At 32.7% G+C, this 130,598-nt stretch overlaps 18 protein-coding genes and 1 non-coding gene across 43 annotated transcripts; 10 read left to right on the plus strand and 9 right to left on the minus strand.

Moving 5' to 3' along the window:
- Positions 1–452: 452 nt before the first annotated feature.
- On the plus strand, positions 453–1,813 carry LOC100819033 (uncharacterized protein). Its single transcript, NM_001349906.1, has 5 exons — positions 453–580; positions 773–1,061; positions 1,178–1,296; positions 1,392–1,553; positions 1,652–1,813. Exons 2-4 carry the CDS (start codon positions 984–986, stop codon positions 1,510–1,512), a joined length of 318 nt encoding a protein of 105 aa, NP_001336835.1. The 5' UTR covers positions 453–580; positions 773–983; the 3' UTR covers positions 1,513–1,553; positions 1,652–1,813.
- A 1,101-nt stretch (positions 1,814–2,914) lies between these two features.
- LOC100795781 (AT-hook motif nuclear-localized protein 5) lies at positions 2,915–7,635 on the minus strand. 2 transcript variants are annotated; one of them, XM_014776999.3, is made up of 6 exons: positions 6,853–7,474; positions 6,244–6,735; positions 4,849–4,916; positions 4,086–4,217; positions 3,599–3,757; positions 2,915–3,363 (listed from the first exon to the last, which is right to left on the minus strand). In XM_014776999.3, the coding sequence occupies exons 2-6, from the start codon at positions 6,710–6,712 to the stop codon at positions 3,118–3,120; spliced, it is 1,074 nt and encodes a 357-aa protein (XP_014632485.1). In that variant the 5' UTR covers positions 6,713–6,735; positions 6,853–7,474; the 3' UTR covers positions 2,915–3,117. The 2 variants fall into 2 exon arrangements, with proteins under 2 accessions (XP_014632485.1, XP_003517468.1); XM_003517420.5 differs by having other exon boundaries at positions 6,244–7,635.
- Positions 7,636–8,578: 943 nt separating this feature from the next.
- Positions 8,579–11,645, minus strand: LOC100305864 (ribonuclease H-like superfamily protein). 9 transcript variants are annotated; one of them, XR_003267733.2, is made up of 9 exons: positions 11,489–11,645; positions 11,258–11,408; positions 11,122–11,179; positions 10,873–10,941; positions 10,693–10,788; positions 10,279–10,371; positions 9,648–9,735; positions 9,450–9,490; positions 8,579–8,843 (listed from the first exon to the last, which is right to left on the minus strand). XR_003267733.2 is itself a non-coding variant. In XM_026129432.2 (9 exons), exons 2-8 carry the CDS (start codon positions 11,401–11,403, stop codon positions 9,487–9,489), a joined length of 513 nt encoding a protein of 170 aa, XP_025985217.1. In that variant the 5' UTR covers positions 11,404–11,408; positions 11,489–11,645; the 3' UTR covers positions 8,579–8,843; positions 9,450–9,486. The 9 variants fall into 9 exon arrangements, 6 of the variants coding, with proteins under 6 accessions (XP_025985217.1, XP_025985290.1, XP_025985162.1 ...); XR_003267739.2 differs by having other exon boundaries at positions 8,579–8,914; XR_003267697.2 differs by having other exon boundaries at positions 8,579–8,924.
- A 1,847-nt stretch (positions 11,646–13,492) lies between these two features.
- On the minus strand, positions 13,493–34,319 carry LOC100819576 (lysine-specific demethylase rbr-2). The gene is made up of 33 exons (XM_006573712.4): positions 32,762–34,319; positions 31,154–31,211; positions 29,784–29,906; positions 29,322–29,379; positions 29,085–29,221; positions 27,838–27,999; positions 27,666–27,752; positions 26,517–26,690; positions 26,089–26,241; positions 25,805–25,996; positions 25,654–25,719; positions 25,394–25,489; positions 24,529–24,615; positions 24,064–24,180; positions 23,772–23,979; positions 23,589–23,653; positions 23,382–23,440; positions 23,153–23,284; positions 22,702–22,852; positions 22,283–22,612; positions 21,516–21,689; positions 21,187–21,248; positions 20,702–20,780; positions 17,739–17,888; positions 17,527–17,660; positions 16,741–16,858; positions 16,566–16,639; positions 14,987–15,131; positions 14,753–14,902; positions 14,491–14,586; positions 14,265–14,360; positions 13,975–14,162; positions 13,493–13,846 (listed from the first exon to the last, which is right to left on the minus strand). Exons 1-33 carry the CDS (start codon positions 34,081–34,083, stop codon positions 13,597–13,599), a joined length of 5,493 nt encoding a protein of 1,830 aa, XP_006573775.1. The 5' UTR covers positions 34,084–34,319; the 3' UTR covers positions 13,493–13,596.
- An 888-nt stretch (positions 34,320–35,207) lies between these two features.
- On the plus strand, positions 35,208–40,917 carry LOC100775188 (glutamate--cysteine ligase, chloroplastic). Of its 3 annotated transcripts, none has more exons than XM_003516654.5 (16): positions 35,209–35,333; positions 35,810–36,095; positions 37,451–37,601; positions 37,810–37,917; positions 38,146–38,238; positions 38,310–38,393; positions 38,483–38,551; positions 38,642–38,712; positions 38,808–38,876; positions 38,968–39,061; positions 39,179–39,268; positions 39,357–39,437; positions 39,761–39,853; positions 39,988–40,068; positions 40,154–40,223; positions 40,619–40,917. In XM_003516654.5, exons 2-16 carry the CDS (start codon positions 35,818–35,820, stop codon positions 40,705–40,707), a joined length of 1,521 nt encoding a protein of 506 aa, XP_003516702.1. In that variant the 5' UTR covers positions 35,209–35,333; positions 35,810–35,817; the 3' UTR covers positions 40,708–40,917. The 3 variants fall into 3 exon arrangements, with proteins under 3 accessions (XP_040873168.1, XP_003516702.1, XP_006573776.1); XM_006573713.4 differs by having other exon boundaries at positions 35,222–35,333; positions 35,817–36,095; XM_041017234.1 differs by lacking the exons at positions 39,988–40,068; positions 40,619–40,917 and having other exon boundaries at positions 35,208–35,333; positions 40,120–40,220.
- Positions 40,918–42,391: 1,474 nt separating this feature from the next.
- On the plus strand, positions 42,392–44,532 carry LOC100775737 (RNase P Rpr2/Rpp21 subunit domain-containing protein). Of its 2 annotated transcripts, none has more exons than NM_001369195.1 (3): positions 42,392–42,550; positions 42,807–43,098; positions 43,622–44,381. In NM_001369195.1, the coding sequence occupies exons 2-3, from the start codon at positions 42,842–42,844 to the stop codon at positions 44,211–44,213; spliced, it is 849 nt and encodes a 282-aa protein (NP_001356124.1). In that variant the 5' UTR covers positions 42,392–42,550; positions 42,807–42,841; the 3' UTR covers positions 44,214–44,381. The 2 variants fall into 2 exon arrangements, with proteins under 2 accessions (NP_001356124.1, XP_040871248.1); XM_041015314.1 differs by having other exon boundaries at positions 42,438–42,550; positions 42,811–43,098; positions 43,622–44,532.
- A 2,297-nt stretch (positions 44,533–46,829) lies between these two features.
- Positions 46,830–48,207, plus strand: LOC102664313 (uncharacterized). Its single transcript, XM_041015131.1, has 2 exons — positions 46,830–47,290; positions 47,541–48,207. Exons 1-2 carry the CDS (start codon positions 46,892–46,894, stop codon positions 47,991–47,993), a joined length of 852 nt encoding a protein of 283 aa, XP_040871065.1. The 5' UTR covers positions 46,830–46,891; the 3' UTR covers positions 47,994–48,207.
- Positions 48,208–50,226: 2,019 nt separating this feature from the next.
- Positions 50,227–54,798, plus strand: LOC100776280 (uncharacterized). 2 transcript variants are annotated; one of them, XM_026129017.2, is made up of 8 exons: positions 50,230–50,633; positions 50,712–50,774; positions 50,908–51,666; positions 51,808–51,942; positions 52,677–52,760; positions 54,008–54,067; positions 54,161–54,247; positions 54,337–54,798. In XM_026129017.2, the coding sequence occupies exons 1-8, from the start codon at positions 50,361–50,363 to the stop codon at positions 54,442–54,444; spliced, it is 1,569 nt and encodes a 522-aa protein (XP_025984802.1). In that variant the 5' UTR covers positions 50,230–50,360; the 3' UTR covers positions 54,445–54,798. The 2 variants fall into 2 exon arrangements, with proteins under 2 accessions (XP_040873173.1, XP_025984802.1); XM_041017239.1 differs by having other exon boundaries at positions 50,227–50,633; positions 50,908–51,942.
- A 4,789-nt stretch (positions 54,799–59,587) lies between these two features.
- On the plus strand, positions 59,588–63,702 carry LOC113001967 (uncharacterized). Of its 4 annotated transcripts, none has more exons than XM_026129020.2 (3): positions 59,588–59,953; positions 60,674–62,576; positions 62,724–63,702. In XM_026129020.2, the coding sequence occupies exons 2-3, from the start codon at positions 60,933–60,935 to the stop codon at positions 62,757–62,759; spliced, it is 1,680 nt and encodes a 559-aa protein (XP_025984805.1). In that variant the 5' UTR covers positions 59,588–59,953; positions 60,674–60,932; the 3' UTR covers positions 62,760–63,702. The 4 variants fall into 4 exon arrangements, with proteins under 4 accessions (XP_025984805.1, XP_025984804.1, XP_025984803.1 ...); XM_026129019.2 differs by having other exon boundaries at positions 62,919–63,090; XM_026129018.2 differs by having other exon boundaries at positions 59,589–59,953; positions 62,947–63,702.
- Positions 63,703–64,782: 1,080 nt separating this feature from the next.
- Positions 64,783–71,160, plus strand: LOC100796300 (signal peptide peptidase-like 2). The gene is made up of 14 exons (XM_003517421.5): positions 64,783–65,066; positions 65,281–65,439; positions 65,544–65,655; positions 65,814–65,933; positions 66,115–66,266; positions 66,374–66,556; positions 66,781–66,815; positions 67,980–68,136; positions 68,585–68,638; positions 69,715–69,807; positions 69,898–70,040; positions 70,372–70,442; positions 70,627–70,710; positions 70,847–71,160. Exons 1-14 carry the CDS (start codon positions 64,920–64,922, stop codon positions 70,966–70,968), a joined length of 1,632 nt encoding a protein of 543 aa, XP_003517469.1. The 5' UTR covers positions 64,783–64,919; the 3' UTR covers positions 70,969–71,160.
- A 3,263-nt stretch (positions 71,161–74,423) lies between these two features.
- PIP1-3 (aquaporin PIP1-3) lies at positions 74,424–76,480 on the plus strand. The gene is made up of 4 exons (XM_003517422.3): positions 74,424–75,080; positions 75,223–75,521; positions 75,998–76,138; positions 76,222–76,480. Exons 1-4 carry the CDS (start codon positions 74,756–74,758, stop codon positions 76,315–76,317), a joined length of 861 nt encoding a protein of 286 aa, XP_003517470.1. The 5' UTR covers positions 74,424–74,755; the 3' UTR covers positions 76,318–76,480.
- Positions 76,481–77,772: 1,292 nt separating this feature from the next.
- On the minus strand, positions 77,773–85,720 carry LOC100777350 (mitogen-activated protein kinase kinase kinase YODA). 5 transcript variants are annotated; one of them, XM_014777021.3, is made up of 14 exons: positions 85,483–85,719; positions 85,301–85,368; positions 85,039–85,086; positions 82,940–83,701; positions 81,931–82,644; positions 81,175–81,262; positions 80,878–80,940; positions 80,443–80,603; positions 80,246–80,321; positions 80,016–80,075; positions 79,820–79,927; positions 79,437–79,673; positions 79,064–79,155; positions 77,773–78,644 (listed from the first exon to the last, which is right to left on the minus strand). In XM_014777021.3, the coding sequence occupies exons 4-14, from the start codon at positions 83,467–83,469 to the stop codon at positions 78,164–78,166; spliced, it is 2,610 nt and encodes an 869-aa protein (XP_014632507.1). In that variant the 5' UTR covers positions 83,470–83,701; positions 85,039–85,086; positions 85,301–85,368; positions 85,483–85,719; the 3' UTR covers positions 77,773–78,163. The 5 variants fall into 5 exon arrangements, with proteins under 5 accessions (XP_014632507.1, XP_014632510.1, XP_014632501.1 ...); XM_014777024.3 differs by having other exon boundaries at positions 85,033–85,086; XM_014777015.3 differs by having other exon boundaries at positions 84,931–85,086.
- Positions 85,721–88,533: 2,813 nt separating this feature from the next.
- LOC100777876 (uncharacterized) lies at positions 88,534–91,314 on the minus strand. Its single transcript, XM_003516658.4, has 2 exons — positions 90,951–91,314; positions 88,534–90,116 (listed from the first exon to the last, which is right to left on the minus strand). Exons 1-2 carry the CDS (start codon positions 91,071–91,073, stop codon positions 88,944–88,946), a joined length of 1,296 nt encoding a protein of 431 aa, XP_003516706.1. The 5' UTR covers positions 91,074–91,314; the 3' UTR covers positions 88,534–88,943.
- An 8,694-nt stretch (positions 91,315–100,008) lies between these two features.
- On the plus strand, positions 100,009–106,996 carry LOC100778407 (uncharacterized). 5 transcript variants are annotated; one of them, XR_005892327.1, is made up of 5 exons: positions 100,409–101,052; positions 101,198–101,267; positions 101,823–104,895; positions 105,522–105,654; positions 106,186–106,996. XR_005892327.1 is itself a non-coding variant. In XM_041017257.1 (4 exons), exon 3 carries the CDS (start codon positions 101,892–101,894, stop codon positions 104,889–104,891), a length of 3,000 nt encoding a protein of 999 aa, XP_040873191.1. In that variant the 5' UTR covers positions 100,409–101,052; positions 101,198–101,267; positions 101,823–101,891; the 3' UTR covers positions 104,892–104,895; positions 105,522–105,875. The 5 variants fall into 5 exon arrangements, 4 of the variants coding, with proteins under 4 accessions (XP_006573782.1, XP_040873191.1, XP_006573781.1 ...); XM_041017257.1 differs by lacking the exon at positions 106,186–106,996 and having other exon boundaries at positions 105,522–105,875; XM_006573719.4 differs by lacking the exons at positions 100,409–101,052; positions 105,522–105,654; positions 106,186–106,996 and adding an exon at positions 100,009–100,372 and having other exon boundaries at positions 101,823–105,208.
- TRNAT-UGU (transfer RNA threonine (anticodon UGU)) lies at positions 106,648–106,719 on the minus strand. The gene has a single exon. It is a non-coding gene; the product is annotated as a tRNA-Thr (tRNA).
- A 484-nt stretch (positions 106,997–107,480) lies between the features above and the next one.
- Positions 107,481–112,045, minus strand: LOC112997789 (probable E3 ubiquitin-protein ligase RHB1A). Its single transcript, XM_041015132.1, has 4 exons — positions 111,968–112,045; positions 108,065–108,458; positions 107,820–107,929; positions 107,481–107,732 (listed from the first exon to the last, which is right to left on the minus strand). The coding sequence occupies exons 1-4, from the start codon at positions 112,043–112,045 to the stop codon at positions 107,703–107,705; spliced, it is 612 nt and encodes a 203-aa protein (XP_040871066.1). The 3' UTR covers positions 107,481–107,702.
- A 6,436-nt stretch (positions 112,046–118,481) lies between these two features.
- Positions 118,482–120,697, minus strand: LOC100798428 (uncharacterized). The gene is made up of 4 exons (XM_003517424.5): positions 119,905–120,697; positions 119,415–119,567; positions 119,033–119,167; positions 118,482–118,943 (listed from the first exon to the last, which is right to left on the minus strand). Exons 1-4 carry the CDS (start codon positions 120,412–120,414, stop codon positions 118,902–118,904), a joined length of 840 nt encoding a protein of 279 aa, XP_003517472.1. The 5' UTR covers positions 120,415–120,697; the 3' UTR covers positions 118,482–118,901.
- Positions 120,698–122,893: 2,196 nt separating this feature from the next.
- On the plus strand, positions 122,894–125,341 carry LOC100798959 (uncharacterized). The gene is made up of 9 exons (XM_006573722.3): positions 122,894–123,041; positions 123,113–123,244; positions 123,347–123,368; positions 123,838–123,894; positions 123,997–124,078; positions 124,226–124,321; positions 124,420–124,544; positions 124,657–124,675; positions 124,772–125,341. The coding sequence occupies exons 2-9, from the start codon at positions 123,145–123,147 to the stop codon at positions 124,895–124,897; spliced, it is 627 nt and encodes a 208-aa protein (XP_006573785.1). The 5' UTR covers positions 122,894–123,041; positions 123,113–123,144; the 3' UTR covers positions 124,898–125,341.
- A 2,053-nt stretch (positions 125,342–127,394) lies between these two features.
- On the minus strand, positions 127,395–128,310 carry LOC100799478 (brassinosteroid-responsive RING protein 1). Its single transcript, XM_003517426.5, has one exon. It carries the CDS (start codon positions 127,928–127,930, stop codon positions 127,505–127,507), a length of 426 nt encoding a protein of 141 aa, XP_003517474.1. The 5' UTR covers positions 127,931–128,310; the 3' UTR covers positions 127,395–127,504.
- Between the last annotated feature and the right edge of the window lie 2,288 nt (positions 128,311–130,598).

Genomic DNA, 130,598 nt, shown 5'->3' on the forward strand with positions numbered 1-130,598 from the left:
TCTTAACGGAATACAATATGCACAATAATGATTTAAAACCACAGATTCCATTATTTAGTCATCTATCATATTTTAACTGGATTGAACGTGTATAGCTTTCATCACCGGTGCATAAAGAGTGGAGAAATTGTATTTGTACGGAATTTTTATGTAATAGAGAGAAATAAAATAAAAAAAAGTGAGATAAATAAATTGATATAAAGCAAATGCAAATCAGCAAAAGAGAATTTTTTTTATTAAAATATAATATTTAAATGCTTTTTTACATGATTTTCAATATAAAAAAAATCTTATAAACTCTTAGCCGGTGCTTTAAGAGCCTCTTGATATAATATAAAATAAAATAAAAAAGCACTATTATAATATTGTGGTCGTACGTAGATACGACGAGAATCGCACCACATGTGATGTCGTTACAGATTTAAACGTTTGAGTCTGAAAATTGAAGAGCTGATGTGTTCCTGTTCCATTTTAACGTGTATGTTCAGTTCTTGGTCTCAAGTTTCATCTTGGGCTGTAGACTGTAGCAAACACCATGACCACCAAGGTTCCAAAATCCGTATACGACTTTGTTGTCAAGGTTGGTCCTCTTATCTGCTTTCCCTCATCTCTGTCTCTGCGTTGAGTGAGTTTATTTATTTGGATGAACTAGGACTCTTACTTTCCTATTTTTGACTTTGGAAGTGAAAGAAATCATTTTTTTTCTTTCTTTCATTTCTAAACATACAATAAATAAATGTTAGACGCCTTAATCTTTAACAATTACTTGCAGGATGCTAAGGGAGATGTTGTAGATCTCTCCTTTTACAAGGGAAAAGTCCTTCTGATTGTCAATGTTGCTTCTCAATGATATCCTTAATCTGTGCTGTGTTTGTTACTTCTTCTTTTTTTTTCCCTGATTGTGCCTTCTAATTAATTTAAAGCCTTGATATTTTCATCTTTTCTATTCTTTTCAGTAACTACTCTCACAGCTAATGTTATAAATGTTGAGAAAATTTACAATATGTTTGGGATTGAGACAGCGGCTTGACCAACTCCAATTATACGGAGCTGAATCAATTGTATGACAAGTATAATTGTTGGTCGTATTCAACAGTAACCATGATAACTTTACTGTTTATCTTTGTTTCTTTCTGTTGTCTTATAAGTATATGACTGGTTTTGTAAACTTAATTAGGCCTGGAGATTCTGGCATTTCCATGTAACCAATTTGGTAAGCAAGAACCAGAAAGCAATGATAAAATTGTGGATTTTGTCTGCTCTGGCTTCAAATCTGAATTCCCCATCTTTCATAAGGTAGGTTGCTATTCTGCTAAATTTTGTTAAGAACCGTGACAATACATGCACTTGTATTACATATCTGTTTCCTTCGTTCTTGTGCTATATTGAAGTGAATGGGGACAACTCTGCTCCTTTGTACAAATTCTTGAAGTCGGGGGAAATGGGGAATTTTTGGTGATGATATTCAGTGGAACTTTTCCAAGTTCGTGGTTGATAAGAATGGACAAGTAGTGGGTCGCTATTATCCCACCACTTCTCCTCTCAGCCTTGAGGTAAAGACAATATTATCCATGAAATTACTTCATATGCTTTATGCTGCTTCTATTAATGTAAGTAATTCTTTTGGCATTCTTTTTCTTTTGTATTGCAGCGAGACATCCATAGCTTCTGGGAATTTCCTGAAGGCAAAAAGATAATTTCTTCCTGAGCTCATTATGCTGCTCCCTTATGTGGTGGCAATGTAATGCAATATGCACAAACTAATGCTTAATCTTACGGACATCATATATACCATGTCCCATGACTTCGTCCATATATCTTCGTTTCCTTTAATTTCATTTCTATCACTCTCCCGGCAATAATCCATATTCCTTCGTTAGTTTCTTAAATCCCCAATATTCCTTGTTAGTTGTAAATAGGTTCACCTATGAAAGTTTCAATTTTAATTTTTTTTTAATGCTGCTTATCTTTTATAAATGCTACAAGTTGAATTTTACCTTCTAAACTCCCAGAAAAATTATTCATAGAGAAGCTTAAAGTACAAAACTAACCATCACTTTAATTCATTACGACTTACAAGCACTATGCAAAAAAAAATAAAAAAATAGACAAAAGACCTTCAAGTTATTAATATTTTGTCGTGTTTTGCTCCTTCAGGTTATGTTTTTAGTGTTTTGCTCCTTAAATGACAAAGAAAGCTACTGTAGAACTAATTAGCCATGTCGAATGCTAATTTTCATTGTAAATTTTATAGTATTAAATTAAAACGACCCACAAGGTATGTTTAAATGGAAGAAATTAAATATACAAATTTTATTATGCTTTATTCGTGGTTATTAATATTTTATAATTATCAAACCTTGAAAATAAACAACCTTGATATCTTACTCCCTCAAAACTAAAATACCCGTACTCTTAATTTCTATACATACATAAATACATCAAGTATTTAAAGATAATAACATTGGAACTCAGCTGGAATAGATATTTATCTATTTCAAAATTTTTGTTGAAAACTCAACTTCAATCAGTATGAGTTTTTTTTAATGTTAAAACATCAATAAATTATGAAACGAGGGAATATAAATTTTAATTGCCTCAACTAATTAGGGGCAACTACACTACCTCCAACTGAACTTTTACCACGAATCTTTATAATCAGCCATTAGCTGGTCATTTTAATATAAACCAGCATTCGTGGATTGTATGGAGATAAATCAGTTTCACATTCCTGCTGCCAAGTTAGATTCGTAAAAGCGCAAGCCTAACCTTTTTGATAGATATAATAATCTATGCAAAAAGTTTGATTGTAAACCTCAATAGATTGCCTGGTTTATTATCACCCCAAGTAACGAATTAATGCATTGAGGTGAGATCCTAGATGTTCTATTAATTAGCACAACATACTTCCCACTTCCATCAAACACTTTTCGCTTCCATTCCATCAAACACTTTTCGCATAGTCAAGACTGTTACTTAACCCCAATCCATTGGTTACAGCATAGGTTAGCGCGAACTAGAGATAGCAAGAGTCACAATGCTCACAAATTCGATTCATTTACAACAAGAGATCTCTATACAAAACTGCAATGTCTCTTATAGAATAATAAATGGTCTTCACCCACGCGTCAAGTCAATACCAGTGTGTGCATGTGCACTTTTCACCTCTACTGGCCTTGATGATGCAGGCCAAATGCCTGGGGCAGGAGAAGAGGTGTAGTTTTGATTAGGCGGAGGAACACTGCCTGGAGAAGCTAACTTATCACTACTCTGAGGCTCTGAACTGGTATCTTCTGTAGTAGTAGTGGTCACTTGTTTAGTCTTTGGCTTGGAGCCCCCATATACGAAACTGCATGCTACCACCTGCACCAACCAAAGTCTCAATTTCTCAAAATTTTGGGGAACGTTTGAATCTAAAGCATGCTAAGATGCACAATAACACAAATCATTATTGAAATTTGAACATCTCTATGCACAATAACTCCTTGCAGTTGCTGAACTTACTGTTCTAGCATGTCTTGGATGAGCATGCAGCATGCAAGAAGAAAAAGAATAATTAGTACAACGAACCAAGATTTTAGGGCAATTAAGAATATACCTGCACTGGGCTTGAAGCAACAAGCCTAGTAACACCACCACCAATAATATGACCATCAGGACTAGAAAGGGAAACACTCATGCCACCTGTTCTATTGTGAGGTCCACCTTCTTCAGCAACCAAGTATGAACCAGACAAGCATAATATTTGAAATCGGCCCTGCAAAAGGTAAAAGATAAAATGTTTATTATTGCATCATAAGAACCAACAACCTAAAGCACTTTAAGCAGTACTCAATCTCAATAGCTGTTGCATAAAGCTGAATTTTTACGCATTACAATACCAGAATTGCCAAAACAAACTTCATTAACCTGTTTTCTTGAACAGTGCAGAACTATAACTAAATCGATTAATTTGCTACACAATAGCAATTTATAACTAAGCTGAAACCAAGGAATGGGGATAGAGATGACAATGCAGAGGATACTTGTGAATAGTGATGCTAAACTTTCTAGTGGTGAAGGTAAGTAGTGTTTAGTTCTTTAACCTCATAAGTGACACCGATGCTAGTAGAAGCAGGCTGGCGCAGAGTGACTGAAGAAATTGTCCCAGTTCCTGTTAAGATGCACACAGCCCTTGGTCTCTGCCGTGCAAATGACAATAACTTTGCTACAATGTCCTGAAACAAAGAAAGTATCATTCAAGGAACTTCTAAACTAATGTGAAATAATAGGTAACAATCTTGAAGGTTTACATGATGAATACAGCAATTATGCTTATTATTTGAAGGTTGAAAATCAAATTAGATTATTACACCAAGTATCATTAGTTGCACGCAATCAGAAACCACATTTATGTGTGATGCAATCTTCTGCAGTTTATATTCCATTGATAATCCAAGAGATCAAGACTGTGACTATTCAATCCTTGTGTGCATTCAGCAATTGCCAATTATACAAACCCTCCACGAGGCTTTCATGTCATGAATGGAAAAAGAAAATAATTATATCAATATCAATATTATTAAGAATAATAGAGAAGCACCCTGTAGTTTTTTAAGAAAATATCCAATGTTACTTTTCGGATGCTTTTTGGAAGTTTGTAAAGTACAGATAACTTTTCTTGGTTAGGCAAGTCAGGTTTATTTTTCTTCTGATGTTTGATGCTGCCATTGATTTTGGAGTCACTAAAATTTTAAAAAACTCCACACGAGCCCAAACAGTTATATATTTAGGATTTATTAAAAAAAGAGAATTAAACAAATAATCAAAACCAATAGCTCTTACGAAATAATGGAAGAATATAACTACCTCGTCAACTCCAACGGTGATAACATGAGGTGAAAAAGCCAGTCCTGCAGAACTGTTCATCCATTCACCTAGGAAGAGAAGAACAGAAGCACTGTTAAAAGTTACAAACTTCATAGCAAAACAGATAAAAGATAGCATTTCCAATTACTACTGTGAGTTACCATCAAAATAATAATAATAATAATAATAAAACAATTGCGCCAGAAAGGGAAAGGTAAAGTGAAAAACTAAGCGTCTGGGTTTTCATGGTTTCTAAATTCTTTTGGGATGATGGGTGAATCTAGACCAGAAATTTGAATCAAATCAGAACTGCCAAGTAATTAAGTAATGCAGTCTGTATAAAAGATCAACATTAGAATCATGATAGTGGAAACTTGCTTCTGTTTAAGCACATGTTTGAGAACCCGCAGTAAGTATTGTGATTTGTGCATAAGATCAACATGACAAATCATGATAATGGACAAACTTGCTTCTGTTTAACAAGCATGTTTGAGAACCTACTTTTTTTTTTAATTCTTTTCAATATCTATCTCAGGAAGCTCGCAAAAGAAATATTGTTTTTCAAAATAAGCAGAACCAACACGCACTAATTGGCTTATTTCAACTATAATAAATGTCCAGGAAATCCATTATTATAATGATTACCAATTCAAGGATTCTTAAAGCAGTATTTATGACAAAGAAGTAATGAGATAACAATAACTTGGAGTCCTGGACGACAAACATAAAGCACAAAAATGGCAAAAAATGGAAAAAATATTCCAAACAGATAAAAGCAAAAGAAAAGAAGAAAATAGAAATTGTAACTTTAAACAATAGTGCGTGTAGAAATGGAAAAATAACAGTATGAAATGAAATGAAAGGATACACATCCACAGACTTTCTTTGGAACTGGAAGATTATAAATGACAGTCAAATGAGAAACTCAGTCAGGATGTTAATCAGAAACTTATACAGATATCAATTTTTTAATCACCAAATAAGCATAAAATCAGATTTTAACAACTTCATAGTTTGTTATACATGTACATGTATTTTATCATAATCTCATCCATTAATTTTCTCAGAGAAAATACATAATTTATGTCTCCTAAATATGTTTTAACTATATTGCTTTGATCCCAATTTTTTTTTCATAATACCCCAAAAGGATGAACTCAAAACTTAAAAGCAAGTTAACAATTTCAATAGGAAAAACTTGTCAGCGAGCTGTCAACTTCAGGACCAAAGAAACAAAGTAACATCTTTTGGGGACCTCATCAACAATTATTAACACCCCACTTTTCTCTTTCAAATGATAGTATCACTTTTGAGAAGCTAAATCCGAATATGTGCAGATCAAGTAATCAACAGGAAATGATAATTTCAAACTCTCACACAATTATAAAAAGGTACCTAGAGTGGCAAGCTGTTGCTTCCTTCCACTTCCAGGTGGGCGCCCTCTGGGCCGTTTCTCCGAAGAAGTGCCTGATCCCGGCGTGGAACTAGCAGTGGCAGACATGGGAGAGAGCATCAATGAAACAGATCCATCAGGGCCATACTTCCTAGGCCTCCCTCTTTTCTTCTTCACAGGCTCACCAGAAGAAGGTCCTCCACCTCCACCATCAGGAGAGGAACCTATGTTAATGCCATGACTAAAACTAGCATGCTGAGGCTGAGACTGAGAATGAGAATAAGAATGAGACTCTACTTTAAATGCAGAACCTGGAGAGACATTTGACAAAGCTCTAAAGCCAGAGGGTGGTTGAAACCCTCCACTCTGTGTCCCAGTTCCTGGACCAGACCCACTAACCCCTCCTCCTCTATGCTGCATGTAATATGGAACAGAGCCACCAGGAAATGCCATGCCTTCTCTCCCATCCATGCATTTACTGACAGGTCTGTCAACTGTGATAATTTCTTCTTAATTTTTCCTCCTCAACCCCAAATCCTTTCACTAATGCTAACTTCTTAATTAAACTAAGAAACCAGTGAAGATATAAAAGCAGGGGTTTAGCTAGGTACCCTTCGACTAGTCAAAAGCAAATAGCTTTAACAATGATGGAAAAATTAGATCTTTAACCCAAACGCAAAGAAGAAAGAAGAGGATCTACAGCCCAGAAGCTCGCTCCAGAGATTCAGGTAACAAGCTCAGAGATCATGTCAAGTGAATGCAAGAAGAACAAGGGTCTCGTTTACCTAGAAACACCACAAAGAAGATGAGTTGTGAATGCCCAAAAGTTAAAGAAAATAAGAGAGGAAGTGGTTTTAGAGGTGAAAAAGAATCAGCATTGAAAACCCCATGGCAGAGGTTAGCGAGGGAAAATGTAAAAAAAAAGAAGAAAAAAAGCAGGGGCTTAGATTGAGAAGAGAAAACTGAAACTAGCAAGGGTGGGAGTTGAGTTTCTGAATCATGTCCGTAACAGGTTAAGAAAACAAAACCCTAGATTTGAAAATCTAGGGTTTTGACAGAGGAATGCAGGCAGTGTAGGAGTGGGGTGGTGGAAAGGAAAGGGGGAAGAAAAGACAAAGAATGGGACTTGACTTCCTTCACTTGGGACTTAAGACGAGAAAGGGGAAATTAAAATAAATAATAAGAAAGAGCATTTGAATTAAAGTGTTGAGTTGAGAGAGTATGTGACCGAAAATGGCTAAAAAAATAAAATAAAAAATGAAGAGTGAAGACTAATGGGAGGGGAAAGGAGAATAGTGGTGTCAATTTGGAGGGACAGTGTGGGCCCACCAAAGTGCCAAACATAGACCAAATGTCCTTTTTCGTATAACCAATGGTCAGGCCACTCGCCCCCCCCCCCCCCCCCCCCCCCTTCAGCCTGCGGAATCAACACTTATATCATCATTCATTGTTTTATTTTTGAAGTTTTATAAATTTAATTTTAACTAATAAAATATTTTTTAAATTATTTTATCTTTTTATTAAATTTTAACTAATAAAATATTTTTTTAAAATTGTTTTATCTTTTTATTAAATTAGTTTTTATCAAATTACCTATAATTCTATTTTTTTACACTAACCTCTCTTTAATTAAATTTAAAAATATTATACTAATATATTTTTATATGTTTGAAAACACCACACTGGTACTTTCATTAATACATCCCCAAATTTTACATTAATACTCCAAAAATAAATGTAATAGTTAAAAAAAAAATTATTTGTATCATTATACGAAACCTAAAGAAATATTACAGTAATTTTTATAAAATTTATTTTGATCTTTTATTTTAAAATTCCTTTTAATCTTTTCATATCTTAAATATGGGTTAATAATATCATTTCAATAGAGAAGTAGTTTTCAATTTAAGAGTACGATTTTAAACTTCTATTTATTTATTAAAAAATGTAAAATTTGTCATGTTATTTATCTACATGAAAATCATGAATCACAGCTAAAGTTCAAACATAAAACACACAATTAGTTTGAAAATGGCATAAAAGTAATTTGCACGATCAATTATAAAAGAATCTGATGTTACAATTTTAAGTTTTTCACTTGCTAATATTTTTGTTGTTCATCACTTCTCGAAAGTGAGATTTTGCTTTGACATCAGCCAATTAAAGAGAATTACATATGTTGAGATTAAATGAAAAAATATTTGTTGGAAAAAGTTAATCTCATAAATGAGATTAGCTTTGACTTTCGTTCGACGAATACTTTGATTTTAAAAATAAAAAAATACAAGGAACAAGGCATCGAGCTTAACTTGAGAACCAAAGACGCTTTTTAGCATAATGGAGTTGCAAAAAGAACGAACAGTGCCTTCGATAAAATAATTGGATGCCTGATCTCTCATACAAATTTTCTGACAATCTATTCCAAAGAATAAATTAAAATCGAGGATTTTCTGTCTCTTTTGATTTTATCTACAAAATCACATTTAACGTGGGAATTTTCTACATGCCTCTAACAGTTTAACCAAAATCTTATGATTATCCAATGAAATTAAATGAATCTAGCCAGCACGTTGCTTGCATCTAAATTGATACCAGCTCAAGTCTACAAAATATGAATGTGATGTTGATGTTAGATCTCCCATTGAGCAACTTTTCCCTTCCCCTACTTTGGTGCTTAATATACCTCAATGTAACAAAAAACAAAGACAATTCCAGTGAACAGTGATGAAAGTTACAAGTACAAGTATTTCAGAAAATATATCATCATGCCAAAAGACAAATCATAAGTATTAAAGAAAACGTTTTTACTTTTACTCTCAATTCAATCAATCATATAAAGCATTGAATTTCACAAATGAATTCAATGTTTAGTGCAAGAAAAATGCAACAAATTAATCCAAGTAAGTTATGTAGTCTACAGTTTTGTTTTCAGTTTGTAGATAAAACTCGGTAGTCTGTACAGATTGCATTACTAACCTCTGTTAATAATTACTACTGGAATTGAAAAGGAAGATACAAGACCTAAGTTTCTCTTCTTATCAAATCATAATGAAGAATTAACTAAGTCCCCACACTTAACTTTTTCATTAAGGTTGTCAACTAAACCTAATCAAACTGAACGGTAACATGACTAATTCCATTTTAGCTACAGAATAGAGAATGCAAATATAGGAAAATATAAAATCCATTATACTGTCCTCCAACCAACCTCAGAGGTATCTAGTTGTGATTTCTGATGCATGCCTTCACCTGTATAGAAAGAGCACTAAGTTGTCAAATATTGAGAAACTTATAAAGAGAAAAGATACATAAAAGTGAAAAGGAAAAGAGCCACTATAGCAAATTACTAGTTTTGAGAAGTAGCAATCATGTAAAGACAGAGGGTATAAAAGAGTTTGAGACTAACATTAGCGGGCTTGAAAAATAATATTATTAAGAGTTCCTTACTCCGTTGCTTTCAGCTTCATTTTCCTGTTGACAAAATCCAGGTACCCCTAGAAAATACCAACATATCAGTAGATGTAAACTAAACCTAATTCTTTAGCTCAACATAACATACAGCCTAAAATATAAGAAAATCTAAATGATACGTTTATGTAGTTTGGATTAAATTTCAGAGTCCCTTACAAATGAAAGAGGGTTGCTTCCTTAAAAAAATTGTTTTTGATTGAATTTAATGCCTAACAAAACCCAGACAGAAAATACTGGTGCAGTAGAAAATAGTCAGATGGCCAAGTAGTAGAGGATGTGGCCCAATAATTGCAGAGATGGAAATCATTTATTCTTCAGTTCAGGGCTCTCATTGTCATAAATATCCCTTACAAAGAATTGCAAAATAATAAATAAACCATGTCCTACTTCAGAAAAACTATGCACAAATCAATTTGAGGCCTCGCTGGCTCAATGCATTCGTATTATGCTTTCAGTACAATTGCAAATGAAGAGAATACACTGCCTTTACCAAAATGAATAACATGAGACCAGAAGTATAACAGCCCAATAGTATATTATGTCAAGAAGAAGGCCAAAGAACTCACCTGAAGTATTCCTACTGCAGCAAACTTGTCTAGCATAGTCTTGGAGAGAACTGGATGATTCAAGTTCAAAGGCTTTAACAGCAATTCCACATTCTGCAAACAAAATTTAACTTCAGATTTTGCCTCAATTTGGAGTTTATTTTGCTGGATGAAATAGGTAACTTTATGAACAATGTGGTCTGTGATTTAAATCCAGTTTTTCAATTTTCTTTCCTTCATTAACTTAATCGTTCTGTAAATCTTTTCATCCCATATAGCAATGTTCAACTTCAATAAGCAATATTTGTTTCACACTTCATAGATATTTAATTCTTTCAACAGTGGTAGTCACCAAACAAGGGAAAGGCTGTAGTCATGTTGGAAAATCAGACTTGAGACAATATTTAATTCATAATAGCAAACATGTTAATCCACCTTTGACGTGAAGCTCTCATTCCAGTATGTATACTTTACACCTTCAAGCATTTTTGTTCTACAGAGGTTATCAATGAAGACCTTCACTTGCATAGCCTGACAAAAAGTAGAAAAAAACGTAAGAGTAGAGGAAAAACAGTAAATACATGGTACATGGATGGTCAAAGAAATGGGACTCACATCAGAAGACACTTGATGTTTGTCAAAAGGGATGCCAATAACAAAGCCCTTCAAGGAATATTTAGCAATCTGCATAAAAAACAGCTCAAGTCATCATAACATGCTTGGGAGTATTATTGTTCAAATCACTACATTGTACCTATAAATACATCATATACATTACATACGTGTGGTAAAACACGGAACAAGTGAAAACACCAAAGAGTAAGCAAATTTGAATGGAAAGGAAAAGAGAGAAGAAGATCTGACCAGACTCTCTAAATCAGAAGCCATTAAACTAATATTTGTCTTCTTCCTGACGAGAACGCTGAGGCATTAAACATAGGAAGCATAAAAATGAGGAAATAATAATAAGTAAGAAAGAGTGATAGGTAGGTAGGGGTACTTGAAAGGTGAAGCAATATTGTTATCAAAGTCAGAAAGAGCAAGGCCAACATATTTATCCCCGACATCCAAACCAAGCAACCTTCCGCGCTGAGGAGTTGTATTCTTCAAATCATGAAACAATGGCAAGGGCTTCATGTACCTCATTTTATCTACCCATCACATTCAAAGCTCAGAGTCTCGCTAGGGCTTTTTATTCAAACCAAAACATAAATAAAAAGAGGAAAGAAACCTGTTGTGGTGAAGATATCTGTAGTCGGAGAGAGTGCCGCTCACCTCCTGCTCTCGCTCTCTTCGTACACCACCGCCGTCGCGGGTCGTGGCAAGTAACAACTATGAACCACAACGACTTCTTTATTCTTTTATTATAAGAACATAAATAATCATTTTTGTCATATTTTCTGAGGGTTGTATTGGTTTAATAGAAATTTATTAATATTTTCCTTCAATCTATAATTGTAATATTTTTATTTTCCTACTGACAACGGATAAAAGTTAATAGAATAAATAAATTTGTTAGAAATTTAAAATTTAAATTTCTATGATTTGAAGACAAATAATTGAGGATGAAAATAATATTTTACTCTTATAATAATATTATGCAAGGTTCATTACACTGATTAATGAGCTAGTAGATAAAAGATTTTTAATACTGAAAACTACTGTAAGGTGTATTTGTAATACTAGTACTATTTTATATAAAAAAAAATCTACTTTATTTGAACAATATTTTAGAATTTAGATATTTATTTACACTCTTAATATATTAATACTAAAGTATATTTTATTAAATATTTTAAATTTTAATTTTCATATACCTACGGTGTAAAGATTTTTATAGTATCATTAATTACAAATTAGCATGACTTTTAAAGTCACTATCATAAAAAAAAAAAGAAGTTTTCATCATATTAAATTAATATTTTAATATAATAATGTTTTATTAAAAGTAGTCAGGGAATTGTAATCAAGGCACCACTTTATCTCAAATGAATCAACTTTATGAAAGAAAATTAATTGGATGTAAAATAAAAATCTTAAATATCACTTAATTACACACAAAAATAAACTGTAATTAAAAATTATAGTTATACTTGAAAAAATATTTAATGCTTCATAAATTTTATAAAAGAAAAACAAAAGTTTTTAAGATGTGACTTAGAGAAAAGTTAAAATTTTAAATATATTTTTTATATTTAAAATTTGGCAAGCATAATATTATTATAGTGATCATTTTGACACAAATTAAATTAATCAAATATGCCCATGTGTTGTATTGATCATAAGAAAGTTATTTTATATTAGGAAATATTCTTTTTGCATTATTGATTTTCTTAGAAGACATTATTGATTATTTATAACTTATTTAATTAATATTATATTTAATAAAATCTTTTTTATTATTTAAGAAACCAATGACTGAGATGGACTCAGAAATTGCTTAGTGCGTGTTTGAATTTGCTTTGATGATCCATGTTTTATACAAAAACACGTTAAATTGGTCAAAATAACATGAAAACAAATATTACTTGCTTCAACTTGAAGCACCCCAGAGACAAATGGTATCAAACACGCAGTTTGAAGTTGGTCATGTATCATTACCCACCTTGTCTCAAATTAGTTAGGGAGATCAAAACTCTCGCAAAAGGATTGGTAATAGCTTATAAGTTATACTCCATGCATTTCGTGAAGCTAATCAATGAGTAAAATTTCTTGCTAATTTAGGTCATCGGAGTATCTACTAGTGCATTGGGTTTGGATCATCCATCTCAACCTTTTATTCTATTTCTAATGAGGTCACATTTTATTTCCTTGTCTTTTGACCTACTTGTTATATTTATGAACCTTTCACCTGTCTTTAATTTATTTATTTTTAATTTTCATCATAAAAATGCTAAATGTTATCTTCGTCATTTTAAAAAAATCTTTTCATTATATTTAATTTATAGAAATAAAGACTCTAAAAGGAGACAATTTATTTGTTAGAAACTAAATGTAAACATTATCTTATTTACAGAAACCAAACATTTAATCCAAAAAAAAAAATGGATGAATGATTCTTACCACTGTTTTATCTAGTTTCCCCCATAAAAATTAACTAAATCCTATAAAATAAAATAAAAAAATCCTACCTACTTTTGTCAGCTGTATAAAACTAATGCTTCCTACGTTAATTCACGCCATCTTTATCCTAATAACTTAAGACTTCAAATGGTGAAATGCAAACGACACGAAATTAAAAATGAAATTTTCACATTAAGATGGATTAAAAATGACCGAGATGACACCATAAAAATCAATTGAATCAATTTAATGACCAATGATTTCTACAATGCTTAGCTATCGTTGTATGCATAGAAATGGAGAAAGTCTTCGAAGTTCAACACGTTTCTTAGCAGCTCTTCTGAAAGGCTTTCGATTTTGCCACCTTAGACATTCTATCCCACTCGAATACCTAAACTCACTATCTTGATTCCTGGTAGCGAACATGTTGCAAGTGAGACTGGGCACGTCTCTCTTCTGTTTCTTTCTAGGGTTTGAATGCCTGGGAGATGGTGTTTTAGGCTCCTCAAATTTACCACTAGTTAATCTGCAAAGCATAAAAGATAATCACTAAAAAATACCAAAAATAAATGAAATGACAGACCCAGGCAGAAATACAAGATAGAACCATTCTTTCAGCCAGCAGAGCACAACCCAAAGCCAATATAAACTGACCTGTCATGGTTGGAAGGCAATCCTTCGGTACACGGATTACATGCAGGACAAATGTAGACCTCTTCTGTGCAAGGCAATTTCATGCAATCAAAGTGATACCACTCATTACAGTGATAACATGCAATCATCCTTTCTGGATCAAAGGGCTTTCGACAAATGCAATAAAGCATGCATCGTGCCCTTAATATCTGTTGTGAACAAAAATCAATACTTGATTAGAATCATACCAAAATCATGATGCAAATAAAAATCTCTTGATTTTAATAACACGGAAATGAATAATCTGTTACCCTTAGTTCCTCGTTCATGTCAACGGGCAAGTTTTCACCTACCACCACAAGTTCAAAAACTTTATCCAGGCTGAGTGCCCCAGAATCAGTTGCCACCTGTTTATGATATTTAAACATTAAAAGCCATCATGAGCAAAAAAGGACATGGAGGAGAAGGAATCACCAAATATATATATATATATATATATATATATATATATATATATATATATATATATATCAGAACCTTTTTGGCTAGTTCTGCCCACTGTAAACCCAAGCAATTCACATTCGTAAGTTTCAACATATAGTGATCTTCAGGTGATATGTCCATAGCCAGTCCCTGTCATGCACTTCAACATTTTAGTAGGTTCAAAGTTGTTCTTATCAGCAAAATAATTTTTAAAAAGTAGAAAAGTGAATTAGTACTAGAAATAAATAAGGGGACAGGCTTACTTGTTTTTGCAATGCACGTACAAAAACATATAAACCTAGCCAATGGCACATACCTCTTTCAGATGCTTCTGAATTTGCTGGATAGTGGGCTTTGGTAGACCATTTAACAATCTATTGACTTGAATTTTCCAAAAGTTTTTTGCTAAAGTCAGCTCAAGGTCACAAATATCATGCGGGTCATAGACGATAGCCACTTTGCTAGCCTATATTCATTACGCAAAATTAACTCTGTTCCAGTTAAGTGGAATAATACAAGAAATAGACAGATAAGTTAAATAAATACATGCCTTTACAGCAGTGGCCAATTTTTCAGAGACAATGCTAATATCTTCATCAACATTAGCTGATGCATGGATCACAATTTCTCTCAAGCAAGATTTGCATGAAAGGGCTTTCTCAACAAGTCGGCTCAAAAAATCTCTTTCATCAATCCTGCACATAATACAAATTACATTTTTCTTACCAAAAATCATAAATCTACAGTGAAGATTGTTAAAAGGTAGAGAAAACAAGAGGCACATGGCGGAATCCATGTGTCCAAACTGCACAGCCCACCCGAATTATGTAGACAAAAAAAAAAAAATACACACACAGATTACACTTATCCTAATCACTGTAATTACATGATTTTGTTAGACTATACAATGAACCTAGATAATATTTACATTTTTTTCCCAAGAAAGATGAAGTCCAAGACTCTTATAGAACACTCACCCCCTTAACAATATAGAAAATAAGAGAGAACCATGAAAGAAACTGCAGAAATATATGTAATTTCGTGAGTGGCAGTCTGCAGAGCTCATTCTAATATTAATCCAAAATGAGCTTTGTAATTTCTATAATGAATTTATAAAAAGCATATTATAAAAAACATTATTAAAATTCTCCTCAGGCATCCCACATATGGCTGAACTCTGCTCATGCCACATGCAACTTAGCCAATAAATATTCCAAATTTCCAATTCTGCTAGGATCCAGTCCTCAATGTTTTCCGGCATATACAAAACCCACCCTTTTCTTCCCTCCCTTCCTCAAAGATATGATATACCTCACACCAATAGACCCCTCAAAAAAAATCTAATCATACACTCAAATATTCATAATACCTTCTTCCCATAAAACACTTTAAATGAGTAGTATGAAATGAATCTAGTTATAAATTGAAGTACTTATAAGTAAAATTTATATATATAAAGACAGTACAATAAATGTTTATGTACCTAAACTTATAATATCATTTACAGTTTAGGCATTTCTACCTCTGACTTAAAATGGAACTTATACAATGTTTCTGCCACAGTCTTAACATGTAACATTTAAATTAATGGATCATATGAAAAAATCCAAAAAAAACAAACTGAAACCATCCAAAGCAAATTATGAGCAAAAATGGACTAGGGAATTGAGTAGAAAGGGTGTTCAACTATCAGTGCAAAGTGTAGAAGACAGTTTTCCCAAAATATAACGGCACCTATGCGTAGTTTGGAAATATGGCTTTTGATGCATGTGCTTTTTGAGAAGAGCTGCAAAATTTGTTTGATGAAATGTTTTCAACTTTCAAGGGAGCTTCTTTCAGTGCCACAAATGATTTGACAAGCAAGCTAGGAGATGCTTTACAAACAAATTGAGACTAAAAAAATCCTTGAGTTCTTTTAAATTTTACCAATTATCCATTTTCTATTTTAAAATTGTATCCATTTAACTTGAAATATCTATTTTGTAACTATATACAGCATATTAGCATTTGAAAATCCAGTATTTCCAAAGTGGGGCTTTAGTCTCTGTTGAATAACAATAAACCTCATTGAAGAAAAACAAGGTCATTAATACATACTGTACATACAAATTTAATGTGAACCACATTACCATAAACAGAAATGTTCAGCATCAGACATGAGTTCAGTAAGAACTTTCAATTCAACATGCTTCTTCCCAAACCTCTGCATAAAGCAAAATAATATGTGGACAAGTGAGTTTCTGAAAAAGAGAGACACAAAAACACACACTAGTCAACTACTACTAAAATAACATAATATCCTACCAGGAGGGCACCTCCATTCTGATAATGGAATTCACCCCTCAAAATTTCACAATAAGGGCACTTGTAGTTTTCAATGTCTGTGTCTTTTTCTGTTAGTCCAACGCATCGCAGATGATAGCTGTCCATATGAAAGATATTGACGCACCAAACAAATAAATCAATGTAAATTCTAACAATGAAACAGAAGTACAGAAAAAATGAAATTTATTTTTTCAGACCGAATATGACAATTATTTCCTTAATCAGCAAACTAAAATTGTAGAGAGTAGATCTTAATGGAAGCAATGATGAAAAGGAAGAAACATCTTGATGGAATGACTATAGGGCAGGTTATACGACTACTTTAAATAAAGAAAGTCATTGGACACAAAAACAGTTCCATATTTCAAGAACATGGCAGTGGAATTGTAACCCATAGGTCACGAATGATGGTAACTTTCTGATAACATGTTGAAATTCTGTGGTTTTAGGTAGAGGGAGGAAGAGAGATGAATGAGAATGAAACACCAATTGATATTACCTTTGATGTATTACAATGTGCTGATGTGTACATAACCTATAGCAGTAACCCTTATTTATACTAACCATAATCATAGCTAATTAGGGAAACAAATCCTAGAGGATAATCTAAAGATATGATAAGATATTTAAATATATTCTAACATTTACGAAGTGACCGAAATAATGAAAGCAACCATTTATATGAAGATTCTAAGCTATTGCCTGATTTATATTTTAAGAGCTATGGAACTGCTATTTTTAGAAACAAGGCAACAAGTACTTTACCAGTCCATACAAGTGGAACATGTAAGAAATTCCTGATCTTCAGAATCATCATAGCAGCATATACATAGATTTTGTTCCTTCAGATCTTGCAATTTGTCATACATAAACAATGATCTATCTAGAGTCTGGTTTATCTGAAAATATAAAGCAAGGTACTAAGTATATGTGATACGCAAATGGACATGCAAAGGAAAATATTGTAAAATCAAAACCTTCTCCAGTGCATGAAGTAGGGAATTTCCATTTTGGACCAACATTCTTAATTTATCCATGCATCTAGTCTTCCAATTTTCCACCTTCTCAACTTCAGATAAAATCAAATCCAGTTCAGAGCAACTGAAGGCAATGGTATCTCCATGTTCCTGAATGTAAGTGTTGGAATTACAATATTGTACGGGTAGTTGTTCCAACAAAGAATAGTTATTAATGTACCTAGTTAGTCACATATTCATGTATCAAGGAATTCATATGCATGTACATAGGTACTAGAACTTCATTAATATTCTTGTAAATTTCAAATTGTATTTACTCTCTAAGTCTATATAAATATAGATCAGCTGAGTGAGTTAAGCACTCAAGCATTTCACAACCTCTAGTCTCTTCAATATGGTATCAGAGCGCGTATTCAAGATTAATCCAAAGGGTCACCCACCATTGTTATTCATGGGCCAAAAAGTCCAAGAAGTGTTGGGCGTAAGGAGGTGTATTGGAAAAAACCCAAATCCCATATTCAAGATTAATAAAAAAAAAGGGGTCACCCAAGTCCCACATCGACTAAAAATAAAGTCAAGTTAGAATATATAAGTGAGAGGCAACCCTCACCCCTTGAGCTAGCTTTTGGGGTTGAGTTAGGCCTAAACTCACACTCTAATATTCTAAGATGGTATCAGAGTCACCTTGTTTGTTCTTTAAAGGTTTCTGCATCTAGTCAGTAGAACCTAAAGTCCCGTATTTGTCCCTTTGTCCAAACAGCAACCTGAATATCCAAACGTCTTTGTGAAGCACTTGATCATCCAGGATGGCGACAAGCCATGATTGATGAAATGCAGGCTTTGGAGCATAATGGTACTTGGGAGCTGGTTCCTCTTCCCCCAGGCAAGAAACATGTTGGCTGTCGATGGGTATATGCTATAAAAGTTGGGGCCAATGGGCCAGATTGATCGCCTCAAAGCTCAAAATTACTTCTATTAGACTCTTTCTTGCCATAGCTGTCATCCGTCATTGGCCACTATATCAGTTCGATATTAAAAATGCATTCCTACATGGGGAATTAGAAGAGAAGATTTATATGGAGCAACCACCAGGATTTGTTGCTCAGGGGGAGTCTAGCTTGGTTTGCAAACTTTGGAGGTCTCTTTATGGACTCAAACAATCCCCACGAGCTTGGTTTGAAAAATTCAGCTCAATTGTTCAGGCTTTTGGGATGAAACAAAGTGAAGCAGACCATTCATTTTTTTATTGTCATACCTCATCGAGTAGATGTGTTTACTTGGTGGTCTATGTAGATGATATAGTCATCACAGGAAATGACCAAGAAAAAATTGCTCAACTAAAGGAACATTTATTTAGTCATTTTCAGACTAAGGATTTGGAAAAACTTAAATATTTTCTTGGAATTGAAGTTGCTCAGTCAAAAGATGGGATTATCATCTCACAAAGGAAGTATGCGTTAGACATACTTAAAGAAACTGGTATGTCAGATTGTAGACCAATTGATAGTCCCATGGATCCAAATCAAAAATTGCTACTCAATTAGGGAGAGCCTTATTCTGATCCTGAAAGATATCGAAAATTGGTTGGGAAGCTTATCTACCTCACTATTACAAGGCCAGATATTTCCTTTGCAATTGGAGTGGTGAGTCAATTCATGCAATCTCCTCATAATGATCATTGGGATGCAGTAATTCGAATTTTGAGATACATTAAAAGGACCCTAGGACAAGGACTACTCTATGAAGACAAAGGAAGCACTCAAATAGTTGGATTTTGCGATATAGATTGGGCAGGATCACCCATTGATAGGCGTTCCACTTCAGGATATTGTATGTCTATTGGAGGAAATCTTGTCTCATGGAAGAGTAAGAAGCAAAATGTTGTTGCAAGGTCTAGTGCAGAGGTTGAATATAGAGCTATGGCTGTAGCCACATGTGAGCTCATTTGGATTAAACAACTTCTTCAAGAATTGAAGTTTGGAAATGCTCAACAAATGAAGCTATATTGTGATAATCAAGCAGCCCTACATATAGTTTCTAATCTAGTATTCCATGAGAGAACTAAACATATTGAGATTGATTGTCATTTTGTCCGACCTTTCTAAGGAAGTTATTACTGAATTCGTTAGTTCTAATGATCAACTAGCAGACATCTTTACAAAATCTCTACGGGGACCAAGAATTCAAAATATTTGTTCCAAGCTTGGAGCATTTGACTTATATGCTCCAGCTTGAGGGGGAGTGTTGGAATTACAACATTGTATGGGTAGTTGTTCCAACAAAGAATAGTTATTAATGCACCTAGTTAGTCACATATTCATGTATCTAGGAATTCACATGCATGTACATAGGTACTAGAACTTCATTAATATTCTTGTAAATTTCAAATTGTATTTACTCCCTAAGGCTATATAAATATAGACCAGCTGAGTGGGTTAAGGCATTCAAGCATTTCACAACCTCTGGTCTCTTCAATAGTAAGCAAATAATGAGTGTCATGGAAAGTGACCAGTGATATGTCAAGTCCTAATAAAATAAAACAGACTGGTAAAGGCTTCACAACAATTGTGAAAGCTTTCACTTTTTCAATCATAATCATCGCAACAGATGAACGAATAAGCTTTGATACTCCTGGATACTAAGAATATACACAAAATTAAAAACAATTGGAAGAAAATGCTTAAACAGAAAGGTGCTATAAAATATAAGGGACAAGTTATAATGGAAATCAAAACAAACGTTAAGGCTTAAAGTAAATCTAAAATTAGAGAAAATGAAGGTAAACCACCCACTAACAATTCATATAAAATACAAGGAAAATCCTGACCACGGTGACCAGTACTTTTTTTTTACAAATAGCCACACAAAAAAGAGAACCATAGCTGTTCAATGCAGCCTAAGTCAATCAGAGGATCAATAATCACAAACATAAATACCACCTACTATACACCCAGAAAATTTACCTTGAGCTGCAATATGGAAGACAAAGAACGTTCTCTAGGGCTTAGACCAAAAAAATGTTGCACTTGCTCCTGCCACAACCTAAAGCAGAAATAAAATACACGCATATCAAATATTTAACAAAAATAATTGGAAAGGCAACAGTCTTCATTCACTCAGTCAACAGTTCTTTACATGATTAAGCAAGATGTTCTTTACAAAGATGATGCATACAGAGAGACACACGTAGTTCAGAAAGCAATATTGGAAGGCATAGAATCAAATTGAAAATGGCAATGGCTTCAATAAAAGCTTATAAAAAAATTCAAAAGTGCAAAACCTAAATATCTAGAAATTTAATTGAAACATTAATGAAGAGGAAAGACCTTACATGTTACAAAAATAGAAGAGGCAAACATAAAGGGTAAATTGCCATTCAGAAGACTAGAAACAAATTACACTAACCTAAAATACTATCGTAATTTAACAACCAACAAATAAGACTTACTTATGTTTTCCAATGGCATCTTCAAGTTGACATTTTACTGCTGTAAAGGTCATATTAATAGTCTGCAGAAAAAAGTTGTGAATGTAAGCTGCTTGTGCCAAAACTACTTTTCTCCACCACTATGATTAAGAAAATGCTAGAAAGTTTTCTCTCCAAAGTTCCTTAAATGTCCTAGTGCAATTATAAGTTGACTTGATTTCTGAACTAGAGCAAATATAAGTTGACCTCTCATTATGCTTTATATAGTTAATAAATCAAACAAAACAATAAGGGTAATCAATGGCTAAAATAACAAAATACACAAAGCAGAAAATTATAAAACCTAGTACCTGATAATCAGTAAGAATATCTTGTATGTCAGTCAACTTGCATCTTCTACAATTGTGAGGTCCAGAAATCCCCTCTAATGCTTTCTTAAGCCATTCAAACCCATCAATCAATACTTTCAACAGAGCACCAGAAACAGAGGAATGAGAAAGACCTTCTGCAACCTCCAAAACGTCCTACATGATTAGCAAGCATCCCTCATCAATAAGTACTAAGGAGAACCATTATTTTGTTTTTTTGATAACAAAAGAAATACAATAAGATGAGTCTTTGGTGAAACCCCGTTAAAAAGGCCATGTGCTTTACTCCCAAAAAGTTATCAAACAACTGATCTTACATCTCAAATCAAGTACAATTTTTAAGAAGTAATTGACAAAGACAAATCTTAAAGGTGAAAAAAGTCAATGACCCATGTAAAGGAAAATTGAGATTGTAGCAATGCAGTACAAATTTTCATTTGTAATTGAATGGCAACAAGAAATTAATCTGATATAATACGAGCTTAAAACCAGGTATACTATAAGGCATCCAGATGAACGACACAATATAACCAGTGTCAAGAGATCAAAATAAACCAAATTAGGTGGACACTGAAAATTGTGTGTTGTGACAGGGTATATTTGGAAGAAGCATGTACATGATCAAGACAGCAGTCAAACACTGAAAGGGAGTGTGGAGCAAGAAAGCATGCGGTTATGTGAAGTCAAGAAAAGACATTTGCAAAAATGCAAGAGTGGAACAGAAATTGCAACTAGAGAGAAATAGTAACCTCTAAAGAAGGAGAGCAGTTGCAGAAAGACAAGGCTCTTTTGCACCATTGCAGTGTAGAACAAGATGCTTGGAGTTTTGAAATCTCATTGAAGTCAAAACCAAGTGATACACCGGATGCTATAGCAGATTGGATTCTTTCAATCAAATCTTCCACTTTACAAGTTAAACCACTGTTTATTTCAGGCAAAGAATTATCCAATAAGCACCGAGCATCATCTAGTACAGAACATGCTTCATACTCCCATATTCTGCAATTCTTCAAAACTAATTCAAGCGTTCCTCTTTCTTCCAAAGATACTTTAAGATGCTTCGATTGAGAAACCAACATCTAAAAGTAGATAATCAAATTGTCATATTTAATATAATCATGTTTTCAGCAAAGATAAAACCACAAAACAAACAGAACAAAACATGAACCTCCAAGTCCTCAACTTTCCGCACAGAATTTGAAGCACACATAGAAGAGACTAAATATGGCTTTGAATTCCTTAACCAGGAATTAGCTTCTGATAAAGCATCCTTGATGTCATTAAGTGAAGGAAGAATAACAAATATGTTTTCTGAAGCTCTGTAAAAGAAGACCAAAAGCAAAAGTTATCATCAGCTAAAACAATTGTTGTAAATTGGATAAAATCTCTTTATTATTAGGATAGATTTATTTTCTTTTCTACTTTCCCTATTTCCCTTCTTATGTTTAGTTTCCCTATTTCCTTCAATAGGTTTAGCCGTTTGGCCCATAAAAGGGGATTAGAACTTGTATTATATAAATACTGAATAATATTCAGTTCTTTGTTTTTTAGGTTCTTTTCAAGTATAATCTTGTTGAAGTTATAAACATAAACATCTCATCTCTCAGGCATTGTTCAACCTGATCATGTCCTCAAAGTCCGAAATAGGAGCCTCATGTGAAAGCATCTCTCTAGCCCTTTCTTCCCAAGGAATGGCAACAGCAAGCACACCAGTTAAGTTGACAAATTGTTTCTCTCCCTCAATGTGAAGCCTGAAGAATCAATAACAAAAGCATATGGTTGAAACTTGAAATAAATAAAAACCTAATGATGTGCCAGTTCAGATGAGGAAAGGGAGTTAAAAATTACACAGTGGACTCCTTCAACAGTTGCTGAATGAATTCCAAAGGCATCTTCAAATCATGTGCCTGTACCAATTTCACATAATTTCAATTAGTTTTCATTGATACAAGAACTGCCGGAGCATACTAAGAAACCTTTTATTTTTAAATATTAAAGAAAGGCAGGGAGAGAGATGAAAGAACAGAATTAGTATGAATAAATATAATATCTTACCTTCACAGCTTTTTCCCGGCAATTAGCCTTCTTCAGCTCAACCTCAACTAATGGCAACTCATCAACTGAAAAATATAAATCAAACCTTGGGGCAGTGTAAACTAAAGAGAAGAAAATAAACAAATGCATGGATCTCGAAAAAAATAAAAATCATAACCATCATAAAGCTGCAACGTTCAATACCTTGAATTTTCAAAGATAAACCTTCTTCAAAAATGCTCTTCAATCCATCAACTGCATTATGTTGATTTTCCTGCATCTGAACTCTCCCTAAAATATCATTAAAGTGAGAAACCCATGAAACAGCATCTGAATGGTATTGCCTTAGAAGCTTGAGCTCTGGTACATCAACTGCGAAACTGCCCCATTCCTTAAGCAGCAAACCAACATTCTGCAAGGTTTCTTAGTTAATGAAGTTATGCCTTTTAATCATCAAAGAAAACTAAAAGAGGTGAAAAAGATTCAAAACGCAAACCTTGAGATTCATATGACCTTCTAGCATATCATGACATTGAGCACTACAAGATTCCACTTGACTTAATAGATTCAGAAGCATGTCTATCTCCGGGAGTTGAACTTGAAGATCCACAAACTATTGTAAACATGAATTTCATATTATAAATTTATAATCTGCAGGTAAATCATGTTCTGCACAATGTGTGTGTTGTGTCTGTGTACAATGTATACTACTCACATAAATGCAAAACACATGAAATAATTTAACAATGCATGAGTAGTCCAAATAATTAAATTTATAAGTCACTTCATTATTACATTATACGAAAACAAATGCAAGTTAGTATATTAATTCAATACATAAGTAATAACAGTTATATTCCTCTATTGTTGATAATTGCCCTGTCACACATGAACTTTATGTCCACAGGAACAGGGCTTGAGAAACTAACAAAGCCAGGGAAGTTTGCTGAGTTCTTACTACCTCTGCTTTTAGCTTGTAAAGAGCATCAATGTGTAGTGCAGCAGGCTGTCTTGCTGAGATGCACTTTCTGACGTTATCCAGCCATGCCTGATGGGTCTCAAATAAATTATTTTAGCAACATGAAAAATAAAACACTACATAAATCAACAATTTTAAACCCTGGAGTACAGCACAACAGCTAAAGCACAAGAATTGAGGCAGTTCAGAACATGAGCCAAAACTCATTGTACCTGGGAATAGAGATGAACTCTAACAAATAAAGCAAGATAGATAAAAATCAGGTGAACTCTTTCCACAACATTAGCTCCTGATATTTTGAAAATAAAAAGTCTATAGGCATGAAAAGGTGGAGTTATTGGCAGTCACATTTGTTCACACTCCAGATGTCAAGTTTTGGGCGTGAGGGGGTGGGTGTTAAAATCTCATATCAACTAAACCAGCAGTGGTAACTTTCTGGATCAGATTCAATTTCGTTCCTAAGAATTTGTAACCCTCAAGTTCAAAAAAAAATAAACTTCTGTCCTCTTTTTGAATCTCACAAATTTAGACTAGAGATAGGAAACACCAAGTGTAATCGCTTTTGTAAAACCCAATACAGGTCATTGTTTTTTTTTCCTTTTTTGGTTTGAAGGTTCAATGTGTATGTGTCAAATATTGGAGGGGAAAGATGGTTTCTCATTCTATTTTAAGTTGTGACAAGCACATTCTAATCAAAATGTATCTACAGATCCCTGACCTTGTAAATAAAAAATCGCACTTTGGAGAGAAAAATAGTTTCAAAATATAAACAATATAAATGGAAACTTAAGCACAGAACCAGAAAACTGAAATAATGTGCCAAACTATCATGTACGGCAACATTTACCTTGGTTGAAGAAATCTTCCCTTCCAATTTCTTACTTTCTTTCATGTAGATGGGTAGGCCACAAGCTTTGGAGTATAAAAGTTCCAACTCAGACATCTGGAATAAATAATTTTAGTAAAATTTAATGGACTGAAAAGAAGACTCAAAATATTAATACTTACCAGATGCCATTATAATTAGCAAGAACATAAATTGTTACCAGATATATATCAATATAAAGTTATTAAGAAAAGACATATGATGAGTCTAGGAGAAAGTACATTTGAACTCATTGACAAAGCAGTATCAATATCCTGAATTAACAACCTAGCTTCCTCTGCATAGTCCTGCATCAACATAAGTTAACCAAAAAAATATGGCAGAAAACTGCAACTACCAAAGGGATTATTGACAGTTTGTTAAGAGAAGCACCTTCAATTTATGATAAAGAGGTTCATTGCATGGCGCAGGAGTAAATTTCAGTAACTCATCAATGAATTCTAAATGAACTTTCTTGACATTAGAATCCCGATGACACAACCATAACTCAATTTTTGTTATGCAGTCTCTTATCCCTTCTGCCCACTTCTGAGCTTCAATCAAATTCTTTACCATGTCTCGAACCTACATCCCAAAAAGAAGCAGAACTTAGTTAAGTATATCACGGTATGTATATACCGTAGTATATTAAAAAGTAACAAATAGATAGAACTCACAGAATCCATCTCAGAACCAGCCCAAAGAAATTGCTCAGCTTTCCTTAGTGCAGTAACAAATGCATCATGCAAAAAAACATTCTGAAGAATAGCACTAGATTGCAGAAGCCACTCTGTAGCAAGTTGAGCAAAAGTAATGGAGCCACCTTTCACCTACACACATCCAGGATTGTCAGAAAACTAGTATTTTTTTTAAAAACACAAATGTATACACAACAATGCAAACATCATTTTAGATAATTTCATGAAAAAATAAAAAAAATAATACCACTTACAGGAAAGAAGCACAGTAAAAGATATAGAACCATGGGGACATCATATTCATATCTTTTGATTGCAGAAAGATAAATAAATCTAACTATTGGAACCAACATTAGAATTTGGAAATTTTGGAGGGTTAAAAAGAAATATGTATATGTATATATGACCTTTTTGGTCAAAGCACTAAGACATGAAGGCTTCCTTTTCACACTACTACACTCAGCTTTGTCCTCAGAAGTATATTTGTCCATAGAAAATGCCAAGTCATACAATTCTGCAAGTGAATGCCGATAGAGAAGACGTAGTTTTACAGTTTTGCACTCACAAAGGTGTTCCCAGTGCTGCACAAGAGAAAACTAAATTCAGTCAATCCATAAAAGCACCACCCATATGGGAAAAAACCAATCAAATCCTAGAAATCCGAATCTGTCGAAGTGATTTTCAACCACAATAATATCAACAATACAAGTATTTTCTATCGACTATAATGCCTAATCCTACTTTATACATAAATTGATTGGAATCTTAAGCATGTTTCTGTGTATAAAGTCCCATTCACTTAGAAAGAACAAATGATCACCGGGTACAGAGACAGTGCTAACTTCAGTTAGAGACACAGGAAAAGAAGGGGGAAAATAAAATAGTAAATTACCCTAACCACCCCTAAGGGTTTGTGAAATTACACAAACTCCCCCTGCTTTTTTAACATTTACAGTAACTTCTCTAATAGGGGAACATGGTGTAATGTTTTTCAAACAGTTAAGGGGGGTAAGTGTAATTTATAAGGAGTGTCGGTGTAATGTTTTTCAAGCAATCAAGGGGAGTTAGTGTAGGGGTAGAAAAAGCAAGGTGACTTTGTGTAATTTCATAAAGCTTCAAGAGCGGTTAGTGTAATTTACTCAAAATAAAAACCACGAGGAAGAAGCAAGACACAAACAGAAGTGTATAATACTCTTTATTTATTTTCACTTACATAAGACATAAACAGACAGCCCATATCCTCTTTTCCAGGGACAGGCTGGTTTTCTGATACGTTCACACTGCACATAGGGCAGAATATTGAAGAGAACCCATTTAATGAGTGGCCATCTCAAGAAACTTAAAAATCTATTGGTACTACCTCCAATCTTAGGTTGAAACTAATAAGTTGAAGGATTCAACTGTGAAAATGGATATAAATACATTCTAGGTGCTGGTTAACACTTTTTCTTTGGCTTTGACATTGATGCAATGGTGGAAGATGAATTGTTGATGGCAACTACATATTTACATTATTTGATTATCAATACCACAATGGCTCAATCACATTCATTTACCTCCAAACAAACAAAAGTCGATGGCCTGCAACCACATACAACAGCAGAGAGATAGAGATATTGCTGGCATATAATGCATGCTGGATCCTACAACACACCAGTAAACACAATCAGAAAAGATGGAAACATTGCATTATCGTTTTATATTACCATAGGTTGAAAAAAATCCTACTTCTTCCGTTCCCACATATTGGGGACATTTTCGAGGACCCATGCGTGAAGATTTAATAATACCATTTTTCCAAAGTTTCTCTCTCCAAGATTTTTCTTTATCTGATATTCTCCACAATTCCTTCTTCAAATAAGAAGACACTCTGCCATCAACATCCCCATACTGAAAATGATGAAAATCAACATGTAAGAGGGTAAGCAAGAATAGTCAACAAATAAACTTTAATAATGTCAAAAGTATTAGTGCACATTTCAGTTTAAGTAAAAATAGAATAATAAGAAATCTTAAATAAGAAAGTCTAGAAACAACATAAACAAGTCAAAACAACCTAACAAGACTTTACATCAAATACAAGTTCGGATTTTGCTGTTTCGTTATGGCTCAAGCAAAGTAGGTGATAATCTTGGGAGCCATCACAGCAGTTTACAAATGCACCCCCCCCCCCCCCCCCCCGAAAAAAAAAAGGGGGTACAATTTTGTATTTTAGGTAGAATGATCCGTGTTACAATTACACAATCTATGTGTTTCCCTAACCTTTCTAGCATTGGGTAGGATCTTGATTTTTACTACTTTGTTTGCTAGACTTGAATCACAAATTGCACACCTCAAATATTAGGGAATAGAGGCCATTTGGTTTGTTTTCTTGTTTCCAGTTTTAGTTTATATTTATCCTTAAAATTACAAAAATTGCTACCATATTTTCACTCTATTCCTTGTTCTCAAACTTTTATGAAGGAGCAGTGAAAACTAACAACTCCTTCACAAAATTTTTGAAAAAATAAATAAAATAAGTTGCATTTTAGGGGCCATTTGGTTTGAGAAAAACATTTTCTATTTTAATAACAAAAATGTCACCTTGTCTTTGTTTTGTTTCCTTTTTTAAAAGTTTGTATAGGAAATAGTGAAAAGAAACTTATTATTTTCAATGTTTCCTGTTTTCAAAAGTTGAATAAGGAAACAACTTTTTATTGATTGTACAGATTTGAGAAAAAATTTTATTGTTTTCACCATTTCTTATACAAACTTTTGGAAACAGGAAACGAAGTGGAAAAAAAGTGACATTTTTTGCAATAAAAAATTATAACAAGAAATGTTTTCTCAAACAAAATGCCCCTTAGTAATTATAGTGAAAACATATCAACTGAAAATGTAAACAAGAAAAACAAACCAAACACCCTCTTAGCTTTTTATCTCAACAACAAATTATTACTTTAACGTATGTACAAAAGTCAGAACAATGTGCAAACCTGGGCTACTACACAAAGAAGCTCCTCATGAGACAAGACAGCAGTTTTGTGATACTGCTGATATAGATCAGCTCCAAAAGCACCATGTGGTAGCCAGTCGGCAGGAGCAAAATTGACTGCCTCTGCGCAATTTAAACCTGAGAACACAAACAAATCATACAAAGAATGAACTACTTTAGAATTCAGATTATATTTAAGCTGGTAATTTTTTATGAAGACAGAAATAAAACTGCATACCAAGATTGAAACCTCCATGATAAGATCTGGGGAAGGTAATAACAAAATTCCCAGGCTCCTGGCAAATATCAATGAGAAGTAACACGTCAAAGACTAAATATACAAAAAAGAGAAGCAAATGACAAGCAATAGCAGTAGTACTGCTGCATAGATTTCCTGCAAAACATGCATGGAGAGACGGTTAAAAGGACCAATCAGAAGTGTGAGCCACAAATGAACTTGAATCTGGTTTAGAAGCTTTTAGTGTAAAAGAACGTTAACTGCAACCCACAATATTCCACCAAATTAAATTATAAGTATCCACTTACTGTGGAGTGCTTATTTATCTTGAGTTGGATATCATATCATTTGCAAAAATTTAACACATTTGTCTTGTAATTTTACAATTTCAATGAAATAATCATTTACAATAGCAAACTATTAAGAAAAAAAAATACCAAAGATAAGCAAGCTAAATGAAACCTGAAGTATGCTGTAGACGGGGACTCCATTTTCTTGCAAGACAGATGGGTTTAGCATAGTAACAAGTTGAAAAAGCAGATCAGGTTGCGCATCAAAAAGATCAGGAAGACTGTTTTTCATCACCTACAAGGAAGTAGATCATTTTACTGAGATTGTCAACAAATATTTGTCCACTCACATAGATAAGAACTTTTATTAATAATTAGTAATGAATTATTAAAATTGACAAATTATGAAATGTTTGTATAGTGGGGTTTGGAGGGAAAGGGAAGAGAGGGTTAGTGTTTCAACTTTCAATTTGCAACTAAGAGTGATAAAATGATTTTGAAAAAGAATAATGCATAATTAGAAGATTACATAGTACTGTGCAAAAAAGAAGATTACATAGTAATATTTCAATTTCAAAAATGTTCAAATTTTCAAATTATAAAATATTAATTCAAATTGAAAGATTAACCCTCTCTTTTTCCAATCTTATAAATGCCTCCATCCAAAAATAGCTTTAGAAAACCACCAATTTAAGTGAACTATACAAATAAATATGGTCCAAAAGATTAAAAAAAAATCAGATGTTGGATTTCAATATGGGAGATTTAATACATAACATGTAATAAAAAAATTAATTCACATAAAATGAAATGTGATCAGTACAACCAAAACATGAATTAAATAAAAATCATAATGCCGTCATAATTTCTAGCTATGATAATCAACAGATTTATCTAATTGAAAAATCATTTTTCTAAAAACACCTAAATGTTTAACAGTTTATACTTATATTTTATTTCACAGGAGACCACTAAATAAAATTTTGATAATATAGCTGCCAAAATTTAATAATCTCATTCAATGAGTATTAGTTTGTTTATATAATTGAAACTTCAATAGCATAGTCAAAATTATGCAAATAAAACAATAAATTCCAATCATCAGTTTAATGCAATTATTTAATTATTTAAAAAAAATTCCTCTACATAGAAACTCTGTTTACATGTATTCATTATTTAGAAAAAAGGTGACCAACAATTTTATAGTTATATCTTAGTATTCCACATTTTCTCTAGTTTTTTACTTTAAATTAAAAAATAACATGATTTAGATGAATGAATATTAATCCATTTAAAACTATTCCCTCTTCCTAAATTCTTTGTTATAAAAAAAATAAAATGTCACTTCTTTGTCATGCACACACATCACATGCACCCACAGTTACAGTGTGCATGCAAGTGTAACAAAATAAATTTGGTGGTTCTTCTTGAAATCTTTAATCCTAGAAGTGCAAGGTTGGAAGAAGTAACAGAATAAAAAAGTCAATAAAATGATTTAAAAAAAGTAATAGTGTATAGATATAACAAGAACCCAATACCTACCTTCTCAAAAGCACTGGCTTGACTACCAGGCACACTGTACCAGCACTTTGCCTCTCCCCTAGAACAAAATAGAAATCAGAACCAAAATTGCAGGGGCTGGGGGGGATAAAGTGAGGCGTGAAGCACTCATGAATCTAAATATATATATATATATAATCCAAGATCATAAACACATTACAGTTGAGGTTCCACCGCACTGTAGTCAAAGGATAATCAAAACCACAGAAAAGTGGAGAGAATAAAAGAAAAGTAGAGTAAATAAAATGTCACGTTTATACATTCTTTGATATGAAAAAAAATGTTGTGAGCCAAATTTAAGTCATGGAAGCATAGAAATTCAATGGTTTTTAATAACCAGATTTTCAACTCCGAAAAAGTCATGGATGAAGCTTTATTCCACACGTGGGCATGGTTAAAATGTATGGACAAAGACTTCCATACTCATTTTAATCAATGGTCCACTAGCTTGAGGGAGGAGTTGTCTTAGGGGGTGGTTCCTTTTTGGCTTCAGTTAATGTTATCATGTAACTTTCAGATGGGTTAGGCAATTTTGCCTTGTACATTTTATCCTAACTGCAGTACAACTAGTACTGTATTACACATAATATATAATATTGATTTTTGCTGTGCAAAAAAAAAAAAGGCCCCAGATCGAGTGTACCAGAAATTTCTGAGCTTTACAAAAGAAAAAAAATGACATAGTCTAAAAAATTATTAGAATGTAGAAGACATACAAATTTAAACAAAAATCATATGCAGGAGTAGAAAATTTGAAACTAAAACGCATATGACAATATTTTAGAAAAACCATTTGTTCTTTTTTTGAACTAAACATCCCATGTTGAATGAAGGTAGTAGTTGATGAAAAAAATGATTTGTTATCCTGTTGGTGCAAATTTTTTGGCAGATTGGCATTGTATTTTCCATATGTGTAATAAGCCATGCTCAGAAAAGTATATTTTAAGACGAATTGCTCCAATACCAAAAGAGAATGGGTTCAGGCAGAAATTTTGGAGCCCTGTTACTGGTTTTTGATATAAGACTCTCTGGCTGGAAGCCAGGAACTAACATGGAATGCATAGAGCACTTCTGTAGTTCTGCTGATACCAGATTTTGCTATGAAAGCTTCTGTGTTCTCAAAATGGAGCATATTATAAAGCCACTAGGATTGAGCTAGTGATGACGGGTTTGGATAATTTGCCTGAGTTCATAGGTTTAAACATTCTTATGACGATCATATCACAAAAAATTAGTAGATATTGTAGACTTTTTTGGACTCTCTGTGACTCCTTTCATAATATTTTTACTATTAAATCAACAAGTTTAAGTGGAACATCAAAAGTGCACATGATTAATATCATGTTTGCTACAGTTAATTTTTCCCTAATACAACCAAATCTTGTTTCTGCGATCATGTTATTATTCATTGAACACGCCATCTTCATAAATTGCTGAGATTCCTACTCTACATGGCCATAAATTATCCAATTAATATACATAAAGAAACACATAATTCCTGAAAGAAAGGGTTTTATTTTATTTCGTAATTAATATAGAAAAAAAGATAATTGTACAAGGACAGCACAAATAAATAAAAGTAAGGCATACCAGTGTAGATAATTCATTGAGTAAAAGCAGTGATCCTCAAAATGCCAGCAAAAGGATGAGAATAGCATCCCAATATATAGCCAGGGTACCATGACACCAGTGATATTGTGATGAACAGCTCGAAGCATTGAGCCTTTCAACTTAGGCAAGTTATTAAGATTCCATGGGTTAGTTGTGTATTCTTCCCATAATTTGTCATCAATCGATTTTGGTTTCTGATCAGTTACACGTGGGAAACCACTCCCATAGACAGATGTATCCAAGTCATTTCCATACATAACCTCAACCTCACCAACCAATCCCTCCACAATTTCCCAAAATTTCTTCTCTATTTGCACCCTTGAAACAGGTCCTGATCCAAACCATCTCCTCCTTGACCGATCCGCTATGCGTCTAAAAGCTTCCAATGTATAGTGCTTCCCAGGCACAAAACCAAAACTGTCCCTGTCAGAATTTAAGCAGTTGAAACAATACCAATTTCCCGGAGGAATATGCTCCAATGGTGGGGAAAGACAATAAGTATGCCATCCCTTATCACACCTGTCGCACAATAGCATGAGTTCCCCATGTAAACCACTTTTACATTGCTCACAAATCTGATCATGCTCTTCTTTTTGCACCTTACTATCCTTATGTTTTGAACCATCAACACTCTTGTGATTCTTCTTGGATACCACAGGTTGCACCCCATGGTCAATCTTGTGGTCATCATGCACACCTTTCTTACAACGCTGAGCCATCCCTTGATTCATCCGGTTATAAAAATTCTCATAATCATACAAATGCTCCCGGTACAACTGACACAACACATGCTTAGCACAATCCGAAATCTTCCCACTGGGCCTCACAAACCGAGCAACATCCCCCCATTTCTTTCCATCAACAACCTTATCATATCCACCAAACCGCTTGACGGCATTGAATAGCTTACACAAGTCGAGCTCCTCGCCCTCGAACACAACCCTCTTCCTGGACTTCTTACCAGAGTGGTCCCTCAGAAACCTAGAGTAATCCAAGTCAAAGGTCTTGGAGTCACAGGCAGCAGGGCGAGACTGGAGCTTGTGAATGGCCTGAGTCTTGGTAGGGAAAGTGAAAGAGTCTAGATCCAAAGCAAAAGGGGGTTTCCAACTCTTTGGAGGCACAATCTTACAAATACCAAAAGGCTCAGCCTCGGGTCTAATCTTGAAAATATACTCCAAAGGATCCTTGAATTCATCCTCAGTAGGGTAATACACAGGCCCCAAAGGTATAGTCGAGGATGTAACACTCAAACTAGGTCCTACCACACCTTTTTCAACAGACCTAGGTTTTCCCTTCCCCATCTATGACTATGAGCACCACCAAGTCATGAATGTGCAGCACACCTCGAATGTAACTAACTAAGCGCGAATAGCAGAGTTGGTTTTACCTTTTTGAGGAGCCGCAGTGAAGTGAAGTCCGGGAAGATGGAGTGTTGGAGTCTTTGTCTTTGTCTTTGTGTACAGTCATTTTGGTTTCGTCTGTTATTAAACTGCTTCCTCTACCGTACCACACGGGAATGCTTCTTTGGAAAGATAACTGAACTCAACTCATCAAATATCATCCAGATACTTTCCTTAGGTTAGGTTCAATTCACACTACTCATCCCCTTCGGTTCAGGCCCAGGCCCAAACTTCTTTGTCAATTCTTTCCCGGCCCAATCTTCTGGACTTAAATTCCACCGCCCGTTCGGGGGGCTATTTACACCTTCTTTTTCTCCTCTTCGTACTCTTTCCCTATTTTATTTTACAGAGTATTTTTCAAAATAATAATTAAGAGTAGATAAAAAAAAAATTCGATTCTTTTTTCATGTTTTATTTTAAAATAATAAATTTATAAAATTTAGTATGATATTTATGAATTTAATTTTTTCTGAAGTAAAAATATATAATAATGTAAAACAATTAAAATATATTTAGATTAAACAAACTAATTATATTAAATTAATAACATATTTTTTTATTTTAATTCATGAATATAATTTTTTTATTCATGGAATTGAATATTCTCCGGAACAACTCTCTTTAACATTTCTCCAACTTTTTTCCAAACTATTTTTTGTCTCTCTAACTTTTTTTCTTATGTTTTCGCCATTCCTCATTCCCTCTCCCTTTGTTTTTTTTTTTTTTTTTTATCTAGAAACAGCACCGCCGGAGTGGATCTGTTTTATTTTTAGGTTTCCTCTGGGCAATATTTAAGTATAGATGGAACTTAAAACTAGAAGGTGCATGGATGCATTTAAACTAATGTATATATTTCGGTGACCGATCGATAGCCGACGTCAAGAGTTTAACCGAGAGGAACATGACACTTGTCAATTTAAGGTGACCAAAATAGATACCATAAGCAGACCCATCAAACTGACGTGTCCCTAATATGACACGTGTAGCTCAACCAAGACTGCACCATCTGTACGATATATATACGTACATTGCTTGTTTCAAACCTCCGAACCAAATTCGGAATTTAACATATATATATCCGTAATTATCCCTTCATTTTTCCATCTTCTTTCCATCGCGAGGACAGCAATATCCACTGCATTTCCCTTTTGGTAATTACTTGCTTTCTATATTGAACTGCAATATTCATGCTCAAAGCATTAATTTGTTCGTAATGCATGCATGCATGCTAACTCGATCAGTATCTTCTACCTTAATTAATTTACTTACATGCCTGCTAGCTAGCTGATCACTTTCAAAAGAAGAAAAGAGAGGTTAAATTGTTTTTGAGTCACTGGTTACTTGTTTTCCTTTTAAGTAAATTATTTTCAAATGAAGTTCGAATGTATAGAGAACTTGCCGCTTGTAATAAGTAAGAATCAAAGTGTGTTGGATTTGGATATGCGTAATTAAGTACGTTGTTGGTGAGAAATATTAGATGGATTGGTCTCTCATGTAGTAGCTCTCTTATGCATGTGTTAGTATTCAAAATGGTCTTTGGATTGGAATTGCTAGTTAATTAATTAATTTTCATCTTCAAGAACTTAACTATATGTATATATATGTTGCTGTTTATTAATTTGAGTAGGGTGCAGAATGGGATCCCTTGATCTGAAATGGAACTCATCGGGATGCATGGTTTTGAGAAAGGTAGAGTCAACTAAAACTAAAGGGGAAGATATGTCTTCCCTGTGTGGTAGTTCAGCCTATCTGTACAAAAGGAGAGGAAGAAGAATAAGATGCAGAGAACAAAGAGTAAATATTGTTGCTACGGGGCCAGCCATAGATCATGCTCCTGTTATTGCCAAGCCCTTGACTAAAGATGATCTAATTGACTACTTCGTATCTGGTTGCAAGCCCAAACATAACTGGAGGTGATCCACCTACATGTTCTATACTCTTATGCTATATATTTCTCAACTATATGCACGCACAACTTGTAATATGTGACATGTATTTAAGTTTAATTGATAACGTACACTAGAATATTATATATTAATTAGTGAGGATAACAATAATATACCCACAGTATATATATCTTTCTGTGATGTTATTCAAAATTAATAAATAACACTTAATTATAACTTATAACGTGGAAACCAGTAAGAATCTAGGACGGACGGATTTAGGGGACAGACACGGGCTTCACCAATGGCCACTCCTCCCTCACGCCACTTTGTGTTTATATTATATGAGAAAATTAAAAAAAAAATTATAGAGAAAACCGAATAAGAAAATTAATATTCGTTTTATTTTATTTTATTTTATTTATAGTTTTATACATAAAATTATTAATAAATATTTTTATAAAATTCATTATTTATAAAATAATTATTTATAAACAATAAAATATTTAAACTATTGTGAAAAAAAAAAAGTGGTCCTCCCTTTGATACCTTTATATATCCGTCCCTGACAATCATGAAATATCAGACTGTCTAATAATTTGTTCCATTTTCTTATGAAAATATTTTCTACATCAGACTGTCTAATAATTTGTTCCATTTTCTTATGAAAATATTTTATACCAAGTAGCGTTTTTGTTTTTGTTTTTAATGAGAAAGCGGGTGAGCAATGTCAAACTGTTCATTTTAGATTGATTGAGGGGTAAATTGTTTACTCCAGTGTTTCAACTTCCAAGCTTGCTGCCATGTGCATAAAGTCATATTCATTTTATCACCATAATGATTACAATAAATATCAACTATATTAAAAAAAAAAGAAACTGAAGAAAAGAAATTAATAAAATGTAAGTAATTTATAAATTATCACATTAATTATCTTGCTGTAACTACATTCACATGGTTTATCTGCCACAGCTATTTCCTTTTACCTTCAGCACATTTTGTTCATGAATAATTTATCCAATATATATGTGTGCCTAAATTAAGTTTACCCAAACTTGTAAATGGAAATGATCGGTCCAGCTCTGGTCATAGATCAATCAACTTCTTTTGACTGTCCTGTTTTACAGCATTGTCTGGAATTAAGACCGGACTTGTGCAATTATTATATAGATCCATATTCAATATCTTGTGTTCAATTCAACTCGAAATCTCTGACTTGCGTGATTTTCATTTGTTAACAAATCATGATTTTAATGATTAACAAGCTTGTTTGGTGGTTACAATTAATCAGGCTCTTCTCTTTCTCACTCGAAGACAAAAACACAAATTTGTACCGTATATTTAGCTAGGTGATTTACCTAGTTTGCATATGGCCTTTGCAGAATAGGTACAGAGCACGAGAAGTTTGGTTTTGAGCTTAAAACTTTACGTCCGATTAATTACAAACAAATATCAGCTTTACTCAATCGCATAGCTACAAGATTTGATTGGGAAAAAATAATGGAAGGTGACAACATCATAGGACTCAAAAATGTAAGTCCTATAATAATCAATTAATCATTTGATATTCAATTTATTCTTCTTTATGAAATTCTATGCCTTATATTCTGAATTTTGGATTTGGTCGTGACTATAGGCTTCTTCTTACTTGAAACTTTATTTGCAACAGTTCTATTTGAAATATGAAACCAATTTCAATTAAACGGAATGTGACGTTTATATGTAAAAAATTCTACTACAGGGCAAGCAAAGCATATCATTAGAACCTGGTGGTCAATTTGAGCTTAGTGGTATGCCTTTGAAAACATTGCATCAAACTTGTGATGAGATTAATTCACATCTCTATCAGGTCAGTCTGTGCAATCTTTGGCACAACAAGAATCCTGAGATACTTTAATTCATAATTTCATTTTATTTTACTGTTGAAAGTTGAAACATGCAATGCAATGTGTTACTTTACAATACATGGAATTCAATATCATCCTCATTTTGAAGGCAGTTTGGGTTTTGAGACTGAGAATTATACAACAATTTTTAAACACTTCATGTGACAGATTTTTTATGCCTTGCTTGATAGGCTAAAACTGTTGCTGAGGAAATGGGAATTGGATTTTTGGGATTAGGTTTTCAGCCTAAATGGAGACTGGAAGACATACCTGGAGTGCCTAAGGTAATATTTACCTACATCAATCTTTTGATTTTGAATCATGAGTGGGATGCTAATACACTGACATCTTCCAGGTACGATATAACATCATGCAAAATCACTTGGGTAAATTTGGCTCACCTACAATTGAATCATTGTTCATGACATGCTCAGTTCAGGTGAGAGAAATTCTATTATTTAAAATCTTTGCATTTGAAATATATTTAGTGCAATCTAATATAACAAAAGAAAAATTGACTATGGGTAGGTCAACCTGGACTTCAGTTCTGAAGCAGACATGATCAAGAAAATGCGTGCCAGTATTGCTTTGCAGCCTGTAAGAAATTCTACATCCGGTTCATAACTTTATTGAAAGTTTCCTGATTCCTAATTTATATAACTTTTATAACAATTAAATTTAAACCAGTTGGCAGCAGCCTTATTCGCTAATTCACCTTTCAAGGAAGGGGTTCCAAATGGTTATCTCACCATAAGAAGGTCTATGATTGTTTTGAATTATTGTTCAACTTCACACCCAAGTATTTGTTTTTTATACTGCATTAATATTCAACTTGTTGCCCTGATGCAAACAGCCATAGGGTGGGTCAGATGGACAAAAGTCGCGCTGGCATACTCCCCTTTGTTTTTTATGACACTTTCGGGTATGTTTAGTTATTTCTAATTAATTTTACTTTTATTTTTATGGAACTTCTAATTTTATCATGTCTGATTTTTTGTCTGTTACTCTTATAGGTTTGAGAAGTATGTTGATTACGCTCTTGATGTGCCAATGTTGTTTGTTTATCGAAAAAACAAGTACATTGACTGCCGGGGCATGTCATTCAGGGTTATTTTCTTTTTCTTATCTCTCAAGTCTCAAGTATCTCATTACCCTTCCACATGCATATTTTTTCCTAATGTTTTATGCAGTATATTTACACTTAGTTGATGCTTTGTTATGCAGGACTTCATGGCAGGTAAACTCCCTGTCATTCCTGGTCAGGTGCCAACGCTTGGTGACTGGGAAAATCATCTAACAACTATATTTCCTGAGGTTACTAATCTACACTGACCATGTTAAGGATTTTGAATTTCTCCAAATGCCAATATACTAAGTTGGTCCAGTGTTAAATCTTGTGCAGGTCAGGCTAAAGAGGTACATGGAAATGAGGGGTGCTGATGATGGCCCTTTGGAAATGTTATGCGCTCTGCCGGCTTTTTGGGTAATTGATTTGTCTATGCACATCATAATCCAATATTCTTGATCTTACAGATTAAGAACTTTGTCTCTAAATTTGTATGTTGTGCAGAATCTAACACTAATACTAGAACCTATTATTTGAACTGTTTAATGGGTTGACGTTTCCCTCCAATTCGGGAGTATGAAATGAAATCAACATTTTTATTTTATTTCATGGTAAAATTATCCAACAAAAAAATAACGTTATATACCTAGAATAAAGTCTTAAATATCCTGAAACTTGTCATTTGCCAACTATTATTTCAATTTGACGTTAGTTTATTGTGGTTAACTTTCCTCTGTCAGGTAGGTTTACTGTATGATGAGGTTTCGCTACAAAATGTTCTAGATATGATTGCTGATTGGACCCCCGAAGACATACAGAATTTAAGGAATAAGGTAATGAAAAATACCACAGCCAAACATTTATTTTGTGGGGAAAATGAAGTGTAGGACAGTGTTGTTGTTGCCTTGGACTTTTTTCTGAATCATGACTTAATGACTTAGTTCATGCAATTTATATATATATTTAGGTTCCTATAACTGGTTTAACGACTCCAGTTCAAGGTAGACTGCTGCAACATATTGCAGAAGACACTTTGAAGTGGGCAAAGGTATCTTAAAAAGTTCATGCTGATTGTTTTTCTGATTTTACAATCTACAAGATTGAAACCAGGTCAAACATCTATCGTTTTGCAGGATGGCTTGGACAGAAGATGCTTAAATGAATCCGTTTTCTTGGATCCATTGAAGGAAGTGGTTGGAACAGGTAATACTATAACCATTAGTCCCCATTTATTCATCTTGCATTGAGCATAAAAATCTAGGCTCATGGCTGCGGATCTGGAAGGGACTTAGACACTTAGTTAATAATATTAACGCGCGCCTTACATTTACGTTCTAAACATGCAGCGCAATTTAGAATTGATATTAGGATGAGAACATAGAGCTTAAAATTTCGCAATTTTCCTGAATCGTTCAAATATCTATGGGATTTCATCTTAACCTGCATATATATATATATATATATATATATATATATATATATATATATATATCGTATTGTGAGTTGTGATGATGTTCTTGACTTGTGGTTGTGGCTTTATTTTCCACACATTTCATGTTACCTACCATTTCATGGCATGAGACTATATATGTGGGCAGGTTTGACCCAAGCCGACAAGCTATTGGAGATGTATAATAACAAGTGGGGAAACAACATAGATCCTGTTTTCAGAGAGCGCTGCTACTAAGTTGACTTATGAACAAGAGGAATGCAGACTGAAAATAACACCTTGCTGCAAATGATGACTTGCATTCAACGTTGTATAATTAAGTTGCTTATAATCTAGACAGCTAGTAGTGTTCAATACGTGTCTATTTACGAAGGAATGTAGTCATGCTATTTTGTACGGTGAAATCTGACGAATAGATGATGAATATCACTTGTTTTACTTTTAAAATAAAGGAATGTGGCAGAAATCATGTCATACATGGCTTTTGAGCAAGTAAAATTGGCCAATTGATCAATTCCTATGTGGAGTATACGACAAAAAGTAATGATATAAGTAAAAGAAAAATGATATTTCCTTGTCGAGTTTAGTAACGGGTGGGGTACCAACCTTGGGATTCCGTTCGCTACTTTGAGGCTTCTGCACGCCACCTCTAACTAAAAAAAAGTAAAACAGAAGTTATTATTTTTTATTCTAGGAATATAAAGTATTGATAATAAAAAGACGTTCCTATATCATTGTTTTAACTAAAATCCTGTCTTACCAATGGCTATAACTTTGGCAACACACATTAAAGTTTACAGTGTGGAGGATATAATTTCGATTTTCACATAATATATTATCTGTATAAAAAAATATGAGGAGAAGTTTTAAGTATGTTTAAATTTTATACTAAACATAAATGAATGATTTTAGGGTTTTAATAAAGATTCAAAAGTTCTAATTTAATTGTTATAAAAAAAAGTGTCTTGAAAGTGTCTTTATCTTCAAATCCAAGATTAGTTTTCACAATATTCTTAACATAAAATATTTCTTTAAAAAAATGGGTGAATAAAATATTTCTGACATAATGTTTCTTAGTTTTATAAATTAATCAGTTTAAAACAACTTGGAAATACTTTATTTTTGAACAGGGTGTTACTGTGTTGTTACTGAAGAGAAAAAATCATCTAATTTTTTTAATTGATCATCCAATCAATTTAGTTAAAAATTCAAATTTATTTCCATCCGATTCAATTTAAAATTGTTTGAACCATCGGTAATCAATTTAAGTTTGATTTTTATTTTCTTAAGAATTAAATTAATGATAAGATATATTGTCACAATCATAATGAAAGTTAAAATTAAAATTAAATACCTCCTTTATAAGTAAATAAATAACTAATATAACTAATACTATTCTATTAAAAATATATTTACACAACTTAATAATTCTATTGCTACCTTTAATAAAAAAAAGTTACTAAAATTTATCTTCAATTAAACAGATTGCTTATAAATAAATAAAACCTATGTTAATAATTTTATAATAAAAAACAAAAATATAAACATGAACGGTATCATAAATTTTGAATAAAAATGTATATGTATATAATATATAGCTTCAGTTTAGATTGAATTTTTTTCGTTTTTAACATATACATTCTATTTATAAATTTATGATACTATTCATGTTTATATTATTATTATTATATATATATATATATATATATATATATCTGTGTGTGTGTGTGTGTTTTTTTTTGTTTTCTAGTTTTAAAAATAATTTAATTATTTTAAAAGTTAAATGATTTAAATTATAATAGTAATAAACATAAAATTATATTTTTTCCGTGGGTTCTAAAAAGTAAAAGCTACCAGTAATTCAAGTGGTTGGGATAATATATTTAGAAAAAATAAAATAAAATCCAATATCCTCTCAAATATTTGACTAACTTAAATGATAAAAATTGAAATTTCATAAAAAAATTGAAATTTTTCAGTCTCTCGCAGACTCTCACCGTAGGTTCAAGCTTCAAAGTCCCTGCTCTCTCTTGGTTCAGAGCTCCTTCTTTGTTCTTTCTCCTTCGCTGGTTGATATCAGGTTCCTCTCTCATCTTTGTGTATTTCTTTTCAGGGATTCGTTGCTTCAATTTGTATTTCGTGTGTATTTTTTTTTTCAAGGGTTTGTTGCTTCCATTTGTGTTTCGTTTTTTTTCCCTTTATTTCATTGATTTGCTCGCGGAACTTTTTGTTGGGACAGCCACGAATTTAATGGTAGTCTGGTTGTTGCACTTTTGCATGATGTTACACTATGAGTTTAAATTGATGCTTTCTATTATCTGTGTGTATGTGCATAGCAAGTGTTTGAAGAAATTCCCCATTGACGAAGCTCATGGGCAAGAAAGGAGGGGCCAAAAAATTGGAGTCTGCGTCTCACACTCCAATATCATTGAGAGAAGAAGCCACCGGAAAAATACAAACCAAGGCAGCCTCTAACACCAAGTCCAAATTGAGATTTGAACACTTGAAAAACCTAGCAGTGTGGGCCACCACCATACCATCTTTGGGTGCCTTCTATGGTCACCAATTCGCTACCTTTGGAGAGGCCACCGGAATACCACCTGATCCTTCTTTAATAACTTGCCAAAGGTTTTGTTATGCTCTTCTTTTCCTATTTCAGTTTTGCTTACGAGAGTTGTCCCTGTAATAATTGAATTTGAAGACTGAACCATGGGGAGAAACTAAATTTATAAAAATCCGAATGCTGCTATGTTTTCAATATGACCAATTTTAATTGGAGAATAATCATACCAGTTTTATGGTATAATATCTAAGTTTTGCTCTGTGTTATTTGTGGCATGCTTCAAGTTTCTAATTAACAATCCAATTTGTGAAACTACATGATGGTTGCAGGCTTACAGAAGTGTTTTCTTATGCTTCTATATGCTATTCTGTTCTGCAGAAGCTTCAATATGATTCCGTAGTTTATAAGGTGGTTTTGCTTGCTTACAAAATCCGTGTGGTATATTGTTGAAGAATTTGGTGATATATTGTTAATAATGTAATTTGATAGAATCAAAGAACATGAGATACATCCAATAGCTCCAAATTTTTTATGTTGCATTTTTTTTTTTTTAATATCAACCCTGATCATCATTTGACTGCTCTACAGATGTGAAACTATTCTTCAACCTGGATTTAATTCAACTGTACGAATTGAGAAGAATAAATCAAAGGTCAGGCATAGGCACAAGAAGTCTTGTAACATCACTCAAAACAAGGTAGTGTACAAGTGCCATTTTTGTTTGCATCAAAATCTGAAGAGAGGGACCCTTAAGGGACACATAAAAGGAATCTGTCCATCAAAAGATAAATCATTATTAGAGTTAACACCTCCATCAATATCCATCACAAGTGATTCTTCTAAATTAGAGAAAGCCATTGTAAGCAAAGATGAATCCAATGAAATACATCTGTTTCCTTCAAGAGTTGTGGCTAAGGATATCACTCTTGTGAACGGTTTAGCTACTCCGTCAAGTACAAATACAACAACTTTGTTAGAAGGAAAGAAGAGAAGGAGAGAGAGTTCCTTGTCTAAGAACGCCATTAAAACTATAAACAAGTCTGCAAAAGAAGTAGCAAAATCCACAAGTACATCCAGCAAAAGACGAAGAAAATCTTGGACTAGTTTAAAGGAAATTGCTCAGAGCAACGAACATAAGAAAAATCAAATTGCTAATTTAACAATCCCTTTCTATTTATAAGCAGGGAGAATTCCTGTATATGTTAAATTGAATTGTATTTGTTTTTACATGTTGCTTGTAGGCTTTATGTTTTGTCTGTTGATTACACTTTCAAGCAAATTTGCTTTTACCGTGTTTGATGCTCTGTTGGACTTTTGTTCTCTTGTAAGATATCAATATTTTTTTTTTCCTTTTGCAAATTTAGCTTGTCTCTATGAGCAGCAATAGTTTAGCTGTCTCATTGATTTTTCTTATTCCTTTTTAATTTCTCCCTTCAAGCTGATTTAATGACAATGTAACCTTTGATTGAATTGATTATAAAGAATTCATATTGATAAAATGGAATGGTAGGATTTCCTTTGAGACTCGCGGAGATGCAATGAGAATATTTCATTGCCATTTAAATGTGTTGAGAAGTGGAATTCAAATAAACATTAATTGAGTGATTTCTAGCTTTGCCGCATGTTTGGAAACTCGACAAAAGTAAAAAAATTGAACCGACAACGTGGAAGCTATAATTATAGTTAAATGTGAAATATCTAATTAGAAAAGTGCCACCAAACAAGCCGTTAATAAATTCAGTTGGTTAGGAAAAATGATGACTATCGGTATGCATGAAGTAGCAATTTTTGACGGAGGTGATAGTTGGAGATATAAGAAATAATTAGTGGGCGATTATCAAAGAATTCACTTATCAGTATGAATAGGGGTATGCTAAGAGAAGAGAATCTCAGAAAAAATGAGACTCAAAGGAATATGATAGGAGTTTTTTAGAATGAGTTTATTTCTTAAAATTTTAGTGAACGGTTGAAAATTATGCTTTAAGGTTTATTTTTATAATAAGACCTATAAATAAGCTAACATATCTGTAAATATGTTAATGGGGCTAAATCTTTAAATGAAAATAAAATAATATAATTATAGGATGACAGTAAAAGTATATAAAAGTATTTATATGTTTAAATTATAAGAATATTAAGTCTTTTATACATAAAGAACGAAAATGGGGATACCCCAATATAGTTTTCAAAATAGAAAGATTATTTTCTCATCAATTAGACTCTAAAAAATTGTTGTTGCTAAATAAAGTCAGTTTGGTAAAATGCCAACTATAATATGACTAGGTTAGTATGTTAGCTTTAACATGATCAAGTACGTTGATAGATGAATTTGAGTCATTTTTATAAATAAAAAATTAATATGGATTTGTTTTAAAATAATTTATTGGTATGGGTCTCTTTTGATTACTGAGTCAAAATTATTAGTTTAACTAGTGACTTTGTGAGAATATGGCAGTGTTTATTCTCCTTAAACTTGCTAGATTTGTAAAGTCTAGTTGTCTCAAGGAAACATGACACAAATCATATTCTTCTTAAGCCAAACCTGACGTGACCAACAAAAATAAGGCCATCACCCAGTCATGGAATCTAAGAAATGAATAAAACCAAAAGGAATTTTTTTACAATTTGAATAAAGGAGATTAATCTATGGATATTAAGCACACATAGCGTTTCTTTTTTAATTTGCTAATTCTTGTGCTTAATTTGTCCCATGCACGAGATCTTAGGTGAAATGGGTTCTTAAGTTTCAAAGCCCCCATCCTTTGGCTTTCTTCTAGCTTCTGCGAGGATCTTTGAAACACAAAGGAGTAAGAACCCTAGACGTAATCCTTAACCTTTGTCAAGGAATAAGACGTCGACGAGGGTAACAACAATGTTGTCAAGGGTGAGCCAAGGGCAGGGAGGATTGGATCTTGATTTGGCAAGGTCTTTGTCGAAGAAAATTTGGTGAGGATGTCAGTGAAGACGAAAAAGAGGCCTTAGGAGAAAGCTGAACGAACAACATCACCCTGACCCTTATCTATCAACTTTAAATGAGTGGAAAAATTTGGATTATTAAAAAATTCATTCATTTTTTTCTTTTTTTAGATAACCTAGTGGAAGCTAACGCCATTTAAGATAAAGGGTTAAAAGTAATATTTTAAAATGAAGGGATATCGAGTGTAATAAATATAAATCTCATGAAGAAGTCTGTCTAATTTACTCTAAATTTAAAGTTCTCATAAAATAGTCTTACATATTTAAGCATTAATTAATATTTTATTATTATATTTTATTGTAATGTATAATACAACATTTAAAATTTTAGCAAATAATTATTATTTGGTTGGATATTTGTAAATATATAAATTATATAAAATTTCATATATAAATAGTATCGTCGCATTTATTATATCATTCAATTATATATTTTAAATTGTATTGTTTCTTACCGTTAACATTTGATATAGTCAAAATGAATTGTTTTTCAAATTGTATTGACCCTTATTGTCGACATTTGATATAATCTAAATTTAATTATTTTTTTAAAACTAAATTCTTATGTGTTGCACCGGTTCATACTAAGTTCTCATGTTTCGCACCAATCCACGGTTTTTTTTTTAAATAACCATAAACTACATCTTATTTTTAGGAAAAATTAAATGCATATCTATTTTTCTTTCTTTTAAAGAAATTAATCTTATGTAGAGTTAAATTTTTACTCATGGGTTGGGTTAGATGAGTGACATGGTTTTATATACATTGTGTATATGTATGTGACTCACCTTGACTAGTATATTCATTGAGGGGGTGAGTTTTGTGTTTCATTGCATTTCCACTGAGGAGTTGAGGCAGTCATCATAACAAAAATAATTAGAAATGATGAATCATCGCCGTCGTACTCAAGTGGTAACGAGTGATGATGAAGAGGAAACACCAAACCCACAATACACACAGAAAAGGACGAGGCTTTCAGAGCAAGATAACAGTAATGAGAATAAAGAAGAACAAAAAAAAGAAGCAGTATCGAAACTGCCTCGTCCTGTGGAGGACGCTAAGCCTATTGGCGAGCCTATTAAGTCTTCGGGAAAAGGGAAAAAAGAGAAGAGGCACTATGAATCCTTCGAGTTTAATGGGATCAAATATACTCTTGTAAATTATTTTTTCTCATTAATTCTTCACAATTTAGGGATTTTAAGATTACAAACTTGTTCCGATTTTAATTTTGTTTCTGCAGGAGGATCATGTTCTTTTCAAACCAGAGGAAAAGGGCCAAAAGCCATATGCTGGAATTATTAAGGTACTAACATTTATTTCCCCTTTTCAATTCTTATGGATTGTGATTTAAGATTTTAAAAATTCAATCAATTCAATTGATTCGTGCCTGATAAATAATTATTATTCCTTTTATCAATGCTTGTTTTGTGTTGCATTGATCTTATGACGGGTTTTTTGCCCTATTTTTTGCCCTTTTTCTATCCTCTTTTGAGGGAGTTGATTTTTTTTTTTTACGTTCTTGTGTTGTTAGGACATTACACAAGGAAATAATGGCAACGTGGTAGTGACAGGGCAGTGGTTTTATCGTCCCGAAGAAGCTGAGAAAAAAAGTGGTGGCAATTGGAAATCGTGTGATACGAGGGAGTTGTTTTATAGTTTCCACCGTGATGATGTTCATGCTGAGGCTGTTATGCATAAGTGTGTGGTGCATTATGTTCCCCAACACAAACAACTTCCAAAACGTAAGGATCACCCAGGGTTTATTGTACAAAAGGTGTATGACAATGTGGAAAAAAAGCTTTGGAGGTTGGGTGATAAGGGCTTTGAGGATATTAAGCAGCAAGAGATTGATGTGCTTCTTGAGAAGACTCTACAACGTATTGGTGAATTATTTGACATCGAGGCTGATGAAACCCTTAACGATGGGGAAGACCAAATGAAAATAAAAAAAAAGCTCAAGGAGAAAAAGTGTTTCACCTCTTGATGTTTCAAAGGACCAGATGTCTCAAAAGTAATCTACATGGCTATTGAAACTCCTCCACCAACGCCTTCACACCTTTCATCCACTTTTGCACCTCCATCTTCACCAACTTAAGTGCAATCATCAGTTGTTTATCCCCATAGCCAAATTAAAATCGACAAGTTGTCCATGTGATGTCATCCACCTCAATCCTAAACAACTTATTTGTTTTTGTCTATTTTCAGTTTTATTTTCTTGCTTTTGACAATTATATTATAATATGTATTGCTTATATTTCTCTATATTACTTTAATGTGTGTTATTTGATACATATTCATGCTCTGTCACACATGTGTGTTTTGATACATACTATGATCTTTATTATTCATTTATGCAAGGATGGATAGAGTGCGGGGCGAGTTGGGGCACTAACCCCCCCTCTCTCGGCACCTTATGTATGTGTGTGGAGTAGATAGTCAACTAGTCTTCGTGCGAATTTCTCTTGTCTTCTACAAGTCTATTATGGGATTGTGTTCACATTAGTGTTGGCAACATATATGTTTACAAATTTTATATAGGTTGGGTTGAAATCATTTAGGTCATAGGATTTAGCAAGTAGAGATTATGTTTTGTGTTCAAATTGATCGGTTTGGTTTGGTTAGCGGTTTGTATTTCTAAAATTGAATCAAATCAATAGTTTTTTAATTTGTTTGGATATTTTGTGCTCAAACTAATTGATTTGATTTGGAGATTGTAGTTCTAAAATCGAACCAAATCGCAACACTTATATACTACTCTAATATTATATGTATACTATTTGAGTTTCACATCATTTTATAGTGTTATGTATATAAAACTTATACATTGTATACTACTTTATTTTTTGGATGACTTTTATCATTGAATTGATGGAAATTTGGTCGGTTTTTATCATAGAATGTTTATCATATTAATAAGTTTTGTAGATTGTTATCAACATTTTTTTAATAAAATTTGATTTGAAAGATGAAAATAAAGTATATAAATTAAAACCACAAAAACCTCAAACCAAATTGCAAAAGATTAATTTGGGTTGGTTCGAATTTGATAGTAAATTCAATCCAAACAAAATTAAAATCACATATAATTTTTATATTTGATTCAAATGACTTTTTGAGAAAAAAAAAAACCAAATCAAATCACTTCAGGAACCTAGTATAAAGTGTCTAATCCCTAAAATATTTGGATGATAATAAAGATTATTAAAATTTGTGAATCAATTAAAAGTTTGTTCCATTTGCAACAATAATAGTTATTTAAGTTAATCCTTTTAGAAAATAACTGCTTCATAAAAGTGATATGGATGGTCCAAAGTCATTAGTGTTTTTAACCTTAGCATCCAAAATATTCTTTTATACAAAACATCTAATATTACGTGTCTATGATTTAACTATCCAATAGTTGCTCCTTTACAAAAAGCGTCCAATGCATGTTTTTAGATATATATTTTTGACTAAAATATTCTTTTTGTCCCTTAATGTTTTTAGTAATTTTCACTTTTATCTTTTAAAATTTTCATTTTAATTATTTCATTTTAATTTTAAAATGGAACCAAATTCATCTTTATGTTAATTTCACACTAACATGGTTAACATTTTATATTTTAAAATAATTAATTTTTATTATCATAACTCAATCACAAACACCAAATTAATCCAATCTTAATCAATTTAATATTATATTAATTGACTAAAAAAACAAAACAAATATGAGCCAATTAAAACCAATTAAACATGATAGTTCAAATCTAATTTTATCCTAAACATAAACCAAACAAACTTATCAACATTCAAAGTAAATAGTTATTATTTGATTGTACATTTATAAATATCTAAATCTTATAAAATTTCATACATAATTATCATCAGGTTTATTATATCCTTCAATAATAAAATTTTGATTTTTTTATATATTACATATTCATATTATATTAGTTGTTACCATTATCACTATTGTGTTCATTAGGTTAACATTTTTTATGATTGACATTTGATATAATTTAAATAATTTTTTTTTCTAAAATTAATTTTCAAATTATATTATTTCTTACCATTGGCACTTTTTGGTCATTATGTTAATATTTTTTTCACAGAATACCAATTAATTTTATAGATGAGTAATGTTGACTGAAAAAATTATTCGTGAATTTCTAGTTTATCCTTTTACAATTAACATATGAGATAATTTGTAAATTATATTTTCGTACATTTCACGACCAGTGGGTTGGGTCAGGCGAGTGAAATGGGTTATCGTGTATGTATGTGACTCAGCTTGACCAGACCAGAGTATATTCATTGAGTTTGTTTTACGTTACATTGCCATTTAGGCGGTGATCGTAACTGAGAATTGGAAATGGTGAATCGTCGACGCCTCACCCGGGTGGCGACGAGCGACGATGAAGACGAGGCACCGCGTCCACAACGCACGCGGAAGAGGATGAGGCTTATCGAGGAAGATAACGATGATGACGAGAATGAAGAAGAGAAACAACAAGAGGTGCCGGAACTGCCTCAGCCTGCGGAGGACGCTAAGCCTCTTGGCGAACCCGTTAGGGTTTCGGGAAAAGGAAGAGGAAGGAAGAGGCACTATGATTCCTTCGAGTTCGATGGCATCCAATATATTCTCGTAAGCTTCGTAATTTTTTTCTCCTCAATTATTCCGAATTTAGGGATTTGAACACCAAAACTCGTTTCAATTCTGCAGGAGGATCCTGTTCTTCTTGTACCCGAGGAGAAAGGCCAGAAGCCATATGTTGCAATTATTAAGGTACTCTTATCTATTTCCCTTCTCAATTGCTATTCATTGTGGTTTTAGATATTTAATCAATTCGCTTGATTCATTCCCCTTATCAATACTTGTTTGTGCTGCATTCATGTTATGAAGGGTTTTCTCCTTTCAGGACATTACGCAGTCTATCAGTGGCAACGTGAAAGTGACGGGGCAGTGGTTTTATCGTCCCGAAGAAGCCGAGAAAAAAGGTGGTGGAAACTGGCAATCGTGTGATACCAGGGAACTGTTTTATAGTTTCCACCGTGACGATGTTCCTGCGGAGGCTGTTATGCACAAGTGTGTGGTACATTTTGTTCCCAGACACAAACAGCTTCCAAAGCGTAAGGATCACCCGGGGTTTATTGTACAGAAGGTGTATGACACTGTGGAAAGAAAGCTCTGGAGGCTGAGTGATAAGGATTATGAGGATATTAAGCAGCAAGAGATTGATGTGCTTGTTGAGAAGACTCTGCAACGTATTGGTGAACTACTTGACCTTGAGCCTGAGGAAGCCCCTGATGACGATGAGGATCAATTGAAAAATAGAAAAAGCTTAAGGAGAAAGAGTGTTTCACCTCTTGATGTTTCAAAGGAGGAAGAAGAAACTCTTAAGAGTGAACAACATCCAAAGTCTGAAACACCAGCGGGTTGCATAACTAATCCCTCAGAGTATTATCGGATATTGGTAGAATTCAATGCACTAACTGGAGATAGCCATCGAGACAAATGGTTGGAGAGGTTGCTTCAACGCATTCATTACATGTGTGATTCTAATGATAGCAAAGAAAGGGACAAAGGATTAGGAAATGTCAATTCTGATGAAATCAACGGTGGAAGCAAGCATAGAAGTTCAGAGTCAGCAAATGTCTGTCAAGATAAGGTTCAGAAGGTGTGGCTAATCCGTATTATTAGTCCATTAGCAACTAATCATTTTCTCTTTTTTGTTCTCTATATCTCCCTTTTTCTTAACGGGTATATGAATTTGTCTCTCTCTTCCCCTCGCCCCCCCCCCCCCCCCCCAAATCTACAGAGTTCCAAGTCTTTTATTTGGCCAGATGCTGGTGTTTCAGCCATGGTTGCTCTCGAAAAAGCTTCTCATGATGCTCTCTCATCAGATTCTATGAAGTACAACCAAAAGTTGCGCCAATTAGCTTTTAATTTCCAGGTAAGAAGCTGGCTTCTGCATATATAAGTTATATGCTTGAGATATTTTTAACTATTGCATTTTGAGTTATTAAAAAAACTAAATATTGCTGCTAAATTCTAAGGTGAGACTTTTAAACTTGTACTGATCTTTGTTCATATTTATCTATTATTAAAATGAATGTCTAAGATAATAGGTTACAAGTCGGAAACAAATGTATTATCTTTCTATTCAAATTAAGAATTAAGAAATGATAAATTGGAAGGTTGGATGATCACACTAAGTAATTTATATATGTACAAAACACACACTAGTATCTCTGTGCAATTATCTCCTTTGAAGAATGAAAAGAAAGGGAAAAATCAGTTAGCTGTAACAATAATTATATATTCTGTCACTTGTATGTATCTTCACCGTCATCATAACAAATGATTTTTGAGATATTTTTGTATTGAGAAATCCATGTGAATATTTATTCTTAGAATTTGGACTAAGGTCCTAAGTCAGGCCTAATTCATCTCAACCCCCACAATCCAATGTCCCAATGATTGCACACTACTATACTTGATTCAGCCTTTTTGGTTAGCCCTTTGTGGTGGCCTTTTTTGAGACATTGGCAACCAACTTTGAGAAGCTGCAATTAAGGCAGGCTAGGAGTAACCACAATTAAGGCAACTTTCCAACATTTGTGTATATGTTTATCTCTTGCACTTATAATGTATGATTGATATAGTTCTTTTTTTTGGTTTTTGCAGAAAAATGCAGTGTTAGCACGCCGTCTATTAAGTGGAGAGTTGGAGCCTTCAAAAATATTAAATATGACACCCAATGAATTAAAGGTATGGTAGATTTAATCTTATCATTTTTTCCCATCTGTCAAATACTATTGGCTCAACTTGGGTACTCAAACTAGACTCTTTAAATGCTCGATCAAGCTCATTTGTTTATTTAAATACATAAATTCGAGCTTGAGATTAGGCTCGATTATTTAAATGAACCAAGCTTTTATAACTCAACACTAATTGTTCATTTAATTATTGGTGTAGTGTATTCTTAGAATTTGGGCTCAAGACATAACTTAACCCCACAAAACCGACTTGTACAATGAGGATTGCCTAAGCTTTATAAGTTTATAAGCACTACTTTGGCCTTATCTTTAGTTATGTGGGATCTCAATCCCCAAGAGCCAATATCCTGACACAGCTGCACATTATGACACTTCACTTGGCCTTTCTTATTAGCCCCTTTGTAGGTCGCTTATTAAGGCAGGCTTGAGGTGATTGCAATTAAGGCAACTTTTCAAGTTTCAACACATCCCATCACATTCAAGGCTATGGGTCTGAAGTGTGGAAATGTAGGTGGACCAACAATGGATCTAGGACAGACTCTAATTCCATATCAAAATTTGGGCTTATGGCCTAACTTAACCCCACAAAATTGGTTTATATGGTGAGGATTGCCCTAGCTTTATAAACACTACTCTTTGTCTCTAGTTGATGTGGGATATCAACCCCCTAAGATTTGATGTCTTGACGGCTGCACACTATGACGCTTCACTCAGTCTTTCTGGTCAGCCCCTTTGTAGCCCTTTTGAGACATTGGAAACAGGCAACCAACTCTAATAAGCCACAATTAACTAGGTGGGCCAGGGGAGATTGCAATTAAGGTGACTTTCCAACATGTATTATAATCAATTGTAGATGAACATTCAGCCTTTGAGACCAGTCACCTAGGAACTTTAGTCCTCATTTTATTGCTTGTTTTGTTTGGAATTGATTTGTAGGAATCGAGTCTACTTACTAAAGGCATAGGGGTGGTAAATGCATATTACATAAAATTTCTGAGAATTTACTTCTAAAATTGGCTCATGCTTTTCAAAGGGTTCCCTAAAATAATGTTTGATGTTTAAAAAAGCTATTTGCACTGTCTTTTATGGAAACAGCAAAAAATACATCTACACATCTTAAAGCAACTATGAATTGAAGTACTGGTAACTTGTCATCAATTTCTGAAAGCTGCTTTTGAAAAGATTAAACTGCTTGATGCATAGTTTCTTATGGTCACATACTAAATATATGAACTTCAGGAGGGTTTGGTTGCTGAGGAAAAAACCAAGGAGGAGCCTGACAAGATCCAGCACTTGCAAGTAAACTTTCCCTGCTACAATTATTATCTCATTAACTGTTATTAAGTTGTGTGAAGATATCTGCCGGCTTCAGCTTTCCTTCCCATGAAACAGATGACAGATGCTCGCTGCTCAAAATGCATGGATTGTAAGGTGGCCTTGAGAGAGATTATCCAAGCTGGAAATAATGAACGTTATCAGGTTTGCATCTTTTTTACTTTAGTCCAGAGTTCCAAAACTGTGTCCTGCACTTTTATGGCTTGGTTTGATTGCTTTCTGCTTCTTTACAGCTGGAATGTGTTTCCTGTGGTCATTCCTGGTATGCCTCCCGGGATGAGGTGTCTATGCTGACCATAGATGCATCAGATTCTAAGGGAAACATAGGCACAGCGCTATAGGCCACTGCAAAATTTAAAGATGTTCAGATGAAGCTGGTGAGCCGCTGTGAATCCAATGTCAGCCAATGGCATCTTTTAAAAGACAAGTTAATTGTATATCCCCTGAAATGATTTGGAAAGTCCAGGAAAGGTGACGATATTGAGGCTATGAGACGTGTATCTATCCCGGCTAGTGTTAAGTCATAGCAAAAGACTGTTTATGAATAGATATAGTTCTCTTCCTATTTGACTCTGCGCATATCATACAACAAACGGTTGGTTTTGTGTAATACTTCGCATAAACTAGCTGGTGTTACCTCATACATCATAAGGGTAGTGTTAGCCATAGAAGTAAATTTCTTAGTTTGACTTTTACTTTGTAGTATTAACTTGTTTCAATCATTAATAAGCAAAAAAAAAAAAAAAAAAACTCATACCAAACTTAGTTGTGCCTCAGCTGCAAGTTTCTGAAGAAGTTCTGGCTTTGCTGGAAGCCATTCAGTTGGTAATATTTGGATTGCGATATTTTTTAAATTGATTTTAAAACAGTGGTTGATAAGATCAAGCATCCAACGCATGATATTTCATGAATTAGCAAGGGTGGCTATTACTCTACCTAGTCTCCATAGTTTTGATTCCAACTTGATTGCTCTTTATGAAAGTGAACTGAAATAAAGGATTGTCGGTGACCTTATTCTGTTTGTGATGAATTTAACCCACTTATTGACTCATTTTGATGGTTATGGTATAATATGAAAGCCACATTCTTGGACAGGATGTTAATCACTAGTTGTGAGTTGTGACAAATTTGGGATCCACTCATCCTTGCTCTTTCATTTCTCTTTTTGCCCGGCTAAAAAACTATTTTTGAAGTTACAGGTACATTAACCTTAATTTATGATCACCCCAACCAAAGAAGCATAAGTTACTCAACAGATTGCAATCACATTTACTAAAGCAATATGAACTTGCAAAATAATATTGGTAAGTTCTTATATGACACGATCAGGTCATAGTGGAAATTGTTTTTGCGCAAGTAGTTCATTTAAATAAAGTTCAACCTTTTTCTTAAATAAATAATATTTTTTATTAACAAATATTAATTGTTAATTTTTTATTAGTAGGAAGAATTGAATTCATGACTTTTTTTTCTCTTTTTCTTCTCTCTTAACCACCCAATCCCAACTTATATCTCCATCTGATAAACAAATAGTGACATGACATAAATTACGTTGCAACATCATGGCCACTAGCTAGTGCGACGGTGACAACTCACCGTGACGGTTTTCAATTTTTCATCAACCAAATTTTAGAGGTGCCTCAATTGAAGTTGGACAAGGAGAACCTTGACATGACACACATTGTCGCTTAGAAGGACCAATTGCTTTAGGTGTTCTGCAGAATTTTGAGCATGGTTGGAAAAAGTAAAGTCTAGGGAATCCTTTACCTATTGAACTTGGGAAAGAAACTGACATTTCTGTAGTATCATCACTAGTATCGGTTTCTAAAGACAAACAAACATGGAATGTTCCGTAATGGAAGGGCTATTTATGGCTTCCAAATATCCACAGAGCAACGCTGCGATTGAGGCAAGGACCCGATACTGAGACTCTGGCAGCTTCTATTATTCTTCATGGCGATGATGATCACCATTCACCACTAAGATCCCACATGGTGGTTGGTTGGCTCCACCGCGGTCTTGGAGGAGTTTTTGAGTTCGCTAAAGTGCTACTCAACAAAATTAATAAACTCGGGTGACTTAAGAAAAAAGTGTTCAAAAACACGCGGAATAAATGATGTATTTTATATTTAAATTATATTATGAACCGATGACATTAAAAAGTGTATCTAAGATTAACCTTTATTTGTTAACAACTTTAACAATTGAAAAAAATAGAGAAGTGATATTCAGATCATTTAAACATGCAACGTAAGGCTTGTGCACCAGTCTAATGCTCTATTTATAGCACGTTAAGGATATCAAATTTCTAATCAAATCAAAATCATTTATTGATAGTATCTTTTTGTTAAGCTATATTATTTTTTGTTACCTTTTATTGTTAACCATCTAACAATTAAAATTGAAATAATAATTGACCAAGTCAAACTTGTATCTAGCGGCCTTTTCAATCCAAATTTCAAATACTATTTTCTTTCAGCAAATCTTTCATACTATTTATATTTTAAGCGCTAGCAAAAATATAATAATATTTTACCTTTTTGAAATCAATTAATCATTTGATGATATTAAATTCTCTAATTTAATTCATCATCAAATATTAAAATAATTTTTTTAACAGAGATTAAAATACTCAGTTTGTGTGTGATCCCGTAGATTCAATACTAAGTCGGTAATATATTAATCAAATTAATATACTAATCAAGGTAAGCGTCTAGCAACACTCCTTATCGTTGAAGTAGCATTTTACTTTCAAGAACCATTAGAAGAGTAGTGTACTAATTTCTTCCATCTTTACCGCTCTAGGTTAACTCTAGAGTATAGTGTTATTGTTGAACTCTTCTGAGTTAACTCATAATGACTTAAGAAACTCATTTCTTCTTTCATTTAATTTTTCTGACCAGAATATAATTTTATTCATAGAGCTCGAACTCATTACCAAGAGTTAATGAATTCCTTCTTGATTAATCATTAATTCTACAATTATTTAATCATATACAATATTCATTCAACAAGTACTCTAAAATATTAGGTGTCCAGAATCAAAATACAATAACCTGTTAATTACTATAACAATCTCAGGTCAAAGAAAACTATTATACCTCTTTTTGAGAATTTTCTATTGACAGTTTGTGATAAATTTTAATCATTAGAAAATTTCAATTAAGTCAGTTTAATGATTACATCAACATTTGACTCATCTATATATACAAATTAATAAATGAGATCTATTAATATTTATCTAATAAATACTATCACATATATATTAATCTATCTGGATTATTAATATCCTATTTATAATAAATCTATGATCATGAATGATTTAAATTAAAATTAGAACAAACTTGTTTCTCATTATCATAATCTCTATTATAATAACAAGTCTTTAATTTTAATCAAGGACATTATGGACCATTTAATCAAATAGTGAAATATAACAATGAAAATAAAATAATACTTTATTATTAAAATTAGAATTGATAATATATTTGACATTTTTATATTATGTTGCATTGTATTTATTATGAGTCTTACCATATCAAACTATTTAAATGATAAATTAAAAAATTGAAGTGATTAAATCAATTTTTTTTTCTTTTCAAAATCGATCTAAATGAATTCACGAATACCTTGAGTCTCAAAGAACTGTGAGCTGTGTTTTTAAAAATAAAAAATAAAAATCTGTGAGCTATACTAACTGATATCAGCAAAATCACATGAATGGATTATTTTTTTTTAAGTCATATTTTAAAACACAATCTATCCATATTCTGTAATTTTTTTATTCAAAATCTACCAATTTTTGTAATGTTTTTAAAAAATTAACCCATTGATGTGATTTTGCCAACGGATATTTTTAGATTTTAACCTATCGACCTAGGAGATCCATGCAAGGTCCCACTTAATATGAAGATGACTCTATTAACTCTCCTTACTTACCCATTACTCACCAATTACATTATGTAGCGTTCTGTCCCATACTCCCATGTCAAATTGTCAATTACCAAAAAAGGCTCCTTCAAATAGGCCTTAGGTAGTTAGGTGATAATTTTAGAGCAATCAACTTATTTCAAAGACATAACACACCAACTCTTACCTTTTAGCAAAAGGCCTAGAATTTGATATCGACTACAGTTTTAGTAAGAATAGTAAACATACCATTATCTTATGTTCTAGATAGAACCTGATTTTTTCTTTCATAAATGCTATAGTTAATTATCTAATAACTTTATTTAATAATTTTTCTTCAATCTCTCAAACAATCTTGACATAGTAGTACTATTACACAGTGTTAAGAGATAAAAAGGTTCTAGTAAAAAAAGAGAGATAGAAAGGTTAATAAAAAAGAAAAAAAATGTCAACTAAGTTTTATTGCTCGTACATAAATGCACAACGGTGAATATCACTACCATACCGTGGAATATGGACATATAACATTGAAGTAAGTTAATTAATACTCAAATTCTAAAATGTAGAAGAATTACTTGTAGAGTGTGTTTGGGAGATGAGGAAGGAGAAAAAAAAAATAGAATGAGTCTCATACTTTTTATATTATTCTTTAACTTAAATATTTTTTTCTATTTTTATTTTTTCTATTTTTATCTTCTCAGCCAAGAATACTAGTAATCATCTCGTCCACTCACCATATGTAGTAGTTTTGAATTTAGTTGATGAATAATTCTAATTTTTCTTGCAATATTTTTCAATTAGTTAATCTCTTAAAAAGTGTTTTTTTTTTGTATTTTAACAAGTTAAATGTATCCACCTTTTTATTTAATAGTAATTTTTTAATTTAATACTCCCATTAAGAAGATAATCAAAATGTTATAAAATGACGTAACATAACGTGAATCATGATAAACCAAAACCGAATGTGACCAACCGACAGTCATTGAATTTGGTTTGCTATCTCGCAAACCAAGCACATGCAATGCAACTATATTTCATTTCTTACCTTCCTTCTGCTCCCCAAAATGACCATAACACTTTTTGACCCAACACCAACAGAAAACATTACCATTATCACACACGACCTATCTTAGATAAATGCCTCTTATTATCTTATCATCATATGCACAGTGATTAATTATTAATTTCATGGGATTGCGGTCTTACACTTATCATCCTTGCTTTTTATTCACTCAGTCTCAGTGGAAGAGGTTGCCCCTTTATGATGGGGTTATTCGTCTTTTAACCGTGGGTGCACGCTCATTCATTCTCTTGCTCGGTTTTGGGCTTGACCTTGCCCTGTCTCACAGCTCCCACATTCTCATTGCTGAGTGAGACTCAAATCTTACATATTTTTAACACATTTTATAATTTTGTATTAATTAAAATTTATCAAAAACTCTAAAATTATATATAAAAAATATTAACTAACAGAAGACTCACTTAATTTTATAGTTTTTTTTTTAAATAAATTTCGGCTAAAGTGTGTCAAAAATAGTTGCTAACATTTCTCAATAATAATAAAGAAGAGAAAAAGAGAAGCGCAGCATTTGACATAATGATGATGTTTGATCAAAGGACATAGCTTTAGTAGCAGTGGCAGTAGAGACATGTACAGAGGATCGTCTGCTTGCTGTCTCTTCTTTCCCCTCCTTTTCGTGTGTGAGAGAGTTCAGTGTTATTCTCTGTTCTAACTTCACTTTTTGGCACCATTTATCATGCTTCACTCCTTCTTCTTCTTCTTCTTCTTCTTCACCCTCCAACAGGCCAAGAAAGATAGCTCTTTTCTACGGTTATATATATATATATACTCTTGGACACTTTTTGTTTGAGTTTGGAGACAATGATTGTGTGTTGACGCTCTTCCTTCGGTTTCAATTCACTTCTCCAACATCTACTACAGTATGGCCCTTTCCTTTCACTGCTTTTCTTTTTTTCAATTTTCTACTGTTATGTTATGTTTATGGTTTGGTATTAAAGTGAACTTTATTTTATTTTTAGAATATTATTACTTAACATTTGCGCAGCAATTGCCATCCTTGTAATCACTTTACTCATATTCTGGGTATTATTCATAATTTTACCTTTTCCTTTTGCTAAGCTACAGATCTTACAGGATTTTTTTTTGGAAGTGGGGGTGTTGGGAATCAAAATTGTTACTTTTTAGTTTTTCAGCAATCCCATTCCTAACTTTTAATTTCACTGTTGGGACACTTCCTTTCCAATAATGGTTTTTTGCAATTGCAGCAAGCTTGTAATTGGCATCGTAAAGTTTGATATTTTAAAAAATTGTAGATATCTGTTGTACGTGCCCTTTCTTACCTGCAATCAACAATTTGTTTTGTGAAATATTATCACATTCTGCCTCAATTGTGATTTTCCTCTGCTTATCTCAAAATTAGGAGGCAAACCATTATTGAATATAGTGTGACCTCAAAAATCACTGCAAAATTATGATATTTCTGCGCTGATTGAGAAGCTGAGCTAAATATACACTGATTAGTTGCAAATATAAGATTTAAAGTTCGTTCAATTACAAACAAAATGCATCATTGTGTCAAATGAATTCGATCTCTCTCTTGCAAATTAATTATCTGTATTTTTTATTTTTCTTCTTAATAGTATTGCAGGGCTCTTCAGGATGGGACAAGAATTGGAGTTTGATCTGAATGACAAGTCTTCCGTGGGTCTCAGTTCCGATACTGTTCTTCCATCTCATCAATATTGCTTTAATGTGAAGAAAAGATGTAATAATGGGAAACCCACTGGGAAAGATGATTTTTTGAAACTCAAAGAGAACCTTGCTGATATCAATTTTGGTCGCTTCCGCAGTTCTTCACCAAAGGGCCTTCCCTGACTGGAAGGTAATATAGAAATAGAAATGAGACAAGGTTCCGTGTATCAGAGTTCAGAACAAGTCATAAATATAAAGAAAATTGGCACCATTAGGGGAAGGAAAAAAATAGAAATTTCATCTAGGAGTAGTGATGCCTCTTTTTCAGGTAGTGTTGTTGATTCTCTGTGTGGTTCAGATGATGAAAGTCTGGATGAGAGACCTTCAGTAATATCTCAGGACTCAAATTTAGGTTCAACATCTCCATCTGTTTCTGTTTCCTGGGTTAGTATGGAGAACAGCACTTCAAATGGCTATATTGAATTTTGCTTAAATTCAGATGTTTGGGATGAAAAATATGGTGCAGCAGAAGGGGTTGGTTCTATAAATACAGAAATCAGAAGTGACAAGGTTGCTGGTTCACCAATTGATGGTAATTTTCATCTTCAAAAAGAGACAGTTCGTGGATTACAAAAGCCACTCTCTGCTATGGTTGAAATCTCTCTCATGCCATCTCCATCAGAGAGTGACTGCTCACCAAGATCAAGTTCAAAAATCTCACTCACCTCTATCAGGAACAGGTTAAATTCATATACAAAGTCAAAATCTTTGAAAAGCCCAGTGAGTTGTGTTCTGGAAACTACTGAGGTCAAATTAAGCGGCACAAGAAACAGGGCTTATCAGAGATCTTTGCTGAATGACTTCTCTAACACAGCAAAGCATTCTGACATTATTTCTGAGTTTATCAATAGAGATATCCAGTTTTCAGGTCTATCATGTTCTCCTGTTCATCTTCATGGCAATCTCAAGTTGAAAAACAAACAAGGACTGCCATTTTTTGAGTTTAAGGTAAAGTGCCCCGAAGATGTCTTTGTGGTGAAGACATGGAAATCAGGCAATGCTTTCAATTGGGCGTATACCTTTCATTCAATGGATAATAGAAAAAAAAGTACTGCCACTGACTTGGGATCCCATTGTTGTGACAAAGACTCATCAATGGTAGCACAGATGCTGGTTTCCTCTAATTCATGCTCGAAATTAGAAGGTGGAATGTTTGACAACTCTATGGTATCAGAATTTGTGCTGTATGATCTTACACACTCAAGCAAAAGTGTTTCTCCTGAAAAAAAGCGTTACAGCGACCAACACTGTTCTAAAACTCTAAAAGCTTCTCGTGTAGGAATGAAGGGCGAAACTTTCAGGCCAGATGAAGAGACTTTGTTCACTAAAAACAAGCTTCTATCAGGCAATGCAGATTTTGATAAATCAAATTCCTATCCTTTGTCATCCACAGAATTGCATTCAAACCCTGAAATGGCTGCCATTGTTTTGCAAATTCCATTTCGCAAGAGAGAAAGCTTGAAATACAAAAGAAGGGATAGAATAAATGCTGAAGAGCATTCAAAATTAAGTGATCTCTCTTTAGCTGTAGATCAGAGTAGAAAAAGCCTTCATGATAGGAAAGTCCTAGAACAGGTGAAGGTGGTGCTACCAACCGGAAGCCATGGTTTGCCAAGTGCTGAAAGCCAGGGTCCCTCATCATTACTTGATAGATGGAAACATGGTGGAGGTTGTGATTGTGGCGGCTGGGACATGGCCTGTCCCCTTATTCTTTTAGGTAATCCTACTATTCAATTTGCTGAAGGTCGAACTCATATGGAGGGATATCAAACACTGGAACTTTTCACTCAGGTAAAGCTTGAATCTCTCCAACTCTTTTGTGAAAGGACTTAAAATAGATTTAGAAAAATAGTCACGCCTTAAGTTTTCTTTTCATTTTTTTTTGTTGATTTAAATCTTCTGAATTTAACTTTTTGCATTTTCTCTTCCCAAATGAAGATATATGCATCTACAATAGGACAAAAAGCAAAATGATATTGACTCTAGTCTACATTGCACGATGAACTAATTCCATGAGACATGCATCTTCATAAGATGTCAAATACCGTTGTGATTCCAATTGGAGCCTTTTCTGTTTCATTCAGTGCCTCAGTTTTAACATGCTTCGTTTATGAGATTTTGATTGGTTTTTAGGGTACTTATCTCTCCTTCTGGTGCATAGGGAGCCAAAGAGAGAACTCCTACATTTGGCATGACAATGGTTGAAGAGGGGCAATATGCAGTTGATTTCCATGCAAACCTATCACCGTTACAAGCTTTCTCCATTTGTGTTGCTATTTTGCATGGCAACTCCTCCTTCAGTGGCACGGGGAAGGCAAAAAACCAACAGATATCTAGATGCAATTCATTGAAAATGCTTCTTGAGGAGGAGGTAGAGTTATTTATCAACTCAGTCACCAAAGAAGAGAATAAGAATGTGTCCAAGATTCAGAAGGGAATTTCTCGACCCTACGTGCTAAACCCACCTTTGTCTCCCATTGCACGAGTATAAAGGGTAGTTTACACTTGCCCAGCTTGCTGCAGTGATCCAAGTGAGATATTTGTGTCAGCTTTTGAGTCCTTAATTTAAGCCATTGCTATTGCTGGTTTGACCTTAAAGCTGGTAGCAAGTGCTACATTCTCTGCTTCTGGTTATTGGAACTGAGTCTGGGCTATTTATTACTCATGATAGTCAAAAGAATATATCTTGCCACACAGAATACCCTGCTTTCATGAAGAAAATGTGGAGTGCTTGCTGCTAATGTTAGAATCATACTTTGTAACACCAAATAGAACAGAATATTATTGTCCATATTTGAATGGGATAATTAGAGGGAAAGGTTATAGGAAATGATTTTATTCTGGATTTCAGTCCTTTCTATATGTAAACATTAAAAAATGACACTGGAAATCAACCCAGTAATTTGTTTAAAAACAACTTGCATTTGCCGGTAATCAAACCTCAGTGAACCTGGATTAACCAGAATACTAACGGAAATTCTGACTGATCTCTGTACATTATGGTTGTTCATGGAGATTTGAACTTTACATTACCCATTGATGATTTGATGAATATAATAAATTAAAGTGAAAAAACAAATTGTTCATATTAATAGTATTATTATACAATTTTAATAGTTGTAAGTTAATAATATATATTTTAAAACAAAAGATGATAGAAAAAGTTAGATATATAAATAACATATTATAACTATTAAAGGCTTTACTTGATTTTTTTTATTAAAAGTTTAAAATAATAGTACTATCTAATGCTGAATACCTATTAAATAAAATTGATATTAGTAAATATGCTGTTTGATTTGGGTTAGTTTAATTTTAGATATATTATCTAAAATCTAAAAACTGATTTGACTCAATTTATTTTTGAATAGACTTGAATTTGAGTGTCCTTAATCTAGGAGAATGTAACTTAAACTAATCATGATGAAAAAATTTATCTTATAAATTATTCAGTGTTATTAAATATTATTACTAAATCATTTAATTTTTAAGTTTAAATTTATAATAATATTATTAATCAAAATTAATCAATTAACTAATTGTATGGATGGCGTGTAATTTGAGTCTTGCAACGGCAGTCTACCTGGCTGCCGTGACTTTACCACATTTTCCCTTACACTTCTCTTCTTTTTAATTATAAATAATCAATTTTTTACAGTATCTTTTGTATCTAATACTAATTATAAATAAACAACTTTTTAATATGCATTACTTATTGACTAATTGACTGTATCATGATATCATCAGTTCCCTTTGCATAATATTATTATAATCATTTATGACTATTAATAAAAATAATCATTTCCTTTAATGTTTATATTATTAACTTTTATTTATTTTATAAATTTTTAAAATGTAATTATTATCACTTTTCTTAAAAAAATTGTTATCACTATTTTTTTTAACTATTTCTGTTTTACTTTTAAAAATAAAGACAGAGGTTCAACTAGTATTATCATAATAATAATAGTCATTGTAATACTAATAGTAATATGCTTTAATTTCTTCTTTATTTTATTGAATGGATCAAAATCGAAAGTTAATTGTTCCAAGACGCGGCAGCGTCTGTCTCTCTCGGTTTCAACTGTGAGTTGGTAATGGTTGCATAAATCTCATTGACGTGAGACTGCATCCATGGCTTCGGAGAAGATTTGCTCGATTCTCTTGTTTTGTGCTGTAATTTTGCTTCTCCGTGATGCTCCTTCTGCCATAGCTGGGGACATAGTTCACGACGACGATTCAACTCCCAAGAAGCCGGGTTGCGAGAACCAGTTCGTTCTGGTATACCCACTTTACAAAGTTCTCTTTTTCTCTTTTCATTTCTGGGTTTCTCGCTTTTTCCTCGTACTAGAAGCGTGCATGGTCATGGAGCATCAAAATCATATTTTCCAGAACTAGACATTTGAGATTAAAAAAAAAAAAAAACTTTAGTTCCTGATTAATTAGTAAGTCTCAAGTTCAATTCGAGTGCTGATTAACTTGTTATAATTGTCAGGTAAAAGTGCAAACATGGGTCAATGGTGTAGAGGATGTTGAATTTGTTGGTGTGGGTGCCAGATTTGGCAGAGCCATTGTGTCCAAAGAGAAAAATGCAAAGCACACGCGCCTTATTCTTTCAGATCCTCGTGATTGTTGCATTCCGCCAAAGAATAAGGTTCTTTCTTCATGTGTGACATGTTGTATTGTACTTTACTTTGGTCACTAGTGTAGCAAAGTACTAACATGTTAGTAGTTCAACTGTGTTGTGTAAACTGTCAGATTGTGGGAGATGTCATCATGGTGGATCGAGGCAACTGCACGTTCACAAAAAAGGCAAATATTGCACAGAATGCTAATGCTTCAGCCATCCTCATCATAAATAACCAAAAAGGTAAAAATTCCGTTGTCCTTCTGGCTCTTATTTTTTTTGGGTAGTTGGGTTTTTGATAGTTGAAGAAGTTGCTTCACTTTTGTGTTGGGTGGGTCATGTCTAGTATATACACTTTTTTATTTCTCTTTTCATGTCAAATTTGTTTTTGTTGTTTGCAGAACTGTACAAGATGGTTTGCGAACCTGATGAAACTGATTTGAACATACACATACCTGCTGTCATGCTTCCACTAGATGCAGGTACAAGGCTGGAAAAAATGCTGACAACTACTTCATCTGGTGAGCTTCCTTGTGCATGTTTTGTGGACTTGTAGTAGTTTCTATTTGATGCAGCTAACTTAGTGATGGTCGCAATATCTTTAATGCTTATGACTTATCAGCAGATTCTAATTGCAATGTAACTACTATTTGTTTTTCCTAAAGGGGAGGGAAGTTTTCTAAAAAAAAATCCGTTTTGCAGTGTCTGTGCAGCTGTACTCGCCACTTCGACCAGCTGTTGACGTAGCAGAAGTATTTCTTTGGATGATGGCAGTTCTTACCATATTGTGTGCATCATATTGGTCAGCTTGGACGACCCGAGAAGCAGCTATTGAACAGGATAAGTTGCTAAAGGTCTGTTTTTCCTATTCATTTAGTATTTACTCAAGTTGGATTTTCATTTCTTTTCTTAATATGTTGTCGATTCTACTACTTACTCTCATTTTTTTCTTTTCTTATAGGATGCTTCAGATGAACTCCCAAACACTAAATATGCTAGTGTTAGTGGAGTTGTAAATATGAATGTGAAAGCTGCAGTCCTTTTTGTTGTATTTGCTTCGTGTTTCCTGTTTATGCTTTACAAACTGATGTCGTCGTGGTTCATTGATGTTTTGGTTGTTCTCTTCTGTATTGGTGGTATTGAGGTATTAACTTCCACTAAATCAGTTTAAAATTTGATATTTTTGCATCTGCGAGGGGAAAAAAATCTATTTGCATATTACTCAAGTCTGTGACATTGCATGAGTACATGTTATAAAAACTCTCTGTTTCCAATACTGAATTCAAATTTTGTCTTTCCTGCTATTGCCAATTTGCCATGTTATTCTCTGCCAGGTCATTGCTAACCATATTTTTCTTGTATGTCTAGGGCTTGCAAACATGCTTGGTTGCTCTTTTGTCCAGGTATGGTGTATCTTCTTTAATGAATGTTATTAAGAATTTTTGGTCTTAGTATCCATCTATTAAGAAGCTCAAATTGGATCCAAAGAGAGTTGACATGTTTTATGACAAAATAATGTTGGAATTTGGATGGCTTGCCTTTTTTATTACATGATTAGCTTGATACCTTAAGCATTAAAGCAATTGTCTTGCCTTTTCATTAATTATTTTCAAATCTTAGATTAGAAATTGATAAATGCTGTTGTATGAGCTTGATATTTTGTGCACAACCAGAAGTTGTTATCAATATAGATAAATTAGCAATTGTGACCTTATAATGTGTTTTTTTCCCACATAATCTGCTACCAAGGGTAGATAAGTGAAACTTGTGGCTGGTTTGATAGAAAAAATGAGCTGTATAGTCAGTGTTAGTCAGTAAAACAGCCAAGGCTTAGCTCCCCTGCTCCCCCTACGTAATACTTTTAGATGGAGCAATGCTGTTGATGGTGCATTTTGTTTCCATATCCCTGGGATTTTGTACTTTTCTTTTATATTTCTAAGATGATTTTACCATACAAAGCCAAAGGTAATGTACACATTTTGGAGAAGTCTGACACACTGACATTTTATTCTCTGGAAGATATCATTATAAAAAAAAAATATTTTTCAGGAGACACCAGGTCTAAAGGACTCGCACAGTCACATGCATGTGCACACACTCCCACAAAGCTGACTAAATGACTGGGGAAAGGATTTCCTAGGTGTTACCTGCATTCTTAGTATTTAAGACTTCATTGAACTTAATTTTATCTTTCATTAATTTTTTGAGAATGTGCTATTATGTGATTAACTTAATTTTTGTATGTTTGAACTACATGAGATGTTGATAATCTTTTTGCATTTTGACATTTACAAACAGTACATTATATATTATATAAATGTTTCAAATGATATAGGATCAGGATGCTTTATTACCTAGTACTCTTGAAAATCATGTCATAAGGTAAAATAGTCTCCTTTCCTCACATTTGAGAGTAATTTTCAAATTTCAAAGATTGAGGATATTGTGTTCTAGAATGTTTGAGTTTCCAACCTTGCATGCTTTTATTGTCCTTTTTAATTGAAGTTGTCATTATGTTCTTCACAATGTTAACTTGTAGAGGAAACTTATTTTGTTTTCCTGTGCAGGTGGTTCAAGCATGCCGGAGAGTCATACATCAAAGTACCTTTCTTAGGAGCTATCTCATACCTGACTTTGGCTGTTTCTCCATTCTGTATAACATTTTCCATTCTCTGGGCAGTTTATCGCAACGAATCCTTTGCCTGGATTGGTCAAGATATACTTGTAAGGATAAATTTTTCTCCAGTCTTAAATGATATTCCCCTCCTTCAAACATATCATATAGGCACTCAAGGTCTAAAGGATGTTTGTCCTTTTCTTTGTTATTTTCAAAGAGGAAGAGGGTACATTTCTCATAATGTAGTTGTGCTTTATATTCATAAATTGTAAAATGTGTCCTGGCATCCATTTGCCTCTGCTACATACTAAAAGGAAATTCAACCGCCTGTCAGGAGTGTCAAGTGGGTGCTTTTGGTGAAGACTTTTTGGATCCTTATTTCTGAATGCAACTTTTTCCTAATATTTCTTTGCCCAACTGTACAAATAATAATAAACTTTGCTATTGTTAGATATATGATATGAAAATTCTGTTTAGTTTTTATACTTATCTGGATAGGCTATTAGTCACTTGTCCATTTAATCATAATTTCTTTTTCATTAATTGTTCTAACAGGGAATAACACTGATAATCACAGTTCTACAGATTGTACATGTACCAAATCTCAAGGTAATTATTTAAGCGTATATTATGCTTGTGCTGTGCTTTATGTTAACCATGATACAATTATTCTTGAATTCTGTTTCTTTTCAGTAGAAGCCATTTAATGGGCACTCTGATATATACTTTGACAATTTTTTGATACATCTCTCATTGCAAAGAAATGAACTAACAACATATTTAATTTGATAAGTGCATCTGGTGCTGCATTGCTTCTAGTTTCCACTCCTGCTTGTTTCAGCAAACGCTCAGATCTGTAATTTGTCAAGTTAGAGTCTGTCTTGATATATTTATGCTGCATGAAATGTTTCTTTAGGAAAATCAAGGGCTTGTTCTGGGTTCAATTTTTTTTATTTTCAAATGCAAATTTCAGAACAATATGTGTTCAGCTAAAAGGGGGCTGAATTGATTGTTAATCAAGTTTCAAAACACTTTTAACTTAATCTTTAAAACTAAAAAAGAATCTTTTTTGGTTTTTTTAGTTGTAAAAATAATCCATTCAAATCTCCAATCTCTCCTAAAAGACCCACATGTTACTGCCGCTATCACAGTCACCACCAATACCCCCAGTCAATTGCTGCTGCCATCCCCACCGACCACCACCATTGGTTGTCACCGCTATCATCATTACTGTCACTATGACCACTACCACTGGTCATCGCTGCAATTGTCATCTCCACTTCCATTGCCCCCCTCCACACTCACCCACCACCGCCATTGTTGTCAATTTGCCACTACCACCACAGCTAGTCAACCAATATTGTCACTACCGTCATTACCACAATGACCACCTACTACCACCATTGTTGATGCTGCCATTGCTATTTGCTAGTCAGTCACCATCGGCATGATCATGATTGTTGTTGCCTCCACCACTACTATTACCACCACCAACACCTCTACCATTGACCATCATTGTCACCAAAGTCATCACCACCAGTCATCATCATCACAAAAAACTAAAACTAAAACCATGAAACTAAAAATTGGTTTTAGTTTTTAAAAATTAAAACTTAAAACTAGCAGCTATCCCAACTACGCCCTAAGATACTCATGTTATTTGATTTGATTGTTTCCTGAATTAGGTTGGTACAGTACTTCTTGGCTGTGCCTTCATTTACGACATCTTTTGGGTATTTGTCTCAAAGAAGTTTTTCAAGGAAAGCGTCATGATTGTGGTTAGTATATGTTCTATTCTAATTCATGACAATCACTATCACCCTATGTATTTACTAATTTTAATTTTGCTTACTTTTTACTCACCATAGGTGGCCCGAGGCGATCGAAGTGGAGAAGATGGAATTCCCATGTTACTGAAGTTCCCTCGGATTTTTGATCCATGGGGTGGTTACAGCATCATAGGTTTTGGAGACATCCTTTTACCAGGAATGCTGGTGGCATTCTCACTCAGGTTTTATTTCCTCCCTCCTTTCTACCCCTTATCCCTTGCATGACTTATGTCAACCCAAAACTTGATTTGAATGACAAGGTCCAAATTTTATGGATTGGAATGTTGCTTCAGCCTGTTTATCAGGAATTTTGCTTTCACAATTATAACCAGAGAAGGTAGAAGAATGAAGGAATTTTGAGTTCAATAACAGCAATTTCGTAGTCCTTCTATTGGATGAATTATTGTAATTCATCATTCTAAAATCAAATGCAAGAGCAAGGCTGTTGCAGTATACTTTTTAAGCAAGTGTTTAGTTGATGAAAAAGCTTTCCTGATCAAAATGTTTTTGCAGGTACGATTGGCTGGCAAACAAGAGCCTTAGAAGTGGATATTTCTTGTGGGCAATGTTTGCATATGGCTTTGGTGAGAACCAACTACCAATCACCTTGTCTGTTATTGACTTCAATAACTATATTTTCAAACTATAAAAACAAATTTTCATGAGAAACTTTTTCAATATAAAATCATTTTTTTTCATTATTGATTTAAAAGTTACATGATTGATTGAGTGCATACAAATGACCTGACTTGTTTCTAATGTTGGTAGGTCTTTTAGTTACGTACGTGGCACTAAACTTGATGGACGGGCATGGCCAACCAGCACTACTATACATCGTTCCATTTACCCTTGGTACTTTAGATGGAAAAGATTATTTTGTTATCACTTTCTACCAAGAAAAAAAAATGAAATCATCTATCAAGGAAATTTCTGAACTGCTTAGTAGTTGTATATAGTTAGGTGCTAACGGTTTCATGCATTAATGCAGGGACCCTGATGACATTGGGGCGGAAGCGAGGAGATTTGAGGGTTTTGTGGACTAGTGGAGAACCTGAAAGACCCTGTCCACATATAAGACTCCTACACAGTGGAGAACTAAACTGTGAATGAATGATGTTGTAACTTTTCACCTCTGATATATTCGGTGTATGCAATGCATGGCTTATCTTCTGCAATTGAGCACCATAGTTTCATGTATCCAATCCCCTTTAAACAAAGCAGGGGCTCACATTTATAGTTACAAGTAATGTAGAGTTTGTTCAAATAGTTCTACATAGAAATCTCTAATCAGCGTTGTTTGTAGTTGGTGTATGATCTATGGTTTTTGTACCTGCAATTTTACTTTATTGGGCATGCTCATGGCTTATATGATAAAAAAAAATCACGAAAGCAAATAATACTTGAGTTGACACTTGATAGTTTTTCTTTGCCGAAGGTAGCCTCTAAATTAAGTGAATGATTATGATGGGGATCAATGTAATAAAGTAAACCTTCCGCTTAATTGATGTAAATGCGTGACCAGTTCATTTCCCTATTTCCCTACCAGGGACAATGAGTGTTAATCAAAAATTAAAATACCAACAAAAATGCCAATATTCCGAAGGTTCTTTTAAGTTTTAAGTTTTAATGATTGTTACACTGATAAAGAAATCTATAAGAAAAAAAATACTATTAAATAAAAATATTAAATACTGAATCAGTTTAACTTTTGATTTCTTATCAAATTATAAAATAATGAAAATACTAAATCTTTGCAAACATTATTTTAGTATTTCATTGAGACTCCATTTTCTTTTTTAGATGACTTATTTCTATAATAACTTCATGATAATAATTTACTGATAACACCTTTTCATAAAAAAAATGACAACATATTTTCGTATCTTTTCAAGATTTAACTTTTGATTTCCTGTCATATCATAAGGACACTATTATTTTAGTACATCATTGAGACTATCCATTTTCATTTTTAGACCACTTATTTTTACCATAATTTTATACTATTTTTTATAACCTTTTTTTATTTCTTTCCATCGCGTTAACCATCTTATTTTGCACATTCTTTCTTTTATCGCGTAACTTTTTGTACAAGATTTTAGTATCAGTATAATTTCTATTTTACTAATGACATCTCCATGCTGCATGGAAAAAGTTTGCCTGGTAGCCTAAGTTTGAGGCGTGGGAAGCGGGTGCTCTTCATTGCTACTCATATTTCTTTTTCTTTTTTATTAAAGAAGAATTGTAAAACACTTGTTAATTAAAAATTTAACGACTGTTTCATTTCATCTGTATATTATTTTCACTTAGCAGGTCAAGGGAAGATTTAGAATTGTCAGTGAGGGCTTGCGGCTGCATGTGAATCCACGCAACGCAACATGAATAGGGTATCCTGTGGGTGTGAGCTGTAAGGCACAATATAACTGGCTAGTCTTGTCACTCCCACTCCCTGTCTTAGGGTAGAGGACTAGATCCCCCTAAAGTTAGAATATTATTGACAGAAGAAAAGAATAACACCATCTTTATAATTCATGATCCATCATGTAAAACTTAATTAGGTCAATTATACTAACATCTTTAAAAACAATTATATATATGATATTTTTTTTAACATTACACAAACATCTCATAAGTCATAATTATGTAACAATATAATATAATATGATATATCTCTCATTTACATAACTTCTTTCTAATTATACTATTACATGAAGTTAGGGAAATCGATATAATGTAAAAAAAAATGTCATGTGATAGTGTTAAATTTTAAGGAATATTAAAATAATTGATCCTATTAATTATTATATTATTTTAAGGTATATTAATATAATTTAAGGAATTTATTGCTCTTATCACGTATTCTCTTACTTTTACCTACCTAAGTTAACGTTCACTAATATGAGGTTTTGTTGTCAAGATGGAAGATGCATTAAAGAAGGTTATTGGGTCCTTCGGTTTATTGTGAGTGCTTTATTAAAGCCTTGAATTCCAAGATGAATTCTTTTTGTGTCATTTTTGTTTTGTATGCTTTGTTGCATTGTATGTTATTCTTGGGACTAAAGTTTAATACAACTTATGATACTACTGTCTTGAATGTGAATTTTGTTGGTTACACAGTTACATTTGCCGTCAATTACTTTAATTGTTTATGAGAATTGAATGTAGTTGCTTAAGAAGGGTGCTTTAACCTCAAGGTTAATCTTCAAAGCTGTGTTTTTTTTTTCTTCGATATTTGACTTGCCAAAATTCAAATATTAGTCATGATGATGCGGTTTAGGTTAGATGGATGTTGTGCTTTTGAAAGCTTAATTTGGAGTAACAAGTGTCATAAAAAATAGATTTAATTGGGAGTCAAATGATAGCTAATTTAGTAATAAATCATTTACTCGAATAATATTAAATTCAATCTCTCTTAAATAAGTTATTGGATTTCAAACTTTATCAATTAAAAAATATGATTGAGAAGAGATAATTTTACTAAAAATGGTGTAGTTTTGTAACGCAAGGACGTTGTGAAGTGTTGCAAACTTGCAACAGAATGGCTGATGCTAGAAAGGCAAAGCCGTTTGATAGAGGCTGAGGCTGTCACTTTCCCAACGGTTCACCAAAGGGCCAATTCTTCTTTGCTGTCACCTAACCTGCGACTCTCCTTTCCTACCGTTAAAATCCCATTTTGCATCTGTCAAGTAAGGCTGTTCAAAAAAATTGATTTTAAAAAAATAAGTATAATTATAACTAATTATATAAAAATAATTATAATTAATTTTATAACTATAGTTATTTTAAATAATTTATTTTTATTCATTCATAAATGATTATGTAATTGATTTTAAATATAACTTGTTATATAACTAATTTATTGATAACCAATTATATATTCGTACGTATTTTAAAAACAATAATTGATAATATCAAATTATAACTAATTATATAAAATTAGTTATAATACACAATTATTATATAGCTATGGTTATAGTTATATAAATATTCAAAAATCACGAGTATCCCTATCTGCAATACTCTTTCTTCACTAATACTATTATATGGTCACACAACTAACAATGTTATGAAAGAAAGATAAAAAGAACCGTCTCTACCTAGCTAGGATAGTGAATCACTTTGCTCTAGTTAGAGCAAACTCCAAATTTAATCATTGAATCTGATAGTTTTAATATTTAATCTTAAACTTTTCAAAATAATTCCTATACACGTAGATTATATGTACATATCAGGTGTGTATGACATAAATGACAAATTACAATTAAAAAACTATTAAAACTAAAGTAATATTGCTAGTTTGTGAGGTTCATGGGACAGGGATGAAGATTCAAAAACTTGACGCGATGAAAATTCATGAACTTCCTTTTAAATACGTATGGTTTTTGTTCTTGTCACTGTATACGTCTTTTCTGGCATTGTTTATGAACTTATCCAGTGCGCGTGACTTCACTAACTTCATTATTCATGTAAAGGATCAAACGTCTCCAAACAGCTATTTTTTTTATAAAAAAAAAGTTCAATAACAAATCATTTATAACACCCTGTTTGTCTGCGCCGGAAGATAAGAACAACGGAAGATACCAACCAGATCCTGTCAACATCCTCCCGCCCTTTCCAGAACCATCTTTCACTAAAAACGCAATTATCTTAAACCTAAAGCACTTTAACCTCCAATATCTTGAGTAACACAGACCCTATCCAAAGGGGAAAAAAAAGTTACTTATAACTAACTAAAAAGGAAAAGCAAAAGTTATTATTCCCATCATTTGCCAGCAAAGCAAATAATAATAGACTTGTAAGCTTTTTCCAATCTCCACTCACTATATAACAAACTAATCTTGAGGAGAGAAACCAAACCACGAGTAAAAAGAAAGAAGGTTTTTTTAGTATAGTTAACAGCATGGAGAGGGAGGAAGATGTTAAGGTTGGAGCACAGAAATTCTCGGAGAGGCAAGCACTGGGTACAGGAGCTAAGAGTGACAAGGACTACAAGGAGGCACCACCAGCACCCTTGTTTGAGCCAGGGGAGTTAAAGTCATGGTCTTTTTACAGAGCTGGGATCGCAGAGTTTGTGGCCACATTCTTGTTCCTCTACATCACTGTCTTGACTGTCATGGGTGTCAACAGGGCACCCAACAAGTGCTCTTCTGTTGGCATTCAAGGAATTGCATGGGCTTTTGGTGGCATGATCTTTGCCCTTGTCTACTGCACTGCTGGAATATCAGGTTAACATAATATTTTGGTTTCATGTTTTAAAGTTATGCATGTTAACTATATATACCCAAAGAGGTGACGTCGATCTCACCTGGTCAGATAAGGTTTTGTTGTTGTTTAAAGTTATGTATGTTTGAATTGTTGTTGGGACAGGTGGGCACATAAATCCGGCAGTGACGTTCGGTTTGTTTCTGGCTAGGAAGCTGTCCCTGACGAGAGCCGTGTTCTACATTGTGATGCAGTGTCTTGGAGCTATCTGTGGTGCTGGTGTGGTCAAGGGGTTTGAGGGGAATGCAAGGTATGAGTTGTTCAAAGGTGGAGCGAATTTTGTGAGCCATGGATACACCAAGGGTGATGGCCTTGGAGCTGAGATTGTTGGCACCTTTATTCTTGTTTACACCGTCTTCTCCGCCACTGATGCCAAGAGAAACGCTAGAGACTCTCACGTTCCGGTACCCATTCATCATCTTTCTTCTCTCTTCTCATTTGTGCAACTTTAAGCCAAAGTGTGTAAACAGGTTTATTAGCTAGGTAGAAGAGATAAACTCACTAAACTTCCTTTACAGAGAGTTTATGTTCGGAATTTACTTTTTCTAAGAAATATGGTGAAAAAGCTTTACCAATAAGGTCTCAAGTTTAAACGATTGGAGTGAGAAATTAAACTTTTTGGCCTGTAATGGTTTTGGAGCAGATTTGCTTCCCATAAAGATAAATCTGATCTCTAAAATACTACTATGATATAGGTATGATATATAAAATATTATATGACAAAATGACAAATATAGAGAGGAATTATGTAGATGTTAATAGAATTTTTGTGATTTGAAGGTCTCTACTTACCTATATATTTACACTTGGAATGTTTTTTTTTTTTTTTTTGTGTGTGTGGACAATGTAATAACTTGGTGTTTGTGTGATAAAATTGTAGATTTTGGCCCCTCTTCCAATCGGGTTTGCTGTGTTTTTGGTCCACTTGGCTACCATTCCTATCACAGGAACTGGCATTAACCCAGCTAGGAGTCTTGGTGCTGCTATAATATACAACCGAGACCATGCTTGGGATGACCATGTATATGTCCTTTCACTTATGTGCCTCTTTGTTTTTCTTACAAGTGACTTATTTAACGGTTTAATTTTGATTTTGGCTTACAGTGGATTTTCTGGGTTGGACCTTTCATTGGAGCTGCCCTTGCTGCTGTATATCACCAGATAGTGATCCGAGCAATTCCTTTCAAGACAAGGGGTTAACCAATCCTTCATCCATCTCTGTGTTTGAATTATCTACCTAGTGGGGGTCTTTTTGTATGTTTGCCCAATTCATATGGAATATCTTTTTGTTTAAAATCCATCATGTGTGTAAATTATGACCTTAATTACTACCTACTTGTTTGTGAACTCGATAGATTGTGGAGATTTTTGCCTGCTGTTATGCGCCTTATGCATAGTGCTTGTTAATTTTTTTTTAACCCTCAGAAGCACACTATTCAGTATTATTTATTTATGTAGAGGAGCAGAATATGTAGAAAACAAACAAACGTAACCTTAGTAAAATTACAAGAAGCATCTCTTTTAGCAATATTATTTTAATTTTTTAAATTATTAAATGACAGTTATGTTAATTTCTTACATTATTTAAATATTGATTTTTTTGGCAACAAGAACTAAAATGACTGGTTTTTAATAATTTTTAAGATTAAAATGTTTTTTTTATAATTTTAGGGATTAAATTGATTAATGTCGTATAAGAAAATGCTCACGCCTTTAATTTCCCACGAAAATCTAATTGTAATTGTAGAACAACGGACAACATGAATTGCATCGTGTCTTGTTTTAGTCATTTATTTAATTTTATCTCTACGCCCAGAAAAATTACTTTTTGATCTGTAACAAAAACAAAATTATTTTTTGTTCGTGGCTGGAAGATATTCTTGTAGAAGTATCAATAGCCAAGAGAGAGAAGATAGAAGCACTGAACAGGAAACTAGAAAGTTATGTTTATGACCGTTGCATCGTAGTAATTATTGTGTTTAGAAAGTTGTGAAAAGTTTAACCGTTAAAATCTTCTCTGTTTGTTCCTCAATTTACTGTGCCTGTTTTTGGATTTGGACCACCATTTGATGCAGATCACAGCAAAAGCTACAAATATATAGCTTATGAATTTTCTGTGTAACGTAATTTTATGAAAAACGTGTCTTCAACAGTTCAACCTGTGGCGAAACTCGAAACAAACTATCATCTGGCAACCAACTATACTAAAACTTTCTTGCTTAATCATAAAATTCTCAAAAATTTCACTCGTTTGTTATTTTTCCATATAAATTCCAATCAGTTTAATGGTCAAATATTATTTTTATTAAATATAATTTTAGATGTCAAATATTTATATTAAGTACAAGTAAAAAAATTGGATATTGAAGAACTATTTTGACGTTTAGTTTGAACGACCAAAAATAAAATTTTACTCAAATGGGCCACTTTGTACGACGGACCTGAGTGAGGGTGGGGTCAAATGAAAAGCTGCAATTCTGACAACTCTGCAAGTCATCTGCCATCTGAAATTCAGCGTCTCTTAAATACTAAATGTCCTTCAAAAATCAGCAGATGGTATAGCATTCGTATAATAATAAAGGTTGATAAAACATAGCAGCAACCAGCAGAAAAGCAAGTTGACTAGAATAATAATGAATAATCCAAGCAAGCACATACGGGAGGAAAATGTTGCTTAAATTCAACTTCAATTTGGTTCCTAACCATCTGTAGAACATATCTTTGTTTTTTGTGCACTTAGGCTTTTGGCGCCACCACTATTTTCAGCTAGAATGATCAAATACAACATAGTGACCGAACCAAGTTAATGTACATTTTCCTAAAATGCCAAAATAAAAAATGTTTTTAATAAGGCTGAGGCTAAAGTTTTATATCATATCCAAGGGCATCCACTCTAAAATTGAGGATTTTGCACCATCTTTGTGGACCCAAGAAATATATACGCTATGCAATCCAAAATGAGTTTGTTACTTCCAAGTCATTCAAAGAGTATATATATATAACTCTACTCCATGAGCTATCAGCATTGAAGCACCGGGGTTAAGATCTAGGAATGAAATTTTCTTACATGATCATTTAACAGCTGCTGCGATACACCATCCGCTAAATATGACTTCCCATCGTAAAATTCTCTTGGGAGTCCCTGGCCAACCCTCCTATTATGGTTTCCAAGAGCATCATTGTTGGATGAAACTATATCCGGGCAAGCAAAAGTGCTTTTCAGAATCCTCCAAAGTGGGTCACAATTTGGCTCCTGATAAGCAGTGCTTCCATTTGAATTAAGAGCATTTTGAGGTCTTTGTATCACATTGATACCTTCATGTGAGAATATTGGCTGCTTTGTTAGATGAAAAGGGACTGCACCAATGCCACCAGTGAGTGGTGTAGATGAGCCTGATGCAGTGTGAGGACTAGATATGGGAGATGGAGACAGCCGTCCAGTCACATGCAGTAACCTAGGAGGCAAAAGTGGGCTCCCAGCAGGAGGGGACACAGGACATGAAATGTTCCTTGGTGTATGGGCTTCACTGGAAATATGGGATGGGAAAAAATGTTAGTTCATTTTCTTTGACAACACAGACAATTCTCATGCCCTTTTAAAAACAAATTTGACCAATTTTCCTTAATGGCCATGACATCAGTACCATAATAGTCACTTTTCCAAGTTACTAAAATGTTGAAGCTTAATTATGAAAATACTTATCAGGCGAGTATTAAAAGCACTGTAGGTACCTAAGCTTACACTCAAGTTTCCTTTCAGGAAAAGAGAACAAGTGGGCAATTTTGTAACATGGTTTTAATAATATGATTACAAGTAACAACAATCATCAGGGATGCATGAGTTAACACATGCGTATGCCTGTGTATAACCACATATTTGTTTCATCTATGCATGTGATTTTTCTCATGCTTGAGTGTGTGCTTTTGAGAGAGAAGAGAGAGAGACCTTGATCCTGAGCCAGTTCTCGAGCTTCTAGACAGATATGTACCAGCTGCTTCTGAAACTAAGGCTAAATTATGTTTTGCAGGTCCAATGGCCTAAAACAATGGTAGAACAATGATAGTAACAAACTCGAGAAATCTGTAAAAATCCAAACTGAATAAAAAGACAGGAAAACAAAACAAGTATTCATATGCTTCCCATGAATCAAACATAATGAGGTTCCAACAATTTTTAATAAAATTCAGGCATTCAAACCCTTACGCCAGAAATTTTATTTTTTACTTATTTCATATACTTCACAAATTTTGGAAAAACAAGAGTAAGAAACTAAGAACTACAGTGAAACAGTATCACGAACACTTCTAATTGCTTTTACCAGAGATCTCATAGCATTCACAAAATCAGGTTTTGCTTCTGAAGGATCAGCAGACAGAATAGGTCTTCCCAGTGTGGCTTTTTTAACAAATGGATGCAGCAGAAGTTGAGCAGCAGAGGGACGATGCACTGGATTCCTTTGCAAGCATTGCCTGATAAAATCTTTTCCATCTTCTGATAGATGATCTGGCATTGCAGGAAGGTCCTTGCTGTTTCCAATCTTAAACATAGCCGCAACCTAACATGTAGTACGACAGAAAGAAAGATGAGCAATGAGCATTGTATACAAACATGTGCTCCAACAAAGAGATTCATATATTTTTTATCAGAAAATATATGAAATGGTATTCAGTCTTTTCTAGTTTGTTGTCAATATTCCCTAACCCCTTCGTATTGGCTCCAAGGAGGTTTTGTAGTAGCCATCTCAAAAACGGTAGAGCCAAGGCTCCATATATCAACAGCAAGATTACAACCATTTGAATTTTTTATCACCTAGACAATCAAAGCAGTGACACAAACAATATTATATCAAAAGCATCAATAACAAAAAAATGCAAGTTAACAAAGAAATCATACTGACCTCAGGTGCCATCCAGTAAGGACTTCCTTTGAAAGATAATGGACAGGATTGCCCACTTATCTGCAATTAGTTTCAACAAGTAATGTTGTAAGCAATGGCCCCATGTCGAGGCGTAGACTATATATTTAACTCAAGTCAGATTATCCAATGCCCTAGAGCCGCTTCTTTTATCAACACGAAGATAAATGTTACATGCCATATACATAAAAATATATTTTAAAAGCTCTTACATGCTTTGCCATGCCAAAATCTGCCAATTTTACCCTCCCATTAGGATCCACCAATATGTTTGCTGCTTTAATGTCTCTGAGTAAAATCCAGTAATTGGACAAGAGGAAAATAAGTTTAAGAACATTAATAGTAAAGTTGATAATTGAAACAGAACTTGAAGATAGTCATGTGGGTTATAATGATCAACAAGACTCACCTATGAACAGTGTTCTTAGCATGTAAATAAGCAAGACCTAACAGAATTTGCCGAGTATAATTACGAATAACAATTTCACTAAGCTGGCCATACTGTTGAAGCAACTTATAGATTGACCCACCAGAGACATACTCCAAGTATATATAAAGTTTGTCATCTACCTGTTTATTATAAAGAGCCATAAATCACTTAAAACAATCTTAAGTATCAACATCTTCTCTTAAATATTTAGTATTTTAGTAGATTGTCAAATTTCTAAAAATAGTTGTGTATTCCTCAGAACATAGTAGCAAGCATAGTTGCTGACTTATTTGTGAGTAATGTGTATTTTGCCTAGTTATAGTTACCGAGTTTCCAATTGTTTGTATAAAATAGGAAAATGACGCACAACATTGTTCCACCAATATTAGAATAAAACAAGTCCAATAAAGATACCGTCTCAGATCCATAATATTGGACTATATTTGGATGCCGCAGATGACTTAGCAATGCAATTTCCTGCAAGATGCAACTGGTTTGAGTGACTATGCATAATTGGTGCATATCTATCTGTATGTTGTACAGAGAGAGCAAGAGACTCTTGTATAGCTAAATGGATTTTCCAAAATTATCCTTAGTTTTTTTATAGTAGGGGAGGGGGTAATGGTAATTCAGTAAATTAAGTTGTTTTCCACTTTAAAAATGAGGCATATGTAATGGAGGAAGTGTGTTAATCGATAAGAGCAAGCTTACTTGGCCAAGTTGTTGAGCACTTTCCCTTGATTTAGCATCATCTGAAAAAAGAGTTACCTCCTTCATTGCACACATCTCACCACTTTCACTATGGATCAGAAGTTAAACTAAATCAGATGTAAAAGAAGAAACTATTTAATGCACAAATGATAGATAGCCCACACCTTGAGACACAAACGACAGAACAATCACAATATCAAATTAGAATCATGCCCAGTGTGACATTAATTGATTGAGGATAAGTCAAATAATACAACAAAATCAGCTAAGAGCAACTTCAATGTTGCAACTCTAATAGAGAGTGTTAGTTTTGATTTTGATTCCTGTTTTTTTATTTTCATTCTGGGTGTGTTTTGCTAGTTGATTTTTTGTTTTTTTTGCTGAATCGTTCTGATTCTGGGTTTCATTTCTTCTGGGCAACTAATGTGCTGAACCATCCCCTGATTCTGGTTTCATTTCTTCTGTTACAGTAGCTGAAAAATTCTTTTCTAATCAGAAGCAACTGTTACTTACAAAAGAATGGTTCTTACACTTGTCTCGCCATGTCAATCTGCTCCAATCATGAACTTTTGTAAGAACAAGTTCTAATTTTTAAGAACTGGTTAAGCATCTCTTGTTGGAGATGCTCTAACTAAATTCAGAATTCTAAAATCATGCATACAAAAAAAAAAAAATCCTAATACGAATAATATTATTATAGGCCCAACTGTAGAAAATATACATAAATATGAACTTGGAATAACAATTACTAAATACCTGTTAAAACCAAGATATACATGCCCAAATGTCCCCCTTCCAAGCAGTTGTCCCTTTTTCCAGCGTGAGCCAGGGCTTGTTAGATTTTCTGCTATGCTGGGACTACGAGGTGCTGAAGGAGTAGTAGTTGCAGAATATGTTGGAGAAAATGGACAATAATTAGGGATTGTTATTGGAGGAAGAGGTAATCGGTGAGTCTGTTGTTTCACATCATCAGGGCGTCTTGTGGGCGATTCTAATGTAGCACTTCCAGCACATGGATGAAGAGGGGAGACAGCACTGCTGTGTATCCTGGAACTGAAACCGGGACTTTTCATTCCGGGACTGGGTATTGGAGAACACTCAGGGCTACACCTGTTCTGTGGGCAGAATATCTGCACTGTCAGATCCCCACCAACTGAATTATGGCCTGAACCTGGACTAGAGCAGTGTCCAGAAGCTAAATCTGGATATGGCTTTCCTGTACAGAATCCAGAGTTCAAAACTTGCTCGGAACCAAACGTTCTCAGTGGACTTCTAGAAGGACTTGACATTGAACTGTCTGGAGCACTCCATAAACCACCTGAACAAGCTATTTGTGGATTCGGCATATGCAAAGAAGCCCCTTTGGGTGTGTTAGATAAAATTTGATGATTGCACAGTTGAGGAGCTGGTTTTGAGGATACCCTTGAGTTTTTTGGGATGGTAATGGGCGGCTGATCCTTGTGAACCCCACTTTAGGTATTGAAATAAATTCAATTAGAGAAGGAACAGTAAATAAGGGAAATGCATGGAAAGGATTAAAAAACTAGCATACCCCATTGCCCGGAGGCTCCTCTCTATGCGAAGGTATGGGGGAGGAATATTGTACACAGCCTTACCCTTGCAAATGCAAAGAGGCTGTTTCCAGATTTGAACCCATGACCAACAAGTCAATAAGGCACAACTTTACTGTTGTGCCAGGGCTCGCCCTCAAATGCATGAAAAGTATTAAAAAGGAAAATATGCATTTAAATGGATATAAACCCACCTGACAGTACTGTGAACGGTAGCTCGGTTTCCATTTTCAGAGTCAGATGCCAGAGGACTAAGAAAATGTGAGTCACATTGGTCATCACTATCAATAGAGCTGCCGCTAGAAATTGATGCAGTGCCAATATCTTCCTCAGCATCTGTAGGTTCTCCCCCGTTAAAAACACAACCAGGTTTCGGTAAGGGGAAATATAGAGATGATTTTGAGCCCCTGGTGCTTTCTGGTTTTGATGTTACACTAGTTCCAGAATTTGCACGATTGGTGGAGAGGCGATGCGTCCCTGGGAGTGGGAGTGGCTGAGCAAGAGGTCTTTCTGCAAAACTTTGTAGGCGGGAGACATGTGTTGAGGGTGATGGTGATGTTGTAGGCACAAGGAATGTGGTTCCCTTCTCTGAGATAGTGTGACTATGATGTCTCCTAGACCCTCTTGATCTATTTAATTTCCTTTGTATTGTATCAATAATACTTTTCCTTTTTTCTTTCCTTTTTACATCTTTGGATGAAGACTTTTTCCACCATGATGACATGTCTTTTAGAGAATCTTGCAAAACACACACAAAAATGACAGAAAATATCTACTAACTTGTGCAAATTAACATTTGGCAATAAACAGCTGTCATATGTGCATTACAGGGCCAAATCTATGATTCTTGTCTGTAAAATGGCAAATTCATACATGCCATCCAAATCTCCACTGAAGAGTACTATTCTGTTCCACATTATAGATCATAAAAGAGGAACGTATCGCACCAAAAGAACCTGAACAGAAAGTTCCAATGTTAGCTTAGTTCTTACCCAAAATAAACATTTAATAATTTTAATATATTATGCATAAAGCTGACTGAGATCAGATAATTGATAATCAATGTTCATAAAAGCCTTTTTGTTGGTTGGATGTTCAGATTTAGGATAAATGCATACATAAAGTGTAAGATAAACTTCAAGAATCTCTTTTTAGGAAAAGTACGATATCAAATGAAACACTGGAGACTACAGTAGAAATATGGAAGGATATTAAAAATTCCGATGAAGAAAACATATATTAAAAGGTACAATCTTGAGGAAAAATATCCATAATAGAATACTTACACAATGGATGACAGATTATTTCACACTGGCAACCAAACATAAGTAGTTGAAGTTCTTCCAAAAGGTATCTTGATCAGAATTGCCAAAAAAAAAGACACAGCACTAAAAAATTAACTTCTAAGAAAATAGCACATCAAGTGTCCTGGTCTATGGCAATTATTGGATCCTAACAGCTAGGCTAACGCTGGCCAATGTATGTTCAAATGCTTTCACACCCTAAAGATAAATCCAGGGAAAACCATTAAAGTTTCTCTAATTCAAAATTAGTACGCATGCTGACGATATCATAACTTACGACAAAGTACCGTGGAAGTTTTATTGATTTAGTCTACAATTAATGCCGAAGTGTCACACTCCTGAACACCCGGTGAATGCATTTATATGGCATTTACACCAACCAAATTTAATTTCAGTAACGCCTGTGTTTGGAAACCCATTTGCATCTTGCTCAATGAAGGTTTCCGGGTTCCAATGCACCAACGTCGAAAGAACCCCAAGGATGGATTGACATTACGGTCATTGTTTTTAAATGGCAGCGCCATGGCCGCCTTGGTGTGGAGGATTTTTTGCCAACTACCATAGGCAATTTGTGAAGGGAGACCTGCTATGGCGGCACAATAGGCCACAATGGTGTGTTTATGTGGCAGAATTATGTCCTTCTGCCATCGCCACTGATAACATTGGCTTCAACCCAACATATTTCCAAACACATTCATTTTAAATTTGGAATACAAAAAAGCGAACACATGAAAAGAAGTATGCCCTATAAATGGGTATTAGAAGATATAATGTAGCTAGAAGCACTTAAGCAAGACATGCATTTCAATTCAAAACAGTAAAAGCACACGCAGAGTTGGATGACTCAGAAGATACATTACATAACTCTGCATTTGACATACCATAATTTTCATGGAGGCAATTATGTTTTCTGCAAATGGCAGTTAGAGGCATGACAATTCAAACATACAAGCCAAATTTCTTACTGCCTATTTCTCATGTACCCTTACTAGTAAAGGAGAATTGATGCAAAATCATCTCAGTCGTTGACAACAAACCTGTCAGTGTGAAAGAAAAAAAAAAGTAATCATCTCAATTTTTCTTCCTCTTTGTTCTGGAACTAGGACAACCAGCATTGTATAGGTGCATGACATTTAAAGATGGGAAGTTAACGAGCCCTAAGGAAAATGCTCGAAACTCAGATCTAATTATTCAATCAATCGTCTTAGAGCGAAAAAATTGCATAATCAACGAAATTTATGAAGAAATTACCAGCAACTATGAAGCACCTTGAAATTCAACTGAACACACGAGCACAAGAGTAGTAATTACTGACTTATCTGTCAAGGAAAGACACGGAATAAGAAAGTAGAAAGTTAAAATTCGAAAAGAAGCATCAGAGTTGAAGGATGAAAATGTAGTGCTGAATTCAGTAGAAGAAAGTGTAAACCTACAGTGACTGAATGATAAACGTCGACGGGTTGGTGAAGATGGTGTGGTGTGGTGTCCCTTCCCCGCAGACACAGAGACAATAAGCTGAAAATGACAGAGAGAAAAAGGAACGGAAAGGGACAGATAGAGAAGAGAAGTGAAGACTCAAGGGTGAATAGTGACTGACCAGACACCGACCGCAACAAAAACACTGGTTTATGTTTATGTCTCTCTCTGCGTTAATGAGATTACTTACTAATAGCATACTACTAGTAGTAGTGCTAAATTACTAATAAGTGGAAATAAAAGGACTCGTTGCGATGTCTTGTCTTGTAACAAAGTGGAACACAAAATCGTGGCCGTCTATTGAGGTTTCGCGATGCTGAGATGTTTTGTGTGGCGTCATTTATCAGCCAGTGATAGAGGGACACATGGGATTGGACCGGGAATGCTTCTTGCTTTCTAATTTTCTTAATGTTTCTTCAATATTTTTACACTCACTGTGATTTCAATATTTTCTTGAAGTAATATATCCTCTTATATTTTTTACATTAACTAAAAGATTTAATAAATTATGACTGAATATTAGAAATTAATTTAATATATATATATATTATCTTTAAAATTCAAATACAAATGTCGTTTTATGCTTTTAATTTCAACTAAACAGTTTAACAAGGCAAGTTGTAACTAAATATTAAAAACCAACTTTGAATACATATATTTTATCTTCAAGATTTAAACACATTTCTAATTAATGTGCACATGATATATCTATCCTCTTATATTTTTAATATCACTTGAACAGTTTAACTTAATTTTTTGTCCTTTTCAATTTATTATTTTTAATATTTTTAGTTCTAATTTGAATTTAAATATTTGTTTTAAAAAATATTAATAATTAAAATAACAATATATCATAATATAAAATATAAGTTATATGCTCAAAAATACTTATTTATTATAGGTTTTAAATATAGTATCATTTATAATTTTCAAAAAATTATTGTAAATTTGGTTGTATAAAACAAACGTATAATTTGTGTAATGCATTGATTAAAATACTAGTGACTATATATTTTTTAAGAGTTTTTTTTCTTTATAGAGACTACAGATGTTCCAACCCATTGGCTTAGAAACTATTATTGTGCTTATGATACATGATTATGGTTAGTTTAAGAAAATTTTACAAAAAAAATAAAAGCAAATTCTTATGTTAAATAAATCATTTTCTCACATGTAAATACAATTATAATCTTACATTAATGTGTCAATCCTATGAATTATATTTTTGAAGAGTTTAATAATTATACTAGTATAAAATTTTATACTATTAACCAAAATTCATTATATAAAAGTCAACAAACTTGATAATTTGTAATTGAATGATAATAATATAAAACTTCTTTACATTATCATTGTATAACTTATTCTTTCATTTTTTAAATGAAAAACTTAGATGGTTAATTAATCAAACTATAATAAATATAATTTTTTACAAAATTAGTATAAAAATAATAAATTTATTATATATAATAATTATGATTGGGTAACAATGTAATTTTTTTACATTATCCGTATATATATTAGTTGCTCTTTTTCTTTTCATTTTTAATTTATTTTATGCTATTATTATACAATTAAAGAAAGTTAGATAATTTATGTGTTATATTATATGTTTGGTTTTCTTTAAATTATAGCTTGGTGTAGGAAAAAAATTCCCGAAAAGAATATATCTTTTGTTTGAAAGAAAATTTATCTACGATACCCATATACATTCTTTAATTAAATTATTCTATTTTAAATTTAGATAAATGATGTCCCTTTCTTAATTTTTTTTATTAAAAACCTTTAAATTCTTCTTTGTTTTACCTAATTATTCATAAATTGAGTTGATTAAATTATTTTGAACTTTCTTCTCTAACTTTAATCTCTATGTCTACAAAATATTTCATTTTTTTATTTTGATTTTTCACAACATTTCTAACTTTAAAACTTTTAAAATTATTTTATGACTCTAAAAATATTATAGTCATAAAATAATTTAAAAAGATTAGTTGTTTTGTTTCATCTCAATTAAGTATACTAATTAACCTTCTCGCTTTTATCTATTTGGGATGAAGTAAATACAAGTACTTCTGTAAATAATCTTTAAAGCATGTGTTTGTTCTGTTTTGGATTAAGACGTTATCCTCTCTTCCTCCTAAATTTTAACATTACCAACAAAATTTAAGTATATCAAGTAATTGTTTTGTTCAAAAGATTGCCAGAATATTAAGTGTATATATACGGTATCTAAGGCTTTTTTTCTCTTGTTTTGTTCCATCTCAATTTCTAACATTACATGAATAACTTTTCCTGACTACATATAAGTTGTTGATATATTTGAAAGTAATAACTTTTGTAGATACGAATTACGAGCGTAATGGTCTAGCAACCTTAGATATTTTGGTGAATTGTATATACATAATATTCTCACAATCTTCGATGTCTCGGGTGTTGATTATGGACATGACTTGGTTGAACTTTCAGGATAAAAAAGATTAAAGTATTCGACGATAAAACTTATGAGACAGATACATGAGGGAAAAATAGGTCTAACACAAAGAAGAATTTATTAAATTATTAAATTAAATCATCTGTGATTTTTTTTATTTTAAGTTATTTTTATTTTTATCTTGATTTTATTTATATTCTCAGGTGCTAATTTCATACTTTATTTTTATCTAAAATAAAAATATCATATTAACATTAAATTCATTAATTGTATTAGTAAAATATTTTTATAATTTAATCTATTTTAAGTGTATTTAGTTATTATATATTTTAAAAATTTAAACAAAAACAAATTATTATTCTAAAAGAATTTATTTTTAAAAAATAAAATATTTTTTAAATATTCATATCCAATTAATCCAACTCGTTTATCATTGGATTGGATCCGTAAAAAAAAAAAAAGACCAAATGCATTGAGATAATATGAAAATTTAAATTACTTACTAGTACTCCAAGTTCTGCAGTCGCATTCCTACAATGACAATCAAGGCAAGGGGCAACGAAAAAAACACGTCATAGTCAAAAATCAAAATCGTCATTGGTTATTGGTAACCAATGTCTAGATGTCAACTATATTACACTTACAAACGAAAAGCATAAAGAATCGGGTGTGGAGAATGGAGATGCTCTAAATATAAAGCCATTCCTAATCCAAAGTAGGTTTACCTGCAAAATTTATAGCTAGTCTGCAAAACTTACCCTCATAGTTCAAACATTATCCCCACCATTCTATTTGGTAGATCTACCAAAGTAAAAATTCTTAGTTGCCTATGATTCAATTTAGTAGGGGTGGTGTTGGCTACTGTGATACAATGGCACAATTTTTTTTTTAATAAAAAATTCCATGTCAAATTCCAGCAAGGCTATGTTAAGTGAAAATCACTAAACTAAGTCAGTCCTTCCTTATTTGCGATTAGCCAACACCAGGTCAAATCATTGGGAAGAAAGACCAATTATTGGACGATCCTCCTTCCTTGCTTGCAACTTTCTCATTAGCCCACCAGTCAGCAACTATATTAGGAGCAGGAGAATCCCCTCCTTCTGCATTATCAAAGTTGAATTCTTTAGCAGCAGAAAATATTATACATTCATCCTTATGATGAGCCCTTTCCACATCTCCATTGTCCGCAGTCTGTTGTGGTGCATCATTGGGAGTTTCAGAGACAAGGACTTCTATTGAATTATCTTTTTTATCTTCTCCTGGTGCATCAGTTTTGAGTTTTGAAAGTGCCACTGCCTTGTTTTCCACACATTTTAATACTTCTTGGGCAGACACTTCAATAGAGACCCTATGGTTTACACTAATCTCATTCGGGTGATTTTTTCTTGGACGTGGGGACATTATGATATCAGAAACCCAGTGACTTGGAAGAAAACCAGCTTGAGTTGTGGATCTTATAGAATCAGGGGTTAGAGAGCCAGAACCTTGATGTGACTTGTGGTTTTCATTAGTAGACGGTTTATCAAAGTTTAGAAGCTTGGTAGGGTCACCTATTTGAAAGTCAAGGAGGAGGGAGCCACGAGAGTTAAAGTCAGTGTCAGGGAAAGGAGATGATGTGCCAGAAGGTGAGAAAGCAGATCTTGGTGAAATGAGTTGACCAACCGGGCTTCCAGGATGAAGCTGATAGGAGTGGAAATCATACTGAGAAATTTGGAACCTCTGATAGGTCTCACTATTTTTGGTGTTGGGGTCAAGCAGTTGAGCAAATGGCACTTCGGGTGAAGAAGGTGTAGTCAAGTGGACAGACTCAGGAGGGGGAGTGAAAGGAGCAGTTGATGGTTCTGTGGTGAATGTTGAGAAAACAGGTGGCGAAACTAATTGTGTTTCGTGTGCATAAGGTCCAATGGCAAAGATAGAGAAAGGACCACATGGGGATTGTGCAACTGAAGGAGGTTCCGAGTGAAGGAAAGATGCAGGAGATGAGGGAGGTGCAGAAAAGTGGAATGGGATAATAGGTGCTTGTGTTGAATTTACTGTTGCAGCAGCATCTGTGCCAGAAGCTGTTCTTCCGGTAACAAGGACTGCATGTCCGATGCGCTTTCGGTTATTGCCATGTCCAAAACACCAATACATGTTCAACCAGCTTCCCCAGCTTTTCTTCTGCAAGAAACAAACATTGAGTCATGTTCTCTAACTCAGACTATGATTTGAATGAGAAACATATACAAAATGAAAAACAAGAGTTTATGATTGCTTGCAGGATGAAGAACGTAAGAAGTCAATGAATGTGCCATACATGATAGGGTCCAGATCCAGAGGATACATACATATTATTAGCCTGTAACTAGACATAACAGTTTTGGAAATTTAATATGTACGCAGAAGACACAGAAAGTATGTAAATGTCTAATTCTGGCTAAAAATTTGTATTCATTGCAAAGGTGAGACTCTAAATCAATTGGCATTGGCTGGAAACAGTTTTTGCAGTGGTAGTTAGTTGTCTTCAAAGATCAGATTATCGTTAGTTGAATAATGAAAAGTTCAGTAGACTCAGAAGATAAATAAATAAATAAGCGATGATACATAAATGTATTAATTCAGCAAAAAGATAAATATACATAAATGTATTATCTCTTCGTTATATGGTATCTGTCCACTTTATCAAGTATTATGAAGTGGGTTCTACTAAACTCTTCACAAACTTCATATATCTTTTTCAAAAAGTAATGTTTGTTAAAAAAAAAAAAATTCTCTCTCTTGAAAAGACCATTCTTTTTGTATAAGAGATTGATTATAGCCACTTAGAAAAACAGAGCAAGATTCAACAGAAATGGAGAACATAATAAAAACTTGACCAAGAAAAACAGAGAACCGACAGGTCTCAAGCTTAAAAAAGATCAAATCCTCATCTTCATAATAACTGAAACAATCTCTCTCTTTTCCACAAAAGTGTTGCAAAACTGATAGAAGTGATCATGGAATTAATTATTATACCTGGACGTGAGGATGAGGTTGATTAAGGCGATTCTCGATGGAAGCGATGACAGTTGCAGCAGCGTTGATAGTCTCCAAAGTGTTGTTCACAGCTCTGGCATCGCCTCCATTAGCACCTCTCATTATCTACTACCTCTTTCTTTACAAATACAGATGGATATAAAAGCAGAGTAGCGGCGAACAGGGGAATAGATTTTTCTATATTCACCACATACAAAAAAAACAAACAAGCTTGAAATCGCAGAGGCATGAGCGTTGAGAGGAGTTTGATTTGTTATAAAATCAATATCTCTCTCTAGTTTAGTGCCATAGTTGGCTCGGGTGTTGAAGAGGTCAAAACACGACAATGAATGACTTGGTGCTCGTGTGATTTACGGGTCTTTGTTCATTTAATATTAAAACATGAGATGATATGATTGATGGGTGATGTTATTAAAGTGTCACGAACTTACTCAACTGCCCCTTTGACTCTCCCATTCAAATATTTTATCAATAACTTTTAGTTTTTTTTTTATCACTTAGCTCATATCATATTAATTATCATCTTTACTAAATGTTTGAAATATTATCATTTTTTTAGAAATGTTAATAATATTCTTTGAATATTATTTTATTATTTAAATTTTTTTCACAATTATAAAAAATAATAAAATCTATATTATATTTAATAATTTTGTTTTATGATTTTATAATTTTAAATAATAATAAAATATATGTTATGAAAAATATGGGAAAAAGTGTTGCTAACTTTATTTATTTATTTCTTAATGCTCGCCTTTGCATCACCGTCATCCTAATAAATTGCTACTAGTACCATGATGTGTGTGTAGCAGTGGTATTGGCCGCCACAAAAAAAGAAAAAGGAAAGGAGTGATTAGTGGGTTATTGTGCCAAAGTAATCAAGTGTATGTGCACGTGTGCATTGAGCCATTTCCCCAAAGTTTTCCTGCACACCACTCACTGGGCTTTCGGGGAACACCGCAGCCATATTTATTCCCCTTCCATCTCTTACTCTTTTTCCTTCATTATTAATTTATGGGTAGGATATGTTTTGTTCTTTCTAACATTATTTAAAATTAATTTTAGTCGGTTAAAATTCTTTTCTTTTCTTAATATTTTTATTTTTTTATATTTATAACTGTCATTAAATATTACTAGTAGTTAAAATAACTTTGATTACTAAAAATGAGAGGAATAAAAATAAGATTATTTTTTAATGACTAAAACTGAATTTAGAAAATTTAGACATCACAGATATATTTTACTCTCTTTTTATTATCTAAGAAGATTATTGGAGATTTTTTTTTCTTTCTGCAATTTATGCCCAAACCCATGCTTTTCTAGCTTCTAAAAAATTACTATCAAAAGGTGTTCAGGAGGTTAGTTGCTCGGTAGTTTTATTTTTCCCTTGTATCGAAAAAAAAAATTACTATCTAAACTTTGTTCGTTTTTTGGGATACCGGATCTTAAAATCAGCGTGAGATATTTTCCTTTTTCTTCATATTAAATTATCGGTTGCTGAAGTTTTGCCTTGTTTAAGTTTAACTACATGCTTGGGAAAATAAAGCATAAAAACAAAACAAGATAGGGATTTTGGAACCCAACCCAACATGCCAAATTGGAAATCAACTATAGCTACTACTTTTCTGAACTTTTAAGGTCAGCTTAGTCTGCCCATGCTAATGTGGATCAATTAGCAGATTTTCTTATGGGATACTGAATCTGTTTTTTTACAGAATTTTTCATAAAAAATATTTTTTTAAAAGATAATTAATTTTAAAAAATTCCATATGTTTGTTTCAGCTTCCTAAAATAATCAACTATAAGAGTTTAATGTCTATATACATATAATATAAAATAATTTTTCACTATGTCATTTAATTATAAATCATTATAGTTTGAATTATTTTAAATATTAACAAACTTGTTTGAATTATTTTAAATATCAATAAATTTATTATATATGATAAGTTGTGATTGAATGACTATGAAATACATAACTTTTTTCTCTAATTCTAAACAAGTATAAATTAGTTTATTCTTTTTTTAATTCTCTAAAAAAACGAGCCCTTAATCATTTTTATATCAAGATGACTTTCACTTATTTTTTTTGAAACAGACTGGCCCATTAACTTTGATAGACATACTTCTTTGACGTTGGGCTTTGTTTCCAATAGACATGTTAAGTCTGTATCTTCAAACGCAAAGTTCTTTTACTTTTCTTAAATTGTTTTTTTTAAAACTTTTTTATACCTCTTTTTTAAATTTTACTTTGGTTATTTTCATTAATTGTAGTTTTTGTCTACCGTCAAGAAGACAATGAAGTAGCAGTTAAAGAATAATTTTTGACAATTTTACGAAAGGGATTAAATTTAGACAAAATATTATAAAAAATGTTAAATCCAAGGTCTAGACAGAAATCCAAGGTCTAGCTGCACATAATTAGTTAGTTAAATATTACTACTAATAAATAACCTTCAAACATGTTTCTTTTGTGTGTCACTCCCTTTCTCCTTCTTTACATTTCATCTTTAAATTTTAAATCTGGGTATGAACTAAAATGAGTTCAATAACATTTACAATCAATGATTCTTTTTTAAAAAAATGTGTTTCAATAACATAAAATAAAATAAAAATTGATGGATAATTTTTTTTAAAAATACTGTACTAAAATTACATTTATAAATTTAATAAAAGTCGACACGGCTTCCCGTTTATGGGTCTCATTAGTCTTTATTACTACGTTAGTCACAACTCATGAGTGATGCAATCGAAGTCACGAGAGTCCGCTCATCAATGCAGCCTAAAATAAAATATCAAATTAAATTAAAGTAAAGGGTTTGTTTGTGAACCACTAAATACTAATGCAGCCTAAAAACCAACACTTTCGAGGTAGGTTCCTGCACACGTACGGCTGTGCCACCCTCCACCTATAACCAAATATTCTTCTCTATACTAAATAATTATTAATTTATTATCATTATTTTTTTATTAGAACACATGTATATTTTTAAAAGATATAACTGTTAGAAGTATTCATTATACGATTACATCATTTTTGTATAAGAGGTAAAAAAAAAATTGTAATTTTGAGTCGATTGATCTACTTAGGAGGTTGAATATTGCAGAATTGGGGATCATTTTCTTTGAGAGGTCCCACTTTTAAATAAAAGCCCACATGATAAATATATATTTATCTTATAGTATTTAGCTATTATCGTATTAGAAGAGCCATCAAGATGTGACTCCAAGACAATGACACGATTTAGCTATTATCCAATCCTATTATCATGTGCTACACAGTGGTATATGCTAAGCGGGGACAAAGTATGCAAGATCATATTTACTGTTCTAAAACACCAATATCAATTTCTTTCTTGCGTAATTTATCTTCTACAGGATCAAGTGTGGGGATGAAAAGTTGGAAGCCAGATTTCTTAAAAGATAACGATTGCACGTGCAGAAAATTAATAATATAAAATTATATTCCTTTCAACTCAAATATACATAAAAATAACTAATTTTATATTAATTAAAAAATTAACTTACATCATTTAATTTTATTAATCTCAAATACAAAAAATAAAATTATTCTTAAAATATATTTTAGAACATGTTATCATGATTAAACTTAAAAATAAAATTGCAATTAAATAAAAATATCTTAAGAATAATATCATTAAATAAGAATAAAATTAATTAAATTTATTTTTATTTAAGTCCAAAAATATAAAATATTTTTTTTTATACATGAGTTCGGAGTATCATACATGTTACAATCATTTGTAAATGTAATTTTTTTCTATTTCAAAACTATCCCAACAAGGATGCAAGAAGTTGAATGTCATGCAAAATTGTGACTCATAATTTCATCCTTAGTCTGACATCCTTTGTAAGTGATATACATTATAAGTTTTAGAGGGAGAGGAAAAAAAGTGGTTTTTAGATTTAATTAATAGCATGCTTGATTTAATTTAAATTTAGATAAATAATCATTTAATTTAAAAATAATAATAAAGCAGTTTTTATATTTCAAAAATAGCCGAACCAAATTAATGATAGACAGTATATAAAGAAAATGCTCTTTATAGAATTGAAAACTATCAACTTAGAAGTACATATTTGGTTGTTCATCTAATTTATTATCAGAAATTTGGAGACTAATTCAATGATCTATCACAAATTAAACGCAAGAAGAAGAATTTGAATAGTTTTTTCAACCTCCGTTTACATAAACATATCCTAAACCTAAACTTAAAGCTCAGTTTTAGGAAGCAGGAAATTGGTTCCACTATTCCCTCCCATATTAATGATGAATTTGCCACAAGGGTAAGGTAATAAGGAGCATCACTGAACATGGGTTTTGGTTGTTTTTGTCTTTTTAGACTAATCCAAGCCATTCATTGGAAAGACCATAAACCTGGTCTCACATGGGAGCATGTGCTCTCATCTATTCAAAACTCAAAAGAACCTTTCACACTAACTAATTGTTACAAACATCAATGCCATTCATTTAAGTCAACCCAACGGTCAGTGTGTTGTGTTGGCGTCCCAGGATCCTGATATTTATTTATTTATTTCAGAACAACACAGCCAATACTTGAAATAAAACCACCTCCAGCACGTTGTTTGTCTTTCTATTTTATACATACATATAAATAAATTATTTACACAATGTCAATTACATAGGTTTAATTGTGCGAGTTTCTGAATTTTTACCAAATTTTTAATTTCTAATTACATAGCCAGTACTTATATAAGAGAGTAAGATTACAAATTAAAAACTTTTACACTGATCATAACTTGAAATTAATTGTTAAAAAAACACTAGTGTAAAAAAAAAACACTAGATTAAACGTATACTTTTTTTTTTACCAAATGTAAGTGTTTTTTTTAATAGGAATTTAAATTTTGATTCACCGCACTAATCTTTGAGGAAGTAAAATACTCTTTAAGGGATAACTCATTTCCCGTAAATATTGTTTTATTTACATGGTCAAGAATCAAACTCTTGTGATATATTTAAAGGGTATAAATCACCCATTATGAGTACTTACCTGATTATATTTAATAAATTTTATATACTATTATGAATTTATATATTAAGCTAACTAATTAAATATGCTTAATTACTTGAGTGCAATATCAACTCCCTGACAAAATCGTTAAGCTAATAAAGCTATGTATTATTGACGCTGATATATTTCTTTCATATCAGTTTAGTTTTTCAATTAATTATGTAAAAGATGTTTTTTATAGAAAATAAATAAATTAATATTTACCAGAATGCTAATATAATGTTATTTCTCTATAGTACATGTTTTATTAATTAACGTAAATGTCAGCATAAAATTATTTATTTAAATAACCAATTCTATATTGAAAAAAGAATATACCGATTAATTTATTGTTTGAACTTTGAGTTCTGCTTTTGATGTATTCTTGTCCTCTCCTCGTGTTTTATATGCATGGATTCGTTGCCGTACCCCTTGACTGAAACATGATGTCGTTCCTTTCAAATAATTTGTACACTTTGCAAAATCAAGTTCATCATTGTATCTTTTGTTTCATTCATCGATTTCCTTAAATTATTCAACTTTATATTTATATTATAAGATATAAATTAAAAAAAATTATTTTAAATAAAAGACCACGTGAAAAATTAGTTAAAGTTCATATTTAAATTCTAAACGGGGGTTATCAACAAATAGAATCAATTTAAATATTTAAAGTTCAATTTTAGCTAAATTTATCAACATATCCATCGCTTAAATGATATTCTTTCTTCACTTAACTGATTATAGGAATTAAAAACAAAATTTTTAATATATCAAGAATTTAATATAATGAATAACTTTATTATAGACTTAAAATAAAAATCGATTATTTATTGTAAACGTCATACATATTTAAACCATAGTTTGTTTGATTTCCGTTGGCTTTGGAAAAAAACTGTGCCAATATTTATCTCCCTACTCAGATCAACTAGTCAAGATTTATCTTAATCCAAGTTCTAACAATTAGATCGAAGATTAGACCCTTAATATTAGTTGATTTCCAGTTTTTTGGTATATCAAAAGTCTTTCCATCAATTAAGCACCGGATTCCGTATAAATCCTTAATTAGAGACAGCAATACTATTAAGAATTCAAAAGGTCTCATAATTGACAATCCCTATTCTTATCGAACTTAAAACATTACTAATTATGTATTTAGCCTCCTTTCTAATCCCTAACCTATTTTTTCGACTGTAACTGTAAGTACATATAACATAATCCATGAATTGTCAATATATGGATGTATGGAGAATAAAAACAAGCAGTAGATAAACTTGAATTAAAAAAAATAATCTACACTTACAAATATGTTGAAGTTGGGATCTTCTGTCTCGTGATAAGAGACTTCAACTCCTCATAGCGTGGCAAAGGGAAAACAAAGAAAATATATCCAAGAAATTACATCAGTGGTGATAAACTGAGATTCCACAATTTTGCTTTCGTAACCTCATGTCTCTTCTATGAGAATTAGAGAATCCTTACTCCCGCATGTCCTCAGTCCCAAAACTTAGTTAAAAATTTAAACAGTTGTAGTATTGTTTTTATATCAATCAGGTTATAGTTGCAGCGAAGTTGGGCGTAGAAACACAAGCAATTTTTTATTTTTTTTAAATGCAAGAAACAAAAGCATGTTATATTCTTCCTCTTATTCAACAAGCCTCAATCTAACTTGGAATCTTTACTGGGAAATCAAATCTAGGATCAGTTGAACCAAAGATTATAATCTTCCTCTTATTCTTAAGACGTAGTCAAGATTATTTTTTTATTAGTTATTCAATTTTCTAAATCGAGTCTTTTTATTCTCTTTGGAATGTTTGGTAGGAGATGAATTTTTTCATAACATGAATATTGAGAAACTTAATTTTTTAGAATGTGTATAAAATAAATTTGGTTGATCTTGTTCTAACAATAGTTTATGGTAAACCGAAAAAATTACTGACAGAGTCGCGGACAATGTCGTTTTCTTTAAGACGTTTCGTGACATTGCTAAAAATTGTGCAAACAGACCAAATCATTGTATAAGATTCTCACTACACTGAGGGAACCTTCCTAAAATTACACCTTATTGTATGACTTGAAAAGTCACTTTAAAGTCACCCAAAAATATGACTTGAAAAGTCACTATTATAGCCAACGAAAATATGACATAAAAAGTCACTCTTATAACCAACCAAAATATGACTTAAAAAGTCTCTCTTATAGTCAACCGAAATTATGACTTGAAAAGTCATTCTTATACCCAACCGAAATTATAAAGCGACACGAAGGAGAAGTTTGCCAGAAATGCATCGACTGAAAAAATGGAAGGAAGAAAGAAAAGTTGAGAAAATGATTCTAAACTGAGACAAGGAAAAATGAAGAAACGAACTCTCTATATATAAAGAGTGAAACATTAAAGTGTTTTATCCTGAAAGATGCGGGACTTAAAATCTTTTTTTTTTTCTTTTCTTTTCAAACCTTCATCCTTTGTTGTAACATATCTTAATATGTTTTTTCAAAATTAAATATTTATGTAAAATATGTAACTAAAATTTTTCCTCTACTTAAAAAAATTGAATTCTTAATTATCCTCTTTTTTGAGAATGTTTTTAAGAGAAAAATGAACTAAAATTGATTCTCGAAATCATAATTTCTGACAATATGTTTTATTAATTACATAATAAACATGAAAATCTTAGTTTTACTCTTTAAGATTCATGAGATTTATGAAGAAGTGAAAATTTTCCGTTTAACAAACGCCCTTAATCTCTTTCTTCAAAAAGTTCATCAATACGAGTTTAAGATTAATGAATTTTTGTACAAATACATATACAGACTTTTATAATTTTTTCCCAAGTAATGACTACACTCAGGTACAAATTGTGATGAAAATACCCTTTAAAACTCCGCAAATCAAGGACTTATCACCTGGCTAAAATGAAGGATATATATACATTTTAAATTTAATATCACGAAATCATCAACTTTATATATTATATTATTATTTAATTATACCCGTAGAGTGATAGAAAAAAAATTATAACTTGGTAACTTACCATAAAATCATGATTTTTTTAATCCGTGTTATCTGCTGGCTAAGAGTTAAAAACTAATTAAATACTATTTAAAATACATATGTATTTAAGAAAATTACCTTTTCTAACAATGATGTTTAATTGACGTTTGTTTCACAGAATTATCTTATATTTTTGGAATATTGTTTTTCTTTTTTTTTGTATTTCGGAATTAAAGGCAGGAAAGCTCATTTCCATGTTTATTAAGAGATTATCAAAAATATTTTTAAGTATCTTTTATTTATAAGAAAGTTACATTTATATAACTTTCATCCTCATGCCATCCGGAACAGATCCAAGGAGACATTGACCCCCTCTCTTACCCTCTCTTTTAAGACCTTTGTGTATATGAGAAAAAAAGAAAAATTAAAATTTTAAAAATGTTAATAAAGAAAACTGTATAAGAAAAATATGTTTTAGAGTTGATATTTGTTTAAAATTTTTCTAGTAATAGATCATATCTCAAATTTTATTCATAAATTAATAATAAATATTTTTAAAATTTATTATTTATTAAATAATTATATATTAAAACTTAATATTTAAATAATATTGTAAAAAAATTTGACCCCCTTTTAAGACACTTTTGGATCCATCCTATATGCTAATGGGATGAAAAAAATAGACCAAACGCATTTTTATATATGCCAAAAAATAATATTTCCAATTATAATATTTTTAAGAATGTGATTCTCAGAAATATAAGATAATTTTGTGAAACAAATATGTTGTAATTTTCATTACTAACATCAAAATATATTACACAGAGACATTGAAATCTATTTAAAGAGTTTACTTCATAACCCGGTAACTTTCCACAAAATCATGTCTAATGATTGCAATTTATGATTAAGGTTTATTTTATCGTATTAACAAAATGAGGTAATCATATCCTAAAAAATGGTAATCGCGAGTTACAATCTCTTACGATTAAATCTGTATTATGTAAAAAATAAAATTAAAAAACTAATAAAAAGAAAGTTACAGGTGTAATGTAAAGAGAGTTACAAAGTATTTTGAATTTTAAAATCAGCTTGATTCCAAAACGAATTGTAGTCGAACTATTTCACATATTACATGCTGTTTCTTCTTCATTCCAATAGGTTGCATATTTCTACGTTAAAAACAAAAAAGACTAGAGAAGCAGTACAGGAGCAGAGAAGAGGAAAAACAAAAGCACTCATAAAAGGGTGGCAGTGCAGAGAAGTTAGAACCTCAAAACGTCAGTCACAAAAATCCTACTACAAAGTACAAAACTCCACGTTTTGCTTTGGACTATCTTAATCGAACTTGCCTTTTAAGCACCCCACAGGTAAAATATAGGAAACTCTCTCTTTTCATTTTATTAACAAAGTGAATGCAAAATGCTCCCAAATCACAGTGCTGACTGCTGAATATTTGCAAATTTAACAGTTGTATAAATGGTTGTGGAGCCTACTTCCATTCCAACCATACCCTAGTCAGATCCCATCTTTGGTCCCATTGCCTTGCCCTCTTCTCACTGTGCTACTTCCCCTTCAGACTAGTTTCTCAGTCTTGCAGACAAATATAAAAATACTAGTACTTCTCTACCCCAAGAAATAAGAATCATAGGAAAATTAAAAAGCAAATGTCTTATAAAGTTTGAAGAAAGTCACACAATTAATGATAGTAGACAGAGTGTGAAACCAAAGGGTGAAGTTAAGAGGGTCAGAGACAGGTTTTAGTTATATATACACAGCGTGCTTATCAAAAAACAGCAAGAGTTTCTGAATCCCCCCAAGACTTGTTCACTCCCCCTTCTGAGAAAAAAGTACAGTTTTTGCCTTCATTTTCAACGAGTTTGTCCTTTTTCTTCTTTTCTGTAACCGGTGTGAGGTGTCTCCCAAATACTCTCAGCTCATAAATTTCCCTCATCCAAATTTCTCGCCACTTTAATTTCCAAGTGTGTTGGCCTTTCACTCAATAGTTGTGATCCAGTTGACGCCTTAATGATATGTAGTATATTGAATAGTATGTAACATGTTTTTAATTTAATTTATTCACTGTTCTGCTAATGATGTGTTTCTTAATTTTTATTGGTGGTTTGCTTCAGTTAGTTATTTCACTGTTGCTGTACTTGTAAGTGTTAATCTTATGAACTTCCTCGTTTGTTCAGAGGAACCAGATTGATTTGGTTGGAGGCGAAATAGAGAAACCACCAAACTGTGTTTCAGTTTGGTATCCTTGTAAGCACTCAGATCTGAATCCCAATGCAGTTTTATGATTCTTTGAATTCTCTCTCTCTCTCTCTCTCTCAGATATGGGGTTATGATTTTATTCTTTATTCTTTTTGATGATGAATTAATTAGACAAGAATTCTGAGCATCAAATGAGTGTATGCCCCAAGGAGATACTATCTTTTTTGGAGTACTCACTGTTCAGAATCAATTTCTTTTTGAAAAGTTTTCCTTTCCTTCTCCAAAAAATTACTTTTTGTAAAGTAAGTATTTCCGTTTAAGTTGATTCTTTTGCTGCCTAGTAATGATTTTTGCTGTTTTGTGGGTTGATGAATTTAGCTCTTTCTGTAAAGTTTTACCTCCCCTGTAAAATTTGATGAGATGTATCAGTATAACTTAGATGGTGATGCCACTATTACCATTTTTTATATTCTTTTTATTTCGGCACTAGCATGAACATGAACATAACAATATAGAACATTCAATTTGGGTTCATTTTTGGATATTGGTTATTTGAATAATTAATAAATCTTGTGACTGACTTGGACATCATCCCAACTTCAGATATAAATCGTGTGGTTGTGTGCATGGGATTTGATATCTTGCATAATTGGGAATCCTTCCAGAACAGGCATGGATATTCAGGAAGAGAGCCCCGTGTTTGGATCCTTGAAAGCCATGACTACAAGGAATATGTCATCATCATCTTCTGCTTTCTTTTCAGCAAACCAGTCACCCTTCTTCTCTCCAAGATCACCATCATCATGTCAATTATTAGAGTCAGCCAGGCTTGATGCTCCAAGTAACAGAATTCATTTAGGTTTGGCTCCCTCAAGCACCACTTCAGAGATTCCAGAACCAAATTCACTAGTAAATGTTAGATGTACTTTCTCAGATGTATCTGCATCTCCAGCTGGATGTAATTCAGCTGATTTGCAGAAACTTAATCGTATATCTTCCTCAGTTGGCATCTCAAGTAGCAGCGTATCTAGTTACTCCAATCGCCGTGAGGATGGTTATTCTGGACAGAAAGAAAAGCGAATTAAAGAAGACAGAAACCATAGAACATCCTCCACTCCAGGTTCCACATCATTTTCTTCTTATAGGCTGAGGAGTTGTGATGTTTTCATAGGATTGCACGGCAGCAAACCTCCTTTACTACGATTTGCTAAATGGCTGTGTGCTGAGTTAGAGACTCAAGGCATCAGTTGCTTTGTTTCGGACAGGGCTCGAAGTAGGAGTTCTTGCAAACTTGGCATTGCAGAGAGAGCTATGGATGCTGCTTCTTTTGGGATAATAGTTATAACAAGGAAGTCTTTCAAGAACCAATACACCATTGAGGAGCTGCAGTTTTTCTGTAGCAAGAAGAATTTGATCCCAATATACTTTGATTTGAGCCCAGCTGATTGCCTTGTAAGGGATATAATTGAAAAGAGGGGTGAGCTGTGGGAAAAACATGGAGGGGAACTTTGGCTTTCGTATGATGGGTTGGAACAGGAGTGGAAAGATGCAGTGCATGGCCTCTCTCGGGTTGATGAGTGCAAATTGGAAGCTCAGGATGGCAACTGGAGAGATTGCATACTGAGGGCTGTCACATTATTAGCAATGAGATTAGGAAGGAGAAGTGTGGCAGAACGTTTGACAAAATGGAGAGAAAAGGTAGAAAAAGAGGAGTTTCCTTTTGCAAGAAATGAGAATTTTATTGGCAGGAAGAAAGAGCTTTCACAGTTGGAATTTATACTTTTTGGTGATGTCACTGGAGATGCAGAACAAGACTATATTGAACTTAAAGCCAGACCCAGGAGAAAGAGTGTGAGAATTGGTTGGGGCAAGAGTAATGTGATAGATGAGAGATGGAGGGAAAGACATATGGGAAATGGCAGCTGGAAGGAAAAAGAACCAGTTGTATGGAAGGAGTCAGAAAAGGAGATTGAAATGCAAGGTATTGAGTTTTCTAAGAGGCACAACCATCTAAGGCTCAAGCGGGGAAAGTATAGTAAGAGGAAAAGAGGAATGAAGATTTTGTATGGGAAAGGAATTGCTTGTGTTTCTGGGGATTCAGGAATTGGAAAAACAGAACTTATTCTTGAATTTGCTTACAGATTTCATCAGAGATACAAAATGGTTTTATGGATAGGAGGAGGGAGCAGATACATAAGGCAAAACTATCTCAATATCAGATCTCTTTTAGAAGTTGATGTGGGAGTTGAGAATGGTTTGGAGAAAACAAAGATAAGAGGCTTTGAAGAGCAGGAAGTAGCAGCAATTTCTAGAGTTCGCAAGGAACTGATGAGAAACATTCCGTATCTTGTGGTCATTGATAACTTGGAAAGTGAAAAAGATTGGTGGGATCACAAACTTGTTATGGATCTTCTCCCTCGTTTTTGGGGAGAGACCCATGTAATTATATCAACACGCCTTCCTCGCATCATGAACTTGGAACCTTTGAAACTTTCATACTTATCTGGAGTTGAAGCAATGTCTTTAATGCTAGGTAGTGGCAAGGACTATCCAGTTGCCGAGGTTGATGCCCTGAGAGTTATCGAGGAGAAAGTTGGAAGGTTAACTCTTGGCCTTGCCATTATCAGTGCAATTTTGTCTGAACTACCCATAACACCAAGCAGGCTCCTAGATACCATAAATAGAATGCCTTTGAAGGAGATGTCATGGAGTGGTAAAGAAGCTCACTCGTTCAGGAAGAACACTTTCCTTCTGCAACTTTTTGATGTTTGTTTCTCCATATTTGATCATGCAGATGGTCCAAGAAGCTTGGCCACCAGAATGGTGCTGGTAAGTGGATGGTTTGCACCTGGTGCTATTCCTGTTTCCCTATTGTTACTTGCTGCTCAAAAGATACCAGAGAGATGTCAGCGAAAATGTTTTTGGAAAAAAGTACAGCAATTATTAACATGTGGATTCACATCCTCGTATGCCAAAAAATCAGAATTAGAAGCATCTTCTTTGCTGCTGAGATTTAATATTGCAAGAAGTAGTACTAAGCAAGGCTATATCCATATCAATGAGCTCATCAAACTGTATGCTCAGAGAAGAGACGATACTGGGGCTGCACAGGCCATGATTCAAGCTATCATCAATCATGGGTCAATATCACAAAATCTGGAGCATTTATGGGCTGCTTGTTTTCTGTTATTTGGATTTGGTCATGATCCTGTGGTTGTTGAGGTCAAGGTGTCTGAGCTTTTATATCTTGTCAAAAGAGTAGTTCTGCCTCTTGCAATTCATACATTCATTACATATTCTCGATGCACTGCCGCTCTTGAGCTTCTGCGTCTGTGCACCAATGCATTGGAAGCTGCAGACCAAGCATTTGTTACCCCAGTTGACAAGTGGTTGGACAAATCACTTTGCTGGAGATCCATCCAGACTAATGCTCAGTTGAATCCTTGCCTTTGGCAAGAGTTAGCATTGTGTAGAGCCACTGTTCTCGAGACTAGGGCCAAGCTAATGCTAAGAGGTGCTCAATTTGACATAGGGGATGATCTGATCAGGAAGGCTGTTTTTATTAGGACTTCAATTTGTGGTGAAGATCACCCAGATACCATATCTGCTCGTGAAACACTGAGCAAACTTACCAGGCTTCATGCAAATGTCCAAATTCACAGTTCAACTTAGATTTGTATGTTTGTAAGGAAACTCTAGAATTATACAAAAAATTTCTTATAAAATTTCTGCATACTATTTCATGCTTCTTCTACAGTACTTACTGAAAATCTGAATGCCTTCCATTTTAAAGAAGTATTCCTTTTTGGTTATCTTCACATGCTTAGTATCATCCTTATTGAAATTCAGTGATGATCCTTCTGTAGATTTAGTTTTTTATTTTTTTTTTGTTATTTCCCAATTCCCACTGCTATACTAGGGACCCACAAGATCAAATTATATGTGTTTTTAAGTGATTCAAAGATGAAAGATCTATCACATTGATGCCACCATGATGGAATTCTAGCTACAGTGTGTGCATGTGAGGACACATTTTCACATTTTTCTAATGCCTTTTACAGATGACAGTATTGATGTCATCATTGCCGTATAATTCCTTGGTTAAGTTTTACACCATACAATAATTATGTGCTATATTGCCATTTATTCAGACTTAAGATACTTTTGCAACAATGCTTTACAAATTTCAATAAAAGCTTCTCCTTAGCTGGATCTTCTTTCTTTTTATAATTACTGTATAGACTGTGTAATCGTGGTTCTGTTCTGTGTAATCATTAAATTTATGAATAGTTGTAACTACAGTTGGACTTGTTGCCATAATGGAAGTTGATTCAATTAGAGGGTGATACATGGTGGATGGTGCAACAAAAAGGGAGATCCTCTTCATTTATGGGGTACGAATGCATACGTTCAATCCTCTTCAAACACCACAAAGGTGAAAGTCTCATCTCATGTATTAGATATTTTAAAACAGAATGTGGACTGAATATGCTTGCGATCATGATTTTTCCCCCCCATAAATATTAATTACTCGACTTCAGTAGTTAGCAACTCACTGCATCCAATGTGTTTGTTAGTGTTTAGAGTCACCAAACCTACATACTAATATTTAACAGCACTTATGTAAGGCCTTCGTTCTATCGTCCATTTTAGCTATGCAATATACTGTGCTGTATTGATATATATATATATATACACACACACACGTAAAGGCTGAGTTTTATCTTTGGATTAGCTCAATTTTTTTCCCTCTATGATCTGTATATGTAGGATAATGAATGAATAAGTAACGAAAGACTTCAGTTATATATGTAGATAATGAATGAATAAGTTTATAGTACTTGTATTATTAATAATTTATTATAGTTATTTTATTATAATTTGATCAACTGGAAACAGTGAATGAGTAGGGGGATGCGATAATCTAACTTATCAGCCACGTTGTTTTACTGTTGAAATGTTTTAGAGCATCTTCGAGGGGCATTGGGGGCACCAAGGAAAATAGCTGTTATCACAGGTACCTTGGTTTGATTTTTATTTTTTTTTTTATAATAAATGTTATTAAGTATTTTGTTTATTTTAAAACCATTAATTTTCTTATTTCGTTAAGTGGAGTACCTATTAAATAGTCACTTATTATTTTTCTCCAATTTCATGTGAGCTTTTGCATAATTTCATATAGTTATGGAAATTCCATTTTATCGAAAATACAAAGACACATGAAAAATTAAGTTGCCGGTGCCACCACTTTCTGACGCAAAGGCGAAGGGTTTGGGACGAAGTCAAATTATGAATAATTAAAGACAAGCTGGGATCATTTTGCAAACTCAATAAATTATATAATAAAGATTAAGGAATGAATTACCAAAATACTTTAGATTAATAAAGAGTCACCAAAAAACTCCACCATTTGCTAAAAGCAAACATTTGCCCCCACGCAGGATCGAACTACGGACCTTCAGTTTACAAGACTCACGCTCTACCACTGAGCTATAGGGGCTACTTATTAGGATGTTTGAATGAAAATATAATTATCCACTACCATAATCTTTTACGAGAAGATCTTTCATATTCTTAATTTTTAATATTAATATTTTATTAAAAAATTCTGTTATAGTCATGGTGTATGATTTTATTATTAGAGGTTATATACTATTAATATTTTAAAGTTGTTTTCACTTCTCTAACTTATTAAATGAGTGCTTTAAAACAAATTAATAAATGAGTTGTTATGGCCTATGGGAGTAGTGAAGTTTATTTCAGCAATTTTTAAATCTCAAATCTTCAACTATCGAATGAAAAAAATAACACAAACTTATTTGTTCTTGAATAACAAAACAAAAAGACATTTTTTTATAAATAAAATAATAATTAAGATATACATACTCTTCTTACTTGATGCGATATGTATATATGAATCTCATAACTAAACTTTTTTTAATTCACGTTTTTCATATGAACATTTGAAGCAAATTAGGATGGGGAGAATAGGGGGTAACCTTAACAGGAAACCCCATCAACGAAAAATTAAAAAAAATTGCTTTGACTATTATTGGTGGTCGTTTGCCAACCCATTGATAGGAATATAATTTCATTCGGTTATATTAAAATTCAGACACTCGCCAATAAAACCACTTGATTCAAATATAAAACATGAAAGCAAAATACCGAAGAAGAGGATCTAATCTGCTATAAAAGTGATAGTGTCAGATACAAGAGATGAAGGAAAAAACATATTTATTGATCTGTTCTGCAACTAACTGGCTTCTAAGTATTTGAAACCCAGTCAATCGGCTATTTATTTTACTTTTCTTTGAACGAGGTACTAGGAACACTAAAAAAAAAAGAGGAACAAACCCTCAGGAACACAAAGAAAACTAAACATACCATTTACTTGGGTTGCCAAATCAGAAAACTATTGATTATGTAACCTTGGCTCTCAAAACATTGTATTTGCACTTCAAACTAAGTAGTTGATGTCTTTTAATGACTGGGAGAGTTGAAAGCCACATCCTGCATCATAACACACACGTATTCATAAGCTTATTATGTTTTAAAAAATCTAAAGACAGAAGATCATGATTAATTAAGATGACAAACCTTATTACACACAGGGCAAAGGCTGTTTCTTTTCATCCAATCATGAATGCATTCAATGTGAACATGATGGTCACATTGTGTGAATATTTTTGGATTCTCAGCATCATACTCTGAGGATAAAAAGATGAAAATACATCAACAATTGTCAATTCCCGAGAAAATAGGATAACTATCGCGTGATAAAGCTTAGTTAACTTAATGCTGAAAGCCAAAGAAGTTGAATAAAGAAGCTGTGACTGCATCACCTCCTAAATAAATTGGGCATGCACTCTCCTCTTCATCTAAGATGACAGCTTTTCCCAACTTTGCAAGTTCAAGTTCAGAACCCTTTGCCGAGCCAAGTTTCAAAGCCGTCTGGGTTTTGCATACTGATTCCTTCAGTTTTTCTGACTTAGATGAGGTCCCAGTCTCATAATTGTCACCATCAACTGTTTTTTTAGTTGAAGTAGAATCTATAGTTTGCAGCGATGTATTGGTCTGGTCAGCACAGATTTCTTGAGTGACACCCAAAGGCAAATCGGAAAGGAAAAAGTCAAGAGTCCGTCTAGAAGTATCATTTAAGAGTCCCCCGGAAACAGCAGGAGGAGAACCTTGGCGAAATGATTGTGGCACATGCACCTCCGATACTCTCGCTGGGTTCTGCAGATAAGGCAGCAAATGAAGCAATTAATGCTATAGCAGATTGCACAGCATAATTATTAGAGATGAGAATCCGATCATGGCAATTGTAAATTCTTAGTTACAAGGTGTATACTTATTCAATGAAGAGCTCGTAAACCAAAAGGAAATGTCAAGTGTTATAAGTTCCCTGTGCATTTGTTCTTATATAAGAAAGGATAATCAAACATATTTAATTAATTGCTACAACATGCAACAAAAATCCAGTACTTTAATAGAGTTACCAAAGCTTCTTAAACTCAAACTCAAAGGTGAAGTTGATCATGCAACCGTACCCAGACTTACCACGCAGAATTTAAGAATAAATTTGATCCTTGCATTGGAAAAAGGAAGAGAGGGTAAAGAGAAATAAAAAGAAAGCAGATGTTCAAAACTTAGAATATGACAGATTCCAGCCTAAATTTGATGGAAATTATTGGTATTAATTTGAAGCAAAAAAAGTGAAATTGGAATACTACGGTGTTGAATTCACACTCAGTGCAATAAAGTCTCAGTCCCCATTGGTTCGGCCATATGAACTATGAAGGCATTCGATCTGGTCTTTCCAGCTCCAACGAATGTCATATATATAATTAAGCGAGGAATGGGAATGCACGAGGAGCAAATTTTTATCATATAATCAAAATGATTGGTCTTGATTAGGTTTAAATATAATAATCTTGATTACACACATGTAAATGCATGCATGCATAGGAATGTAACATGGGGTGAGAGATGAAAAGAATTGATCTTGATCATGGTCAACCTAGTTTTATTATATAAATCCAATATTGATATAATTAACTCCTCTGAACTTTGATGCTCTCGCTTCCTGTTTACTACGTACGTGTTTTATCCTGGAGCAAGCGAAATGTTCTTTGCTTTTAGTTTTTGGGAAAGAAATTAAGGTTATTAACTATGGAGACGCTTTCTAAGTTAAAATCAGATAATTAAAATAAGCAGTAAAAAGTAATGCAAGCATGCATGCGCGGCAACAATAAAATGAAGCAAGAGGATCAAGCAGAAAATGGGAAGAATTAATACTTGTGGAGCTGAAGTGTCTTTGAAACAACCACAGCAACCGCCCATTTTCCTTTATCGTCTCCTCAGTGTCCAAGAATAACAACTAACAATTCTGCAACGTTTTCGTTTCACCTATCATCACCATCCAAAAGTTTACATTAATTAGCTTTTCGATCGATAATAATATCCAAGAAGACTGATTGATTACGTTTAAGCAACAGGAAACAGATGCATGCATGGAGAATGAAATTACGACGAATAATAACAAAACTCATTTGATCAAGAAGTATTAACGGATAGAAAAAGAAACAGCAACGAATAGAGAGATAAAGGTTATACGGAAATAGCAAGAAAGAAGAAACAAGAGAGTAGTACCTGGAGTGGAGCTGATATCTAAAGTGAAGGGAGGGATAAATGGTGAGCTTTATACCTTGTCAAGTGCGCAAACCAAGTTTAGTTGGAAGAAACTGTTTCGGTTGTTCAGCAGTTCGCGGGAAAGCCTCCCTTCCCTTCTATTGTCATATAAACCTTTCAATGTCACTATTTGTACCCCAATTCAGGTTGGGCTACATGAACCTGAATTCTAACACTTCTGAGCCAGCCCAATACTATTTTGTTCTGTAAGTCTAGTACTGGGCCCGATCAATAATTGGGTTTGCTACTTAAATTTGATTGGATGTGCGAGTACATGCAAAAGTGGTTTAGCAAGTGTTATAGCATTTCTCTATCATCTTATTTGGATGTATTCCATTCCTTTTTTTTTAAATGATATATTATATTTTCTAATTCAAAAAAATAAATAAATCAGAAGCATTTTCTGCCTAATATAATCAAATGTGGAGTTAAATATATTTTAATTTGTCTCTAAAAGAGTTTTTTTTAGTCCTTAAACTTTATTTATCTTTAATCCTTGTATCTTCCATGAAAAGTATAACTTAAGTTGCTATACTATCAGGGACAAAAAACACAATTTTGTTCCAAGTTTGAACTTTGAAGAATTGAAACCAAATAAAATTTAAATTAAATAGGAATTAAAAAAAATATCATGCTTAATCAGTCTAGAACGAAGTTCACTCTTGAGCCAAAAATGGGTAGTAAATACTAAATAGTAATGTATGGCACAGTGAAAAAGAAGCACTTCATTTGGGAATTGATAGGAGCAGGTTGCTGGTGTTATTGTCTGGAAGTTACTGTTTTACCTAGTATGTAAGAATTCATGATTTTTCACCATAGAGCATCATTTCTGTCACTGCTTGCTGAAGCCGATGAGAAACGAGTATTAATTGTGCCCCAAAATTAAAAGTCACTAGCATATATTAGCACATGTTGCAAGTTTGCTGTGGAGTTTTTCCTTAATTTTTGTGTCGTGACTAAAAAATGGTAGTGGAGTTGGAAAAAAAAAGGAAACAAGTGCGGGCAGACGCACTGAGACGTGAGCAAGCGTGTCGCTATCAGATATTTGGTGAGACTTGAGAAAGAGTTCACGATGACAGTACTTCTGAATTGATAACGAGTTGTGCATGCGAAGACCTAGGAACATATAGCACTTGACTCCTCGAATATTCTCTTTGCTTATACAAACTATATTTGATTATTATGTATAATGTATTCATACTAAACAAAAACACCCATCAAACCTATGCCAAAGAGCTTCCCTAGCTAGCATTCGTGGTAGTGCTCCATTTTTATTTTCTAGCATGCTCATCATTGATTTCAAAAAGTCAAACCTTCAAGGACATATGTTAGGATTTAATAATTACAGAAGTATATGAGAATTGAGTTCCATATTAGAAATATGAGAATCTACTATATGGAATTTATTAGATTTCGAACTCTTTAATTATGGTGGCTAATTTTGATAGTACAGTTCTTCTTAAGTATTTTTTTAATCGCTTTTGGAGTGGTGGACGAAATGTAAGGCAGAAAGAAAATTTTGAAACTTGAATAGAAAGAAAAAAGAAATTTAAAACTTTTGTTTCTAAAAATCATTTTTTCTTTCCATTTTCATTTTTTTCTCTTAAACAAAATAAAAGAAAATTTATTATTATTTTCATGTATGCTTTTTTTCCCTCTCTATCCTTTCCTTCCATCCTAGTTCCTGCAAGATTATTATCAACATATTTGCCAAAATTAACATGAAAACCAAAAAGAAGAGGCACTAATTTATACGTACCATACGAATCCAACAATTATATTCATATGTTGCGGGGAAGAGAATATGGCTGTGGCAGTTCCAATCCTATGTCAGACTTCCTGTCAAGCACATGCATAGAAGGAGCAAAATATAAAATATCAGAATCCACCACAGGTTTTCCAAACAAGGATAGCTAAGAAATCAAAATATCTACAGGAGATTGATTGTGATTTTTGAGGTATGTGAGTTTAGTAAGAAACTTTTTACATGGAAGTAACACGATTTTTTTTTGTGTGTGTGTGTGGCATAAATTTTACTGGCCTAAATTGATCACCTGGAACCATTTGTCATATCCATACTTTGGCTTATTAACTGACTCATATTCATCCATCTTGCTGGATTCTCTACCCATTATGATGCAAGTAGATAAAAAGGGTAACCATAAAGTTTTCATTTTTTTCCAGTCTTACCCCAGACAAAAGTTCTATCGTCAATAGTACACAACCTCTTTTTTTGTCTGCCGGTGACATATTTTATTGCTCTAGGCCGGTCCACTAACCGTGCCATTCGTGTGCCAAAACATATAAAACATTTTTCTTTATCTTTGATTATCGCTAGAAAAATATTCTTAATGAGTAAATACGAATCAAAAGGCTTTTTGTTGGACTAGACAGAAGGAAAGATCCAGTGGACAACTTTCTTAAGCACTCATTTTCTACTTTTGTTTGAAAAATTCTATCTGTGGGGGTCTCTGGTATGAGGCAAGGTTAAAGGGAAATCGGACTTTTCATCTTATAGCACTGCAATCATAGGGTGTTGAAGTAGTTTTCATTATTCATTTTTGCTAACGCTAGGCTGTGATGGTCAAAAGTGAGGTGTTTCGAATCTTTTAGGTTCTCATCATAATTAATTTTATTAGCATTATATATAATCTCTATTTAATTTCTCTGTCCATTTCCCTTTAAACTTATATCGCATTCTATTTAATAATAGAAACGGTCGCAATTGTAGGCATTTCGAATTTTTTAATTAATAATGACTTGTCATTAACTTTATTAATTTTAAAGAGTCAATAAAAAAATTAGAATTAGTTGTCGCTAATTAGATTTAAGGGTTCAGTACTACATATCATATCATATGTAACATTTAGTAATATTTTTTTTACCTAATACTTAACAAAAAAATTTGGTAAAAATCTTTGTCAAACATTTAAAAAATATCGTCAAATTATAAATAAATGTTACTAATATGTTTTTTTTTACATTTTATCATATATACTGTATAACTCATGTTGTTAAAAAATTTTTGTCACATTTTTTAGGTTTTAATAACATTGATTATATAATATATTTGATAAAATATTATAAAAATATATTAATAATATTTATTGATAATTTGATGATATTTTTTAATTTTATCAAAGACTTTCAGTAATATTTTTATTAAGTGTTAAAAAAAATATTACTAAAAATCACATATATAATAGTGATTGATTTTAGCTATACAATAACTTTTCAAGAATTGATTATACATGAAAAAAAAAAAGATAAAACTTTACTTTACAGTAACTTGCTATTGTTCTTTACAAATCAAATTAATAACTTTTTGACATAACAATATATCCCACAATAAACAAGAAATGTAAATACAAATAAGGGAAAAAATGAAAAACGAAGTATAATTTTTATTTGGGCACATGACACTTACATATCCTCATGAGAATGAAAATCATGTAATTCTTTTAAATTTTTTGAGAAAATATTTATCATTTAATTTTAATATACTTTTGCCAAAAAAAAATTCAATAAATGAATTTAATATATTTATATTTTCAAATAATTTGCTTCGAGTTAAAACATGACGACTTACATGAAATTGTACAAAAAGATTCAAAACTTGATGACTTACATGAAATTTTACAAAAAGATGCAAAACTTGAAGAGGGGTATGAAAATGGATATTATCAAAAGAAGAAACATGTAAACTTTACGATCAGAAGCATCTCTTTACACTGGCACCTCATTATTTAAGAAGAGAATCTGTAGTCCTGGTATCTAGTCGTCTGTTGATATATCTTCAATATTTTGTTTTTGTTTTTTTATTATAAAGTGACATTATCCTACAGATTGATGGAACTAGCTTCCTTTCATTATTCCATAAATATAATGGCTATGTATTCTCATTATAAAAAAAATTATACTGTTAACTCATTAGAAATTACTGTTATTACAACTTTCAAAATAATTATTATAAAATGCAACAAAAAAAATATTATAAAAATCAATAAATTTATTTTTTATTGTGATTTGTAACTGATTAATAATATAAAATTGTTTTATATTATCATTATATAACATTTTCTCTTATTCTACTGTTCATGTAATATTGTGTCTTTGTGATTGTGAGCATTGCTGCCAACCTCTGTTTCAACATATGGTATATTGGTGTATAGCATAAAGATCACAGCATAATCATCTAGGCATTTTTTTAGTTAGTAGCTTATTTGTGTCTTTATGAGCTCGAGAGCAGCAGTATATATATTTTGGTGCATGCTTTTAAAATTCAAAATAAATGGGAACGAAATGAGTCAAATGAAAAACATTTATCACCTCTTTAAATATACTTAAATTTAAGCTGCCATGAAAGAATTGTAAACAAAAATAAAATCTATTATTTGGCAAACTCACACGAATATCTAATGGCCTAATTAAAGAAGATTTCAATTAAGTTGCTGCTCCTCCTATCTTATATTTTGTCTTTAACTCGATGATTAGAAAATGAATAAATCCTTTTTGGACCAAAAAGTATTGAAATAAATCCTCAAATTTGTCTTTTAAAATTTTGACAACTGACATATTAATATTTGAGAACACAAGAGATTTACATGATTTTTAAAAATCAAATTAATTCTAACTATATTAATTTAAAAATGATTCATTTGTAGTTATCAGTAAGAATTAAATCGTGATGAGTTTTTTTGTGTTGCATTATAAATAATGTATTTTGTATTCACTACCAAATATTTACAGAGAAGTTTAGATTTTACTCTTAAAAAATTCAATACTCAGTCCATGACTGTTTTATATTTAAAATTGAAACACTCACTTTCAACAAGATATATTAGATTATTAATCAAGTGCCATTATAGACCGACAGGATTGAAAATTTTGTGTTTTGAAACTGAAGCTAATTAAGTAGCCCATTTTTTTTTCCCTGAGATTGTTGTGTGTTAAATATAATCATTATAGGCAACGATTTGACAGCATCAAAATGTGTAAACTAAACATAAACTACTGGTTAACCGTCCTTTATCCTTGGAATTTATTTGACTAGTATTGATTGGAAAAGAGAAATCCCACTTAACAAAATTGTTATCTTGAATTAATGCAACAATACTATATTTGCCACTTCGGTAGAAAATGAATGATTACTTTAAGTGGATGCTTATTTTTCTTTTAATTTGGCGACCCCTAAAACTTAGGTATGAAGCCTTTATCAATTCCTGTTTCTAGGAAAGAACCAACAAGAATTGCTTCCAACCGAGCTTTATTTTGCTGCAATACTATAGCATCATATGCTATGGGCTAGGGCTGTCAAATTGTGCAGTTGGTAGCCAAATTTGATGCTTTAAGCCAGTTGCTGTGCAATCAATTTTTTTATGTAGTGGGTTCTGTTTGTTTCATATTTTAATTTTTTTTTATGTTTTTAAAAATAAAAATGTTTGATAAACTTAGTTTTTGAAATTATTTTAAAATTAAAAACTAGAGAATTTCTTAATTTTTTAAAAATTACTTTTAATTTCTTATCATTAATGTTTTTCATTCCTCTCTTACATCTTATTTTTCATTTCTAGTCTCTATTAATTTAATTTTTGAAAATAATTTTTAAAATAATAAACAAAAGAACATTTTTAATATTAATTTCTTATCCTCAATTATGGTTTATTCATAATCTTAACAGACAGGTTAAGTAAATTAAAAATGCAGATAAATATTAGCAATATACTCTTCAATACGTTATTATTTTGAATATACACTTTATTATTGATAGAAATTATTGAATGCCACAATTTTTATGGATTCACCTTATATTTAATTAATTTCTCTTATAATTTTATAATTTTTAATAAATTCAACAATTCTTTAATCCCTTTGCAATCAAATTGTATAGACCAATAGGTTTTGCCCTCTAACTAAGCCAAGTTGACTATTAAAACTATAGTAACAAAATAGCTGAATATAGAAGCTACTTAGTATATTGACTATATTTCACACAATAAATTCGAATAATATTTAATTGTGTTTGCGACCGTCAGCAACGGGCTTCTAGCTAATTACAGAGAGGACGTATTTTTTTTTTTAAATCAGCAAAATATTATATATATGAGTATTAAGTGGTACCTCAGAGTACAAAATTGCCCTGCAGCATTAGAGAACGTAACCCATCAATCTGGTTAGACTATATTAATATCCAAAGCAATATAAATATAGCCTAACCCGATATATTACACAAGGCACCAACTTCCCTACCAGAATATCAACACGTGAAATATGTATACACATCATATCTGCTATCCAACAATTAATTGTAAAACCCACCAATAAACAACCTTAAACCAATCAACATTCCTAGCAATTTAATAGACATGCTTTCACGTTGGTGTGTGATGAGAATCATGAAACTGGCCAAATACAGGCTAAAGGCCCAAGTGGAGAAGGACGAAGGCCCAAGTGGAGAAGGACAAAGCCCCCAAGTGGAGAAGGATGAAGGTCCAGAGGCAGAGACACTATCAAGACAATTAATTGTTGCTGAAGGCCCAAACTAATTTGAAGGCCCAAGTTAAATATATTTTTTAGTTATAATTTTTATTTATTGTAATTTTGGCCCAAACTATTTAGAAGGCCCATGTCTATTTTTATCTTTTAGTTCAGATACACTATAAGTATTGGTTTTTGTTTTGAATAAAAAAACTTTTGGCATTTTGATAAAATTTGGTGAGAGTTTCTCTCTGGGTTCCTTGTTGAACCAATTATCAGACTTATCAAGGTAATCCTTGTGGCGTCTACCCAGACTTATCTTCCTTCATTGGAAGTGGCGTCTACCCTGACTTATCTTCCTTAACCGGAAGTGGCGTCTACCCAGACTTATCTTCCTTCACCGGAAGTGGCGTCTACCCTGACTTATCTTCCTTCACCGGAAGTGGCGTCATCCAAAAACTCTACAGCCTGTATCAAGTGATCCGCCCCGTAAGGTTCACATCAGTGTGTCACTGCACAGAAGAGAACTTTGAAGCTTGAAGACGACCAACTCACATCTAAAAGTGTGAGGTGAAGTCCCACATCTAAAAGTGGAAAGGTTGAATACCATATAAGTGAGGAGAATATCCATAAACCTGAGCCTTAAGGTTTTGGGTTAGACTGTGGTGTCAGGTCTTCTTATGTGGTGGCTTGTGGTCCACAGGTGTACCCCTCGAATCTTCCCAACAGAACCATGGTCTTCCAATCCCCAACATGTTGGAATCATCCCAGAGAGCACGTATTTGTTCTTGGGAAAGCTGAAGCTCCTCACTAGACATCACTTGGAATTAGGCAGAATTGCTCTTATTAAGAGTCCTACATGCTCTTGTTGTATTAGCTAGCATTGCTAATAAGTAGGGTATTATAATATTTATGTCTGAAAAAAGTACAATTATACCTGTTATTTGTTTTTATATTTGTGTTTAATTTGAACGTGTTTCTGTTTTCATATTATTTATGTAAGTAACAACTTTAATCCTTATTTCATTTAGAAAAAAACTTTAATCCTTATTTCTAATAATTATTGGGTCAAGATTCAAGTCCCATTGGATTTGTAGTAATAACCACACAACATAGTAAGAGAATCATTTATTTTTTATGATTTACATTGGAAGCACAAGAAAATTACAGAAAAATATTTTACTTCTTTAAACTTTTAGACTATTGCACTCTTAAATGCATTACCTAACATATTAATCAGTTCATTTAAGATCTTATAACTAAGATAAAGATAACGAATTTCATTATACTTGATGCAATCAAATGCTTTTGCATGACAAGATGTTAAAATCCCCTTCAACAACCATCTCATCCGACAAATTTTTTTTACTGTTTTCTACATTAATCCTCTTCTTTTTTCCACAAAAAGTTAAATTGTGTTCAGCAAGATGTCTGACTATAGAAATTATCCCAACTAATACATCCTTCCAATGTTCTTTTTCTTTTCTTGTAAGCTCTTAGATGTTTACTATTTGTTATTGTTATGTTCTTTCTAAAATCTGATTGTTTTTTTTTTTTGAAAGTCAATCTATTTACGACTATCTTTCCATCTTATTTTTATCTTTCTTATCATCTTTTCATTCCTAATCCAAACAAAGCTTCAATAGTATTTGAAGAGAAATTATTAAGTTTAATTAAATTGTGTCATTATTAAAAATCTAATTCCCTTTGATAAACAATGTAATTGAATACTTATCATGTAAATTCTTAGCTGAAAAAAAAATCATGTAAATTCAAATATATGTTATTTTTATAAAATATCATGAAGAATTTATTAAAATACATTAGAAATAACTTATAAACATATTATATGTTATATTTTCACAAATTCTCTCCAAAAATTACATAAAAATTTATATCATAATAAATCTAAATAAATTATAAATAAGTTATTTCAAATATGCTCCTAAAAGAAGGGTTACAAGATCAAGAAGTTTAGCTCAATAAATTGACTAGTATGTGTGAGGCGTGGGCTGTTATAAAATTTCTCATATTTAAATATGATTCTTATGAATAAAAATAAAAATAAAGGGTAAAGGAGAATAACCTTAGTTACTCTGTACATATTTTCTAACAATACATTACCTGATTATTGAATATGATACACGGTTATATACACTGAACAAATCGAAACCAACAATAGAAAAGACAAATCAAAATCAAATACAATTAAGCAAAAACCTCGGTGGAAGCAACCTATAACTACCCAACTTACATTTGACTTCCATAGCATCCTATGGTCTAAATATAGCAACTTTATTTTAAAAAAATTAAAAAAAAGTTAAAATTGAAAAGCCTTTCGTAATTCTTTCCTTTGCATACTAAAGGCCGTTTCGTTGTCAAGTGGCTATCAGCCAAAAACTTCATAAAAGGGTCTTCCAGAAAAAGATGCTTCTGTCAAGACTCCAAAGACACATGTACTGAAACTGAGGAGCTCCATAACTCTCTGTGCAGTGCGCACATTGTTCTGCTTTAAGCCATGACCTCCTCATTTAATCCTTCAATGAATTCAACCTTCATATAAATATCAACACCCCATTTAACTGATTAACAATATGTCAATATGTGTTGTCTATATAGCAATAAATTAAAATCTTATTTACCCAGAACTCGTCTTCATATTCTTCTGTGGTTGAACTTGAGCAAGGAGCTTTCGGAATCTCGCTGATTTCGTCGTTGCGTGCGAATCTGCCACGTATGCGGGTTCGATTGTCGGCTAGTGTCTTTCGGCATGCATACTGGTTGGTACCAAACACAAAACAACAAAGCAGCCACATTGAGACCTTTTTCTTTTTTATCTATTTTCTTCTCTTAATCATGCATTCGTATATATTTGCCTAAAAATTCTTTCGTATCTTTTATAAACTAATACATCATTCTCATTCTTCTCTTTCAATTATTAGCACTAAACAAATAGTCATCAAATACACGTCCAAATAAATAAAGAAAACAAAATAGTCAAATAGCCAGTGCTGTTTTCTCTACCTTAATTATCTTGTTGAACTTCCTCTGGCTTCTCTTGGCTCTGTACTTAGAGATTTTTTCTTTTCTTTCTTCAGCACTATAACGCCCTACTTTGAAGTTTGCTTCCTCCAACAAGGGGCTCCCTTTTTGAGACATATCTGTTGATTTCATGTTCTGAACAAAAACTAAAACAAAGTTTAATAAGAATAAAAAGAGTTTAATTTCTATACTCTGCAACTGTAAATTTTTTATAAAGTTTAATGATTATACATTATGCGAATAAGAAATTACTGTTGATATAAATTTTGGTAAAACTTTTTTACACTTTTCATTTTTTTAAAAAAAAATTGTATACTATCAAAGTAATTAAAAATCCAATCAGAAATCATGATGGAAATCACCAAATTTATCGTACATGTAAATTTGTGAATGGATTACATAAACTATTTTTTGATTCTCTAATAAAAATTAACAATGAAAGAAATACTATACATAAGGTTTGGTATTGAACCTGCAAGTCTCCTGTACTGCACACTCTCCTCATTTGTGCTGCGAAGAAAGTGTTTTCAGGGGAGTTCAAAGCATGGCATTGAAAGTCCATGAGAGTGTCAGGGTGAGGTTCAAAGGGGAAACCAGGCTTCCCATCAAAAGAGGTACAGCTGAAGCTCCTATGTATTAACTTTGATGCACTTTCAGAACCATGACAAGTTTGAGATTGAGAAAGAAATTGCTGATTATAGGTATAATCCACACCCATTTGGCATTCCTCACTCGTCACTTCGGAGCCATACAAAGAAGAGAAGCTTCTAAACTCACCCTTTATATTAGACAGAGGCTGCACAGGGTTTTCCTGAGAAGAAAAAGAGCAGAAAGAAGGGGGAAAAGGGTCAAGAGAACTGTTAAAATTCCCTTGAGGGTCAGTGAAAAACACAAGATTTCCATTTCCATCATAGGAGATCATGTTGTCTGGGCTTGCATGTCTTTGGTAAGAAACGTCAAAAGTATAGTGATCAGAAGACATTGAAATTAACTGAAGGAAACTACTAGTTGCCTTGCCTTGGTTGCCTCAATGAAAAAATAAAAATAAAAAGTAGTGACACAGTGGTGATGAGGGAGTACTAGTGCTGTTTTCTGTGTGTTTGTTTCTGAGAAGCTGCAGAGCTCTGACTTATTTAATGGAAGGCCTGCAGCAGCAACACAATTCCAAATTCATCTCTGTCTCTCTTTAATGGCATGACACAGGAAGAGACAATGAGTGCGTGCGTGAGTCCATGCTTCTCCTTGTTAGTTCCCTATATAAAGAAATCATTTTCTCCAAATAACATTGCCCTTTTATTTTATACAAGTGTTTGTTGGTAAAACATTACTGTTTAAAAAGAGACAATTCGAAAGATATCGAAAATAAATAATTATTTATCTTTTATAGCAAATGAAATGAAATACAAATTTAAAGGTTTTGTTATCCATGCATAATAAAAAAGTTTTGTTATTCATGATCATCCTATTTAATTCAAGTAGTAGGCTTATCTTCACAACATATATATAAAGATGCGTTCTGATACACGTTGTATGATGTTAACAAAAACATTTCCCAAAGCAAAAACGTTGTATAATGTTGCTTTCAACTTCCATGCAAGCAGCCTTAATTTAATTCCTCGGTCTTTAATTATAACATCTTTTTAATTAATTCATGCTTCTTAAAAATAATAATTAATTACATTAAATTGGTCAATTATTTATCTTATAATTTAAAAATTATCATTTTCTTATCTAATGTTCGGAGAGAAATTAATTAAGAAATGATATGTAAGAAAAAATAATTAGTATATTTAAAAATTAGAAAAGAATCTTATAAAAAAATAAATTTATGAAAAGAATATTGTAATTAAAAACCAAGGGAGTAAGATATACACATTACATAAATTTAAATTGTAAAATTTATATTGGTTCCCTTATAATATTATATTGATTCTTTTAAGTAAGGTTTGATGTTTAAATTTTATGAATGGAAAAATATGATTGAAAGGAGACCTACTAAAGGTAATCAGTTAAATTCTTTAATAAAAATTAATTATCAATAAAATTAATAAATATTCTGTATCAATATTATTATAGTTGATTACATTTCAATTTTATTTAAAATATAATGTTTTGACTCAATTATGAAAAGTTTATGCTTGTTTTAAGTGATCTTTTGATTCCAAATCCAGGATAAGTTGAATGAATTTATTCAGCTATGAATTAGTTTTTAATTGGATAAAATTTAAAACTTAATTTATTATTTTAAATATATTTTATTATCTATTTTTTATTTTTAATATAACTTCAATGCTTTTAAGTAATTATGGAAAGGCATATGATACTTGATTGATAAAATAGATACATGTTTAATGAGGGTATTCTTTTTTTTTTTTGCAATAATATTTAATGAATTCTTTGGATTTTTTAAAATTCAGGTAAATTTCACATTTGGCAAACGTTAAAGGATTGTTTTATATTTGAACCTTTTAAAAATATTTCTAATCAATTATCCCAATTTAGAGAAAATAGGTTATTTGTCCCACTCCAAAAGTTTTTTTTTTATTCTATGAATTAGGCACCCTAAAATAAATTCTTATTAAGTAAAAGAAATAATCGTTTGGTGCCTTTATTTAAAAAATGATTTCCTTAAAGTAGTAAATTAGTATATACTGTGTTATTTTTAACAGCAGAAGCGCAGTCGTTTCTAATCATTAATATACAGACCGAAACACACCTTAATAGAACCTTAAACTTAATTAACCACAAAAAACTTAGTGGACGGGCCCAACCCAACTACCCAACTTAGAGTTTTTAATTCTTACTGTTGTAAACTTATATAGTTAAATCCTTTTCAAATAATTTTGTACAAGTATTTTGTTAATGAACCTAACATTATTGTCTAAAAATCAATGTGTCACTATTGGTATTTGAGAAAAATTATTTTATGAAGTTAATTTCACAGTAATTAAAGTATAAAATACATTAGTTTGGGTGTTCAAAAAAAAAAAAAAAAACCCTACATTCGAAGGCTCACTTAAAATCTGATCGGGTTGTCATTATTGATTACGTATTTAGAAAAGGCCATTGGTGTAAAGATGATCTTGCAAATTTGGGTCGCGATGGAAGCTTCGGCCATAATAATTTAAATTGGCTTATATTATTTATATCATATTTTATAATGTTATTTTTTTCTCTGTTAATTAATTACATTAATCATCTTATTATATTTCTTTTAATTAAAAAAGATATAACTTTAACTGTATTAATTTTAAGAAAATTAAAACATCAAAATATTTTACTTTTATGAAAAATCAAAACTGTAACTCAAAATAATAAATTTTATAACTATTTTTTAATTTTAAGAAATTAGTTTGTTATTAAAAAATAAAAACAATTAATGCATTGGTATTGCTAATCTTTCAAAAAATCGGGTTGAAGTGTTTTTCTATCTTTTTTTGTTTTTTGTTTCCTCGTAAAGTTTATCACTCCTTCTGAAACGACTTTTCTATTATTAAGACAAGTATATGGAGTCAACTTATTATTCAACAATAGGCCAATTGGAGATCACTTGAAAAGTTCAAAGTCATCCTCGTTGTTAACGTCGAAATTAAACACACATACCTGCAGGTTTTTTCTTACTTGTCTTTCCTTATATATTCATCGTGGTTCGATTTGGTTGTAACACTTGTTGTTGTTAGGGTTTTCATAATTCCTGAAACAGGGGAAGGAAATGGCCTCACAACAACACATCGAGAAGATGCAGCTCCGCCAGAACTTCCGCAATCTCTGGCACTCTGATCTTTTGAGTACAATTCAAGCTGACACCCCTTGTAAGTTCTAACTTGCAATTGCACTTTGCAAACACCCACGCAGATTATATATATGGACTATAGTATCTAACATTGTTTCTCAATCTTTTCAATTATATGCAGATTGTTGCTTTTCTCTGTGGTGGTAAGTCTTCTCCACCTTCCTGCTTGCAATTTTTAAGTCATGGATCAAAGTTGACTTGCGTTGACTTATCCTCACTATCGAATTCTGCATCTTTTCTAATTTCTATTTGGTTGGTTATTTATATTTGATATTTTGAGGTAACAAATTATGGTTGAGTTCTAACCAATTTTCGGAAATGATTGCCTGAGAAGGAATTTGACCCCCCCAAAGGATTAATTTTATACAGCGAGCCTTTTGGGCAACATTTAATATCGGAAACAGTGTTACTGTGTGTCTTTTGAGGTGCTTTTGTGTCTATCTTTTTTATGAGAATGCATTCTTCATACAAAATTTCATGGACCTTACATTTTGGTGTTTTGCGTCTCCAATGCCTTGTTAGTTGAATCACAATTTTAATGGAATTTATTCACGGCATAAATGTAATTATTTCTTGTATTTTTCATGTTAATTTTCTGTTGTCACGTGACAGTGCACCGTGTGTATCATATCTGCTCCGCAAACGAGCTCTTTACGATGATATGTCAAGGTAATAACTGATTCTGTACAAGTTCTCCCAGATTTCAAAAATGAATTATATGGTTTAAATTAATGTGTGATAACTTATATGGTTATCTTTTGTTTACTCCAGATACACATGTTGTGCTGGTTACATGCCCTGCAGTGGTCGGTGTGGAGAAAGTAAATGTCCTGAACTCTGCCTTGGTGCGGAGGTATATAACATTTTTTTTACATGTTTTGCTTCATTTTAAAAGGAGTATCTGAATATCTTTTATGTTGGTATCTATGTCACATTATATGTATTTTCGGTGCTTATTTTTCATGGCGTTTTACATGTACTCTGTCATTCATTTCTTCAGGTTGTCTGCTGTTTTGGAAATTCAGTGGCCTCAACTCGATTTCTGTTACAAGATGAATTTAATATTCAAACTACGCAATGTGATAATTGCATTATTGTACTCTCTCTCTCTCTTTCTTTCACACACTTATACATTGAAATATACTACTATTTCTTATGTATCTTGTTAACTGATTTTGTAATTCTCATGTTTAGGCTTTCATGTTTGTCCTTCAACAACTTGCCTGCATATTTTCTATTATTGCTTTAATTGTGGGAAATAGTGAAATTCGACAGGCTTCTCAATTGCTATCTTGTTTGGCTGACTTTGTCTACTGCACGTAAGACTTCTCTTTTCTTAGTCTTTTTTTTTTTTTATTTCCTTTGATTGTGCACTTTATAGTGGAATTTATTGTTACTAAATTTATGATTTTGTTTTATTTCATCTTGTAGGGTGTGTGCTTGCATGCAGGTAAAATTGTTGTTTATAATTACCTGCAAATGGTTAATGATTATGTTGTAAGTGTTTAGAATTAGATGATAAATGGGAAATGAATATGATTTGCAGACTCAGCATAAGATTGAAATGGACAAACGCGATGGGAAATTTGGACCCCAATCAGTAATGGGTGTTCCCCCTGTTCAACAAATGTCACGCTTTGATCAGGCAGTCCCCCCTTTTGTTGGGTATTGACCACAACCAGCATATGGACAGGGCTATGGTTATTCACATGCCTAAGACCCTTCTCATCCTCCCAACTAGCCTGCCCATCATCATCATCATCATCATCATCATCATCCACCAGCATATAGCTACTTTTGGTGATTTTTTTCATAAGAATGCTTTAGGTTGGGTTGCATTTCCATCAAGTCATACATGTGTGGTAAAATTAGTCAGATTGATTATCAAGTTGCGTTTCCCTTATACAAGACAAACATATTATACCATGGCTAGTTTTATGTATACTTTGATGTCATATTGTCATTAGACTCATTACTGTTCACCCGTGGCTATATTTACTTTTTTTCTTATGCGCAATGGGATATAATGCCAGATTGCCATGTATCAAATACTAATATGAGGTGTGATTATTCAGGTTTTTTATTTTTTATTTATGAATGTGATCATTCAGGCTGTTAACACATTAGTACCAAAGAAGCCCTATCGGGAGTTGACTCGTGGAATTGTATAAATATTGGTAGGGATAATTAAAAGCTGAGTTTGATTGGATTTGGAAAAAAAAAATTGAACTGTTTAAATTGAATTAAGTTGGATTGATCTAGAATTTTCCAATTTTTTTGGACTAATTTAAACTAAATCCACAAACCTCAAAAAACTCTCTGGTCATTTTAGGTTTGTATTTATTTACTTTTTAAATTTTTTAGAAAAATATTAAAAAAAATAGAATATAGTTTGAAAATTGATTTTTTTTAAATAATGCATGCATACATTTATATGTATGTTTATGCTTTAAGTATTAATAAAAAATAACATAAAAAATATAGAAAATTTAAAGTGGTTGAACCGTATTTGATATTTGGAAACGTACAACTAATACTTGATGAGTTACACGATTTATTTGCTTTGTTAGTCCATGGTTTTTACCAATCCCGGAAGAGAATCGGGCCAGTAAAGCAAGACCAAATATTTTATTTATATGTAATTTGTTGAGCAAAAAGTCATATGCAATTTATAGTTATTTATCTTCTTTTATGCACTTTAATCAGCAACTTATAATTAAGTTGGATGCATTTTATTTTTTACTTCCATTTGATTTATTAAAGACAAAGGATTGGAAAACACAAATAATATTTGTTTCAAGTTTAATTTTTTTAAAAATAAGATGGAACAAAACAAAAGATAAATGATATACATGGAAAGAATCTAAAAAAAATATTATTTAATAAATTAAAAAACGTTTTTTTTTTACCTCTGAACTACACCGTTTTAAAAATTAAAACCCTAATGTTGCAACTGTACCTAGAAAAAAAGGTTCCAAGACCAATTTTTCACTATAACTACTTATAGAAAAAAATTAAAAATAAAATTCTCAGAAAACTAAAATCAGTTTATAATAAATAAATTAAATGATAAAATATATTTTTAGTTTTTATATTTTTATTAAATTTTGTTTTTAGTTCCCAAAAATTCATATAATATAATTTAGTCCCTAAATTTTATAAAAAAAAAAAACACATGTTTAGTCCTGAAAACCTAAAGTTAAAAGACCTGCAGAAATTAGAAGGTAAGTTCAGGGATTAAAAATACCTTCTTTTTCATACAGTTTAGGAATTAAATTACATATACAAAAATATGTGAGTAAAAATATCTTCTTAAAATAAGATGTAAATGATATGATTATTTTTATAAATAAGTGTTGTCTTTGATCTATATATAAGAAATAGAAGACAACATTTTTTTTTATTAATTATAAGAAATATATGATTACTTTTTTATTAATTTTCTTTTTTCAAAACATTTAATGTAGAAATTATAAGAGACTGAAAAAAATATCAATAGTATAATTTTTCATCTTCTAATAAAAAATTTCTTACTTTAAGTTTTTTAAAGAATATTCTAAAAACACTAATTAATATTATTCTTAATCATATACAATTATTTTCTCATAAGAGATGGTGTATTTATTCAGCTTTCAATAAAATAAAATATATGTTGATTGATTAAAAATTATCTTTTTAAAAATAAAAAGATCCTAAATAATATAATGTAAAGTAAAATTAAAATTTATGATAAATTAACTAATGTAATCATGAATTAGTTACTAATTGTTTCTTAAAGTCCGTATAGAATTAGGTAGGACTATTAGTACTAGCGTAGGAGACTAGGAGTATTAGTTTTCTTAAGCTTTCTCTGTCTTACTTCCATGGAGATAAAACTGAAAAAGGAAGCTACCGCTACCAGTGTCGGTACCTCTACGCAGCACACAGCTATACCTTCTTCCTATCAAACACGTCTTCACAATCCAAATCAAGTTTCTTCTGCTACATTGTTATCCCCCTTCAACATTATTTATATCAACAAATGATAGCAAATCTGAGCACCCAGTTAAGAGAAAAGAAAAGGAACAAAAGTGAGTACTACTAGAACACTAAAACTGATAAAAATAGTCAGATAAGATCTACACTACTGGAAATAAAATCTGCACGCTGGAATTAAGAATCTAACTATATAAGCACAATTGTCCGCTTTGCATTTTGTTTGAAAATCCGTATAATATTTACACCAACACATACTCAACAACCTTAACAGAAGATCCAGAAAAAAGAAAAAGAGGCCAATCTAGTGATGATTGTAATAGAATGCAGCTTGCATATGGTGGGGTATGAAGGGTGTCCGACACAGGGGGCACGTTCTTTGATCGTACCCCATCCAACGGTCCAGACACCCTCTGTGGAATATGTGGCGACAGTTCGTCAGCCGTCTGATCTCGTCCTCTCCCTCGAACTCGTACAGGCACACCGCGCAGCTCTCCGCCGCCTCCACCGCCATCTCCATCTCCGAGAACTTCACCACCGGCAGGATTTCCCTCATCAGCACCGCCGACACCGCCCTCTCCGGCCCCGCAATGTCGGATTCGAAGAAATCGTGGAAGCCCATGTAGCACAAGAGGATTGTGATGAGTCTCCTGATGAACCCCAATACCGATAGCACCTGCAGAAACACCTTGGGCATCACCAATTCTGTGTACCCCACTGGAAATCCCATTTTGATGTGAGAGAGATAAGCAAGAGCAAGAGGTTACAGTTTCCATGGATGGAGGTGTTAAATAGATGGGAACTTGGGAGGTGTGGAAATACCAATAATGGGCTTTGGTTTTATTCAGAATGACACCCATGCACCCATGGGACAATTTTTTCATCATAAAGTAATGACCCCAAAAAGCATGTAGAGTGTGCCTTCTGCTACCTTTAACTGCTGTCTTATTCGTTGGTTTCTCTCATTATTTTATTCACCAATCTCTCTCGCACCTTGTTGCTTGATTCATTGTTCTACTCAATCCAGGCAAAAAATATATTCTTATCGATTCTCTGCACCCAACTCCCTCCATTTCACCTTCTCCTGCCCTCACTTTCCTTTCTTACCGGGAATATATATTATCTTTCATCTATTTTACATTATTGTATATGTAATTAACATCTATCATTTTTATTATTAGTCAAATTAAAATAATTCCGCACCAATTAATTTATATCCTCCTAGTCTCTCTCTCCCACTTTCTTCTGAGGTACTACTATAAGTCGGTCTCTGAAGTAAAAAATAATAATAAAGAATAAGAAAAGTCAATTATTAAATAAAAATATACTGAATATTTAAAACACCAACAAGTTCAGGTGCTTTTAAGTAATTGAAAATACTTAGTAATTACTAGTAATATTTTAAGAAACTGGTGCCAAATATCTTTCAATAATCATACGGAGTAAAATTCCTCACCAAAAGGAAAAAAATGCAGTCATGCGTACAGAGTAAATTAATGCTAGATGATGTTGTAGATAAGTTTCAAAAGTAGTCATATCGCCATGTCAACGTTTGTGGTTACTATATGAAAGAACTACGTTAACTCACGAAGTGACATGTCATTAAATACCTCAGAGAATCACATCTCCTCACAAGATATTTATGATAAAACTATAAAAGGTTTGGAGGATCAGCTTTAATAAATTGTACACAGAAATATGCAAAAGTTTAACGTGAAGTGATATGGTTTAGTTGGTAACTACTCCAGTAAATATTAGGACTGGACTAAGTAACAGACTCACACCTATCATAATTTCAATAACGACGAGAAATACCCTAAACCTTGTTCATGATAACAGGAAGCTTTTCCATCAAAATCTTGGAACCTTGGGATGCATTCTGTCTTTAATTCTTTTGGTGTACATAACTCTTAACTCTGTCATCTTATTTCCTTATTACATGTTTAAATTTAAGTTTGGAATACACTTTTTTCAAACTAAATTTGTAAAAGTATCTCAAATGAGTTTTTCTAAAACTGAGTTTATAAATAAAATTTTAATCTCAAATAAGAGAGTAATCAAATATGATATTAAATTTATTTTTCTCTCAAACATACTTTTAAATTTTTTGCCAAAAATTCAAACACACCCTTAGATTCTATATATACCGTGCATAGACTCGAGAAGCACACCAAATTCAGCCATATACACTATACGGGAGCTTATAATGATTCAAAAATCTTATGGTTGAATTGGACAAGACGTTCAATTGTATTACGACTTAAGAGCATTTATTTTTTTAGCAGGAGATGTCAAAACTCAAAAAAGGTTCTTCTATATATATATATATATATATATATATATATATATATATATATATATATATATATATATATATATATATATATACTTGAAATATCTTCTTGGCCACATCAATTTTTGGGTCAGAGAGGTGGCGACATACTAATCATAAAGGTATAAGCGTACAAACTCAGAAGTAATGTGATAGGAAGAAAAAAGAAATAAGAAGAAACAAAATAGAATAGAATGAGTCTGTATTTATAAGAATTCTTTCTCCATTTAACTGAATTTATTTGCTAGTAAAATTTAATTATGTATTGCCAAAGTTGAGAAGATTAGATGTACAATCTTCAGAAAACTTTCTAATCGAGAAAAAGTTATTAAATAATTTAGGACCATATATAAAAAATAATAATATTTGACTATATGTCATGTAATGATTAATTAAGGATCTCATATAGTTCATAATCACCTTATAATTTCTTTTAACGAATACAGTTATTTTGACATCAATATTTGGGTTTAATACCCTAGTAAAAAATCAAAAGGTTGTCAAAATCAAGAGAGTACAATATACTAACATTATGACGATGGTAGGAGATAGGAGGACTAAATTTGGATCTTTAAATAAGATTTGGAATTCAAAAGTATTACAAATTGAAAAATTGTAGTTAAGAGAAAATGTTTCACTAAATTAAAGTAGCTAATCAAATGCTGTGACAAAGATTTAATCATTTAGAAAATCAATAATACTACTTCACGTCTAAAACATGTTAAGATAGAAAAAGAATAGTTCTCAGCGTTTCTCTCAATCATTAAACGGAGAATTGCTGAGCGTAGCGAAGTTTAATTTAACGTGAAATTAGTTGGTATTTGTAGACGAAAATGAAGGTAAGTGTGGTTCCACCAATTTTTCCTGTCGGAAGACCACTTCTCCACTTGCCGATGAAGCAAGCAGGTCAAGAATGAATACCCCAAACAATGGGAAAGGAAGACACGAGTAACAGTAATTTACATGCATGCTTTGACTTTGGCCTTTGTGTGGAGGTGGAGGTGGGGTGTGCGACCGATGGTGATGTACAAATGATGGGACCTTTTATTTTTTAACACATCACTGT

Source organism: Glycine max, chromosome 1, assembly GCF_000004515.6.
Source record: "Glycine max cultivar Williams 82 chromosome 1, Glycine_max_v4.0, whole genome shotgun sequence".
In the NCBI taxonomy this organism is placed as follows: domain Eukaryota; kingdom Viridiplantae; phylum Streptophyta; class Magnoliopsida; order Fabales; family Fabaceae; genus Glycine; species Glycine max.

Bases quoted from the DNA above. Each gene is read 5' to 3' on its own strand.
- LOC100798428 (XM_003517424.5), bottom strand. From the start codon at position 120,414: ATGTCTTCTGATCACTATACTTTTGACGTTTCTTACCAAAGACATGCA. The intron at 119,568-119,904 runs GTTCAATACCAA...GTTTTTGTTCAG, and splicing joins GCAGTACAGGAGACTTGCAG to AACATGAAATCAACAGATAT. The intron at 119,168-119,414 runs GTAGAGAAAACA...GGTACCAACCAG, and splicing joins AGTTCAACAAGATAATTAAG to TATGCATGCCGAAAGACACT.
- LOC100776280 (XM_041017239.1), top strand. From the start codon at position 50,361: ATGGTGAATCGTCGACGCCTCACCCGGGTGGCGACGAGCGACGATGAA. The intron at 50,634-50,711 runs GTAAGCTTCGTA...TCAATTCTGCAG, and splicing joins ATGGCATCCAATATATTCTC to GAGGATCCTGTTCTTCTTGT. The intron at 50,775-50,907 runs GTACTCTTATCT...TTCTCCTTTCAG, and splicing joins CATATGTTGCAATTATTAAG to GACATTACGCAGTCTATCAG.
- LOC100819033 (NM_001349906.1), top strand. From the start codon at position 984: ATGTTGAGAAAATTTACAATATGTTTGGGATTGAGACAGCGGCTTGAC. The intron at 1,062-1,177 runs GTATGACAAGTA...AAACTTAATTAG, and splicing joins TATACGGAGCTGAATCAATT to GCCTGGAGATTCTGGCATTT. The intron at 1,297-1,391 runs GTAGGTTGCTAT...GCTATATTGAAG, and splicing joins AATTCCCCATCTTTCATAAG to TGAATGGGGACAACTCTGCT.
- LOC102664313 (XM_041015131.1), top strand. From the start codon at position 46,892: ATGATGAATCATCGCCGTCGTACTCAAGTGGTAACGAGTGATGATGAA. The intron at 47,291-47,540 runs GCCATATGCTGG...TTGTGTTGTTAG, and splicing joins CCAGAGGAAAAGGGCCAAAA to GACATTACACAAGGAAATAA.
- LOC100778407 (XM_006573719.4), top strand. From the start codon at position 101,892: ATGGATATTCAGGAAGAGAGCCCCGTGTTTGGATCCTTGAAAGCCATG.
- PIP1-3 (XM_003517422.3), top strand. From the start codon at position 74,756: ATGGAGAGGGAGGAAGATGTTAAGGTTGGAGCACAGAAATTCTCGGAG. The intron at 75,081-75,222 runs GTTAACATAATA...TTGTTGGGACAG, and splicing joins CTGCACTGCTGGAATATCAG to GTGGGCACATAAATCCGGCA. The intron at 75,522-75,997 runs GTACCCATTCAT...ATAAAATTGTAG, and splicing joins CTAGAGACTCTCACGTTCCG to ATTTTGGCCCCTCTTCCAAT.
- LOC100305864 (XM_026129432.2), bottom strand. From the start codon at position 11,403: ATGAGGTACATGAAGCCCTTGCCATTGTTTCATGATTTGAAGAATACA. The intron at 10,789-10,872 runs GTGAGTCCCATT...ACTTTTTGTCAG, and splicing joins AACATCAAGTGTCTTCTGAT to GCTATGCAAGTGAAGGTCTT. The intron at 10,372-10,692 runs GTGGATTAACAT...TTTTGTTTGCAG, and splicing joins ATGAGAGCTTCACGTCAAAG to AATGTGGAATTGCTGTTAAA.
- LOC100775737 (NM_001369195.1), top strand. From the start codon at position 42,842: ATGGGCAAGAAAGGAGGGGCCAAAAAATTGGAGTCTGCGTCTCACACT. The intron at 43,099-43,621 runs GTTTTGTTATGC...ACTGCTCTACAG, and splicing joins TCTTTAATAACTTGCCAAAG to ATGTGAAACTATTCTTCAAC.
- LOC100777876 (XM_003516658.4), bottom strand. From the start codon at position 91,073: ATGAGAGGTGCTAATGGAGGCGATGCCAGAGCTGTGAACAACACTTTG. The intron at 90,117-90,950 runs GTATAATAATTA...TGTTTCTTGCAG, and splicing joins AACCTCATCCTCACGTCCAG to AAGAAAAGCTGGGGAAGCTG.
- LOC100819576 (XM_006573712.4), bottom strand. From the start codon at position 34,083: ATGGGGAAGGGAAAACCTAGGTCTGTTGAAAAAGGTGTGGTAGGACCT. The intron at 29,907-31,153 runs GTAGGTATTGGG...ACTTCCTTGTAG, and splicing joins AAGCCAGTGCTTTTGAGAAG to GTGATGAAAAACAGTCTTCC. The intron at 25,997-26,088 runs GTGAGTTCTATC...TTTGGGATGTAG, and splicing joins CTGGTTCTGAGATGGATTCT to GTTCGAGACATGGTAAAGAA.
- LOC112997789 (XM_041015132.1), bottom strand. From the start codon at position 112,045: ATGGGTAGAGAATCCAGCAAGATGGATGAATATGAGTCAGTTAATAAG. The intron at 108,459-111,967 runs GTGATCAATTTA...CCTTATCTGCAG, and splicing joins GATATGACAAATGGTTCCAG to AACCCAGCGAGAGTATCGGA. The intron at 107,733-107,819 runs GTTTGTCATCTT...GTTATGATGCAG, and splicing joins TTTGCCCTGTGTGTAATAAG to GATGTGGCTTTCAACTCTCC.
- LOC100777350 (XM_014777019.3), bottom strand. From the start codon at position 83,469: ATGTCATCATGGTGGAAAAAGTCTTCATCCAAAGATGTAAAAAGGAAA. The intron at 82,645-82,939 runs GTGGGTTTATAT...CAATACCTAAAG, and splicing joins ACCGTTCACAGTACTGTCAG to TGGGGTTCACAAGGATCAGC. The intron at 80,604-80,877 runs GTATCTTTATTG...TATAATAAACAG, and splicing joins AATATTATGGATCTGAGACG to GTAGATGACAAACTTTATAT.
- LOC100798959 (XM_006573722.3), top strand. From the start codon at position 123,145: ATGGCCTCACAACAACACATCGAGAAGATGCAGCTCCGCCAGAACTTC. The intron at 123,245-123,346 runs GTAAGTTCTAAC...AATTATATGCAG, and splicing joins AATTCAAGCTGACACCCCTT to ATTGTTGCTTTTCTCTGTGG. The intron at 123,369-123,837 runs GTAAGTCTTCTC...GTCACGTGACAG, and splicing joins TGTTGCTTTTCTCTGTGGTG to TGCACCGTGTGTATCATATC.
- LOC100775188 (XM_003516654.5), top strand. From the start codon at position 35,818: ATGGGATCCCTTGATCTGAAATGGAACTCATCGGGATGCATGGTTTTG. The intron at 38,394-38,482 runs GTGAGAGAAATT...GACTATGGGTAG, and splicing joins TCATGACATGCTCAGTTCAG to GTCAACCTGGACTTCAGTTC. The intron at 38,713-38,807 runs GTCTATGATTGT...TGATGCAAACAG, and splicing joins GGTTATCTCACCATAAGAAG to CCATAGGGTGGGTCAGATGG.
- LOC100795781 (XM_003517420.5), bottom strand. From the start codon at position 6,712: ATGGATGGGAGAGAAGGCATGGCATTTCCTGGTGGCTCTGTTCCATAT. The intron at 3,758-4,085 runs GTTAAAGAACTA...TACCTTTTGCAG, and splicing joins GCATCGGTGTCACTTATGAG to GGCCGATTTCAAATATTATG. The intron at 3,364-3,598 runs GTATATTCTTAA...TGGTTGGTGCAG, and splicing joins TTGCTTCAAGCCCAGTGCAG to GTGGTAGCATGCAGTTTCGT.
- LOC100799478 (XM_003517426.5), bottom strand. From the start codon at position 127,930: ATGGGATTTCCAGTGGGGTACACAGAATTGGTGATGCCCAAGGTGTTT.
- LOC113001967 (XM_026129018.2), top strand. From the start codon at position 60,933: ATGAGACAAGGTTCCGTGTATCAGAGTTCAGAACAAGTCATAAATATA. The intron at 62,577-62,946 runs GTAAAGCTTGAA...TCTGGTGCATAG, and splicing joins CACTGGAACTTTTCACTCAG to GGAGCCAAAGAGAGAACTCC.
- LOC100796300 (XM_003517421.5), top strand. From the start codon at position 64,920: ATGGCTTCGGAGAAGATTTGCTCGATTCTCTTGTTTTGTGCTGTAATT. The intron at 66,557-66,780 runs GTATTAACTTCC...TTGTATGTCTAG, and splicing joins TCTGTATTGGTGGTATTGAG to GGCTTGCAAACATGCTTGGT. The intron at 68,137-68,584 runs GTAAGGATAAAT...TTGTTCTAACAG, and splicing joins GGATTGGTCAAGATATACTT to GGAATAACACTGATAATCAC.